Here is a 121,896-nt window from a genome sequence, read left to right as displayed (position 1 = left end):
TCAGATTCAGTCAAATATGGATAGGATAATGACCTAAAACATATAGTAAAAGCAACCCAGGAGCTTCTTGACACCTTAACACTTCAAGGCTTTTTACACACGAAGGTATCATTCAGTTCTGTACAAACCATTGGGGCTATTCTTTATTAATAAAAGTTTGTAATAATACTTTCGGCCCGCTGACGGGACATTTTTAAAGGGTTAAGAATTTTTAAAAGGGTTAAGAATAGATTTGAGCAGTGATTTCCATGAATTGTGTATGAGTGAATTTAAGAGTATGAGAGAGTGTATTATGGAATAGGAAAGTATGAGAGAGTATTAGTGAATAGGAGAGTATAAGACGGATTTATGAGTGAATATAGGAGTATATCAGAACATATGGTGTTATAGTACATGTGATGATATGAATGAATATATGTATATGAATGAGCAGGTATATAAAGTATATAAATGCGTTTGCTCACGGCACACCTTGACATTTAAATACAACCTTAGTTCTCCTCCTCTGACAAACAGAAGCAGAACATTTCTCCAGTTCCTGTTTCACATGACCTAGAAGGAATAACTTTGAATAGCAAAATTTTCAGTCTGAGTCCAGTGTTTGAGTTATGAACCCCCCGGGTATTAGTCCATTAAGTGATCCATCAAACAGCATGACAAAGTGAAAGGTTCTCTTTGCTCTGCTTCGCATTGTATTGTACTCCATCCAGGTGGAAATGTTATCATTGTGAGAAAAGTTGTGGCCTGGTGTTGTATTTCTTTTCAGTCTGCATCATAAGAAAGGAAAGGAATACGTACAGATCCATTCTTCAAGGTGTCATTTCTCTGGAGAGCAGGAAGGACTGGACTGTAAAGCAGTAGGGAAGCAAAGTGCTTTTTTTGACTGTTCTTTAAACAAGCCAATTACAATCTGCAACACATTCCTCAATATTATATTTAGGCGAACTTTGACTCATTCTTTAACTGGGTATGTATGTGTGAACTCACTGTACATGACTTTAGACTTCAAGTGGCGTTTCATTCTTGCTTGGGTGGAGGTGTCCAGCCTGCGGCGGTCTGAAAGGAAATCTGGGCTCAGAATAGCAGGGTGAGAATTTTAGCCTGTCGTCTTTTGTCCATGAATAAAAGCAGGGCTTTTTTCAGCCAGCCTTTGAGTCAAAGGCCTTTATGTTCTGCATTCACTGCACTGAATGGAGAGTAAAAACCTGATTAATGCATTCACATTTATTGCACAGAAATAAGAAAAAAGTGCTAGTTTAATAAAAAAAAAATACACCTTATGTTTACTTGATGTCATTGATCACTCAGGACACGTTTGGTGTCTGACGTTTGCTTATTCAGTTCAAGCATTGGAGTTACAAGGCTAAGAAACCGTGTTTAGCTTTAGCACAGTCAATTAGCATGATGTAATATACTTGCTTACCCGTTTTTTTATGCTGTATGACTCACTGCTATCACTGTACAACAGCAACATTCCTGAAGTCTGTATTTTATCAGTAAGTTTGTCCATGTTTCCAGATATCAATGTGTCATACAGCATCTGAAACCACATACTGACTATATTTAGCATGGAAAGGGAAAACGCTACTCACTACTGGACTGTAGATGTAGCATATTTTCATACATCTCAACAGGATATCCAGAAATCCACCAAAGCAGCTCAATCATACTGTTGTTGAAGAAGGCTCTACATTGTGTTACTAGGAAAGAATGACAGCAGACATTATCATCACCATCACATCATAATCACAGAACGTAAACTAGACAGCTGGAGTGTTCTGTAGTGTAAAGCCAGTATACCCCATTACCCTATCAATTTTAGAATCAGGTTGTGCAGGTAACTTGGTTCAGCCCTTTAAAAGACAAGTTTGTCAAACAGGGCTGTAACACAGACTAATTCCAAACCCTCCAAACTGTTAAACTGTTGCAAATCCTATTTTCTCACCACATCTGATGTGTGTGTGTTTTTAAAGCTGTTCAAACTGAGTTGAATAGCCCCATATCTGATATGTAGCAGATTTTAATAACACATATGACACAAGTGGCCCAAATCGGGACTGGAAATGTCAGATTCTATGTGTTTTTTTGCCGTTTATACTGCAACACAGATAACACATCTGTTTAACGTATGATGAAAAAGTTTAGGCCTCTTTTACCTGCTGTGTGAACGTAGTCTCAACAATAACAGTAATCCATTAGCGAAAGTCCCACTAGCCCAAGTCGAAGCTGGTGAAGTGGTGAAAAGCAATGGCCACTTCAGGAGAATATGGTGATGTTGATACATCAAATCACCTTCAGACTGCAAGTTAAAGGTGCTAGTCACAAAACGTAATTATGCTATGCTATGCTAGGCTAGGCTACACTATTCTATATAGAGGTTTCTGTGAGCCGTCGTTACAGTGATGTACACCAGCCATTAAAAGCAGAGGTTATCATTTTTTTTTCACAAGTCCCCCATAAAGGAAAACAGTGTGTTTTATTCTGATAGGGTTTGTAAAAGCACCTCTCTGCGTTTTTAGGTCTAATCAATCTGAAATGACCCATCAGGTCCCTACAATTTTAGGTATGTGTGTGTGATGCTTTAGACATACAGTTAGCACCATGCTAATTGGTGGGGTATGAGCTCCAATGACTTGGTAGCTACATTAGCCTCGTATCTCCAGCCTATAACTCAAGAAGCGAACTTCAGGCAGCAAACATGTCTTGGATGATCAACTACAATTTGGGGTAGGAGGGGAAACAGTGTACATGTGATATTTTGACAAATGACTCCTTTAAACCCTCCCTTTTAAGCCTTCACCTGAGTCCACGCCTGCAGCATGACCGTTATCCCGCTCACTGCATTCCAGTCCCATTCCTCAGCTTGCTCAGGACCTTACCTGCCAAACAGGTACGCAGGCAGGCCAGGCAGGTCCAGACAGGCTTCCCAAGAAATCCCAGGCATGCACCTCTCCCTTCCACAGCCAGCGGGACATGCTGCCAGAAAGGAATGCCCGCGTGCAGACTGCGCACTTACACACACACACACACACACACACACATACACATACACAGTGAGACTTGTTTTTATACAACGTAAGGACATGAGATCACACATATGCTCGAACAATTTTTCACAGAGTATATGTAAGTATCTGTATGTAATAATGATAACATGTTCTATACATGTCATATAAAAGTGAGTATGTACACTGTATATGCACAATGTAGGAGCAGAGCAGAACAGCTGTTCTTTGGTTTTTACTACAATGATTTATTAAAACACACATCCGTATACACACACACACACACACATCATGTCTGTGCTTGTCCGCTACCTGCCATGTTCCGTGCACAGAGCTGTCAGAAGGTTCTGAGTGAGTAACAGCAGCTACAGCGATGAAGTGTTCACTCAGGTCAGTGAATTATAAATAAAACACAGAGCTAATGTAAAAGAATTCCACCTGTACTGTCTTGCTCGGTATGTGATACAATACATACTCTAAACTCAGCATCATCTTAGACTAGAAACACTGCACACCTGCACACTAATTAGTAATAATAAATAGATTTGAGTGTGTAGAATATAGTATAGATAAAAGTGTCAACATTGAGTGTACTCAAATATCCACAATGCACATCAAGAACCAATCGTCGTTTGAGTAAGATTTCTCACATCTGAAAATAAAAAATAACGGGTTGACGGGTAATGATGCAAGTGCAACAGCGGTGACGGGAGGAGATTGACATTTGTTGATATAGCAACGCTTCATCATATCCTGTTAGTACGTTAGTATTTTGTAATCTAAGCTGCCAAACCCACACTATTAAGGTTAGTTTATAGAAGATGCATTACAGTATTAGTGTGTAACAGCTTCTTCCCCAGAGCTGTAGCGCTCCTCAATCACAGTGGTCACCTCCCACTGTAAACCTCTAAACTTACAACTGAACTGTACCAAACCGGACTGAACAGTTATTTGCACTCTGCCTATTTTGCACTATGACTATTTGCACACCTGTACAGATGTCCTTTTCTTTTCTGTAAATATATTTTTCAGCTCTTTATTACCTTTATTACCTTTAGTACTTTCTACTTTTTTTTTAATTTATCCCCTACCCTATTTATTGTTTAGTGTCATTTTCCTTTAGTTTAAGACTGTGTTCTGTGTTTCTTTGTTACTTGTCATGCGTGTTGCTCTCACCAAGACAAATTCCTTGTATGGGTAACATACTTGGTGAAATAAAGAGATTCTGATTCTGATTCTGATTCTGTAATACAAAACAAACTATCACTTAGTTTTCTAAGTGTCTATTTTTATAAAATAATAGGTGTCTGAAGTTTGCTTCTGTAGTTTTACACTGAAGCTATGAGGCTAATCTAGGGAACAAGTAAAGGAAGCTTAAACCTCAACAATGAGCATGGTGCTAACTGCATGCACATCTATGCTGATGCACACACCCCTGCTTTGTGCTATTAAAATAGCAATCTGCTAAAGTCAGACCGCACCTGGCTCTTAAAGGGAAAGGCAAGTGACATGCTGACACACCCTAAATCAAGCTGCGTGTGTGAATTTAACAACCTGAAGCGAGTGGCTGGATTCTTTAACACTGTAAAGCTGTTTGGGCACTGTCCAGCAGGGGTGCTGTGTATTCAGCGCTCAACTGTGAAACGTCATACTCCGCCTATGAGCTTAGTTATGGCTCAAGAGCTGCTGAATGCTTTCTTTTGATTGACTCAATGTTCGAACACCTGCATGAAACTGGCCATGCTACATGTATATAAGAGCAGGTTGGAGTGTGGCATCTGCAATGAATATGGTAATGAGAACGTTGTGGGCGGGGCATCTTTCTACACCCAGAAGCCATTCTTCAGCTGTGCTCAAATCTCTATTTAATTGCTGTACAACAGTTTTATTAATCAGATGTGGAGCAGTTCCAATGTCGCTCCAATAGACATCACCCCCATATGTCTACTACCAAAGAAGCAAAAGGACACTAAACATGTCGAAAAGGCCCACAGGTTGCATGTTAGAGTGATGTAATATGGATTATGTATGTGGCTGTGCTTTATTTTGCAATATCTGTGTGTATGTGTGTGTGTGCGTGTTGTTTTGGTAATGATTACTACACACCGTTTGGAAATGCATGCTGAGAGAGCACCTGGTCTTTTCAGGGCTTTGTGCAAATGAGGTTGCTAAATAAATACAGGTGGGGTCCCTGAGCTCTGTAGGATCAGCTTTAGTGCTACACAACCACAGTCTGAGATGAGACACACACACAACACAGCAAAAACAGCAGGACATACAGTCACCTGACCAATAACACACACATTCTAAAGTAGGACATTCAGTCAATAACACTGATCAATAACACAGAGATTTGCCATTCACTGTATTATTCATACCCTGATGGTAATCCCAGACATAGAGAATCACTGATAACTGTGATAGCCCATGTTCTAGAAGAACACCCCGAATTTACGTGGGCCCACAAATAATTTCTTACTCTCCCCACACATAGTTACATAGTAGATATGGAATAACTCATGGTACATACTAAATAATTCATAGTAGATATTGAATAATTTATAGTAGATACTGAATAAATTATAGTACATATTAACTAATTTACAGTAGGTACTGAATAAATGATAGTAGATACTGAATAATTTATTGTAGATACTGAATAAAGTCTAGTAGATACTGAATAAAGTCTAGTAGATACTGAATAATTTATAGTAGTACTGAATAATGTATAGTAGATACTGAATAAAATATAGTAGATACTGAATAAATTATAGAAGATACTGAATAATGTATAGTAGATACTGAATAATTTATAGTAGATACTGAATAAATTATAGTAGATACTGAATAAATTATAGTAGATAATTTTTAGTATATACTGAATAAATTATAGTAGATACTGAATAATTCATAGCAGGTACTGAATAAGTTACAGCAGGTACTGAATAATTCATAGTAGATCCTGAATTAATTTAAAGTAATGCTGATTAATTTAAAGTAAATACTGAATAAGTCATAGTAGATACAGAATAATTGATAGTAGTTACTGGTTCATTAGTAGTAGATACTGAATAATTATTAGTAGAAATCAAATAGTTTATAGTAGATAATGAATAATTCATAGTATATACTGAATAATATATGGCTTAATAGTAGTTGGCAAAAAATCTTTACATTCAAACCCCCCACTTACACATAACAATATCTACATTTACTAGCTTGTCTTTAACACAATAGTTTAAAACCTACCTAATTTTTTTTTCACACCGAACATGTCAAGTCTAATGGACGGTTTCTGGCGGAAGGGGGAAACTTTATTGCAAATCTGAGATTTGTATTGTATTGCTAAATGTTTATTTTATTACAGGCCCCTACTCCTGCGTCATAAATGCAACTAAAGTGCATGAGGTCATTCAGTAGTTTCCATGAAGGCTAGAATAGTCAGATTTTATCTGGACCTCAGTAGGCCTAACTATCTGACCCTCCTCGGCTTAATGCAGGGCCCTATTGTCTGCAGTTGAAGCTCTTTACTGCCTCTGCTCAATGCCTGTGCTATGCTCAAAACAAAGGCCTGTGTTTACTTGCCCAAGGTGTCGATCACTGGGCTCGCACACAATAGACGCCTTCTGTTTACTCCGTAATGAAGCACAGCTCCAGAGGAGCCACAAATGAGTTTATTTAGAGTGTCTAATCGCAAGCGTTAAAATCCTCCACAATGGCTTCATTAGGGTGACAATGGAGTTGAGCAAACAAGTATTTAAAGCTTTCTTTGTCTCTGCCGAAGGCTCACGCTTAACTTCAAATTTTGGGCCAAAACAATTATTCCGAAGGACTGTAGAGCATGCATGATTTTATCCTACAAACAATCCTAACCAGCAGCATTACTTACAGGTTGTATAGCAACTAGCGTTGTAGTGCTTATTACTGTTTCTTATTTTGACTGTAATACATTAATCATGTGTATCAATAAAAATACATGATTTATTATCTTGTTACTTTTTTACTTCATCATTTCAACATGCACTTTTTATTATACTTTATCATTCTTCTTATTTTGTGTTATTTATTTATATTTTATTTTTGTTCAGTTAGTTCATAATGCCTGTTTCATTATTGTATCACTATTAATACTGAAATCTATTTTTTGCTTTATTTTTGTTCACTTTTATTTTGTTTCTGTTTTTGTCCTTTATCAATATATTGATCTAAAATACATTTATTGTGCTTCATCTATAAATTCTTTAATAAAATACTTCAGAAATGTTTGCATTATTTAAAATGCTCATTATCAATGCAAATACTTCATAGTTGTGAATATAATTTTTTTGTAAATATGCATTAACTTTCTTTAGAGATTTACAATGACATCGTAATCATTTTGTCATTAGATAAATGCCAATTATTATTCAATTCACCTAACCAATAATTCCCTGCTAATAATCGATATCTGAAGCTGATATGTGCTGATATCAAAGTTCAGATGAGCAGAATGCTTAGGCGGCATTAAACTATTGCATAATATTCATTTTACTGCATTTAATTCCCTCTACTACTAAATATTATATATAACTCTGTATTGCAGATCCAGGTGGAATTATAGAATATTTATCCTACATTTTACAAATATCAGCAGAGCTTGCCTGTTAAAAACCCTGAAAAACAATGATAAGTTATGAAAGGTGAAATGAAGAAATACTGAAAGCTCTGCTCTATTTACAGGCAAATATTTAAATGTATGCAGATGTGTGACACTGATCATGTTAAGGCTTTCTACAGAAAGTTATGTTACATGATACACATGTCCTTGCTTGATTTATGGAACAAATGGGGGAAATCCTACGGCGTTGAAGTCGTGAGAAAATGTCACTCACCCAGCAGATCACTCGCCATCACTCACTGATTTGTCTGGGAACTGAAACTGACTGTTTACGGTTTGATTTGGAGGGCATGTCACATCTTGATAGCGTTCCAGAAAGAAAACTGCCGCTAAACAGACGGTGTTGTAAGACTCTTAAAAAAAGGAAATACACTAAATTTGACTGATTGACAAAACAATGCACAATTATTAAAGCAGTTACTCAATAATACATTACAGTTACTGAGTAATAAGATTAGTACCTTTATACTAAGCAAGCAGATTGACAGGGTAAAGAATCAAGTTTTTTTTAAAAATATTACAATCCTACATAACAATGTCTACTTCCACTACTTTATGATACAATAGTTGTACCACAAACGTTTCTTCTTTACATTGTTTTTGTTAAAATCGTAAGCTCATCTTTGGTTATCCTACTATTTAAGCTCAGCCTAGTCTTAATTTCTACAGTTAAATGCAACAAGTGAACTCAAAAAGTGGCAGACACACTGCCATATAACAGGGTATCTTAGTATGTGAAGTCATAATATAAATCTTGGCTAAATAAATACACATTTTTACATGGGTTAAGTAATTAAAGCACCTATGGACGGCAGACGGGTCAAAAGTGTTATTACAAACTTCTACTACTGAAGAGTAGCCCCACCAGTTTGTGCAGAAGTCCCTGTAGCTACTGAGTAATACACCTTAATGTGTAATAAGCATTGGAGTGTTAAGGGGTTAATATATAATAGTGCTTGAAAATGAGAAAAAATGTATATTTATGCTAGATTAAAGATGATTTCACATACTAGGATGCCATGTATTGCATTGTGTCCAGTACTCAGTAGCTACAGGGACTTCTGCACAATCTGGTGGGGCTACACTTCAGTAGTAGAAGTTTTTAATAACACTTTTGACCCGTCAGCCGTCCGTAGGTGCTTTAAGGGGTTAACAGAAGAAATACTTTCTGTAGATTAAACTACTTAACCCATGTAAGAATGTGTAGCTATTTAGCCAAGATTGATATTATGATTTCACATACAAGGATGCCATGTATTGCATTTTGTCTAATACCTTTTTTGAGTGCAGTTTTATTAGTCCATGTTAGTTCATGTTAGAAGATAGCAGGCACATAAGAAAGGCTATTAGAGGTTGCTGAACAGCTGTGTGATGATTTAGGCCTGTAGTTAGCCCCATGCTAATTGGTTTCCCACCAAAGTGTGTGTTTCAGTATTTATGGCTTTGGGTCTTCTTGCTTGCCAATGTAACACCGACATTCGTTAGAGCAGCTTAGGGAAAGATGCAGAACTGTGCTTTTAAATGACCCTCATCTAAGGTTTAGTATCTGATGAGACAGATGTAATGCTCTACTTTGTGAAAACAGACCAAACACTGCAAAAAAAAAAAAGAGAGAAAAAAGGTCACTGACATATGAGACGACAACACAGCACGGGTCAGAAGTCAACACTGCCCTGCTTCTTTTTCGCTGCATGCCCACAGATCAGGCTGGGCAAAGTAAAGTTCATCTAAAAAAAAAAAAAGAAAAAAAAAAAAAGCCTATGTTGATATTTGAGACGATCCAGCCCAGGCTGGAAGTCGGTACTGCCCTTTCGCTGCATGCCTACAGGTGAGGTGGGCCTTACCTGCTTCGTCTCTCTTCTCACAGCCAATCACGGCAGGAGATCCGAGCGGATCGACCAATCAGGGCTGAGGCTCGTCCCTCCTTGAACCCAAACACTTTGTGGTGGAAAAAGAAGGGAAAATGGAAGCATAAGCAATTCCAGAGCAAAGTTAATATAATAGATGAAAAAACACTGGCCAGGAGGTGTCATGCCTGGATGCTTGTGTTTATGCCTTCAGGGGGGCAGATATTGAAAACTGAAGCGGTGTAACCTTGTGTGAGGTGAGGCACGGGAGCAGGAGAAGGAGGAGGAGGAGGAGGAGGAGGGGGTGATGTGATGTGTGCGAGTGCGTGTGTGTGTGTGTGTGTGTGTGTTGCTTACCTGGGCAAAGTAAGCAGGGCAGGAAAAGCAGTCTTACCTGTAGCCCAGGTTCTGGCACCTCTCTCCACACTCTCTCATCTGTCTTCTGTTACCTGCACCGACTTGAAAGTCCAGTTTCACAAGGAAGAACCGTGTGGAGGAAGAGAAAATAATGTCACAGGAGACAGACAAGTAAGTGACGGACGGACTGCATGCTAATACACGGACACATAGCATCTCTTTGCTAATTGGGAGACCAGCTTCACTTAGCTAGCCCTACTTGGCGGCATTAGTTTAGCAGATAAAGCTTTAGAAAAACGGATTCTTCTGGACTGAAGCTAAACGTGTCGTGTTTTGGTGCTTTTTGGCGCTCATTTTGTCGGGCAGCACTTTTGTTTTGCTGGAGTTTTTTTTTAAAGCGGAGATTCCGGCGAATCACTTTGCGCTCCGCAACGCCATTTTCAATAAACGAAAAAAAAAAAATTTTTGGGGAAAAAAATTTGGAAAGTTTATTTGAAAAAAATAATTTCTCACTTTTTTCTGTTAGCTGGACACGGTTTTATTCGGACATATTCTGTTGGCTGATTTTTCTACCGTTCAGCTGTGTAGAGAAATTCGGGAGCGAGCGTGATGAGGAAAGTGCGGGTCCCTGCGTTTACTAACGAGCACTAGATATAAACAGACTATATATAAACGGCGGATATAACGTTAGTCCAAGGTTTATCATTTAAGTTGCAGTAAATAAATAAATAAATAATAATAAAAAAATATATAGAGAAATTACGTCTCTAATTGTGTTCAAACTCTTAAAGCTCTTCATCCTGCAGCCATGTGTGTTCGCCCTCATGCAGTGTCCCCTCGTTTTTGTGGGGGTCTTATCTGGTTGTAGTCAGGGTAAACTAACGTGCTGACAGCAGTGGACTAGTGTTTATTCAAATCTGGAAAATCTCTCTCTCTCTGTGTTTATGTTAATTAGTTTATGTTAACTAATTAACAAATTCGTTTTTTAAAGTAATTCAACTGTATAATAGGAAAGTTATTGAGCTCGGTCAGTATTTACAACTTGGGTTAACCCTGGTGACAAAGTTACAATGCTTTTTAATAGGCCACATTTACGGAAATCAGAAATCAGATGTCTGGGGTGTTTCGGTTGTTAAACCCAGTTGAGCTTCTGGCTGAAGTTCCAGGAAATTGAGAAGAAACAAGTCGTATTTCTGATGTACTGTAACACATTACTTATTATTCAATAGTAATTAAAAAAGTATATCAATTCAAAGAATCACTTTTTCATTGCAACCATCAATTCCGTATTAGGCATCTAGTTTGGCACTCACCTGTGCCGTTACTCCATGCCTTCACGGCCTACATTACCAGTGTAGCAGGTGTTTTTTGGCTTTCTACATCAAAGTCCCTAAGACCGGCCTGTGATCCGGCGCAGCAGGTGTCTAACTGAAGAAAGACTCTCAAATGCCTGCGGGCTGTGGAGGAAAGTTGTCCGTGATTGTGGTCTACGAGCAGGGTTTCTCAGACAAATCCCAATATCAACCCTATTAAACAAACACAGACAACGATATGGGATGATCTGGAGTCATCCTACCTGTATATTTGAGTCTTTACACAGTCTTTACACAGCCATTTCCCTGACCTCTCTTTAGCCCTCAGAATGGGACAGGCTGTTTGTGTTCCTGTGCCTGTAAAACTGATATACTGTACCCTTGGCCAAAATACCTGTTACTGTAACCAGTACCGTAGCCAGTTAAAGAAAATTGATTTCCAATCGGCATAAGGCTAAAGATCCCTTTAATATTTAAAACAAGATTTTTTTTTTCCTTTGACCTTTTACCTCATGTAGCCCATCATCTTGCATGGCATCTTGTATGACAACTTGTGCCAGCTAAAAGTCTTTTCATTCTTTGGGATCCCTTCATCCTTGCGAATGGCTTCTAGCTGTGAGATTATTGGGTTGACCGCCCTACTGCTCTTTTGAGGTCTACCCACATTATCCACAGGGGACTGTGAGGGCAATGGCGAAAGCTTCAGCTTGTACCTCTTGAGGTAGTTCCTTGTTGATTTTAAGGTGTGCTTAGTGTCATTATGTTGTGGCGCTGTGTTGCAGAATCCTGGTGTGATGTTTGCTCCTTGCTCCCACTGTTGGCCGTAACAGAAATTTTGACCAGGGTGACCCAAATGTTTGCATGCCACTGAATGGAAATGAGCACTGTTCAGATGGGCTGTATTGGCCTGTATTGAGCTTCTTTTAAAAAAGGCAGTCCAGACCAAAACTCATAACTACAGTGTGAAATGACGACACTACACTGGACACACTGGATATGTGTAAATGAGTCAATGTTTGTGAACTCGATTCATTCAGAACAGGCTGTTGGTGCGGTTCAGTTTCCGTATACGGGCCGCGTAGAAACAAGTGTTTACACAAGTGAAGAAAACTCAGTGTTCTGTGACATGGGCCATTTCATAAACACCACAGGAACAGTACTGTAGTGTGTTTCTGTTGCCATGGCGACTGACACTCCGCTGTATTACGAACTTTAAGAACTTTATGAAGGATATGTTGTGCATGTGTATGTCCATTACCTTTGCGACACCGACCCCAGTACACTGATATTGATATGATATCCTCCATTACTATTTTAGGATCGTTTAGGCACTGTTTAAACTTGGCCTAGTGTGTATTTGATTAGCCGTGATCAAACCCACAACATGGCTCTGATAAGATAAGGATATTAATGACGGCATTGTGGCTGATTGTAGAAAAAAAGAAAACACACGTAGATTACTGATGCTGCAGTCAACAGGCTTATTTTCAGAAGCATGCAACGAGAACATCATCATTTACATACTGATGCATTAGATAGGGTTCAGTTGGGTGTGTGCACATGCAGTGTAAAAATGAAAGAATGTTCAGCCTACTTAAAAAGGGTAAAGCAACAGAGCATTTTAGTCTCTCATTAGGGTTGAATATTAATAACACTCTAAATGTAGGTATTGTGATATACACTGAGGTGGAGCTACAGTCTCTCATTAGGGTTGAATATTAATAACACTCTAAATGTAGGTATTGTGGTATAAACAGAGGTGGAGTTACAGTCTCTCATTAGGGTTGAATATTAATAACACTCTAAATGTAGGTATTGTGGTATAAACAGAGGTGGAGTTACAGTCTCTCATTAGGGTGAATATTAATAACATTCTAAATGTAGGTATCGTGATATAAACTGAGGTGGAGCTACAGTCTCTCATTAGGGTGAATATTAATAACACTCTAAATGTAGGTATTGTGATATACACTGAGGTGGAGCTACAGTCTCTCATTAGGGTTGAATATTAATAACACTCTAAATGTAGGTATTGTGATATACACTGAGGTGGAGCTACAGTCTCTCATTAGGGGTAAATATTAATAACACTCTAAATGTAGGTATTGTGATATACACAGGGGTGGAGCTACAGTCTCTCATTAGGGTTGAATATTAATAACACTCTAAATGTAGGTATTGTGATATACACTGAGGTGGAGCTACAGTCTCTCATTAGGGGTAAATATTAATAACACTCTAAATGTAGGTATTGTGATATACACTGAGGTGGAGCTACAGTCTCTCATTAGGGTTGAATATTAATAACACTCTAAATGTAGGTATTGTGATATACACTGAGGTGGAGCTACAGTCTCTCATTAGGGTGAATATTAATAACACTCTAAATGTAGGTATTGTGATATAAACTGAGGTGGAGTTACAGTCTCTCATTAGGGTTGAATATTAATAACACTCTAAATGTAGGTATTGTGATATAAACTGAGGTGGAGTTACAGTCTCTCATTAGGGTTGAATATTAATAACACTCTAAATGTAGGTATTGTGATATAAACTGAGGTGGAGCTACAGTCTCTCATTAAGGTTGAATATTAATAACACTCTAAATGTAGGTATTGTGATATACACTGAGGTGGAGCTACAGTCTCTCATTAGGGTTGAATATTAATAACACTCTAAATGTAGGTATTGTGATATACACTGAGGTGGAGCTACAGTCTCTCATTAGGGTTGAATATTAATAACACTCCAAATGTAGGTATTGTGATATACACTGGGATGGAGCTACAGTCTCTCATTAGGGTTGAATATTAATAACACTCTAAATGTAGGTATTGTGAAATACACTGAGGTGGAGCTACAGTCTCTCATTAGGGGTAAATATTAATAACACTCTAAATGTAGGTATTGTGATATACACAGGGGTGGAGCTACAGTCTCTCATTAGGGTTGAATATTAATAACACTCTAAATGTAGGTATTGTGATATACACTGAGGTGGAGCTACAGTCTCTCATTAGGGGTAAATATTAATAACACTCTAAATGTAGGTATTGTGATATACACTGAGGTGGAGCTACAGTCTCTCATTAGGGTTGAATATTAACACTCTAAATGTAGGTATTGTGATATACACTGAGGTGGAGCTACAGTCTCTCATTAGGGTGAATATTAATAACACTCTAAATGTAGGTATTGTGATATAAACTGAGGTGGAGTTACAGTCTCTCATTAGGGTTGAATATTAATAACACTCTAAATGTAGGTATTGTGATATAAACTGAGGTGGAGTTACAGTCTCTCATTAGGGTTGAATATTAATAACACTCTAAATGTAGGTATTGTGATATAAACTGAGGTGGAGCTACAGTCTCTCATTAGGGTGAATATTAATAACATTCTAAATGTAGGTATCGTGATATAAACTGAGGTGGAGCTACAGTCTCTCATTAGGGTGAATATTAATAACACTAAATGTAGGTATTGTGATATAAACTGAGGTGGAGCTACAGTCTCTCATTAGGGGTAAATATTAATAACACTCTAAATGTAGGTATTGTGATATACACTGAGGTGGAGCTACAGTCTCTCATTAGGGTTGAATATTAATAACACTCTAAATGTAGGTATTGTGATATACACTGAGGTGGAGCTACAGTCTCTCATTAGGGTGAATATTAATAACACTCTAAATGTAGGTATTGTGATATAAACTGAGGTGGAGTTACAGTCTCTCATTAGGGTTGAATATTAATAACACTCTAAATGTAGGTATTGTGATATAAACTGAGGTGGAGTTACAGTCTCTCATTAGGGTTGAATATTAATAACACTCTAAATGTAGGTATTGTGATATAAACTGAGGTGGAGCTACAGTCTCTCATTAGGGTGAATATTAATAACATTCTAAATGTAGGTATCGTGATATAAACTGAGGTGGAGCTACAGTCTCTCATTAGGGTGAATATTAATAACACTAAATGTAGGTATTGTGATATAAACTGAGGTGGAGCTACAGTCTCTCATTAGGGTTGAATATTAATAACACTCTAAATGTAGGTATTGTGATATAAACTGAGGTGGAGTTACAGTCTCTCATTAGGGTTGAATATTAATAACACTCTAAATGTAGGTATTGTGATATAAACTGAGGTGGAGCTACAGTCTCTCATTAGGGTGAATATTAATAACATTCTAAATGTAGGTATTGTGATATAAACTGAGGTGGAGCTACAGTCTCTCATTAGGGTGAATATTAATAACACTAAATGTAGGTATTGTGATATAAACTGAGGTGGAGCTACAGTCTCTCATTGGGGTGAATATTAATAACACTCTAAATGTAGGTATTGTGATATAAACTGAGGTGGAGCTACAGTCTCTCGTTAGGGTTGAATATTAATAACACTCTAAATGTAGGTATTGTGATATAAACTGAGGTGGAGCTACAGTCTCTCATTAGGGTTGAATATTAATAACATTCTAAATGTAGGTATTGTGGTATAAACGGAGGTGGAGCTACAGTCTCTTATTAGGTTGAATATTAATAACAGTGTGTGTGTGTGTGTGTGGCAGTAAAAGGTTGGTGGTAGTGGTACCCAATGAGCCGTCGTTCCATGGACGGCGGGCCTACACGAGTGAAGATGAAGCCTGGAGGTCGTACCTGGAGAACCCACTGACTGCAGCCACTAAAGCCATGATGAGCATCAATGGAGATGAGGACAGCGCAGCGGCACTGGGGCTACTCTATGAGTACTACAAGGTCAGAACAACCAGGATAGACAGTATATGGTGGTACAAATGCACACAACACCCTGCAATTACATTTTAGACCCAAAAGCTTGTCAGAACCGAGGTAAAAAAGGACATCAGGTCTTGGACATCAGGCAGCGTATTCATAAAAATCTGGTGTATAAGCTTTTAGGGGCATTAACTCTTCAGACGTTCCATTCACTACCACTGTGAACAATTCTGGCACAGTATGTTTCTTTGGAATGGAGCGTTTTACAACAAACCACTCTGAATGACCTCTTGACCATTTACTTTATTTTTTTTATAATTATAAATTGAATGCAGAGCAAGCAAAAGAGAGCACCATTCTACATTTAGTTTGGAATAGTACCTGTTTATTTTATTATAATATTTACTAAAGTATTTAAAGTATTTATTTTTGTTCTATTTACAAGATTTGTGAATAAATGTATTCTGGGTATTCAAAAATAACAAACCAAAAAAAAACATACAATACAATTCAGTAGAACTTTCTGCTTTTGTAATGCACTGAACTGTAATCAAATCATTCTAAGGTCACAGTTCTTCATCCAAAGTGTCTTCCAGGGCACTTTTTTCAGTCGTTGAACAGAAACATGGCCTGGATGCAGTTAAAAAAATGGAGCAGATAATCACCTTTAGTTATCAGGATATAGAGCATTGACAGATTGTCTTTAATAAGGCATATAGTTATTATAGCAGTATTACAATATTACAGCAACAATGCTTTGAATGTGATGAACACATATGTATCATTTACTATTTAATAGTGAAATTGTTAGGTATATGTTGTAAAAGATGAACGAATGAATTGAGTGAAGTATAGCATTCACCTTGCATGCCTTCACAGCTTACATGACCAGTGTAGCAGGTACAAGATTTGTGAATAGATGTATGCTGGGTATTCTAAAATAACCCGCACACAACACCAACAAAACAATCCAGTAAAATTGAATTGTGGTGAAATGTGTGCTTTTATGATTCACTAAACTGTAATCAAATCATTCTCACAGTTCTTCACCCAACTGAACTTCTTTCAGTTGTTAGATGAACAGAGACATGGCCTGGATGCAGTTGAAATGAATCAGGGAATCGCCTTCATGCAATCATTTGCCTTTATTTGATGGCTTTACAGAAATAAATTATTCTGTTAAAACGGAAACAAAAACAATTTTAAAATAGTATTTTTTGTTTTTTAATATAGGAATTTCACTCACCACAAACTTCCTCTATGCGTGTTACTTCCCATACAGAGCCTAATCTACGGTACACATCAGCACATAAACAAAATAAAGGCAAAACATACACACATACACACACACAGCAGAAACCACATTGTTTAACGGCCTTAGACCTGAGAGTGTACTGTAGAATGCTTTGCCTCTCACTTAGCTATCACATGTCATACTCTGAAAGTGAATGGCATATAGTATATCTCAGCCCTATGCTTAGTGGCAGGATTTATTTCTGTGTTGGTTTCATAATAAACCTCACAGCCTCGTAGCGTTTGTGAGCTGATACCTGATGCTAATCCTGAGGCATATGGATTTAAAGTACGGAGATATTCTGTGTGTATGAATGTTGCTATTTATGAATTGATTCAGCAAACACTCAAATGTACCCAAATGTAGTTTGCTTCTGTAGGTGTAGACTTTAGATCTTACTAGCTATAGTGTACACCTAATGAAGACACGTGAAATTAAGACTAAACTAAAGACACTTTGAGTTGAGTCTAGTTGTTAAGTAATATCTAACAGACTCATAGCTCATATCACCATGTTAATTGATTCTTTGACCTCCGGTACGTGTTCGTTTAGAATTTTTAGTCCTGCACTGTGATAAACAGTAAAGCTTATTTTTTACTGTATTTTGTTGCAAGGAGGAAACTACATACATTTGATAAATTGCTGGAATACTGCCTTAGACTGTGCTTGGTAATATTATCACTGTTACCAACATTTATTTGGCATTTTTTAGTAGATTAAATTTTCTGCTCTCATCTTGTTTAGGTTCCCAAAGATAAGAGGGTAATGCCCATTGCCAAAGTAGTAGAAATCACAGAGGAACAGGAAAAAAGGTCAGTATTTAAATATATACATATACACAAACACACACACACACACACACACACAACCTCAGCCCAGGTAAAATAAGTGAGTAATGCTTATGAACTAGGTGGTGTTCAGTAAGTGGCTGAAGGAATAATCATTTACTCACCTACTCATTTGTATGCATGTTTGTGGTGTGTATGTGTGTGTGTCTGTAAGCTTTTCAGAACGCTCACAAATTTGCACAACTTTGCATTTTGTTTCATATTGTAAAATTTTTTATTTTTGGTCCTGAGGTTAAGATTTAAGTGAGGTTTCATATACAGTCATCACACGGTCCCTCCTTTTTTACAGCCTCAAAAGTAAGCACTCGGATGCAAATCCTTTGCAGTCTGTGTCTGCCTGAGATCTGAAGCCCATGGCTTAACTAAAAGCTGAGTCTCTGTCCAAAGATTTCTGAGCGCTCTCTTTCGGATGTTTTCTATCAGTCAAACCAAACTTTTCCGGGTTTGTTTTTTTGTCTTCGGTGGTCTTTCAGTTTTTTTGGTGTTTTCCTTCTTATATATATATATACCAAATGTTTATGGCTACTGCTGAAGTTTTGGCATTTAGCCTAATGATGACCTCCATCATGACCAGCCACACCTCTATGAAACGTATATTGAGTTGAGTTACAGCTACCAAATATACATTCAACACTTCAGTCAACTCCAAACCGTTTATCCTCTTAATTTGCCATTAAATATTTTATATTGCCTTGAAACCTTTTATCTCTTCATTGTTCAATTACTTCTGAGACAATGGAGGGACTATGTGAAAATGGCAGTAATTTAGTGCTGGGTGATACATTATTATTATCTGAACATTTGACCACGATTACGATTAATGTAATGAAATTAATTATATAAGCTGCTCCAGTTGCTCAGTTGGCACTGTGTTTGATTTCACCTTCATGTTACTTCCATGTCACAGACTGGAAAGAGCGCAGTCACGTGATTACAAACACGGTATTATGCTTCTAAGGGACATGAACACACACAATGATGAAAGTATTAAAAGATTAGCAAGATTGCGGCTATTAGAGGTTCTGATTGTCGGTTTTGGATGATTTTCAGTTGTCAGTTAGTCAGAGGCAAAATTACCCATATAAGTATATATATATATGTATACACACACGTATGGGATATGTTATTATTCATTTGTTATTACATATATAATATTGATATGTATCCATATCTGTCTGTTTCAGAATTAGTGTTGTGGGCAGCAGCAGTGGTGCTGACTCTGAGTCAGTGGATAATCATGTTCAGGTTCTGAAGTCGGTGCCGGTGAACCTGTGCGTGAATGCAGAGCAGCAGGACTGCAAGCGTGAGCAGTTCGGCGGTGTGGTGAAGGCAGAGGTATACAGTCCAGTCTTCATGAACTCCAGTCTGCACTACAGAGCGGAGGGCGAGGAGCAGACACGGGTAGTTTACGAACACACACACTCGTTCGACTCCACGCCGGCCAGTCACGACGGCTTTGGGAAAGATGACCATTGCAGCAGCCCAGACAGCACGTACGAGGAGGACAGCAGCGAGGTGGGAGGACACAGAGTTAATGAATAGGGCCAAGCTGCTATTGTGGTAAAGCAATAGTTTGGCAGGAAAATCAAATGTAGAACGTTTTCTCGCTTACCTTAAGAGAGTCTGTCAGTCAGTTGGTTTACTCAGAATGGTGCAATAGAGAACAAACATCTGGTGAGTGGCAGTTCTACAGACAGAAACACCATGTTGATGAGCGAAGTCAATGGAGAATAGGCACACTGGTTCGAGCTGATCGAGAGGCTACAGTAACCCAGATAATGATGTGCAGAAAAGCATCTTTGAAACACGTTGTACATAGAGGTAGGTGGGCTATAACAGCAGAAGACCACATAGTTCCATCAGTCAAGAACAGAAAGCTGAGGCTGCAAAACTGTTCAGTTGGAAGACTGGAAAACCGTAGCCTGATCTAAAGAATCCCCGTTTCCGCAGAGGCATACAGATGGTAGGGTGAGAGTTTGGAGCCAGCAGCATGAATCCATGGACCCAACCTGCCTTGTGTCAACAGTCCAGTCTTGTAGAGGTGGTGTTACGGTGCAGTTGTGTCAGCATGGACCAGAATGTGGAAGGAATGTTTCCAACATCTTATAGAATCTTGTTCTTGTACCTGTGCCCAGCATTTGGGCAGCCCTGTTCAAATTTCACATTTTTTTTCACATTCAGAAGCATAAGAACTGTTAATTTAACATAAGCATGAAATGCACAACATGGTAGAAATTTAGATATTATAAAGAAAGTAACAGTTGTTTTGTTTTCTATGTTGTAGAAGTATCGGCCGTCATCTTTGGGAGCTAACGAGTTCGTCTTTGACCCGTCAGATGTGTAAGTGTCCTTTCTGCATGGCTTTGCATTGCTATTTAAGTGTCATTGTCTCACTTAGTTGTTTACAACTGACTGACACACCCTACTGTATATTTGATATAAGTCTCTGCCATGCTTTTATTCAGAGACACCTTTCAGTACACTCTGGAGGCCAGCCGGTCGCTGCGGCAGAAACAGGGCGAAGGGCCCATGACCTACCTAAACAAAGGCCAGTTCTACGGCATCACACTGAACGAAACGGGCAGTAATAAGCGCCTCAGACACCCCATCAGCAAACTGCGGGTAAGGGAGCCACTCACGCTGAGCAAACAAACTGCTTGTAGTGCATGTATTCAGTAGAATTAGAAAGTCTTCATTTTTGGTTTCCCAAATCCCTCTATCCAGAGTGTGATCATGGTTGTGTTCAGCGAAGATAAGAACAGAGATGAGCAGCTGAAGTACTGGAGATACTGGCACTCTCGCCAGCACACAGCCAAGCAGAGAGTTCTGGATATCGGTAAGCTTTCTAACTTGTTCTTCAGTCCTTGTTCATCGTTTCTAATCTGCTCTCTGAACACAGTCACTGTAATAGTATTAAGAACAGTAAATAACTTGAAAATTATAACTGTATGCTGTACATCTGCACAACGGTGCTCCATTTTCCTCCTAGCTCCCAAAAGCACACTGTAAGGGAATTGGCCATGTTTAATTGCCCCTAAGTGTGAATAAATGGGTGTGTGTTGTACCCTGTGATGGACTGGCTCCCTGATGCCTTGCACCCAGTGATTGTGGTAGGGTCTGCATAAATGGAACCATCACTAGGAAGAAGTAGATAAGAGGATAAATAGATGATAGGCTAACATTGCTAACAGACACTGGGCTTAGACTGTCACCAATCTCATCTCAAGTCTTTTTATCTATCTATCTAATTGTTTGCTACAATCAGAGTCTGCGCAGTAGAGACCAGAAGCGGAGCCAGACTTGTTTACTTAGGTAGACCTGCCCCATTTCCCTGACAGTGCAGAAGAAAAGCAGATTTTTCCCCTGGATGCAAGAAAAAACAACCACAAAATTCACCGTTTGTGTCAGATACAGATGGAATTTGGCCTTCATTTCTGACCAGTGAACACACACATACACACTAGTAAGCAAACGCACACAGTGACAGTGAGCACACATGTCCGGAGTGGTGGGCTGCCATCATCAATAGCCCGCTGAATAACCGCTGAACCACCACTGCCCCAGACAAGGGGCAAGGGGAATGTTTCAACTTTAAAAGTGCAGCTCAAGATCCACTACAACTAATTTCCGGTGCTGCTGGCCTTCTCTTCCAGCCAAGGCTGTCAATCACTTTATTCCTGAGTATAATCCTGCCTTCTTAAAATATAACAGAATAAGCTTTAAAAACTGATTTCTGTGGAAAATAAAAAAAATGTGCTGTTGGAATTTGACAATGGAGATGAAAAGACCAAATTGCCAATTTCCATATTGCCCGCTGCTCCTTCAGTGTTTTTACAGATAACTGTGCTTATTTAGCACCATGCAACTACATTAGCCTCGTAACTCCAGTGTAAAACTAAAGAAGCAAACGTTAGACACCAGTCATGTCCTGCATGATCAGCTACATTTGATTGACAAGGGGGAAGTTGGGCTGAAGCCCCCTCAGGGCCACAGGAGATTGGTTCCTCTTCATTTCCCGCAGTAGTTAAAAACACTGGGGAGTGAAAAGATTGTCTGAGCTTCCTTTTTGAGCATATGGTGGAAGAGCTCATTCACAATGGAGGAAACAGAGATGGGAAAAACAGAAGTTACGGCTGTATGTAAAGATTTGGGTTCCCCTGTTTAAATGATGTGATGTTTACGTGTTGATGACGCTCAACTCCAGTACAGTACCCACTCCTCCTTCTCTTCAGCTCAAGGAGGATTTTGGATCTGTCTTCTGGCATCACCGCTGTGTTATGGAGTGCTGTCAGCTGATCCCTAATGTAAACAATAGGGCTGCACACAGGTTTCACATGCATTTCATTTCGGGACAGTATCTGGATTAACATTGGCCGGATTCCGCTTACATCTGTTTAATTTGCTTTTTATTAAAATGTTGCCCCAGTGTGACCAGATCTAGTACAGGTGCAGTTGGTCAGTGTTCTTTAAATCCCCCGGGAAAATATTTTGATATTATGAAGTTCTGCAAAGCAAAAATCGCCATAATGCACTGAGAAAGGTCTGGGTGTGGCCTTAATATTCAAATGAATGTGTGTGACTGACAGCCCTCTATCATTGGCAAACAAAGTTGCCTTGCGTTTCCATGGCAATGCACACAGCTTTGAGACAGAGAAATTGCGCTTTTAGCATTTTACTGCGGTTGTGGAACTGCGGTTGTAATTTCACAGATCTTTAGGGTTTACTGAGGTTCTGATACCTGTAACCAAGTTACAGATACAAGCTCGAGCCGCAACTGGGGGAGCTGCTGCCCCACATGCCCCCCCATCCCTCCTATCTGGCGCCCGTCACTTCTCTGCTTCTCCACTTTGGTGGCTGGCTGCCCGCTGTTACTATAGGGCATGGGGCAACGTATCTCCCTGTGTCGGGACCTCCCGTCCGTCCCAGCACCCAGCCGGTAAATTCTGTGCTGAAGATGCAACGAACATCAGATATAAGGGACAATGAAGCATGTTGCTGTGGCGCAAGCTTCAGTGCTCTAGGTTTTGCTTTAGCTAAACCTGGTTGCTCAGACTCAAAGCCATGTTAGCCTTGTGATTGGTCAAGGATATGCTAATGTAAGCCTAACCCACTTTTAGGACCGCTTATTTTACATCGAGAGGGGAGCAATGCTGGTGAAGTACACCTGACAGTTATTAGACTTTGGGAAGATATTTATAAGGCATACTTTTTTATAGGACATACATTTACACTGGTGGCCCTGAGGAGCAGATTTAGTTTGCCAGGGGCCATAAGCACTGACGATATCCACGAGATGCTCAGAAAAGCATATTGTGTTTCATGATAAAATGATCACGATTCAATAAAAAAGTCAATTTAGATTCTAAATGTCTCATTGCAAGTTTAAATTTTTGCTATATTTAAAAAAATGACTATTCAAACCTGGCAGTTGTTCTTTGTGTCATTTTAAAATTCATGAAGAATGGACCAATGAAAATTACCCAAATTTTGACTTTTTTTTTTTGACACCCAAAAAATGACGTTTTACAAAATCTGTCCAACTTTCCAATGAAAGTTAGAAAGGTGTTTTCATTCTCCTGTAAAGTTCCCCTTTTGGAGATAGGGATGTGATAGGGGTACATATTTTCGGTTAGCCCTGAAATGCCTCCAGGTTCAGTAAAAGCTGAACTATTATGACGGTTTCCGCAAACACATCTCCATTCTGAGGAAACAGACAGAGGTTTTGATGCACGACAAGCCGTAACCTGTGTGCGGAGCATGTCATGGGTGGTACGTGAGAAAGGGAGTGAATGGTGAAAGTACGAGACTTGTTCGGACAGAGCGAGGAATGTCCTTTTCTCTTTAGCGGACCTATGAATGGCTAACCTGAACGGTGTTTATGCTAAGAGGCTGATGGGCAATTCATAAACACATATTAACCTTGAGGTTACTCTGCTAATAGAGCGCTGCATTTGTCATGGTCTTTTATGGCAGGAGAGAGGAATGCCTCAAGCCCAGTTAGAACAGAACATCTGATTTATTTCATGTTTTTCAGAAGATATGACTTCTTTATCTACCATTTCACTCAAATGTAGCCATTCAGTGAAACAAAAAGGTGTGCTTTGAGGGCTAAGGTGCTACATATAAACATCCAAGTAGCATCTAAGTACCCAAGGTTGTCTCCAGCAGTGCATGCACATATTAATACTTTTATTACTGTTTATTTACTGACTTAACCTCCTGAGACCCAGACTTTTGCCAGGTGTGCATTATTATTTTTTTATTTCTCCTATTTGGCATTATTAGAACTTAGCAAGTATAAAAACGAAACTTAGTCTTTGTACAGGACGTCGTCATATGTCCTCATATGAGGCCAAAGGGTCAAAGTTGTGAAAAGTAAAAAGTATCATGGTGCAGAGAAGCAGAAACGCAATGTCCCCATAGGAGGACGCAGGGTCTCAAGAGGTTTTACATACTGGAAAAATCGGTGGGTCATTTAGGTTGCTCTAACTTTATGTCTGTAATAAGTTTTAAAACGCTAAACAGAAAATGATCCAATCAGGATTCGTTTCTCAGTGGTATCTGGGCAAGATGCAGCCAAACAAGCTCTCCCATTGGTTGGGGCTTCACTGATAGAACTGAAGCAGCAGTTTGACCACCAACACAATTAGGAACTGACAGAGGAATCAACCAGTCACATCTTTGAATTATCATCTGAACATCAGCACTCTAGTCCTTCTGTAGGTTCCAGATATGTCACTGGCTGGGAATGTGTCAGATGACATCTTCTGTGTCAGGAATATGTGAAATACCTTAACAGCCGCCCCAGCATCCATCTGCTATACCAAAGCAGCCGCTAGAAACATATTAGCAGTCACCTGGGACATGTTAGCCACTACCTGGGAAACCATACTAACCACTCTAGTGACCACTCAGATAGCACCTACCTACAAGTGGAAACCACTAAACTTCCACTTGTGCTTCTACTTCTACTATATGCATACTATGTGCAACAGATAACACCACTACCTGCCAGTGAGCTACCATACCACATGGGAGACTGGGGTTCGATTCCTGGTCTGGGTGACCATGCTGCGCTACACTAATAAGAGTCCTTGGGCAAAACTCCTAACACTACACTGACCCACCCCTGTTATACAAGTAACCTTGTAAGTCGCTCTGGATAAGAGTGTCAGCTAAATGCCATAAATGTAATGTAAATATTGTGCCCTACTTGTACATGTATAATATAGCTCTTATTAAAATATCTTATTTCTATTTTAGACTTTTTGTTCTATTAATACAGACACAGAATCAGCACACATTGTGCAGGAATAACACATTTGTGTGTTTATTAAACAGGTGTGTTAGAATTAGACACACTGACTGTCTAAAACAACTCAAGTGTGTCGTCTGCACACGCTCACTAATTAAAAAGTCTATCATTTCCAACACCTTTTTTTAAGTAAATACACACGCGTGTGTGAGTGTGGACATGAAGGAGGCGTGTTAAAGAGACAGATAGTGAAGTGGGCAGCCTGTGACACAGCCAGTGTTCGTGAGTGTATCAGGAAGTCGGTTGTTTACTTGCTGTAATTTGTTAGTATAATGAGAGAGAAACTCGTTCGTGTCCAGCGTCGTGCCTCACTGCGCTATTCTGGATTAGTGTCATGCAGGGCATGTAGGACTGGGCAGTATGTTAAATATTATAATTGTTATTGTGGTACATATGAATGCAATACTACTAACAAGGTTTTCAACCTCATTGCATTATATTAGCAGATGTGGCCTTTTGTTAGAATAAATAGCCGCTTGGAAAGAGTGTGGATATTGGTGGCAGAACTTCACCATTTGTCACATTCACCATTTCCTTAATTATTTAATACTAATTTAAAATACCTTAACGACCAGGTTAGCCTCCACTTGCTATACCATTTTGTATTCAAACATATCTCCAAAGTATGTCCAGAATAGGAATACTTTCCAGGAGGATGCAAAAACCTTCCAATGTAGGTTAGCGTGAAGTTATTTTATTGCAAACAATTCTGGAGCTTTTCTATTGATCCTTTCAGTGTGAAATGTTCAAATGTTTTTAGATGATACAGAAAAGTGAAAATGGGGAAAACGTGATCCTGCATGGATCACAAAGAAATATTTAGAATTAGAATTTAGAATTCTAGAGAGTCTGTAAACAACACCAACCTGGTATACTACTTGGTATAAAGTAGCTGATTGGATGGCAGCCTGAAGGTAGACGATGGTGCAAAAATATTAATATATTAATTCTGTTTTAGCTTTCAACACAAAAGAAAAATGTATTTTTGAAAGCTTAATAAACATTGTATGTTTCCATTAACCAAGCAACCAGTAATAAGGCACTAGAAATCTGTATATCCCACTGAGTAACACTGTCATAATACTGGGTAGGGCTTTTCTTTGCTGTCGTTAGAAGTTGGGTCAATTGTGGCCATGAAGAGATGCACATGAATAGCAACAACACTCAAACAGGCTGTGGCATTCAAACGTTCCCCAAACGTTCCCCACACCATTACACCATCTCTACCGACTAGACTGGTAACTCAAGGCAGGTTGGGTCTATGAATTCATGCTTTTGATGCCAATTTCAGACACCATCTGTGAACCTCAGCAGAAATAGAGATTTGTCAGATCAGGTTTTGTTTTTCCAGCCTTCAACTGTCCAGTTTTGGTGAAACCTGTGTTCACTGCAGCCTCTGCTTTCTGTTCTTGGTTGATAGAAGTGAAACCCTAATGAAACTTAATTGCAAACAACTAACTCTAATAATTGACTCTAACTTAACCTTCAAATGACCCTAAAAGTTGCCACCACTCACAGATATGTGATGTTTGTAATATCATTTTCATTACCAAGTATAATAGTTTTTTTCTCATTTGTTTGACTTGGTTTTCCTTATCTGCATGTTCAAAACCATTTTAACCCCTCTGTATATATATATATATATATATATATATATATATATATGTATATATATGTATATATACAGTTAAACATGTGTCGTTATTCTCAAGTAATGCCAGATTTTAGCTGCAGGATTGATAGAACTGCTATCTGCTGTGCTACATCCAATTAAACAAGACTAATTATGTCTTTTGTAATGAAACATTAAGCTGGTCAGTGTTGTCTAAGTACTGACAATATGTTAATCATTAAATATGGCATTATTTCCTACCACTAGTGCAGCCTATTATGACATCATCTGATTATTTTAATCTTTTTTATTAGTCGATTCGTTTTTTGGTTCTGGCAAGCAAACAAGACAAACTGGTCAAGTTACTCATAAACATAGGCAGTACGAAATTTAGGTCTGAAAGCACAAGGCAGAATGAACCAGTTTTCTCACTGTCAATGAGGTGTTGAATGTGATCACTTCATCCAGGAAGAAGAGCCTGGAAGAAGTCTGAGGGTGTAATTAGGAGTCAGTGGCAGATGGTGACTGAATGATGGGATTATACTGGGATGAGGAGATTCCAGAGGGTGTGGATGGGGGTGCAAAGGGGTGCTATAACTTCAGGCAAAAAAGGACAAAGCTTTTAAAACTGTCATCTCAGGAGATCTTATTTAAGCTATCTATATATGTCTATACCCTATCAAACCTAGCATACCATCAGCTCCATGCTGCCTTTATTGTTGGATGTACTGTGATATTGTCTGCACACATTCAAAATACACAGATCTAAGAAAGCATTACGGAACTTAATTAATACTAACGTACTAACTTTATTAATGCCAACTTATGAATGTACTACATTTATTACATTTACTGATGGCAAATTATTAACCTTGTTAATTACTTTAATGATGGATTGATTAAATAATCAAGGTCTTGGATGGGAACTGGAAATATGGTCCTTTCCCCAGGTGAGTGCTGAGAATGGTTAGATCAATTTCTGATTTTCTCATTGTCTCAGATGGTCTCAAACTTTTGCACAGCATTTTTATGCTAGATCAAGAAGCTATGAAGTACTAAAAACATGGTTTTGTAGAAATACAAAATTCTCATTGGTTATTTGAGTCCACCGTCTTCCTTGAAATTGTTTTACAATTTGACCCCTGGGGCCAGGGAGTGGTGTTTTGACCTTTGGGTGCCGTGTGGCCCCCAGCAGGCCGTGGCAGGCCGCAGTAGGCTGGCGCAGGCTGGGCAGACAGTGACTGTAACCCGACACCTCTGCCGTTGAGATTTGAATAGCAGTTGAGGCGGGATTGTTCTTCAGGCCTGGGGCCATGACACAGAATCCGGGATTTGAATGGGGCTATTTAACGGGGGAGAACTAACTAACGGACAAAGACTGTGTGTGTGTGTGTGTGTGTGTGTGTGTGTGTGTGTGTGTGTGTGAGGGAGCGAGTGTCTGAGAAAACCAGGTGAGGATCAGCAAGGAGAAGGAAGAGCAGGTGTTTAGCTCAAGACACAAAGGCAAGGAACCCATACCTCTAAAATAAGAGTAAATCTGCATGGATTGTTCCTACGCTGTTCTAAAAGAGTAGTTCCGCATAAATGCGAACGGTCTCTCATCTCAAAAGTAGTTGATCTGCCAAGACATGTTTGGTGTGTGACGTTTGCTCCTGTAGTTTTACACTAACTACAATGCTAACGTAGCTAATAAGTAATGGAAACTTATGTACTTCACTTAGCATGGTGATACCTGTGTGCCTAAATAAAACTCCATACTCGCCCCAAAGTGTTTGAAGTTCAGTAATCTCTAATAGACTTCTGTGATTTGTGACAATGTAAGATTCACTCTTCTCTATAAACATGGACTAAAATATAGACAGTATCACCTCATCCCAAATGAATGCAGTCAGCTAGTGGACAGAAGTACAGTCCAAATCCATGCTTAAAACTGTACTGTTGTCCATGTTTATAGATATAAAAACATATATATAAACATATATATGTTTATACAGTGATGTAGCTGGATTTTCATCTCAGGGAGGCCTGGTTACATCTCGCTATAGTGACTTTGACAACTACCTCCTAGCCAGCAAGCTAACAGTATTATGGTTAAATTGCTAGTATATTACTCACTATTTTTTCAAATATTAAATTTAAAACATCACTGCTTAGGTCACATTTACTGCCTATGCTAGTTTCTTTCTCATTAAAACTAAGAAATTGAAAAAGACCAGAATGTCTTTCCATGTGCAAAAGGAAACATTTTACTGCTCTAAAAACATCAAACAGTGACACTGACCAACCTACGTTAATTTCAGGAAAAACTAACAGAAAGTTGGATGAATTACTTTTATTAAAACATCCTTTTTTATTTGCTTTCCCTGATTATGCTGATCTGTAACTCATGAGGATTGACCTGCTGCTCTGATAGCATTTACTGAGGCCATAAGCTATATAGCATATTGAAGTCATGAATAAATCATGATTAATTCAGGGTAAATCTGTGTTTACATGCTAAGTATTGCTGTAATGGCTCATGGTGTGCTTGATGTGAACCACATATATTTATTTAATTTATTTATTTTATAGATGTTTTTATAGAAAGCACAGCACAGCAGCTGCTCATGTAAGATACTTCTCGTATCATCTCATAGATACTATGTTTATCGTTTTTTTTATAGAAAGCACAGCATAGCGGCATATAAATATTGTAGTTTTATGGAACAGTCAGAGTCAAGGCTACATTACACTTGGTTTTGGTTTCTCATATTCAGATTGCTTTCTTCAAAGGCTTTCTTTAAAATGTTAATCTGTGTAAATAATCATTGATGATAACCAAGACAACCAGCTAATGCTGAGCTTTCATCTAAAAGTGATGTAGAACACGTTGATTTCAGTAGACTCTTGTAACTGAGATGGGTGATGAGCGTTTCATTTTAAATTAAATTACAAGTGGCGATCATCTTATGGAGCCAGTAGCCTTTTTTTTTTTTGATTGGCCTTATTCACAAGAGAATTTGCCCTGGGTCTCAGAGTGTATCAGAATTCACATAAAAATGTTCAATGTTAAAATCACTGATGTTTTCTCAGATGCTACCAGAAGTTTCTGAGCTTGACCTTTACCACTGTCACCTTTTCATGTCTAGTGTTTAGAACCACTACCTTCTAAAGAACCCTCGTAAATCTTGAAAAAAAGTAGAATGTAGCGAAGAACCTTTAAACCTGGCTAAAAAACTCTGACTTTCAGTTGTTCTGTATAGTGATTGTGATTGGTTATAATTGTTCAATATCATACTTGTGTTGCTCTCACCAAGTACAATTCCTTGTATGTGTAACATATTTGGTAAAATCTAGACATTCTGATTCAGATTCTGATATAGAACCGCTGCCTTTACTAAAGAACTGTTGAAGAACCCCATAATGTAAGATGCCTGTGTCTTTGCTCATTTATTTTTTTAACTGGCATCAGAGAACTTTAATGGAGATCTGGCTTCCCAGGAACCTTCATAGGTACACCACTGTTTTATAGATAACAATGAGTCATGCACTGTCAGAAACCACATAAGCACGTCATTTAGAAATTACTAAAAAAAATTCCACACAGTTTGAGGTGGTCCTTCTTTGCCTCAGGGTAGAACTAAAGAAGCCAACTTCAGACACTAGTGCCGTAAAGCTGTAACGGTTCTAACTGTAATTGAAATCCTCCGTTCCAGGGTTCGGCTTGAAGGCCCTGGTTATGAGCAGTAAGCGCTCTCAGCGCAGACAGTCCGACTCCAGCTGAGCGGTTCATGATTAGCTTCCCCACCCTCTCCCCGCGGCTGTGAAGTGGCAGAGTTGTTGACCCAATCACAGGCGTGAGAGGCCATAAAGTGCAGATAGCCTTTATCTCTTCCAGCCAGCTACTTTGAAGGTAGAAAAAGCGTGTTTACTCAGGCTGATAAGATTTATCCAGGATGGAAGCGTGCCGGTTTATTGTACAAGCCAAGTACGGCTTATCTGGCCGAGCAATCTAGATGAACAGTAGTTTACCTACAGTGGGAGACGGATACCGTTTTTGATTTTCGCTGCAGATCTTCTTTGGATTACAGCAGTTCATCACTCAGCTGCGTCATGATTCTGGAAAAGAGAAGGTCCACTTGTACATCAACTGTTATATCATTGTTATATCACTCCAAAATTGTGACACAGTGTAAAGAAAAACTGACAGTCTCAAAAGTGAAAAACGATAAAAATACAAAGCATGGGGATGGGGATACAAAGCAACAGTGTACAGTATATTGACACCCAGCATTTTGTGGCAACCTTATAAAAATGTATATATTTAAGTGTAGAATCCATCAGACTCTATTTGCACTACAAATGGTATACCCATGCTGTTTTAACCCTGACGAATATGATATCACTGATCTAAACTGCCTGGCTTCAGATGATTTGTCCCCCTGTCCGATCTGCGATCTGCTTAATGCTGAGTATCGACTTATACTGATCCAATCTTTGTGTTGTCATTAATAAGCAACACAATTTAGGTAAAATATGCTGTTGAATAAATAAATCACATTGTTTTTGGTAAAGATTAATATAACGAAAAATAATGAAACGATGGCCATTTTCAATATACATTCTATGTCCAAATGTTTGTGGACACGCCTTGTGATAAATGCATTCAGCTACTTTAAGTTGCACACATTGGTGACATAGATGTGCAGTTGCACACTCACAGTTCATCTAGTCTCTGTAGAGAAGTATTGCCAATAGAATAGGCAATACTTACTGACACTGTGCCTGATGTCAGATGTGCTCTGGGGGGCTCATAAAGCCCCCCAGTATTAAGCTGTGAAGCAGTGGAACTGTTTGATGGATGAATCCATCATACTCAATTCAATATTTTTGGGATGACTTGAGGAGTTCAGGATATGGTCAATCCTCCCAGATCTTTTAGGCTCTCCTGGGCTCCCCCGACAGTTGGGAGGTGTAATTCACATTTTGAGCCACCGCTAAAGGACATGCTTTACATGTGTATTTCTGGACAAGCTGAGAGATACAGAACCTACACTGAAAGAGAAAGAAACATGTAGTGAGGAGGCAGAGTAATACTACAGGTTTTTACACAAATATTACGCAGCCGTACTCAGTTCTCACGAGCGGTGTCCAGCTCGCTTCACCAGAGTTACATAACGCAGTCGATACACCTCCACCATCCAGTAATAAAAGCTGATGTCCTGACTGAGGTCTCCGTTCTCTCTGCAGCGGATTACAAAGAAAGCTTCAACACGATCGGGAACATCGAGGAGATCGCCTACAATGCTGTCTCCTTCACCTGGGACGTCAACGAGGAGGCCAAGGTAAGATCCAGAATAAAGGCCACATTAGTCCAGAATAAAGCAGCCTGCACAGTTGTCACTGAGTGTGTGTTTTAGACTTAGGAGCATCCGGCTGACACTTCTGCTCCTGTTGACCATTAAAGAGTCGGTGCTTAACCAGGTTGTGGGTAGTGCTCATACCTGTGTTCGAATCTGTGTTCATACCTGTTCAGTCTCCTTCCTCCAGCTCTCATTTAGTAGTCAGTACAGCTTTAACCTCCTCTCTCTCTCTCTGTCTCTCTCTATATCTCAGTATGCTGTTAGTGATGTACTGTATTGTCTCTGCTTTCTGTCCTGCTGTGTGTAATTGTGTGTTTGTCCACTGCTCACTTGCGCTCGTCTCAGGTTTCACCTGTGTGCTATGCACATTGGAAAATGGGTCAGGAGTGTGTAAACCCTTCTGTCTCCTGAACACACACACACACACACACACACACCCAGCAGCCTTCCCAGTCCATGGGCGGTGTCCCATTGTGGTAATAAAGGTAAAATAACCACACTCAGTTCTCTGAACAAACATTTACTCTTCAAATCCGTATGCACTCCAACCCATTAGCTCAGAGATCACATGCCCCCCCCCCACCTTAGACAGATTAATCACTTTTCATTCATTACTGTAAGAGTGGGTGAATATTTAGGATTGCTGCAATAATAAAATATGGGTTCACATGGCACATACAAATACATATGTAAATGTATAAACCTTAATGTACATTTATAGATGGTGATGTAACATACACACATCATGGACATATTGGTCTTTCAGTGTTTTCTTTGAACTGCTCTTCTTCTGGGTTGAATGAAAGTTGAAACAATTTAATAAAAGTTAAAGTTGCACCTAGTTGCACCTAGACAACATGCTTTAGGTAGCTATCAATAACTTTGCACAATTCATCTTTGCCATTATACTAATACCTAGCCTACTTCTCCGGTGCAGTGCCAGAAATAGATAAAAATGACAAAGACAATAGACAACACACCAATTGAACTAAAGATACAGCCCTAATAACTGATAAATAACTAATAAAACTGGTTTGCTTAGCGGCAGCAATTAGCTAAAGCTAGTTATATGCCATGGCGTTGTTCTAACGTTATATCATGGTATTTAATCATACAACATTTGCGAAGAGTTAAATGACCACATTATGTTGGATGAGGCCACTAGTTGGTGTGCTATTACAGAGGTAGCAATGTCGGACGAGGCCGCTAGCCGGTGTGCTACCACCAAGGTTGGAAGGTTGGAAGAGGCCCGTAGCTGGTTTGCGATCACAGAGGTAGCGATGTTGGATGAGGCCACTAGTTGGTTTGCTATCACAGAGGTAGTGATGTTGGATGAGGCCACTAGTTGGTTTGCTATCACAGAGGTAGCGATGTTGGATGAGGCCACTAGTTGGTTTGCTATCACAGAGGTAGCGATGTTGGATGAGGCCACTAGTTGGTGTGCTATCACAGAGGTAGTGATGTTGGATGAGGCCACTAGCTGGTTTGCTATCACAGAGGTAGTGATGTTGGATGAGGCCACTAGCTGGTTTGCTATCACAGAGGTAGTGATGTTGGATGAGGCCACTAGCTGGTTTGCTATCACAGGGGTAGCAATGTTGGATGAGGCCACTAGCTGGTTTGCGATCACAGAGGTAGTGATGTTGGATGAGGCCACTAGCTGGTGTGCCATCACAGAAGTAGCCATGTCAGGACGAGGCCGCTAGCCGGTGTGCTACCACCAAGCTTGTAAGGTTGGACGAGGCCTGTAGCTGGTGTTCTATCACTGAAGTAGTGATGTTGGGCGAGGCCCCAAGTCATTGTGCTACCACCAAGGTAGCGATGTTGGAAGAGGCCCGTAGCTGGTGTTCTATCACTGAGGTAGCGATGTTGGATGAGGCCACTAGCCAGTGTCCTACTACCTAGGCATTTTGTAAAAAACAATATAAACAAATAACTCTCACAAGTTTTTGCTCTGGTGTGTTTTGGATGCTGTGTTTGGACGTTGTGTTTTTGATTTGTACATTTTGTGCATAAATGTGGTCTGTCATATTGTGATACATGGTGTGCATCATGAAAATGTCTTCCGGTATTGTGATACAGTATTTTTGCCTTGTTGCCCAACCCTAGTTTGCATGATACACTTCTAAAAATATAAAGGTGCTACAAACAGTACAAACAAAAGAGTGCTGACACTGAAGAACCACTTTGGTTCTTTTACAACATGGGACGGTTTTAAAACCTTTGAAAGGGTCGTTCACACACTCTTTTTCAGATCTTTTTAATAGAAATGGTTTTCCACAAGGGGTTCTTCTATGCCTTTACTCTAAGAACCTTTAATTCATTTATTTGTATATCTTTATTTTTTAGAGCAGACCACAAACCACCACAACCTTTTTTTTAAGTGGGGAAATGGGCCTTTTATTTTTAACCACAACTATTAGAATTTCTTTCTGCTCTGGAAGCAGCCATAAACCCTCAGGCTGGAGTTAAAAGCCCATCAGTTAATTATGGGCAGGAACAGAGGCTGCCCTGAGTGCCATTGATCTGCGGAGCGCAAATTATAGCTTTAAGTGTTCGGATCAAGTTCTGAACCTAAACACGTGTTTTTGTGTTTTTGTTTTTTCTAGTTCTTCTCCAGTACAGCTGTGTGATTACTAAATATCAGTGTGTGTAATCCTAATCTCCATTTGCGCTCAAACCTCATTATACATGTTTATCATGTTTTTTTGTTCTGTTTACTGATGTTAGGCCACTCATGTTTCTAATAGGATGATATAATGATATAATTATTATGATAATGATTTCTATTAGGAATATTTCATTGAAATCATGACTACATTTCACAGGGGGAGAGCAAGTGCATTAAGTGGCTTGGCTGCTTTCGTAGCTGAGTTGTGGGCAACAGTTAATAACTAACCACCTCCATACACATTTAAAACCAATCAACTTTAACTTTATTATCCAAGTAGGAAATATATTCGGTCACACACACGTAAACATATATACAGACCTTAACAAAGTAGATGATACACACAAATCAGCACATAAAAATAAAAAACATGAAAAATGGCATCTTACAATAACATTTTTCCACATCAGCTGCTTCTCACAAACCCACACACACACAAAGTACTCAAATAAGAACATACGCAGACAAGGAAATGTAGTGGCTTAACGACCACAGCATTTCGATTTTGAGTATTAACTGATCATGAAACGGTCATACCGTCAAAAAATACTACTAGTGTTGGCGTGTGTGGAGGACCTTTGTGTGTCCTGTCTATAATAATGAAAAAAAAGTGTTGTCTGGTATCTGTATATATCAAAATGAAATATATTTACAGTTATTGTAATGAGGGTTGGGAGGGTTACTCTAAAAATGTGTTTCATTACAGATTACTGATTACCTTTTCAAACTGTTATTGTAACCTAAGACAAAGGATCACTGTATTAAAGTAACGTCATCTGATTACATATTCAAATTAAGACAAAGGAAAACGTAACGTAAAAAATTCATATGAACCCGTCCTGTGTGTCTACACCAAACACCAAACCGTCTCATGTCCACATCAAACAATCTTATGTCCTCATGAAACAAGCCCTCTGTCTAATAAATGATATAGACCATTACTGCTGGAGTGCTAAAGGTTTGGGTTTGTTATGCTGTTAGATGTGTATGTGTGTGTGTGTGCAGAGTGTGTGGTGAAGAGCTGAGCTTCAGGTGAACATGTTCAAACACACACCTGCTTAGCGTGTGTAGGTGGCGTATGTGAGAAAAACAACTGCTCTCCCAATGGCTCTAGGATTCTTTGTATCGGAGCAGATCAGACCGCCACACACCTGCCTGCCACCTATTCACTCACACAGCCTAATAAAGGAGTTCAGCTAGGTCACCCCTGAAGTCGCCATACTGGCTGTTGTGCTCGAAGTGGCTGCCTGGGATTTGCTATATGGTTGCTATGTCATTCCAGGTGATTGCTAGGGCATCACTAGGTGGTTGCTAGGTGGTTACCTTGGTGTTCCAGGTGCTTGCTCCATGGTTGCCACAATATCCGACTATGTGGTATAAAAAACATCCACCTAGCAGCATCTTAGCAACCACCAGATGTTGGTAGGTGGTTGTTTCGGTATGCAGTGTTGTTGCAAGGGCATTGCTAATGTGGAGGCCTCATGAATGCTGTTCATTCAAAGTAAATTCTTCTGGTAAAACTAGAGGATGCATTATGTTAGCTGCATTAGCCTCGTAGCTCCAGTATGAAGCGAAATAAGCAAAATTCAGTCTTCATCAGATTTATTACATCTGTTTTTTAATTTGTGGCTGAGTTAGTGATTTAGTGCATTCTGCTGTTTGTAACAATAGGTGTTTCTCTCTGTTTTGCAGATTTTCATCACAGTGAACTGCCTTAGCACAGATTTCTCCTCTCAGAAGGGGGTGAAGGGTCTTCCCCTTATGATCCAAATCGACACCTACAGCTACAACAACCGCAGTAACAAACCCTTGCACAGGGCATACTGCCAGATCAAGGTTTTCTGTGATAAGGTAAACGCTCACATTTAACTTTTAGGCCCTTGGTTTCTGGGTTGTGCTAATGAAAAAAGCTCAGTATATAGTTCAGTATTCTCTGAAGTATTCATTAACTACTTTACTCAGTATCTACAATGTATCATTTACTGTGAGTTATTTAGGATCTGTTATGAATTATTAAATAATTACTGTGAATTATTTAGTGTCCACAATGAATTAATAATTGATTAACTATCTACTATAAATAATCAGTATCTAATATGCATTATTTATTATCTACTATGAATTATTCAATATCCACTATTAATTATTTAGTATCCACAATGAATGATTCAGTATCTACTAAGAATTGTTCAGTATCCACTATAAATTACTCAGCAACAATACAATGTTCTGTATTGCTTTTTTATTTTCCTGTCCCAGTACATATGTCTAATTTCTGTTAGACTGTTTATAATCGCATGGTTTATTACTGCTGTATACTACTGGTCAATACTGAAAGAACTGGGATGCCCTGAAGTTGAGGTTAAATATGGAACGTTGTGGCTGCAGCACCCTCTGGTGGTTCACTGCAGAACAGCAAACCTGGGACAGTTTCTTCGTTACAAGAACAGTCAGCAAAACTAGCATGAACATCTTTTAATTTTCTATTTATATTTTACATTTTTGTTCTGTGTGTGTATTTTTTTTATTCAGGGTGCAGAGAGGAAGATCAGAGATGAGGAAAGGAAGCAGAATCGCAAGAAGTCAAAAGGTCAGATACACAACACCAAAACACTAGTGATAATATACTGCAACTGTTGTTAGTTTATCTAATTGATTAAAAACTTAAAAACAAAACTTTTAGGGAATCTGTAGATGTGTTGTTCAATATTTAAAATATTATGAAAAACAACAAGAAGTTCAATTAAGTGCTAATCAATATGCTGTAGTGATCTGTTTATCAATTATAACACCATGGTTTCATAATCATGCATAGCTTCATGCGTTAATCGAGACACACACATATACGTGTACATTAATGTGTTAACAATAAATACATAAATACAAATAATTTCTGCTGTTTCTCAGACACTGTTAAACAGCTTATCTAGTGTGTGTGTCTAGTGGGATGTCCATCATTAGGTACGGATACAGGTCTATTAGAGATGACTAAATAACTCCACACGGTTTGAGGAGAGTGTGTGATGATTTTACATGCAGTTAGCACCATGCTAGTTGGTGGGGTATAAACTCACTTTACACACTAACTACATTGTAAGTAATTGCTAAGTGCTGTACATTTACAGCAGAAATACTGCAGTATTCTACTGTATTTCTTACATTCAGCATGTTGCTGTACAAATAAGGGAGATAAAGATCAAGCTTCTTGCCAAAGAGGTTAAAATGGAAGTTTTTAAACAGTATTAGGCTATGCCAGCATGGCCATATTATTAATTAAAAAGCTATAAATAGCTAAAATTAGTTTGTGATATTTCCTTTTAGCTTTTGGTACCAGTAAGGCTAAAGTAAAGGTGCACTGTATGACTGATAACTCCACTACCAGTATGCAGTTCATGTATCTACAGCATCAGTACTGTTGGATATCATAGTGCACCAGTATTGTTCTGTAAATAGGAATTACAACAGTGTCTCTGTTGCAGTAAATGGCTGGTCAGTTGTGTCTGTTAAATGTTCCCGTTTTCTGTTTTTTTTTTTTTTTTTTTTTTTTTTTTTTTACAGTGTAGATCAGTGTTGCCTGATGGACTATGTTCGTGTAGTTCGATCTTTTGAACTGTGGCTATAATTTATTCCTAAGTGTGCTGTTTTTGGCAGATGTAACAGTAATATGGCTGTTTCTCTCTGGTTTGTAGATTTCCATCACTGTAAACATCCTAAACTGACAGAGAGCTTTGATTCTAAACTTTTGAACTTTATAAATTACACATGTAGTATAATTTACACCATTATCATTACAACCATCTAACCACAATGTGATAAAAAGGACGGAAGAGCTTATCTGTTGTTGCTATAATGTCATTCGTTAGGGAAAGAGGCAGGAGCTGGATTGGTAACTCTTCCGAAAAAGGGCGACACCACCTTCTTTAAGACGATGACAGATCTGGAAGCTCAGCCAGTCCTCTTCATTCCGGATGTTCACTTTGGTAACCTGCAGAGAGCTGCTCAGGTATGGGGTAAAACTCTTAGACCTTTCAGAATGGACAAAGAGTACAGCACAATCTTTACTAATAAATAGATGAAAAGTCGTTGTGCTATATTTGTCGTAAAGGTAGCTCACACTGTTCTTCCCTTTGACACTGGCTCTATTAAAAAACTGTTAGCAGGCCACTCTGACCTTAATGATAAGCAGTGCTATTAGATGAGTAACCTTTTGCCCATCCAGCATGAAATGTCACTCTGACTTCCTTTTGTACCTTCCCTACGCTGTTAGGCTTTGTTCATTAGCATGAATGTCACTTATAATGTCCCCAATACACATACAGTTCAGATGGGATGACAACAAACACTGTATGTGCAAAATTATCTAAGGAAAATACTCCATAATGAGTGAGTTCAGCTACTTTGAGGTGTTTACACACAGCCAGTATGATCTTCATAGAAAAGCAATGACCAATAGAACGGGACACTCTGGAGCAGCTGTACATTTGCAGTCACCATGCCCAATACCATGCATGGGCTAGAGGGGTAAAACATCAACATCCAACATCAGTACCTGACCTCACTGATGTTCCTGTGGGGTTACACAGCTCACAGCTATGTTCCAGCATCTAGTATAAAGCACTCCCAAAAGAGTAAAGGTTGTTGCAGCATCCTTGATTTCAGAAGAAGGTGTCCACAAACTTTCAAACATATAGTATATGAAGGTGTATGGACAGAAAGAATGTTTTTATTGTTTTAACCATGTGTAAACTCTATCTGCAGGTATTTGCATTCAACACTGAAGAGATTGAGAGAGAAGGGTGAGTCTGTAGTGCGCGCACACACAGACACACACACAACACCCAAAACACAAAAAAAGGAGTGTAGTTATTAGACAACCTTCATTCTAATCACTCAATACATCGTTATCACACTTTCGCAGTCATTAATGTAGTTATTAATGTAGTAATGTAGTTAAAATATTAGTGTTAAAGAGTGACTGAGGCTACTGTCCTTTTTTAAATACACCAGTGATTCAACCAAACACACTTACCAGAGTTTCCACTCCAGCAAGTTAAAAACTGTTCAACTTCATCTGAAAAACTCTGCTCATCGTGTGCCATTTTTAACAAGGACATCTGGGAAATACCGTTTGTAGCACTCAAATAGATATGTTTTTAATGTGCATTTATTTTTTTACACTCCAAGGCTCGGCTAACTAATATGAATTTATTTAGTTTGATATTTTGCAGTGTTTGTGGACGATGAATGTTGCTGTTTTGTGATATCCTACACTCTTAATGGGCGGATTCCGATAAGCACCCACATTTGTATTTAGTAGTTAGCTATCTGGTATATTCAACCTTATATATTTGTATTTATATTTTATCCAATTTATTTAGATGCAGATATTTGTATGTATATAGGATGGAAAGCTTGACTGATTTAAACAGCACAAAATTGTATGGAAATTCTGTTAGTTTGGATTTAGCACTTTAGACACTTTAGTGAGTGTTGCAGTTGACCCCTTAGTCTGTCACAAGAAGCACTTCAGCAGATATGTGCAGCTATTTGTGTAATTTAAAAAAAATCATTATCAAAAACAAATTGTGTTAAATTGTGCCCTGCTCAGCTCTACTTCACTAACGTTCATTTTATAATGTATGTCTGTTTGGCCAGTTTGGTTGTGCAGTAATGTGCATAACTGATGCCTTGGTGTGTGTGTGTTTGTTAGGAGCGTGTTGGTAAAGAGGATGTTCCGACCGGCTGAGGATGATTACTGCCCATCCCCACATAAACAACTCAAAGAGGAAACACAGAAGAAAGGTGAGAGAAGAAAACATATCCTATTAAAAACTATAGAAGCCTTGCAGCAACGCAGTGCTTACCACTCATAGTATTTGACCTTTCATCATAATGTTAAGACTGGCCTAACCTTTTGTGGTTTTCCAGTGAATGGCCAATGTGGCTGACATGCTTCAACTAAGATCCTGTTAAAGGAGAAGTCTGGTGGAAGAGTCCAATTTTAGCACCCCTCTCCCCTCAACCAAAATGTCGTAGATCTGCCAGACATGTTTGGTGTCCAAAGTGTGCTTCTTTACTTTTACCCAGTGACTGTGGAAGACATGGACAGTGCAATCTATTTCTGTCTAGTGGAGCTACCACAGGTGTAGCAGGTCTGTGTAGCTCCACCTCTCCCCATATGTTTCAGTGACTAAACAGCTCATTTTCGTCCTCTAAACTGTCTTCAGTGTCTAATTCCAACAGTGGCAAAAAAAAGTGGCAGTCTAGGCTGGAAGAGACCGTCTGCAGGGCCGTCCTGTTTGTTACATGGAGTAGCTGTGAGCTGTCAGGCTACTAGCTAGTTATTCATACTATTATTGATCATGTCATGTAAGGCTGGTGGTCTGATTAACAGACACTCTTTATTAACGCAAAGTTCCCTGCAGTGTTTTTTTTCAGTATGTCTGATGTTAGTGTAAAATGGCCAGTGTGATTGCATTAGCTGTTAGCCAGGCAGCTAATGTTAGAGTTTTATCTTTATTATCTTTTAACTGCCACCACTGCGTGCTGACTCTCTCGCAGCATCAGTTTGGGGGTTAAATTGGATCGTAGTAGCTTTGGTTTGAGCTCTGGTTCTGTACTTTGATGGAAATGTGAATCACTCTGTTATAAAATCCATGAACTGCACTTTACTCTTAAAACACTACACCTACTGCATCTTGAGTTTACAGGCTGCACTGTGAACTCAATGAAGGACTTGAGATGAGATGCTTGGTCTGTGATGAAGGTATCTTCTGCGCAGACTGTGGTTGCAAATTCGACAACATTGCAGATAATTGGCTTCATTTCTATAGAACGGAAGGGAATGAAACCAAGGCGTCCATGTTTTCAACAGTCATTGGTTATACCACAGAAGAGACGAGGCTAGTAGGCCCTATACCCCACAAACTAGCCTCACGCAAAAATGTACAGACAAACTTTAGGCTTTAAGATTGCTCCTAGTGCTGTGTTTAGCTCTACTCTACATTTTAGTGTAGATACCACATAAGCAAGTCTATTAGAGATTGAACAACTGAACAGCTCCAGGCAGTTTGAGAAGAGTGCATGATGATTTAGACATGTATTTAGCCCCTTGCAAGTTGGCGGAGTCTTAACTTCCATTACATGTTAGTAGAGCTGGGCAATATAACGGTATTTTGTTGTATGGTGATAACAATATATTGATAAGCTTAGAAAAGAATATTGTGTATCACAATAACAAAAGTTATCAATATCGATATATATTGTAAGTTCTTAATAAACACTGATCAGTTGCAGGTTTCATTACAAACAGTGTAATTAGACTGGTTTAATTAGATGAAGTGCAGCAGATGTTCAATATAAATCACAATTCAGTATGGGAGAGTATGCGAACAGTAGTTTATAAAAATCTGTTGCTACTGATGTTTTTAGTCTGTGGTTACATGTATCGTGATCAATATCTTGTATCGTGAAAAAAAGTCTTTAATTATTGTGATCTAGTATTTTTACCATATTGCCCAGCCCTAAATGTCAGGTGCATTAGCTTTGAGGCACCAAAAATGATATCAAACATGACTTGCCTAATCAGCTGCATTTGGGGTAAGGCAGGAAACTAAATTAGATTCATCTGAAGTCATCTGGCTTTAGTATAGTAATTCCAAGATGTTAAGGGTGTATGTGTGTGTGTTTTTAGTGCTCTTGTACGTGAGGAAAGAGTCTGACGAGGTGTTTGATGCACTGATGCTCCGTTCCCCCACTCTCCGAGGCCTCATGGACGCAGTAAGTGACTCTTCATGCAGGGGGTGCTTTACTGCACTCTAATTATCATGAAGAAGCTTCAATGGGCCTTAAACAGCACTTTAGAGAACTGATTTCAAGTATTTAACCTGCAATCGTAAAGGTTATTGTGATACAATAATTAAAGATAAATTAGTAAATGTATCAATTACTTATCCTAGACGTTTCTACTTGAGTACTTGAGCTCTCTACTTGACTTCACCTCTACAGATTTCAGAAAAATATGGTGTGCCTGTTGAGAGGATTGCCAAAATCTACAAGAAGAGCAAGAAAGGGTAAGAGATTACGATAAAGAGACCTGTACAAGTAAACATCATACCACAGCCAGCTCAGTATTATTATTATTATTTCATTAGAGGAGTTATTGTCGTTTTGCTGATCATTACATTTAATGTACATAATTGTTTTAATGTATTTATACAGTATATTGCAGTATTTAATATAATTATTAATTATTAACTATATTCACATGATACTTACATATATTTCAAGACACAAACAGATTTTCTTTTGAATCTTTCTGTACTTTCTGTGTGTTTTAATGAGCTATGAAGGAAAAACTAAAGTGTTAATTGTAAACAGTGATGAATTGTGCACCTTCTAAGGGTTAAAGCTGATATGTGTCCCTTGCAGAATCCTGGTGAACATGGATGATAACATAATTGAACACTACTCGAACGAGGACACATTTATCCTGAGCATCGAGAGCTACGCTGACGCCTATAAAATCACTCTGCTGGAGATATAAAAACACAGCATTTACTTATCGGACCTGTGTACAGAACATGAAGGCTGAAGGACTTCACCGCGCTGGTTAGAGCCGCTTCATAATCAAAGAGCTACTGCCACTGCGGCTCCACAGAATCAGTGCTGAAATCTGAGCCCACCGGGATTTTATTATTATTATTTTGTTGTTTGTTTGTTTTATTATTATTATTATTCCTCCGGGGCACCTTTCAGGGTGTCTCAGGTAAGATTTCAAGTAGTTAAATGTACAGTTTGGCATAAGATCACTTTACTACAAACCTTTACCCTAAATATAGTCGATGAGCCAAGACTTTTCTTTGGTACTGGAGCCAAGAGGTTAACGTAGCTAACAAATGATGGAAGCGTCCGTCATATTTTTGCATTAGCATAATGCAAATGACGTAGCTCAATCATCACATACATACAGATGAAATGATACCACTTTTTATTTTCTGATCTCGAGGGTCAGCCTACGTTTTCATTAAAACCTAGGTGAAGTTGTTCAGTTATCTCTAACAGACTGAATGACTCACTGTAATCTATAAACATGGACTTAAGTATGTTGCATGGCTAAAAAGAGTACAGCAACCCTCATGAAGCCTTAGTTTTATTTGTAGCTTTGTCCATACCAGAGCTACATGGCCAATATATGCTAACCACTAAGAAACTATGGAACCTAATGCCCCTTATTAACATTAGCAAGGTGCTAATTTATGACTAAATGCTTTGTGCTTCATTACACATTTGCCTGAAAACATATGAAGCTTGCATAATGTATTCAAATTAGCATTATGCAAATTGCATAGCTAAATTATCACACACAAACCACATTGATTTGATCATACAAATGAAATAGTACCACTTTTTCTTTTCTGACACCAACTCTGAAATCTCGAGTGGCAGCTGCTAATACTTTTCCTTTAAAAAAGAAAAGAAAAAACAAGATGGTTCTTTGGCCATTAGCTGACATTACCTGTTAGCTACATTAATTTCATAGCTCCAGAAGCAAACTTCAGACACCAAACATGGTTTTATGCCAAACTATTGCTTTAATTGATTGGGTTTATTATGGAACACCAGTTAAAGTGGCCCAGCTAGCTAACTGACTGTAAATAATATAAGCTGACTGCTTATGAGCCTGCATTGAAACTCTGTTTTATCAGTCTTGCTGGGAGATGTGATTTCATGGACCAAGCCCTGGATGGAGTATTTAAAGCCTTGCAGCTGTCACTGACACATTCCAGCTACCTGGAATAAGAGGTACTTTATGAGTGCTAGGAGGAAGCAGAGTTGTTCTCTAGTTCAGTAAGTCAAATATGACATCATAACTATATCTTTCAGGTCAACCATTTCAAGAATGTACTTCATTTCAAAGATAAGCCCATGGGCTCTGACCTGGGTTAAATATTGAAAGGAGGTGGGCACTTACGAACTTATGTCCTAAACAAATAACACAAAACACTGTTTTGGGTGAGGGACGCTAACATAAGAACAGGAGTCATTTATTAATGTTTTACTTAACTTGCCGTTTGTAACATTATATGTAACGATTATTAAAGGTCACAGTGACCATGCAGCCCACTGAACTTGGCGAAATTGTTTGCTTCTTTAGTTTTGTACTATGGAGCTATGAGGCTAATGTCGCCAACAGGTAAAGGCAGCTAATGGGAAAAGTACAGCTAAAAACAGTGGTAGCAGCAGCCCATACTTCAATCTGTTTATAGATAACAGTGTGTCCTGTCAGCACCCATATCTGGCCCACATACCAAAAGCTGAAACTAGCCCAAAAGGTTTGTCCATTTATAAAACACACTGTTTTAAAATGATCTCTTCCAGATCATATATTTATATAACCGTTTCTATATTTATAGTGAGATCAACATGCTCCTACAGTCACTGTATGCACCAGTCTGTGCTTAGGTTGCCAGTTTTCCTTTTTTGGCAACATGGTACACAAAGAAAGTATCTTACAACACACCCCACAAATTCATTATTTCCACTCCTAACTGCATTTGCCAGATTTCTGTTTGCTGTGGCGCAGTGTTAAAAGTATAGAACCCTTGAGGAACCCAGTGACCTCAGTGACAACCCCCCCCCCCAAATTGGGATCTATGAATATGACTCTCCATTTAAAGAACTGTTAAGCACAAGTCTTTTTTTAACCACAGTGTCTTTAGTGTGTTCAATATTAGAGGTATGTTTTTAAGTGTAAAGGACAGATATGCAGTCCTTTTGTTTTCAGTAGATTGATACCTAATACATGGTCATTTCATACTCTTTTTTTAGCCTGCTTTGAGCACTCATTTTACCACAGATATTATATAGAAGTGCCAAAATGATACACCCTGACATGTGCTCTGGAATACACTGTTTCCATCGTGTATTTCAAAAAGCAGGCCGTAGCCGTATTGTATAAGCTTTTGCACACATTCTGTGGTTTTAGATTTGCTGTACTTCAAAATGTGTACCTATGCAACATTTCATCACTTTAGATCGATCAGAAGTTCAGTGATTTTTTTTCTTCTTCATAATAATTAAATTATTTAAAGGGCTCTTTTTAAAGAAAACTGTAAACATTGTTCAAATTTCAAAACTCCCCGTTCACTCCCTGCAAATTCACTGTTTCTCTGATGTCACAAGAACAAGCTCATTTACATAGCTCTGCCTATTCAGCCTACCACAGTTTAGCCCTGCCCTCTAATGCTGCAGTTCTCAGGATGTGTTTTAGCTCTTTTTAAACGAGGCACAATATAGGACAGCCAGTCAGAACAGAGCTCATTTAAATACCAGTCTAAAACATGCAATATCAGAAACAGCCTGTTTAATTATAAGACATGAATAGAAGTTAGGAAATGGTTATATAAGAATGAATTAGGGCTATTTTTGAAGCATAAAGCTTTACAAATGTTATATGTGGAGTTCAAAGAAAAATCAAATACAAGGAAAAGTTGAGTTATGAAATATCTAATACAATTTTGGGAGTGGGAACATGCCTGAAGCCCTTTTTCCCTAATCGAACGTCCTATACATGCTCTCTCTAACTCATTCATGCACAAGAGAGGGGACTGCCTCCCCCACCCCCGCCCCACCCCTTACTTGTGTTCTTCTCCCAAATCATCATAAGCTAAAGGCATGGTCCGATTTATCAAAATGTAGGATATGGACCCTTAAAAAGGAACGGAAACAGGTTGTGATCAATTCTCTGTTTTCTTAAGCCAGAATTTGAAAGTACAAGTGTGTGTATGTCACATCCGCAATACCAGCATTCATTCTCCTTACGTTCCTGTATGGTCCAATCAGCCACATTTCTACAGCATGACTGCTGTTTTTTGAATAGTATATTGTTATTTGTGCCATGTACAGTTTTTTTTTCTAAAGATTTCTAGTGAAAGGAAAGCAGTGTATATGAATGCTGTGTATCTCTGTACTGTATTCCCTTTGTGAAACCACTGCAGGCTTCAATAGATGCGGATGTAGATGACGCTACAGCCATGTTTTTGACTGTTGCACTCACTGCCTGTGAAATATTATATTATGTGAAATGTCCGCTTGTTTCAAATGTTTTCAGCTCTTTGTGCCTTATGTGCCATCCTACAAACAAACCATTGGACTTGTGTCAAGAGGATTCTGTATTTTAATATAGGTCATTGAAGTCATTCGGTCATCCCCATTATGCCCATATTAGGAAATCCGGGGTCTAAGCTGTTTGACTTTATGTGGAAAATATGTCCATCAAAAGTTTGAGGATTCCTTGCTTTCCAAAATGCTTTGTTACGCCGCCTCATGCCTGTTTTGGCCTGCATGTATGACCCCACCACAGCTGATTCCATAGCCATTTGGTATAGTAGCGTTCTGTGAGGGAGCTTTTAAAGGCATTCAACTCTTCAGCTGTCTGATTCCATTCAACACCACTGTGAATAATTCTGACTTAGTAAGTTTCTCTAGAATGAGCATTTCACACCAAATCCACTCTGAGTGACTTTGTTCACACCTTAACCGTTCAATTATGCAAAAACAAAAACGTTCCATCGTCTGTCTCTTGAATTCTGAGTCTAATCTACACGTTGCTGTAAATATTTTAGCTAAATACCTCAATAACAAATATGAAATCAGATAAAATTAAAACCTTAGCAACTAGTTTTCCTGAGCTGTGTACTGTAGAGCAGCACTTGTTTTTTAATAAGTTTGTAAATAAATATTTGTCAATTTTCTCTTTGCCTCATGTCAGTTGTCCTGTGTTCCTAAGTTGTGACTCGAGAACGACTCACTCAGCCAGAGACTGAAATTCAGGACTCTTTTACGGTACAGTCTGAATGACTAAACAGCATGACATTAAGCTGACAAGACGTCCTCTTTTTCCTGGACATGTCCTCTTTTTGGGATCTAAAAACCAATGGAAACAGAATGGAACAGAAACCTGAGGAGTCCCCATCAGAAGCCAGTTGTGTGCTGAGATTAGCTCTGTTACTTAGCTAAGTTAGCTAAGATGAAGAGGCAGCCTCTGTTACTCATCTGAATAGGGTGGCCAGACGCTTGGCTTTTATTATTTATGTGTGGACGATTCATCAAATGGTGAGTTTGAGGAATACAGAAATTAGTGCGGGGGGAGTACCTAAAAACCCCAGTCTCTTGCTTGAGGAACTCCACATTTAATAGTCCTTAGATCAGGGTTGAATTTGGCACAGTGACTCGCTGCTTTCTGTTTGATAAGTAACTTCTGACCCTTCTGAATCTAATTCTCTCCTGGAAGGTCTAGTAATAAAGTTACTGTGATAATATGTTATGGGTAACTGCATCAAATGCCTTGGATAAATCTATAGTCAGAAGGATTCCTATGGTCTTTTGAATTTCCTTTAATTAATGGAATTATAGCCATAAATGTGAAGTCTCTAATCTCTCAATTTATATTGATGATGCTACAACAGATTGCTTATTTTAGATGAGCCAAAAGTAAAAGTATATTTAAAAAAAAAGGCCAGGAAAGATAGGAATCTGCCTATAATTCCAGAATATGGATGAATCATCTGATTTGTAAACTGGGATATAGAAATTTGGAAATATTCAAGTGGCTAAAGACTGTTTGATAATGTGAAGTGAAAGCTCAGAGACATTTCCTGAGGATATCTGGGCTTAGCCCATCAAGCCCTGCTGAGGTGGTCTTGATGTTATGTATTATATTGCTCACCTCATTTAAAACTGGGTGGGAAGTTGGCATGGACAGAGGTGTAGCAGGTATGCTAGCTGCTAAAAAAGGCCCAATATTGAGAAAAAAAATTATTACATGTTTTAGTGATGAATACTATTAACGTTCGATGCTCGGTCATCACTCTCAAACCTAACTGCACTTCTTAATGAAGTAATTAAGTTTATCCAGCTTAAATACTACAGACGTTTGGGATTACTTAGGCTAATTAAGCCTCTTAAACTCTGAAAAAGGAATACTTGAGATTCATGCTCAGTTAATTTGTGTAAGATCCTCTTTTTTAGCATATTTTGAGTTAAGATTCATTTGAATCAATCAGTTGAATTAAATTGACTGCAATGAGTTGAGCTGTTTCAATGAAATATGGGGACCTTTAGGGCAACCTTGATGAGCCTACTGGCTCCTGCTACCACCTATTTGCATACTGGGGTCCCCTTATTATCAGTGTATTGTCGACCCCCTAGGCTACCTTCCCTCTCTGTGTATATGTAAATTTGCTATATATATATATATATATATATATATATATATATATATACTAGACTTAAGGGGAAACCTCAATGGGGAGAAATGTGGGCTGGAGTTCTGAGGAAGGGCTTTGAGCTGATGGGACCTAAAGCCAGATCCCCCCTTGCCAGGCAGAGATTGAGTATAATTGGATAATCAGGAGGAGCAGGGAGTTTGGGTGAGGAAGAATGCCCCAGAGTTCTGCAGAAATGCTTTGGAGAGAATCAGAAGACGTATTTTCTTTTCCTCAGCCATGCTCTGACGTAATTCACTGACTGCACTGAAGCCCTGCCATCTCCTCAGTATACAAACTATTGGCAGATCTGAAAGGCAAAGACTTAGGGACCCATTTTTTTGGCTTTGCTGTGAACACTAAGCCCAGACAGCTCACTCCAAATCTGGTGAGGACACGTGAGGATGGGACTTCATCCTTTGCCTTTGAAAGGGCAAAGAAATATTTGAGTGACAGGTAGGCCTTCTCTGATAAGAGAAGCTTTCTTTGCTAAGTATCTCAGTTGCGTCTTGCACGTCCTGTCCCTTTGTACCTTTGAAGAAATTTGTGAAGCAGTTCAAGGCTGCCATCTAAAAGCCATATTGATATGGATGGACTGTATGAAGAATATGTCATTGTTAAAGCATTTCTCAGAGCTTCAGAGGAAGAAGACTGCAACAGGGAGCAGTGAGGTATCTCACTAAGACTGAGGTGCCTCTCAAGAATCTCAGGATTTTGAGTGCTTTTGTATTCTCTGTTAGATGCAGCAGTACTTAATGTTTTTTTTTTTCTTCAATGATGAGCACAGCAATTTGGGGTGGATCGTCTCAACACAAAGTTTCAGGTCTGTGTCAGATGTGCTACAAATTTTCTTTTTGAATTAAGAAAACAATCTGTGGGATCTCAGGTGTCCCAATACTTTTTTCCCCTGCATCTCACGCTTGTTTCTGCTTGCTGCCACACCCATTTGTAGTAATTTAAAGGAAGCAATCAAAAAATATGCATCCTTCAAGAATTGGGTTAATAATTAAGGTTTTGATCCTGGATTTAGAACATTTTAATATCAATATGAATACTCAGAAATGTCACACACACACAATGATATTTTTTAAGACTTTTAATTTAAAACCAAAACCTTTAGTTTTTTAGAAACTACAGGGACACAAAGTACAAGTTACCATACAAAAACTACAAAATGATGATGACATACATTTTGTTCGATAGTTAATAATCATACAGTATAAATCCATACAATACTGGCTTTTCGTCGTACATTATTTCTAAATTTGGCACTTGACCACTGTTGCTATTGTGCACGGTTCAGAAGAGAAATGGTGGAGACTGGAATTGCAAAAAAATAAAAATAAAATAAAATAAAAAATCCTGGAAATTGTTTAGATATATTTAAAGCACTGTAGCATTTCAGACTTCTGAAAATGTCCTACTTCCCTACAGTTTCATCCCAAAAAGCAGGACATTCAGACGTTCTGAAAGCTGTCAGTCGTGTAGGTGCTTTTAAAAGGTGCGTTTGTGCATGTGTACATTAAATTGGAGGGGGGGGGGGTCTAAGGTGTGTTTGTGTTGATTGTACACTGTTAGCCATTAGCATTCTTTTCCTCTTCATGTAGAGCACAGTCTCTGCTAGCCCTGAGCGTGTTACTGTACATACATTTACACTGACGGAAAAAAACAACAACATTTACACCGTTTTGTCTCGTCGTTGTCGTTCAAACTCACACACACACACCGTTGCTGACCCCGACGTTTGCACAGACGAACACAAGTAAAACGAGACGGTACTCAACAAATATTGTGCATGCACACGCACATACACAAAAGGAGGCCGGAAAAGCTCAAAGTTAGCCCACGCTCGGGTTCATGTGGGCAAAAAAGCTGGAGATGTGTGCGTTTTAGAAAAGCAAGCCAGAAATCAGTCAGATTAAAGACTGTTATCATGATAGTTTACATCCAACAACTTGATCTCCCTCATTCACGCTCGCTGACTGCGCAGAAGGGAACGGGGGAGAGGTGGTAAATATTTAACAGTATCCAAGACATAATTCACATAACAGGATTCAGCCACACTCACACACTATTTACACTATACACACACAGAGTTCTATAGTTTGATACTGTATGTAGATCTTGGGTGTCATGTGTGTGTGTGTGTGTGTGTGACAGTAGCGGCACAGGGTAGTCGGTGAAGATCAGTTTGTGGACACAGCAGTGCGGAAAGGAATAGTTCGGCAAAGAAATCAGATGTACCCCGGTTTTCCCCCCTCATCCCAAATGTAGTCAGTCAGCCAAGACATGTCTGATGTCTGAAGTTTGCTTCTCTAGTTTAACACTGGAGCTATGAGGCTAATGTAGCTAGTAGGCTAATGTAAAGTAATTTCCATTCATCCGTCTTTATAAAAGATAGTGTGTCATGCAGAGCTCCAATTATTGAAGGTTTTGTTCATGTTTTAGTTGATAAATTCACAGCTAGTATTATTGATTCAGCCTGGACCTGGGTCCAATCTGGCACCCACACACAGCCCACATAACGCACAGAATCGGGCCAGATACGAGTTCTGGTCATTTTAACTAGACAAATGGTCAAAACTTCTGACTGAGAGGTGGCTCAGTTTTAGACAGTGATGTTACATCTTAATTTGATCCATAACATTATAATGCTGTTGCATTTGTTTACTGTTACTGTTTTAATGAAATAAAGTACTGTACTTCTAATTTAGCAGAAGTGCATGGAGACTGGATGTGCCTCAGGATTGGGCCTAATTAACATGCTGGCTTGGTTCTACAATCATGAGTTTAGATATTTATGATATAATAATAGTTTAGATAACTAAATTACTAATTATTCATTACTAAACTACTCTGTAAGTAAAACATTTCTTGGCTTCAAAAGTCATTATCTTACATGTTATTGTTGTTCCTGAGTGTTAATGTGGTTTAATGAACCAAATATGGGTATAATTAATTTTTACACCCTTTTCCAATGTCCCTTTATTCCTTAGAATTGCAGATTGATATATGTAAATGAGCTCTGTTTCCACTGGCTGCCCTTTCAAAAAGCAGTTCAGACTGAAATTACTTAAACTTAATCATTTCATTTCTTAAAATTTAATTGTGAGTGGGTGGGACTGCTATAGACTGAATAGGCAGAAATATGTAAATGTGTTTGTGACATTACAAAATACAGCAAATAGAAATATATGTACTGGAGGATTGAATTGTACATTTGTACATATAAACTCCAATCAAAATGAGAAAATTAAGAACTAATTAAAAGAAACAACCAAAATTACAGAAACTCTGATTTAAAAGTTGGCAGTTTTATGGACAAAACTGTTAAACACTGAATGTTTACACCTGTAATTTTTTTGTTAGGGTTTTAGTTTGCACTCCGGTAACTTAAGCTTCCATAACTATATTAGCCTACGTAGCTCCAGTGTAAAACTAAATAAGTAAACTTTAGACATCAAGCATGGCATAACTAATCCACTATATTTGGGGTAAAAGGAGTTCCCTATTATTTTACTGATTGTGTGTGTGGGTATAAAATGATGTGCATAGCAAAAATATGTGGTCTTCACTTCTCATCTTCCTCACAGTCCTACATAAATATGAACATACTGTACATATGATTATTATGTTTGCATTGAATTGAAAGAAAAAAAACCCATTACAAATAAAATAAATCTCTCATAATGTGACAACAGTGCCACAAGTTGATCACCAAGTAAAATAATAAATATTACCTATATATATATATAATTGGATGTCCTCCCTCTTGGAGCAGTCAAATGGACATCAACAATCAATAAATTCAGTCGCTTCTATATGTGAATAAAATGTATTCAGACTTAATAAAATCTACTGATGCATTCATTTTGCTCATATTTCAAAATGGGTCATGCCACACAAACTCACCTGGTGCCTGGCAGATTGTGTTACAATAAAATACAATAAAATATGTAATACATGCAATCATGCAAAAGGTCAAAACTGTGCTTCTTTTTGATTTTTAGTAATTCGTTTTTAAAGTTTGCCACACCAGGTTCTGAATCACGTATGAAAATACTGAGTTTAACTTTTTACAGAATGGCTAAACTAAGCAGAAATCTTAACTGGTTAGAAATACAGCCCCAAGAATAATATCTCACTGTAAATCATCTGGCTTTTATGGTAGTAAATACCCACAGAAAAAAAAATGTATGTAATAATTTAGTCAGTGTTTAAGAATATTTTAGACAAATTTAAGTTTCTACATTCCCAAATCTGTCATTAAATTAAATTGATTATATTTAGGGTATGACTTAAAAAGATAGATCTTTTTGACTACAAAGTTACATTCTTTAAAAATAAGGTAATAATTTAAATTCTAAACATATAAATCAGTACAGATGTCCTGTGCCTCCTTCAGAGTGTAATTATTTCCAAAGTTAATTAACTAAACAGTATTTTTCAAGACTTTCTGACATACAAAATTTATCCTAGAAGTTAACATATTGTGAGAATGTTTTGACAAGAGACTAAAGAGACTAGAGATTTAAAGTGGAACCTTATTCTTGTTATATTTGTACCCAATTAATACTTTAGCTCTGTTTAGTCATTCTCTAGACAGTTGAACTTAATATTGAAAATATGAATTAGAAACATTTGGAGTAAACTTTAAAAATGAATAAGCAGAAAGACTATCTAGAGTAAATTTTGCATGGCTGCATGAATTATATAGAACATTTTCATAGAAATTCGACCTGCCTGGCCTCAGGTGAGTTGGCCCAGAATGATCCTAATATTACTGCTAAGCCTCATGAATCAAGTCTCGCTGTACTCCCAATAGTATCAAACATGTTTTTAACATATTTTAATGTTGTGTACTCTAATTTTGGTATATGTTGTTTTATTTCTTTGAAAGTCGTAAAAGGAGAACCACTATACTGGATATATCCTCCCAAAACTGCTCCTAGCTTTTTTATATATTATGTATTTAATGTCACAGAAAACTTCAAGTAAAAAAATATCACAGGCCCAGACGGCCCGACTCAATTTGAGCATTTCACTCATGTTGAAATGTTAGAATGGGGAAGATGTGCATTTCAGAGAAATGGAATGAACTGAACTGTGATGGTTATGCTTTATAACCGCTAAATAAATTTGGTTTTTGGGTTGTATGTAAAATCTGTAGAATTTTTTTGTGGACATTTCCTGTAACTGTCCTGCTTTTAGTCCGACACTGGACCTCACCAGTCTGTCTGAATGGCATCCGTCCTTTCCAACTGGACAAACTCTTTGGGCGCTCATAGCGCTATGCATATACAAAAAGCCTTCACCACTCACATAGCCTTCACAGTTTCCTCTTTTTAAAAACAAAGTCCCAAAGGTGGAGTTCAAACAAGCAAAGAGAGGCATATACACACACAGCTGAGTGTTTCAGCTTGGGTGAGTGAGTCTGTGGGTGGGTGTGGGAGCCCGTTGTGTGTGTATGTGTAGGACAGCAGGTGAGTGTGGGAGGAGTGTGTGTACATGCTTCTCTGGACTGAAAGCACCTCGCCTGCTCTCCAGGAAAGTCCTGTTGCCACATTTCCTCTGGAGACGTGGGGGGACCTGTGTTTGAGTTAAAAGGAGAGGACCTGCATTAATAAGTTTGGGACAGTAGAGGGTGCCTTTCGGCTTTACTGTCCGGCACTGCTGGGGTCACACTGCAGGAGTCGCACAATGGACGGGTCGTTCTTTGCTCCTTCAACAAACTCCTCCAGAGAGAGTTTACCTGAGGTACAACACACACAAAGGTCACAGCAGGTCAGTAATGGGCACCAAATTTTACCATGACAGAATACAGCAAAACAGGTGTGTTTAGAAACTGTAGACATGCATCTATAGGTCTGCAGTAGTGGTCCAGACCTCAGAGCTCCACTTTCAACATATGTGTGGGCTTGTGCACCACCAAGTTATTTCTACATGACAATTGTCCAGACCACTCTACAAGTAACAACTGGTACTGGCCTCACAATGACCCCATTTCCCCATTTATAGGAGGATGCCATTGATTTTGCAAAGTCATAATCTACTGAGTAACTGTTCAGACGCCACAACCAATTGTCTACCTTTATTTTACCAACACAGGCTGAAGTGGTACTGGACTTGAAAGGGCCCATACCCTACATTTGTCTTGAATCTCATTGACATTCCTATGTTAGCTGCTTTATTGACTAAAAAGTTCATATTCATAAAATTGTTTTTTTTTGCCTTAAACTGAAAACAGAATTACATTTTGAATCAAACACATAATTTCTGTTACTGAACCTTTAAGACTGATTAATGGAAAATAGCTTTTCTAATTGGCTGCTCAGTATTGTGCCTCATTTAACAAACAGTCTGTACTAAACACTCCAACTTCAGCATAAATGCATGGGGCAAAACTACAGGCTGTATAGGGAGATATGTGTAAATCCATTGACATGTTTCTATTATTTGCAATATCATATCTGTGATGACAGATCTTCATAGGCGTACCTTGCTAATGAACTATTGGCTAAGACCACTACAAACTAACTACACTAACTTGGCAATTGTTTCCTAGCTAATGCTAAAGCTTCAACATTGCGTCTCTCATGGATGTCATACATAAAAGGGTGCAATAATTTGTCAAAGACAAGCCATAATCTTTAATCGGTTTTCATTTAAAATATCAATCGATTATGAGTTCATTTAATTAACGTGGTAAATTAGTGCCCACCATCACGGTTCGTGTCCATCTGGCGGAAGATCTTCTCGGTGCGTTTCTCAGGCGTGGATTCATCCTCCGGCATCTTCATCACTGAAGACACCATCTTGTAGATGGCCTGAGGAGAGAAGAGAGCAATTTGGGAAGGAGTTCAGAAATCCAGCTGTTTCACATTAATGATCAACTTTGGTTTTTGCAGTGAGAGATGAATGATGCGAGCACACTGAAGGGCAAAACAGTGTGCGAAAAGGAGTATGAAAATAAAAGTAGTAAAACTGAGAGCAGAAAAACAAGTGCCTTATGCAACAACCAGAGATGTGCTGGGTCATGTAGAGCCGCGGTACCAGAGTAGCAAATGTAAACAGTGTTCCGCATCATAAAACAATGACTTTGTAAAGAAGGGACAGTGGCGTATCCCCCGTCTTCATGATCCCTCGCCGCCCAAACGACAACAACAAGTCCAAGCAGACTCAGATGCTGTTGCGGAACAGCCTGTATGTGACTGCTGTGACAAATGTTCACACTGGTTCATTTGGCCTGTCGGTTCATTAGAAAGCTGGTATTTGTTTGTTCAGTGAAATGTTGCTAGTGTTTGGAGGATGATGAGGTTTTATGGAAATTGGAGGTGTTTGGGGGAGAATGATGGTGTTTGCTAAAGGATTGTGGCGTGTGGAGCAGAATGATTGCGTTTGGTAAAGATGAATGACTTTAGGTGGAGAATGATGGTGTTTGTTAAAGATGAATGACTTCAGGTGGAGAATGATGGTGTTTGGTAACGATGAATGACTTTAGGTGGAGAATGAGGGTGTTTGTTAAAGATGAATGACTTCAGGTGGAGAATGATGGTGTTTGTTAAAGACAAATGACTTCAGGTGGAGAATGATGGTGTTTGTTAAAGATGAATGACTTCAGGTGGAGAATGATGGTGTTTGTTAAAAGATCGTGGCGTGTGGAGCAGAATGATTGCGTTTGGTAAAGATATATGACTTTAGGTGGAGAATGATGGTGTTTGTAAAAGAAATGGGGTGTTAAAGAACAATGGTGTTGCTGGAGAATGTTTTATGTTTGCGTATTTTGCGGAAATTGGTGGCGTCAGGTGGAGAATGATGGTGTTTATTAAAGAATGAGGATGTTTGGCTTAAAATTTGTTGCAGAATGATGGTGCTTGTTCAAAAACAATGGTGTTGCTGGAGAATGATGGTGTTTGTTAAGGAGTGATGGTGATTGTTAAACAGTGATGGTGTTTGGTGGAGACTGGTTGGTTATTTTGTGGACAATGATGGTGTTTGGTAAGGAATGATGGTGGTGTTTGGTAGAGAATAATGGTATTTATTAAAGAATAAGCATGTTTGGTGGAAAATGATACTATATGGCAAGAATGATGGTATTTCTTTAAGAATAAGGGTATTTGGTGGAAAATGTGTTTGGTAAAGACTGATAGTGTTCGGTGGAGAACAATGGTGTTAAATAATTGCTGTGAATGAGGGCGGTTGGTGTGAAATGATGGTTTTTGTTAAAGAATCATAGTGTTTTGTGGAGAATGAAAGGGTTTATTGGAGGATTAGGGTGTGTTGTGGTGAACAATGGTGGAATGGTGGTATTTGGGAGACAATGATGGTGTTAAAAAATGAACACCATTTAAGGACTAAAAATAAAATATGGCCTTTAACTCTCATTCAACATTGGAGATCTGCAACTTTCAGATCTGTCCTTCAGCATGTAAGCCTGAAAGCTCACTAGCTGTCGCTCTGCTTTTACAAAGAACAGTTACGGGACAAAGCCTGTGACGCTTCAGACACTTACAGAGATTGTGAATGATGTGCGATTACAAGCTGTTTTGCTTTCTGTCCTGATGCTGTGTATAATTGGTCCATTAGTGTCAGCCCAGCATGGTTAAATCACAACTATTCCCTGTGTCGCAGCAGCCCTGTTCCGTTCACGCTCAGGGAAGCTTCACTGAGAGCTGTTGTTCTGACTCATCACTTCTGCTGGTGTTAATTTGTTGTCTGAAATTACTCTCGTGTGGCATGATGCCATTCTCCTCTCTCGGCCTGCTCTACGCACAACTCTGATTGCTGGAACAATGTGTTTGAAGTCCTGATGTAAAAGCAGTTGTTTGTTTTTGAGCGTTAAGGGTTTTTTTCAGTGCCCATTGGTTCTGGGGGCCTGGGGACAGCATACTGTGCACATTCTAGTGTTTAAGTGCTCAAACAGTTGCAGCTACCTGGGTTTATATAAAACACTGACTCATGCGTCTGAGGTGTGTGGGGTGTGAGTGTGTGAGGATTAAGGTAGGGTGTCAGCCAGATGCTATTTGGTGGGGTTTTAGCTTAGCTTAGGTTACTTGCGTATACATTAAGCTTACATTAGCCTTGTAGCTCCGGTGTGAAATGAATGACTTGGCTGGTCAACAACATTTGGGGTAAGATGGACTAGTTAATTTTGTTGTTTTTTTTTGTACGGAACTATGAGGAGAGTAGTTTCTGGACTTAAGTGCAGGAAGGGGAACAGTGATATACTGGGAAGTGAGAGGTGGAAGTGAGAGGCGTGGCCGTCAAGTGTTTGGTCGTGATACATGTGTTACATGAAGGTATATGATGTAATATACTGCTATTATAGCACCTCAGAGGTGGGTGGTGTGTGTGTGTGTATGTGTGTGTATGCTGGCAGTGGGTGGATTGTTGTGGAGGTGGGAGAATACAATAGGTCTAACTGCAGTAATGGAAAAGTTGAAAGCCGAAAGCCCTCAGCTAAAGTCTTTGCGCTTGAGTAGAAACTGACGAGCTGCCATCTAGACCAGAGAACTTCTCTTGATCACTTTTTCTGAGAAATGCTGCAGTTTAGAGGGAAAAGCACTTACTTTGTCAGGATGTGGGCTGCAATACATATAGGTAAGCGTCTATATGTAATAATATGCTCTATATAAATGATTCTGTATATATGTAATATATCTATATGTCCCACATGTATTAATATGTATATATGTGTTGTCTGTTGATTTTTCAGGTGTTTTTGTCCAGTCTTTAACTGTCCAACCTCAGCTTTCTATTCTTGGCTGACAGAAGTGGAACCTGATGTGGCCTTCTGCTGTTGTATCTCATCCGCCTCAAAGTTCAACGTGTTGTGCATTCTGAGATGCATTTCTGCTCACCACACTTCTACAGAGTGGTTAATGTAGCCTCTCTTTCAGCTCAAACCAGTCTGACCATTTTCTCTAAGCCTCTCTCATCGCCAAGGCCCGTTTCCGCTCGCAAAACTGACACTGAATGTTTTTTCTTTACTGGTTCCCCATTCTGGTGCTTGATGGGAACATTACATGAAGCTGCATTATCTTGTATGTGCAATACAGGTGAATGTTCCAATCCTAATCTTACCTCTGGTAGCAGGTCGGTGTTTCTCTGGTTTTACAACAAAGTTAGTCCTGGAAACCAACAAAACACAGACACACACACACATACACACACCTGCACAATCTCCAGCATCTCCGCCTTGCTGATGTACCCATTTCCGTCCAGGTCATACATGCTGAAGGCCCACTTCAGTTTCTGGTCCAGGCGGCCACGGGACGTGATGCTGAGGGCGATGATGAACTCCCGGAAGTCGATGGTGCCATCACCGTTGGCGTCGAAGGTGCGGAAGACGTGCTCAGCAAACTTGGAGGCGTCTCCGTAGGGGAAGAAGTTTCCATAGATCTTCTTAAACTCCTCCATGGACAGGGCTCCGCTGGGGCAGTCCCGCAGAAAGCCTTTATACCACTCCTGAATCTCCGCCTCTGTAAACTCAGTGCTCTCAATCAGGTCCTGCATCACCTCAGGACGGAGCTTACTGTTTTGCTTCCCCATCACGACAAGTATGAGTCAACTGCAGAGAAAGAGAGAGAGAGAAAGGGAGAGAGAGAGAGAAAGAGAGGGAGAGGGAGAGAGAGCATTATTTCAGTAATACTTTGGAAATACTGCACCCAAATATGGCCATGGTGATTAAGCTGACTTAAATCCCCTGGACTGGGGGAGAGGGTGTGCCCAAGTGTGTTAGCCTCACCTAGTTTACCTGTTTCAGTTACCCACCGTTTGTATACACAGTCTAATGCAAAAGTTTGGGCACCCCTGATCTGTTATACATGCTTTTCAATTGTAAGTCACATCCTCAGACACACTCAGAACCATACTAACTGTTTGGTTGCTTAATTTATCATGGAAATAAATGAAACCTGATGTCTCAACACCAGTGTATATCGCTGCTATTTATGCTGCTGTGTTTAAATGTCATGAGAAGATCCAGCGCTTTACATGAACACACTCATACACACCACCAACTGAACTTTCCACTGCACGAACACACACACACACACCCTCACCTAGATTGTGTCTATGCGTGTGTGTGTGTGTGTGTGTACACACAAGCAGATGCACCAGCATCATTTCCTGATGCAAATCGTTCTCTTACACCACAACCTGTTTCTCTTACGGTGAAGTTAAAAGCAGCAGAGGAATCATGCGCAGCCAAAGTGAAACCACAGAGAGAGAGAGAGAGAGAGAGAGAGAGAGAGAGAGAGAGAGAGAGCTATGTAATGTAGCTTTGTGTAGTTTAATTTTCACAATTCACAATGCCTACATTGTTTTTAATATTTAACCCTCATAAAAGACTGCAGCGCCACCTCACTCAAAATACCTACATTTAGGGTGTTATTAATATTCAACCCTAATGAGAGACTGTAGCTCCACCTCAGTTTATACCACAATACCTACATTTAGAGTGTTATTAATATTAACCCTAATGAGAGACTGTAGCTCCACCTCAGTTTATACCACAATACCTACATTTAGAGTGTTATTAATATTCACCCTAATGAGAGACTGTAGCTCCACCTCAGTGTATACCACAATACCTACATTTAGAGTGTTATTAATATTCACCCTAATGAGAGACTATAACTCCACCTCAGTTTATATCACAATACCTACATTTAGAGTGTTATTAATATTCACCCTAATGAGAGACTGTAACTCCACCTCAGTTTATATCACAATACCTACATTTAGAGTGTTATTAATATTCACCCTAATGAGAGACTGTAGCTCCACCTCAGTGTATATCACAATACCTACATTTAGAGTGTTATTAATATTCACCCTAATGAGAGGGATAAACAGTCTATTTTGTTACTATGCTTTTAACACCACTATATAAAGGAGCTGTAAGCTTCTAAATAAGTTTCTGATTGGCTGCCTGGTACTTTGCTAATTAATTCATGCTGAACCCCTCCTCATCTCTTCAGTGTGATGGATGAGGCTAAACTGTATAGGCATATCGTCGCTGTCCAATTAAAAAAACACGTATGTCCAACATGGCAAATATGTTCTTAACTTTGAATGGAAGTTATAGGGGTTTAGTCCAAGTAAGCAGCTATAGGAATTAAACCATGGAGAAAACTAAAAACAAAGAAAATGGAGATACATGTTTTTTATTGGACAGCAGCAATATGTAAATGTTGAGAGCTGAATTTTGTGACATTGTAAAAAGAGTGACTAGTTTTGCTGTTATATGTGACACTTCATGGGCTTCGGTGTTCACATTGAACTATTTTAGTTCTGAAAGAGCAGGCTTTCCATGATATGGTCCCTTTAATGCAGTAAAGTGAATATCCAGTGAATCATGGCCAGTAAACAGGAAGCCCTCCATCAGCCTGTCAGCTGATGGAGGAGAGAGAGAGAAAGCGAGAGAGTGTCCATCTGTACCATTAGCCACAGACACAATATAGCACATTATCTTGTCCTAATAAGAAAGTGAGATTTAATATTTTACATCAACAGATTTTTCTTCAAATAAGTGCTTTTCTGTTTCTTTATGCATCTTGCGCGTGCATATTTAACAAACAGCATATACATTTAACAGAAATGAATATGTCAAGCTTTCTCAAACTGCAATAACAATTACTAAGGTGAAGGCACTCTCAGAAATAAATCAAGAAAAGATGAAAAATGGAAGTGAGAAGGGATGCGGGGATGAAAGGTTTATTCATTGTTTTCATTAATTGTATGACTGCTGTGTGTCGGATCCCATCCCTGCGATATCTTCTGTCACTACCCCACTGAATTAGAGACATTTTTCACTGCACATTAGTAAGCGCTCATCAGGAAGCCTTTGTTCTGCTCAAGTGGGTGCGGATTAAGTGCAGAGATTAAAGGGTTTTAATGGAGAATCCCCCATAGTGGAATATAGGCCTGGTCTAGGCTTAATCTGTGCTCCATAAATGACTTGACAGAGGAACTGTCAATGGAACTGAGGAAAAAGTAGATACATCAGCAAACATCTTCAGTAGAACTGAAATGAGTTTAAGCATAAATACTCCATCATACTTTATTTGACTTGAGTAAATGGAACCAGTTACTACACACCACTGGACGCAGGTTAAGCGCATGGATGGAGAATCACTCCTAGTGGAGTACAGTCCTGGTCTAGGCTTATTCTGTGCCCCAGTGGAGCAGATTTTAGTCGCCCAAGCATTAATTGCGTATAAAATCAAGTGTGCATAGTTTGATTGCCAAAACTTGACTCAAGCCATAGACGCTCATGCTAATATCAATTACTAGGCCAAGGCCTAAAACTGTGTGCAGTAATCTCTAATAGGCTTGCTTCTGACCCCGTACAGCTCACTGTAATCTACAAACATGGAGTAAAACACATTAGCATTGCTGAAACTATAGCAGTAGCATTTTGTCTGTTTGTATCATACATAGAAGCATGTAAAGTATCCTAAACCCATCCTTTAGTAAAATTACTGTGTTACTATGTTAGTTATTGAATATTTCGGCACAGGCAGGAAGATGAGTGTTATTTACTCTTATTTACTTTCCTGTGTGTAATCCAACCCAGGTGCTTCAATTAGGCCTAATTTCAGTCTAAACTCATTTCAGCCCGTCTCATTTCAGTCCAGCCTAGGCCCAAAATGATGTCTGCAGTTCATCAATGAATGTGCTAATATTCAGCACTGATGTCAGTGAGTTAAAGCACAGTAGTGCACACACTTTATGCTACCTGTCTGCTATATTTGCACTCTCGCAATGTGGTGCACATGTAGAGCACAATCCACTCGTACCTGCGTAACACACACTAGCACGCCTGCACCATGCCAGTGTTACAGCAGTACTGAATGAGAATGACCCACCACCTAAATAATAGCTGCTCTGTGGTTGTCCTGTGGGGTCCTGACCATTGAAGAACAGGGTTAAAGGAGGCTAACAGTGGACTACAGTCTGTATCAACACAGAACTACAAAGTGCCCCTAACCAGTAAGTGGAACTGATAAAATGCACAAGGAGCATAGAAACAAGGAGGTGGTGTTAATGAATTGGCTGGTTAGTGTCTACTACTGTATCACTCTCCAATGTTTGCAGCACTGTAATATAGTGCACATATTTTACTGCATCACTCTGCAAGATTGTCTTGCCTTGCACTTTACTGGCTGCCTTATCGTTTATAAAGGACTACGTCCACACCAGCGTTGCTGTTTGGCAAGAAAGAATACTGTGATTAAAGTCAGAATAGTTCCAGTATCGCCATCAGTTGTTGTTTTTAATTGCTTGATGGCTTTGCTGCATTTGCATAATGTCGCGCCGTGTCGTCATGACGACAGACTTTCTAATCTGGCCATTAGCGTTGAAGCAGAGAGGAAATTCACTCGCACTTTGAGAGACTTCCTCAATCAATCAATTAATCTGCCACAACAATGGGCCCAGAGTTTATGAATCAAACAGACAGAGTGTGTAATCACTGCTGCCTCTCGGTGGACACATACACACAAACACACACACACACACACAGTTGAGAGAAAAGGGTCTGCACAGTAAACAAATCAACATCAACAGTAGCTAATTGGTGTGTTGTTTTTCTCGGGTTTAAACTGTCTGAGGATGCTGAAAACTTTGTGAAGAGATGCAATGAGTAATCATCTCTCTCTCTCTCTCTCTCTCTCTCAGACTGATGGTACATCTGTATACTCTAGAAAAAGATGCTTCGAATGGGACTTGATGCCACTACACACTCACCTATGCATCCATTCATCCCTTACTGATGGGCAATATGACAGTATATCGTCAATACTTTAATGACACTGACCAACAACCATCTTTATTCCTGTGTAAATGGGTGCAGTCCTGCAAATTATGAAGAAAATAATAATGAATATATATACTGGTTAACAAACTTATTTACTTTAGGACTGATTACAAACTAGTTGTTGGATATACATCATATTCAGCCCTTCTGTTACTGTCTGAGTTCGTATCTTCAGATAAGCCCCCTTTCTCCCCTGCATGTTCCAGGTGTATAGTAACTTCTCTGGAGATGACATCACCTCTGATCCCCCTTGGGGCAGGGCCTTGTGTCCTAAGGAGTGAAGCTTATCTCGTATTTATAACCCCACGGCACAGCTCGCTAGATCAAACGCCCCAAGTCTCTATTTCTAGGCTCAAAGATCAGCATCTCAAATTAACCCTAAGACTATTAAAGCCTCTTCTAGTGTCCTGGTGACGCCATGGTTACGTAAGGCAGAGGCTGTGGACCGCCAGGCCACATGCACCATGCTACAAGTGGACCCGAGTACACCTGTCTCAATGGCAAGAAAGACAAAGGTAGCACAGGGTGGCGAATCCAGCATTCTTAGGACCACAAACAATGAGCTATTAAACATAATTACACTCTGGTTTAAATGTAAAAGCAAAGTCTAAATAAACGTTATACATTTTATAAGAAACACATTTATAACAAATCTATGAAATAAATTCACATAAAATGTGGATTATTCAGTATCCACTATGAATGATTCAGTACCACTGGAAAGTATTAAGCATCTACTATCTACTAGTATACACAATGAATTTAGTATTCAGTATCTAATATGAATGACTTAGTATCTACTCAGTACCTACTATGAATTATTTAATATCCACTATGAATTATCCAATATCTGCTATGACTCATTTTCACTAGGTTTTTAGGATCTACTATGGAATTTTCTGTATCTACGATACTAGTGTGTACGTTTTATGGTAAGTAAGTTCTATAATCCTATAGAATGAGAACTTTTGGGAGACACTTAGTGTCAAAAATCCTATTCATTTTTGGAATCGTTTATCAGGAGGACCCCTACTCATAAAAATCTGAAATCCATTGGACAATAAAACAGGAAAACAATCCCCAATGTTTGAACAAGCAATCACATGATTATGCTCTTTTTCTTTAAAATATAAGACAAAATCACAGAGATCAGAATGGGTCTAAATTATGTAATTTTCAAATAAAAAAAAATAAAATACAGAAATGGTCGTTTGGATGGAAGGTCACAGAGTAGCTTCTGTGTAAGAGGATAATTCCCTAGATTATAGAGAACAAAAACAATGGCAGAAAATTACAAACAATTTTAGAAAGGGACACAAAAAAATAAAGAATACAGATGATGTTCAGTACGCTTTGACAAATCTGAACACAACTTCTACATGTAGTGTTACATACTGACTCAAGAACAGTTATGAAACAACACTACTGGACCCAGCACAAGTATCTGCCTGTGGATTCTATATTTTCTGATTACCTTACAGGAGCAGTTCAGAACTACGATTTTGGTAAAAGAGATGTTGGTGTGATCAGCCTTTAAATAAGTAACTAATCATTACACTGCCATCTTTTATCCTTTAAAAGGTTCTACACACACATCTTTTTTACAAAATTAGTTGTCATGTAACCAAAAATGCATCTATGGCATCACTCAAAGAACTTAACACTGTAAACAATTTAACTTTGTAAACTATCTTTCTAACTATCTATTAATGTAAAAAATGTGGAGGAACCTCTTAAGGTGCTTTGAGGAACCTTCAAGGAAGTTTTTTTAGAAGAAAAGGTTCCTTGAAGGTTCCTTCACAGTTTAAAACTGAAAAACCTCCAAAAACCTCCTCAAAGATCTTATACTATATTTTTAAGAGCGTACACAAACGGCAGTCTTTATAACCACGTAAGGCAAAAATGATTTATGCAACCTATTCACCTAAAAACCACAGTAAGGAAGAAACTGGCCTCCACAGTATCTAAAACTGAACAGATGTTGATGGATTAATATTATCCATCTTTGCATATTTGTCTTTACGACGGGAAGTGCAATGGAAGTGGAATTAAGACACAAAATACCACTGTGATCTGCCTCATACCATCTCCATTCAGCCAGAGTAAAGCGATATTATGACAGGCCTGAGAGGGATTACACGAGGGAAAGACAAACATATAGAGCAACATCTGCTGAGCGAGACGGAGGAAAAATGTCAACAACGTCACAGTGAGACCAATAATCCTCTCTCCTTCCCAGTAACATTTTATTTTGCACCAAAAGGATCCAGAAAGAGAAGAATAGAGTATAACACACTTCAGTTCCTGTGCTGACAGATGCTTGGCAGACTACGAGCTACTCTAGAAGCTGCAGTTCTAGAAGTTACTCTGTAATTAAGCACTGTTGTACATGGACCTTTAAAGAAAAAGGTTGCTTTCAAATAAAGCCTGAAAATGGTACTTGTCTAGTAATGGTATTTTTGTGAAGTTTCTTTAAACATTAAAATGTTTTTACGGACAAAATAGCGTTAGAACACTCCACACCCTCACAAGTTAAGGGTCCTAAATGCACAGGTAATCTGGGGGTTCTTCAGGAGTTCTTTAGTTCTGACATTTCAAAGAACCATTTCATAGCTTTGCCTGGTTTAATGGTTACTCCACTCTCACGAGAAAGGGCTCTTTAAAGACCATATATTTGTCAATAGGGTTCTTCTATTTTTCTTCTATTATCAGTCAACATACGCTTTTCAGTACTATACTGAATCCTTTTTTGCTTAGAGAGAGTGGTTCCAGGCTTGCTTTCCTGTCTCATACAGCTTTGACCAGTTTGCATTTTGTTTTGCTTTTTTGCATAATTGCTGAGTTATCATTTTTTATATCCATTATAATGCATATAATCAAAGTCCCACAGTTCAGGAGGTTAACTGAATTGGTAAAGAACATTATAGTTCTTTACACCTGCAAATTTTAATTTACAAAATGTATTCCTTGACTGAATGACTGAATGAGTCGACTATTAAGGGGTACTTCTACAGCATTGCTCCAACAAAGGTTTTGGCCACTATACACAACTAATTGTGTTCCAAAAGGACTGGAAAGAAACTTTTCTGTTTACTACAGATGGAATTCAGTGCCATATCATCGTGAAAATCATTGAGTCAATAATAACTAACAAATTCACACTGATAACAGCAGCTGACTAACATTAAAAGCGACCAGCGATGTTTCCAAAGCGCTTTTGCGGCCCTGTCTGAAAAACGTTTTTACCAGAGGATGAGGTTAGGATATTCTACACACTTTAAAATACAGCTGGTTAGACGTCTGGTTCATGAAACATCATTACCTAATAAGTAACCTTTATATTATGGGGTTATAATATTATTTATACATCTGTACCTCATTTACCACAATTGGTTTGTGAAAAACTAACTATTGTAACGTTTATAAAGGCAAGTATTATTTAGAGTGTAGCTACACTTGGCTGATCTCCTGCAAAAGTGTTGGGGCTCTGTTGGAGGACACACTCATGGCCAGGCGTGTTAGTGGACTATGTCTGAGAAAGTTTAGTGTACATATTTTTTTTGGATATGCATGTGTGTGATAGACCTACAAGAAACATACAGACATAGAAAATATGACATGGCAGTAGTTCGTACTGCGAAGGCCTTTCATACGACTACATGCTGCTTTTTGTCATCTTATTTTAGACTGAGAAGTTAACCATCCAGCAGTTTCATGTTTTTTAAGTAATACAGTTACTAATAGATTGTATTGCAGATTTTGAGTATTTCAGATGCTAATATCTTGATTCTCTTCCTGGGTTTAGTTTCATTCAGTTTGGTTGTGTTGGTTCAGCTCCTGGACTGCATTATTGTTTCTCTCATCTCTCAGCTTTTAAACCTTTAGGCCACAGCCTTTATTCAATAAAGTTTCTTTTCTAGAAGTGCCATAGAAATGTATTTTTGTGCTGTTATCCACTGAGCACCTTCTTTACACAAACTAACCGCCATCTTAGCAATCTGTCCTCTTTTAGGAGCATTTCTGTAATTGCATTCCATTGGTCTTACAGTTCAGACGCAGTATGATTGCTTATTTCGATACACTGTGGGCTAGAATCCTTCAGTGGACACATGCAGAGTAAGCACAGCATCCTCCTCCGGACAGTAAAGCCACATTTCAAAAGCCTTTACACTGCATCAGAGAATAATAGGCTGTTTCTTAGTGTTGCTGGTGACTCAGCACCGCTTTTGAATATGAATGAATGATTCTGAATGATTGCGTCTTTCAAGTGAGGGCCTAAGATACGTCAGTCCGTTCATAAACATCAGCAAACGTCTCCTACTTGCGTTCGCTGTCTGAGAAGGTCTAGCCATTCATTAAGTGACTAATTTGTGTTAGACGTGGTTGACCAGCTAATACAAAAAAAAAAAAAAAAATGTGAGCCTGTTAGCAATCAGAGCAAACACTCGTTTAAAGGAAATGTTTTGCAGTATTCTACACTACAGCCCTGAACACTAGGGGTCAAAATCCTGCCTTACAACGACTCAATTTGTTGATGATTCTTGCAATCTGTAATTATTTAGAATATAATTCCGTCTCAAATTATGATTTTATGATAAATTATGATAAAATAATTGTGACCTATAATTCTCAGGCTAAGCGTGGTACAGAGTATTATGGTCTCCGTGCTGACTTTTGTATTTAGTAGCGTCTAAGCTAGGTAGCCATGGTAGCTTTTAGATCCTAGCCGATACAAACTAGCCATGGGTGTTTTCTGATAAAACAGTAAAGCACGTTTGTAAGTCGCTCTGAAAGGCTTTTAATTGAAATTATGATCATTACGATTTTTTAAAGAAAACTATTTAGTCCCAAATTACAATTACAATAGTTATTCTTAGGGAAATCCTTTAACCTCAGTTTCATGATTCTTCAAGAATGGCCAAGGAAACTAAAATGTGTTTTATTAGTTATTGTGATAAAAACAATTCTTCCTCCAACCCAGGTAGTTTGATAACAGTAGACTATGGTTGTTATGCAACATAATAACTTAATAATAACTAAGAACAGGCCCTAAATCGATTCTGGTGAATCAGATCGACGCACTTCAACACCGGTGCGGAACGCTGTTCGCACTGTGTGAAGGTCAGCACCTCGTTTGGCCCGTTAAGAGGCGCAGCAGCGAGTCCAGAAACTACCTGCCTCTCCGCCTAGGTCTCCTGATCCTGGGAAAAGACATCTTGTGTGCTCCTTACATAACACTCATGAGCTCTTATTTATATCCTATAGCCACAGCTTAGCCCCATAGAGCTTTGCTGTAATCCCGAGAAGTCGAGGGACAGCCAGGGAGAGAGAGAGCAAGCAAGAGAAAGAGGGAAAGAGAGAGACTCTTAACACTTTTCTCTACTGTCCAAATGTAATTGCATGAATAATTACATCATCATATTTCACATTTCCATTTGATTTACATTCTGTGTGGACAGGTTAAATGCTTTCCATTTCTTTAGGATGTCGAGCTGTGACAGCATGACAAATGTCTAAGGCATGCAAAGCAGCACTGCACACAATAACAATAATGCATGCAATTCAAATGGCAATGTAGGTGACGCCACGATTGGGGTGCCATTTGTATTCCACTGACATATAACATTCACAAATATGTGTGTTAACCACACATATGCACATTTCAGATGAATACTTTAATTGTGAATAGAAATGATATAAATATCAAATATATTAATACATATTCCCTAAACCTTTCATAAACAGCAATTCTGCCTCCTTATCCCACAAAAACTACACTTTAACTTACAACATACAATAATTCAAATACTATCTCAATAACTCAAATATCTGTAACTGTTTTATCTTTGCATTAATCTGTTAATCTTTTTTTTTTTTTTACATAATTTTATCATGCATTACATTCAGTCCAATCAAATACTTGGAAAAATCCACACATCACATGTTCCCTTTTTGCTTTAGCCTCAGTGATTTTGTGATGTTGACTTTCAGGGTCACTTTAGACATATAACCCTGTTTCCTGCAGATACAGATAAAATCATGAATAAATAATTTTATGTAAATCATTAGAATGTCCTTAATGCCATTAGCATGGATGCTGTCTGACCACACCTTGTGGATTTGCTAATTCTGTACTAACTCAACTCACTAACTCATCACTAATTCAAGCCACCTTCAACAAAGGTAAAGTTCTAGTGGCTGGTTAGCTTAGCGTTCTGTCGGCTGAGCTGGTTAGTTATTCTCATTATTCTTAGGTTGTTTCTTTTTTTTGTTAATTTTAGATGAATTTTGATTTTATTGTTTTACAGCATTTCTATTTTCTATTAAACATTCTTTGCCAAGCTTTTCTCTTGAAAAAAAAAGGTTATATTTATAAAAAAAGGTTATAAATATTTAAGGGCTAAATGACTCTAAAAACTAATGATGCTAAAAACTCTCTGCTCTTAGAATCTGCACTTTGTCAGAAATCCATCATATCAAACTACAGCATGTTTTTTTTATATTTGTTGTTGAAAAATGTGACGGATAAGGAGTATCACTGCGTGTGACAGCAGTGCAAGCTCAAGAAAAAAGCCGTGCCAACTCAAACTTAAACTGTCCTCACAGTCTGTCCCTGCACAACTACTTCCTTTAACCCTTCAAAAAACATTTGACATATTAATATCACATCAACGAGAACATGAAAACTAGTTGAAATGCAGAAGAAACAGTTCCTCCCCCAACACCCATCAAACCTCCCCTCAAATAATCCTCACACAGTGTTCTTCTGAGTACTTATTACTTCCTTTAACCCCTTGACATTTAGCCTAATGTGATGTGATGCCGGCGAGACCTTTGCATCAAAAATGCTAAATAACGATGACATTCAGCATGAACAAGATATTATCAAACCAATATTTCATAAACTAATAAATGTGGAAGCAAAAAGGGCCAGCATGTAAATGTCTTCTGTGCATACCAAGTGATTATCATAGCTGAACAAATGTGTAAGGGATTGTAGATGTGTCCCAAATTTAAGACACAGTGGCTTCACTAGCTAACACTAACATCATGGTTAGCATCATGGCTAACACAATGAAACTAGATCATAATAAACCAATTATATCATACATTATTATTCTATTTTATAGATTTAATTTCTATTCGACATTTTTGACAGACATATTTACATATATCTAGCTTTATTTTTCAGCCTACAGCAGTTTAGCCCCACCAATTCATGCTGAAGTTATAAGCCAATACTGCTTTTCTCTTAATTCAAATAATCAAGTTTAATATTTAAGGACTAAAGGACATCTCGATCTCAGTCACTGCTTTTCGAATCTGCACTTTTCACACAGTTTCACTATTTGTTTAGCAGCATGGTGGAGTTGTGACAATCTCATCAAGCGTCCACAGTGAGGAATGATCTGTTGTTAACGCTGATCAGAAAACAGTCATTTCGCAGCAATGTTGTTAGCATATAATGCTGTTAACAGCTAAACATAGTACTCCTCCACAGAGGCTTGCACAAAACCAGCCCAACACACACTTGCAGAGAAATCCCACAAAGTAAAGAACAGCTTAAATAAGACACTACTCAGTTAATAATGGACATTATATATAAATAATATTAGAGGACAACAGTAAAATATTAAACAACAAGCAAGCTGCATTCTTGTAGCAGGCCGCATCCCAAACCATGCACTTCTGCACTAAATGGCATGTAAAAGTAGAGCACTGTCATTAGAAGAGGATTCGTTAGCCTGGTATGTAAAGAATAGAAGTGTGTGGTTTGGGTTGCTGCAGTACATGATGAAGAGACAGTCACAGCTTTGGGTAGCCAACCAAAATTAAACAGACTGTGGCGTAATATTTGCTTATTACTTATTACTGCTGTGTTTACTGGGAACAAATAGCCTGTGTTGGAGTTACCTTATAGTAAAATGAGGCCTGATGACGATGATCTCATATTATCACATAATTTCAGTTCCTCAAGTGTGTTTTTTGAGTAAAGCTACATAAGAACCACCTTCGTTCCCAAAAGAGCATCGTCTGAGTGTGAAGATCCTTTTACAGATATGAAGAACATTGTGTAAAGGTTCAGTAACTTCTTGAGCTTTCTTCCTATAGCCTTGCCATTATGTGACGGATGTGAAGTTTTAGTTTAGTGTTGCCACCTAAACGAGGACTGTTGCTCTACACTGCCTCAAAATTAAAGCAATGAATCCACACAAGATGTTCGTTCAGATACCTTACATAAGATATTTTATGCATCAAGGTGATATAAAACAACATGAGAGCCTCAGTAAATCAAATTAAAATGAAACTGAGAGACCTAAGTATTGTGGTTTATGGTAGAGGGCATTTTCCATTCAACATTGTCTTGGTAAAGGGTTTTAATAACATAAACACAGCGAGTGATCACCCCACCTTCCAATAACCGGCTGGACAACTGAGTTAGCAAGACAAAAGCAGGAACCCCATTGCTGCCTTTTGCCCAGGGCCCTAAAATCACTAAATCCACCCACAAGATGGTTCTTTAGATGTGAAAGGATTTTCAAGGAACCAACTGATTCCTCTATAGCATCATTCTCATTAACTTCATTTTAAGAATGTACTGGACTATATAGCATATCAGTCGTATCCAGCTCTGTTGCTGGAATTCTCAGTGATAATTGGTCAATAAGTGTTGCTGGTTGCTGAAGGAATATTTTTTGCAAGGGCCAGTGATTACTCAGGGATTTAAAGATCAAAATGTGTCAGTCTTCTCTCTTTCAGGCCTGATTATAACATAGTACCCATCTCTCTCTCCCTCCGAATCAAACAAACAAAAAAAGGCCGCTGCTAATAATCAATGACAACAGCTCTCATCTATAAATGACATGCTGATTCATGACTACCACTAGTTCATTCACAGACACATTGGCATGTTTGTTTAAGCTAAGGGCCGATATCATGGCAAACTTACTGTTCAAACCTCTAGTGCTACTCTTAAAACTGCCCATTTGTTTTTGTGATGTCAGTAAAAAAAACTGACATATTTGCATATATCCACCTTTTCAGCCTACAGCAGTTTAAAAAGTTATTAGCCAAGCCAAGAGGCATAATGCCTGGGCAGCCAGTCAGAACAGGTCATTTAATGGGTTAACTCTAAGTTATAAGGATAGTCTGGGCAATTTTCATGTAAAAATGAATTAGTGCAGGGGGGGAAATGGAAAATTGGAAAATGGAAATATCCATTAAAAAAAACTCAAAGCCACAGCATCAATTTCAGAACCGGTTTGGATGCACTGTTTGGTATGCACGAAAAAAAATCTCACAATACAAAATACTGTCCCTCTGCTTGACCGCCACAAGGTCAGTGAGTTTCAGTCCCATCTATTTTTATATTCTGACATAAAAATGAATCCGGCTTTTCTATGTTTCTGAGGGCAGAACCGTTTAGCCGGACTTCTTTTCCTCTCTTGTTCACATTTAAACCCAAACCTCAACTCCAAACCATCAATCTGAAGCTAAAATTAGCGTGAACTCTGGGTAAACTACCCTTCTTTAACCCCAAATACAATCCTCTGTCATTCTTGGAGTCTGAGGAATCTGTGAGAACGGCACTGGAACTCTGCAGCGGAGCGTGTTCTGTCATTGTGGCCGTGTGTGATGACGGCAGAGCAGGTCTGTGCCGCTGGGAGTGAGGGTAAATATTTGTTTGGGTCATATTTTTAGCACAGAGTCTAAGAGAGGTTTACTTCTGCGATCTTTCACCACCATCAATCAGTGCGTGGAGGATATTAGCCAGTGGTTCATTACACTGGTGACGAATGAGCAAAAGTATCACGTCACGCAGATTAGTATTCACAGACAGCATACACAGGAACTCAGGCATGAAATAGCTGCAACTCTGTACTAATGATGTTCATTTTTTTACCATATATTCACAGCTTTCTCTGCTGTTGGGGCACGTTTAACCCATTTTACAAAGCAATATTTTACTTAAATTATTTTGCTTTTCTTAAAAGAAATGGACCAAAGTACTACATTACTATTTCTTAAAATACAACTACAATTAATAATAGTGTATATAAAGTGTTGGGTGAGCTGTGTGTCTACTTTGGTCACAGCAAAATGGATCAGCAGAAACTACCAAATTTCATCACTGTTTAACAGAAGCTCCATGCTGTCTTTATTGTTGGATGCACTGTGAAAGTTTCTGAGTGAGCACACATTCAGAATGCAGTTCATATCCTGTTAATGGTCTGTTTTACCGGAGGAATTATAAATGGCTGGTTGACTCATAGAGATAGTAAAACCTTAACTACAAAACTCTCCATCCCAAAGAAGAACCATTTAAGCCATCAAAGAGAGATTAAAGCGTTCAGATCTATATAGAACTCTAGAGAGATCTGAATGCTTGAATGTAGTTTTGATGGCTTAAGGGTTCTTCAATCCGGCAATGGGTCTATATAGAAGATTGCATATTTTAACTAATAAACACAAAGAACCATCTACAAGAGGCTAACATCGGAAGAACAATGTTACCAGGCAAAAAACACTTATGCATTCAAATGGTTCTTTGAGTTTTCATGGTTCTATGTAAAACCATTGCCTGAGAAATATTAAAAAATAATAAAAGCGACGCTTCACTGAAAAAATCCCTTCATTAAAGGGTAAAAGCTGCTTGATTATAGAAATAGCTTCTTTTTTTTTTTTTACCTCAGCATTAAAGAGTTAAATGCTTTGATTGGAAAGTGCAGCCCCTCTGTCAGATAATGCACTGCTCTTCATTAAAAATTCATACCGGCCCAACGCTTCACATGAACAGATACACCATTCTGATGCACAGCGCATTACACTCTAACACCGAGCTCCACACATTGCTGAGGTTCAGCAGGGCTCAGAGACATACGGAATGCTGTGTAAATGTTCCAAACTGAGGCTGGACATTTTTAAGTGTCTCCGATCACAAACACATTAGGACCACAACACAATTTTGGACTCTGAGCACAGATTCAATACAATGTCCAATGTTTTCTGTGTTAAAATATTTCCCTAATTCTGTTCTACACAGGATGGTTCTGCTTAGACAAAGAGAAAATGTCTGGTAGCACCTCCTGCGCTGTGCCCTAACAAAATACCTGCCCCCCTCTACAATTAATGAGCTCTTCAGACCAGTTAGTTGAAGGTGGGTGGGTCCGCACTCCTGTCTCCACCCACCATTTATCCTGAAAGCAGATGCCCACTTTGGATTACTGTGTTTTTCACAAAGTACACACTCATTATGCAAATACTAGGTATGCAAATACCTATTAATTGATCACTACCCTTCCCTGTTAGACACATTAGAGAATATTTGGTCATTCTACTCCTTCAAAAACTGACCAGGCCTTAGTCTGTGCCTTCAAATCGAGAATGGAAGATGATCATATCTGTTTCTTTTGTTGAACAAAGAAAATCACCTAGTCTGTCTGTCTACCTATCTATTTATCTGTCTGCCTGTCTGTCTATCTATCTATCTATAGTTCTATCAATTTATCTATCTGTCTGTCTGTCTATCTATTTGTCCGTCTGTCTATCTATCTGTCTGTCTGTCTATCTGTCTATCTATCTATCTATCTGCCTGTTTCTATATCTAGCTATATGTCGATCTATAAAACCCTCTCTCCTTTGTCTCCCTGACATGTTCTTCAGGTGCAGCACAAAAACAGAGGATAATAAAAGACAATAAAAGAACAGCCTGAAGCTTTAATCCCACGCTAAACACACACCCTTTGTGCAACTCGCCTTTGTGCAATTCAGTTACTGAGCCACTGATAAACTAGCAGTTAAGTCACATCCTAGTCATCACCTGCACTCGTTCACTATGTTTACCAAAGGCCTTCTCACGTTCAGCAGAAAACAGCAGTGCCGTGGAACATACCTGGACAATTCTCTCTTCCCTTGCACGCCTTTAGGGTTGTGTGATGCACCAGGCCCCAATACCCCCTCTCTCTCTCTCTCTCTCTCTCTCTCTCTCTGTTGTCTCTGTCACTTACTGTTTGCTCTCTCTCCACTCCCTGTCTATATCCTTTCTTTCACTGTCTCTCGTTCTTTTTCTTTCTTTTCTATCTTCACTAGTACGCCTTTTGGATTGCGTGATGCACCAGGTTCCTATATTTTACTATATTTCTCTCTCTCTATCTTTCTCTATCTCTCTCTCCTTCCCTTTCTGTCAGCTCTGCGTCCTGCAAGCCTGAGCTTAAGTTTTGCAGTTGCATTACAAAAGAGGAAGCACTAAGGCCAAAGCCTGAGATACGCCCCTTTGCTTGCTCTCTCTCTCTCTCTCTCTCTGTCCCTCCTCCTACGAATGCCTCTAGGGCTTCTCTGAACTCTCCCACAGCGTTCAGCCGCTCGTCTCTCAATTTCATCATTCCTGCAGACGCTTGTAATTTTCAGAGCGCCCACTTTAGGTCTCTTTTACGCTTCTTCCGCCCCTTCACTACAGAGGCACACTCTTTTCTTTTCTTTTTTGCAGAGTTTTGTGCACTTTCAGAGCAGCCCTGTCACATCAGACCTTTAGATTATGTCACTGTGCAGAATCTGCACCCTGCACGACAAGGGACAATGACAAAGAGAGAGAGGGAAGAAAAAAAACAAGGCCAAGCTACTTCCTGCAACCCGAGATGTTTTGCAGAGTACAGAGAGAAAAATAGGGTCTATTATGATCTGCATGCTACATTTAACAGAACCTGTTCAACAGAAAACTGTTTCCTGAGGAACCAATTAAACACATGCAAAACATTTTTTTGGGTGGAAATGTGTCTAAAGTTATTTAATGCAATTTTATTCAATTTCCATGTGGACAGAACTGTGCCCTTTTACCTAAGTCAAGGATTATCATTCAGAAATTAAGGATCAGTAACCACTTTGCGCTCCCTGTGGCAGAGTGAAGTCCAATATCTTGGCTAGGCAAAAACTCCCCCCCCTACACCAATAAGTGTTCTTAAGTAAGACTCCTAACTCTACCTCTTATACCTGCGTAACTCCTTTCTGTTGATTTAAATGTAAGTAGCTCTGGGCACGGACATCAGGCAAGTGGCATACATGTAAATATAAACTTTAAGCATCATTCAGCATGTGATATGAATTATTCTGTGTTCACGATTAATTATATAGTATGCACTATGAATCTTTTAGTATCTACTATGTATAATTCAGTGTCTACCATAAACTAATCAGTATCCACTATTTAAAAAGTAGCTATAATAACGTATTTAGTATGTACTATAAATTATTCAGTATCTATTGTGAATGATTCAATATCTACTATAAATTATTCAGTACTTACTATTGACAATTCAGTAACTACCATGAACTATTCAGTATCCATTGTGGGTTATTCAGTATGCATTACACATTAATCAGTATCCTCTATGAAAATGTCCGTTTCCATTTCAGATTAATCTAATGTGTGAGCTCTGTAGTTATGAGGATGAGAAAAATAAGCCCTTAGAGATGCCTCTAATTAAAATCCCACCCTGTTAAAAAGTCAGCGATGCTACTGAGACTTAGAGCAGCTGACACCATTAGCCACTTTGCAGTGATTACTTCCTTGAGAGTCAGAGTGTCCTCTTGCACATCATTGCAGTCAAAGCAAAACCCCTTAAGTCTATATTTTGTAAAAATAAATAAATTGACACCATTTGAAAATGATCTCTGTTCAGTATATGCCCATTTTGGGATGAATGGACCAACAGAAGTGGTCAACGTGATTTAGAATAAAATCTTCATACATAAGGATGCATACAATAACTAGCAGTATTGTACATTGCTGTGTTATTAAAATGCAGTTTTTTTCTTCTCCTGGAATGTTACTATTACAGAGATATGGGTTTTGCTACTGTAGCAATGATACACTGCTAAATGTAAATTGTTCTTTGAAGTGATTTTTGAAGTGATTTTTGTGTCCCTAAACAACCTTTCCAATTCTTTAAGGAATCCTTTCCATGAAGGAGATGAACATCAACATGATGTAAAGGTACATCACTAGCTGAAGACATTTCCCTAGAAGTGTAGATCTAAGCTGGGGACCTTTATGTCTCATCACTGACTGGTTTAAGCTCTTGTTTCACTGGAAAAGAAACAGAACGACCTGTTCATGCAGGACCTCGTTATTGTTTCCTTTCTGTGCATCTGCAGCATTGGAGAGCATCCTCATTTCAACAGCTTTAACCTGTCATCATTCAAGAACCTTCTGATAAGTCCAGTCTTCCATTGCTCACTCTAATAAATGTATAGTTACCTGAATTAATCAATGTGCATGGTTTTCTGGATAATATGTCTAGGGATGTGGATGTATAAAGGAGCTTAATGCCTTCATCCTGGCTTGTGCTCACTCCAGTAACAACTGCAAATTCTGTATTACTCTGTAAAGCTTCTTGAAAAGCCCTCATCAATCCACAAATAAGAAAGTTTTACATGCTGAAAGGTCGTGTTTTATCAGTTTTGGTGGGTGGGGTGCTCTTCCTCCTTTCCTGTGGTGGCTCATATGTGCACGTGATGCTTCCAGAATGACAGAGAGAGATAGCATCTGAAAGAGAAGAAAAAAGAAGAGGACTCACCTCAGGTAGGTGTTACTGCCACTTATGCTTGTGCTGGAAAGGTTTAGATGTCCATAACCTGGTGAAAGTCCCAAGAGAATAAAGGCTCAGCCCCACAAGCTTCAGATGAATGGGTAGGCGGACGGAGTGATGGATGAAGGGAGCAGCTGCAACAGGTAGAGTCAGAGCGAGAGAAAGAGAGCAGATGAACCACAGCCTCCACTCTAAACTCCACCAAGCACACTGCCAGCACACAGCCTTCAGCTTAGCTCTCAGCTCCAAACTGCCTGTGACGTCAAAGCACCCCCCCTCCCTCTGGTCACATGACCACATCTCGAAAGCCTATGAGAGCCGCCGTTTCCTTGGCAACAGAAACTCAGCATTCACGGCGCGACTCAATGGGCCGCATGCCGTCCCCCATGTTCACTTCACTTCTGCACTAAAACTGTCAGAATAAGCAAAACAAACATTAAGCAAAGCAGACTGATGAGAACATGCACAAATCCCTGCACACACAAAAGTGTGGAGATGTTCTGTAATCTCCTAAAGAGTTGCGTTTGTGGTTTCAGACACTGTGTGACACTGTGATCTACAAACATGGACAAAAGAAATCAGACTACAGAACAGCTTAGACCATCATCAAACCAACACGCTGGTTTGGTGTTGGTTGACCAGCATACCAGTGTTCAAAACCCAACAAATACTGGTTTAGGCTGGTCTGGTGCCGGTGTACTGCTTGTTGACCAGCATACCAGAGTTAAATACACAACAAATACTGGTTTAGGCTGGTCTGGTATATAAGTATACTAATACGTTTAAGTATACTACCTAAACATACTACTGCATATGTATTTAAACCTATATTCTACATACTGTGTATAAGAAATATGACTGAAGGTCCTAAAAAAGTGGCAACTGTTTTTAACAGCCTTCAACATTGAGGCCAGACAGCTACATCACTATATAGAATTAGAGTGCATACTGTAAAGGGTAAAGTAAAGGGGCAAGATGCGGCCATAATGCAAATAGGTGGTGCCAGTAGTTTTACTCAAATAGGTAGTATTCTACATACAGGCCTACTGTATATTACTGAACACAACGGACTGTTGAGAAACATCAAAATATGGGAGAAATAATTAAATGCAACATCAGGGCAGTTTATTTGCCATTTTGAAGCTCACATAGGCCAATCCCTGTCCATTATCAATGGCAATATAATAAACTCAATTATTATAAGTTGATTCCAAAGTATCTGTAAAATGATCACAAACGTTCACCCAACTCAAAACAGCTGAGTAACTGATATCTCCAGTTTTACGTATAACTTTTGAGATTACAGTATACTTACAGGATTTTATGTCAAGTGAGCTTTAAGTGAATTACTGTAGTCGTTGATTTTATTACTCAACTTTTTATTACTTTTTATTACTCAACTTTTATTACTTATTTGGAAAAATATGCAAACGTCTATTTTAACACAAGCATTGAAGAAATATATGAAATTAAAATGAATTAAGTTTGAACTAAAAGTGTACTTCATTGTAATGTATTTATAAAATATACACTATATTATATTTGCATATTATATCATATATAAGTGTGATCTCAAAGTTGTGCAAGCATTTAATGAAAGAATAATATTAATGTATTTTTAACATATTTTAAATAAGTACATACATTTGCTAGTATATTTACATTGACATTATATACCAATCATAGTTTGTTTTAAATATTATTAAGTGCATTGGTTTTGCTCTAGTATGGAAAAATACTGGTTAATGCTGGTCTGGGGCTGCTTGACCAGCATTTGAAATGTGTTTGAAATACAACGTAGAACCAATGCATACAGTCAATAAAATCATGCAAAAGCATGTGCTTAATGTGTTTTTCGAGACTTCACCACAGTGTAATGCGCTGTGCAGAACTCAACAGGCCATGGCTGAAAGCAGATGTCCCCCTCACATTGGACGCCATGCTTTACTTAAGGAGATTAAGTTCATCAAAGCCTCCTCTCATTAGCCTTAAATCACAAGGACTTTTTTCTTAATGGCTTCTTAAGGCCCAGCGCACGGCTGCTTGCTGACTCAGGCAGCTGCGTGCATCTCTTGCAGCGCTGGCACGAGCGCAAGGCCGCGCAATATGACACTCATGCAGACATTTGCATCATTTTTTGCATGTTTGAAAAGGCCTGTATGGATGTGAATAAAATGAATCAGCAGAATCGTGTGCTAATGCCATATGAGAGAGGCTTTGGATTTCTCTGAATGAATAAATTGATTTAAAAGGCACATCTTCAATATGCCTGCATAATTTAGTGGTTGAGATGTAAACAGTGCTTCAGAGTGGGGTTTGCTGTGAAATGGCCTACTGTAAAGAAACATACCGACTCCGGGAGTACAACGGGAGTACAACCCAAATATAGTCAGGTTATTTACTGTCTAAAACCACCAATAAACCTATATGTGCCTTCTGAGTTCTCTATATAATGCTGATGATGGTGTAAGAATGATGCATGTATTCCTCCATCATGAAAACTATGGCAAAAGAATGTTTCAGGCATCAGGCATCTCGGCCTTGATGACTATTTAGTGTAATAACTTTCTGTGAGGGAGCTTTTAGAGACTTCTATTCATTTAGAGAGGTTCTATTCACCACCATCCTTTTCACACTTTCCCCATTTTAATGGAGATAGAAGGATCATGTAGCCATCAGATAATGGGATATTTAGCTTAGTATTTAGCATCATGTTGACTATTCCTATAAGTTACAATACACATGATCAGTCCTGCTGGGTCCTGTGCTTGCACTAATGTTTAAGCGGGGCCATGTTTTGGCTGCCTGTAGCAGTGCGTGTGAGCCTGAGGGCCAAGCCATTAGCTGCTCATGTGAGGAGAACCCTCCTTCCTCCTCCTTCTTTCACCTCATCCCTCCTTCACTCAAGACAACCTCACTGTCGTTCCAGCGGACACCCAATAGGCTTCCAGTTGGCCGCTATATCAGCCACGGGCTCCTATCGTTAGATAAGCTGAGCTTTAGCATGGATCATTAGTGCTGCACTGGGGGAGCCAGCCCAGGCCGATAATGCGCCTCTCTCTCTGATTATGTGTTACCTAACGGCCAGGCATGAGGGACAGCTATTTCAGTCAGAGGTGAGAGCAGGGCTACTGCGGGGCTACTTGCAAACTCCCAATGGTGCATGTGTGTGTTTTCACCCATTCCTCACTTTGCCCTGAGGAAAAGGTTGAAAACGTATCCCTTGATGCCCCAGGTGGGTCATTCCTCCACCCACTGGGGTTAATATAGATCTCTACTACAGTGTCTGGGGTAGGTGGTATGGGTTTCTACAGAGTGTCTACTGTGGAATTAAGGGTTTCTACAGTGGGTGTCGACCATGGTTTTCTACTATAAATCTATGTGTATCTGCTATACAGTATATTGGTGGTATTCTAATGTAGGTTTATGTGGGTTTCCGGTATAGATTTAAGGGGTCTATGGGTATTTACTGTGGGTTCCTACATCAGACTTATGGGTATCTAATATAGCTTTTTATGACAGGTCCATAACATTTTTTGAGGGTTTCTGCTATAGATTTATGTGATCTATGGGTATCTACTATGGGTTTCTACCTTAGATATACGTGTATCTTCTATAGATTTTTTACCATAGGTCCATGAGATTCTACCGGTCTATGGGCAATTGATCTGTGCCAGTGCACTTCTTCACTCAAAATGTCCCTGGCAATTTGTAATCATCCATGTAAGAAAACATGCTTCACTGGCAGTGAACGGGCTGACTACTTGCTGTTATAGTTCTGCTGTTTAGCTCAAATTGACCATGTTAACGGTTTCACTTTAAACACTGTTTATCACGAGAACACTGAGGTTCCCCTTGCTAAGAAAAACTTACTAAGCTTATGAATGTAAAGTCAAGACAGTTTGTTACTGACCACAGAGCTGTTGGTAATCATACCTTGATACGTTAAAGCATTTTCACCTAAAAATAACAGCTTTAAAATAATTGTGATGCTCCACAGACTGTAACAGGTAGATAAGTGCAGTGCAGCTGTTGTTGCTGCTTTGGGCTTGGCACTCTACTAACTGCAGTGTGTAAGTTTGAAGGAGCAGGAACTGTGTAACATGAGACATATTTGTGAAAAATCCTGTAATATTACTCTACGCTCTCAGTCCATGTACTACTTTACATGGCAAGGCAACTTAACAAAGGAAGGCAAATGTACTGTTGGGAGTCTTGGCCAAGGGCACCGGTAGGAAAACTGAACCCTGGTCTGTCACATGCAGGTCAAAAGATAACAATCAGGAAAACAAATGAATTAAACAATAAGTAAAATATACAATGCCAAGGTTTAACAGGCTTCAAAGACATCTACAGATCCCCTTAGAATTAACACTTTTTTTCCATTGCGACATACATAACATACAGCAAATTAGCTATGTTTATAATAATCTAATAATTCATAATAATAATCTTTATCATTTCAGTGCAAATTGGTGAAGCTAAACTTCTGTAATAGGCAGATATATGCACATATATTGGTCTTTGTGGCATCCAAAAAGCAATGAATTAGTAATACCGTTTTATGCAGTGTAGTAAAGTTTCCAAGTGTGATGGCATGAACACTACGTTTTGAAGATGTTTAACAATGTTTACTATTAAGCTTCTTTATTTCAAACAAATCCAGAACAAACGTCAGATTTGCATGATATGAGCCCTTTAACCATTAGAATAAATATATTTAATCAGATTAAGGCATGGTATAGGCACAGGGATTAGGACATACTGGTAGTTTGATCTGTACGACTGCACTACATGTACATTACATGGTGATGTTGTGTAATAGAAGTATTTTTTGAAGATACATACAGAACATACATGTTTGTGTACCACTTTTCACATCCGCTCATGATGAAAATGAACAGATATCCGCATTGGCCCACAGTTCCCATGCTGGTGGTTTTAACAAATTGGTGCATTTAACACACACAAAAAAATGTTAGAAACCATGGCTTGGCCTCAAAAACAAAAACAGCATCAGATCAGTATGTGCATCATCATCATCATCATTGTGACCTGCATGTGACCAAACCTGTGATATAATAGTTTGACCATAATCGCTAGACCATGCCAATTGGTGGGGTGTGAGCTCCACTTTCTTGTGATCTACATTAGCCTCCAGAAGCACAAAGGACATCTAATGGGGGCTTTGGGGCTTTAAAACTCTTAACAACATAAGCCACTTCTGTGCTTAACAGTTGGAAAGGTGTTCTTTTCATAAAATTCTGCACCCTTTTTTCTCCGGATACCTTTGTTCACTGCAAAAAAAAAGGTTCTAGTTTACAGGACTTTCTGAAATAGGTCACTCACTGATGATGAATTTGGTGGTGACTCTTCAATGGAGGTCATATTTATGCAGGTGTTGACATACAGCAGAACAGTGAGGTTTTTTTTTCAGTCAAAAAGTGGTTTTGCCTCTCTATTACCAGCCACATCTAAAATATAGCCCTATCATGATCTATGTGTAAAACCTTTATCATCTAAAAGCTCAAATGCTAGTCCTTTTCCTTTTCCCCCCTCTACACTAATCTTGTTTAAAAAATTATCCTCAAAGTTTCATGAGTGAGTTCAGTGAGCACTCAATGCTGACACAGCTTGTATAATCTCTGGAGCGGCCACACATGAGCCAAAGGTCCCTATGCTGTGGGTTTGAGGGGCAAACAAAGCATTCCGGCATTGTGCTGTGGAGCAGCGGAACTGCATTCTCTCGAGTGATGACACTCCATCCAGTACCTTTGGGATGAGTTCAACTGGCAGAACTAATCATACAACATCAGTACCTGACCTTATTTTCTTCAAGTCAAGTCCTCCTCACAGCAAAATCTTGTGTAAACCCTTCCCAAAAGATTACAGGCTGCTATCATTACTGCTTCAGAGGTGGACATACAAAAGAAATGCTGGATCTTCTGCAAAGATGTGTGTGCGTGTGTGTGTGTGTGTGTGAGAGAGAGAGAGAGAGAGAGAGAGAGAGTCTGGCAGAGGTTACAGCAGCTGATGGAGCCAGGCAGGACCTGTAGGGGCCTGGAGCCAGCCACAGCAGGAGCTGACCTGACGAGACTGCGTCACTAACCATGGACTCAGAGCGACGGAGCTTACTGGATTAGGCAGTGTGTGTGTGTGTGTGTGTGTGTGCAGACAGGTGGAGCTATTCAGAACCAGAACACAGCAGTTAGCAGCTCTTAGCTGTTTAAAGCTGCACGCTCTCTCTGTAATTCACCTCAAAGAGACAAACACACAGTCCCTCACACAGCACACACACTCTCAGCTCACACCCTTAATGTTAAACAGCTTCAAATATTAATACCATTATTACACACTATCAATATCCTTTTTATTATTACTTGATTATTACTGCTTTACTTGTATAATTTATTATTTTGTTTTGATGTAATCATACATCAAACAATTAAATATGTATATCGCTGCTGTCTAATGGAAAACAGGGACGTCCATTTTTGTCTGTTTATAGTTTTCTCAATGACTTGCACCCTGTAGCTGTTTCTGCCTACTGTGGGAATAATTCTGGATGAATAGACCAATAGAAATGCTCTTAATCAACTCTTATTTTACACTGACCTCCATTCAAAGTTTTTACGTCTCCTGTAAAGAGATTTTCATTGGACAGTGATGATATTTATACATATATAAAATCTAGTCAAATGCTAAACTAAAGTAGATGCTTCTTTTTGAGATTCCTGGCGGAATTCAGTTGGGTCACAGTGTGGGAGAAAGTGTGTATATTGTATGTTCTCTCATTATCCTTTTTATATCACATTTGTTTTAGTCCAAATATTATATCATAGATCTATTTTATTTTATTTCTATTTCTTTACTTTAAAAATATTTATTTAAATAGATACTGTCCCGGGGAGGCTTGCTACTACATTTCGAAGCACAGCTGTGAAAATTTGATCACACTAATGCAATGAGTGCAACCTAAAGTAGCTAAATGCACTCATTAGAAGAGGTGTCCACATATACAAGGTTGTTGGGCATGTGGATAGACAGATGCAGTCTTGTAATGCTTGCTGTTCGGAGAGTGGGCAGGTGAGGTCAGAGAAGGTTTAGGTGTAAATCTGCAATGACAGGTTGAATGGTTGTGCTTCCTGAAACACTTCTGGTAGTTATCAACATTAAACAATAAAAACTAGTAAATATAAAGTAAATATTGTTAAGGTGCATAAATCTAAGGGGGCAACATTAGCTTACCTTTTTGGATGTTTATGGGTGGTAAATATCATAATCACATAGAGACTTTATAAAAAACACCAACAGGCTCCTTATTGCTGTGAAAGTTTTACGTTTTTAAACAGCGTCCGCACTTTACAGACGGTCCCTCACAGTCCCTGGGGCCTGCAGCAGCTATTCTGGCTTTCTTGATGAAATGTCCTTGGTGAAATGGAAAGATCGAGAAGCAACAAAATATAATGATTATTATTTGTTCTTAGTTTTTTTTTTTAGAACATTTAGGGCGTTTTTAGGACGCTGTTTGTGAGCAAGAGGAGAGGAGAAACTCCAATATCCAGTCATAGGTATTACAGGGTGGTACGGCTAGTTGGAAAAGTGACAAATTGAACACCGCAAGAGGGAGCGGTGTGGTCTACTGTACATTTACATTTAGGGCATTTCGCAGACGCTCTTATCCAGAGTGCCTTACAAAAGTGCTTTGCTATTTACTCAAGAATAACCTCAGCTAGTTTGAATAGGCTAAAAATTCGAAGATACCTCTAACTCAAGTCAATATGGAGACCATAGTACTCTACTATTCGCCCAAGTATTATCAGAAGAGGTGGGTCTTCAGCCTGCGTTTGAAGACAGCTAGCGACTCTGCCGTTCAGACACCCAGGGAAAGTTTGTTCCATCACTGTACAGCACAACAGAACTGAAAGAAATTAGACAACAGATTAGATAAATTATGAATTAGAAATGGACGCAAATGGAACTGAGGAGAAATGAGTTTCCTCACAGATATACTGGTAGCAGTAGAAGTATTAGCACTGAGATTACAGGTTAAGCAGCAGATTGCAGGATTAACAGTGAGGGAGCCATTCTTTCTCTCTCTCTGTCTGTCTCTCTCTCACTGTGTTGCATCATCACCACCGGCACCTGAGTGTATGACCTCTACCTCTATCTCTCTTTCTCCCTCTGCTTAGCTCTCCCCAAATCTGGCTAACTGAGCCTTTAATCATGACTCAGCACTTCTTCGCACGTTTGCTGTCTTGGAGTATGCTGGTTAGCTCAGCAACAACGTGCTGTAGCCACTGAAAGTTCAGAAGAAAGTCATTCCGCAGATCACGTCACAGCGGCAGCGTTACTTGCTGAATTTCATTAGGACACTGTTTCATAATGCTGATTGTGAAAAGCAGTCACACAGACTGCAAACACACATACAGACACTTGTATGTTCTTTGTTAGCACGGCCTGTTGTGTGTGTGTGGCCTGCAGTATGACTCGCTCCATGGCAGGCCTGCAAAGTGACTAATTTCATGCACTTTGGTTCCTGTGAAGTAGTGTGTTATCATTTTCTTACTGTTTTAACAGCTATTCTGTTAGTTCCGTACATTCGGAAGTGGATACTGTCGTTTTTTATTACTCTTCACACTGTCGGAAATCAACCAGAGTCAGAACGGCTATATAGACATATAGATAGACAGACAGATATGGTACAGACATACTTCCTTACTGTTTTAATAGCCGTATTAAAGACCTCCTGTTACTTCTAAACTGTTACTTCAACAAAAGCAAGACAAACTTTTTATCTTTTTAATACCTTTGATTTTCTGAAGAAACACTGGATGAGCAGGTGTCCCAATAACTTTGTCCATATAGCGTATAAACAGACTTGCTTATGTGGTTTCTGACACTGTGTGACACACTGATATCTATAAACATGCAGTAATTTATCTTACATTTATCTGTACCTATGAAACTAGTGTTTACATTTAATATGCTAAATGTATATTTGCTATATAGGCAATATGTCCTAAAATATATATTTAGACGTATTTAGATTTTAGTGTGTGAAATTGTGGAATGAAATGCAGTGTACTTGTTTATATGTTTATATTTTTCCAGATGGGACACTCTTTAACAATAGACTAAATTACACTACAAGTTTCCAATATTGTTGGCTACTCTCTATATACTGAGTAAGGAACAGTAAACAAGGAAAACTGAAAATAAATACATAAAAATAAGCAATAGAGACCTATACATGCCTGTTTATTAAGTGTTTTATTTCTACATTCTAAACCTGCAGTAGCTGCACTGTTTATGGCAACACAGCATCACAGCAAGCATAATTCCTTCCCCTGCCCACTGCTACCTGTTTGTAGGGCATGTTGCTAAAACATAAGCAGGTAAAAGTGTGTGTGGAACTGAAGGCTGGTTCTGAGCTCCAAAGTGACCTAATATATATATATATATATATATATATGTATATATATATATATATATATATATATATATATATATATCATCCTTTCAATGCATATTTTTCCAGGCATTGTATCTCCCACTCTGTATGCTCCACTCTGTGTTCAGCTATTCAGCATGAAGCTCAGACTGTGGACACAAGCGTTTACCACTTATCTGAATGACCGCCGCTCAGCTCGTTTGCATTAAGTTGGCCCTGAAGGAAAAAGAGCAGAGAGAGCAGGATGAGCATCAGCAGTTGATGGGTTAGCAATATTTGTATATTCATATTGTTGTCTCCCGTATTAGAATGTTAGGACAGCCACATCACATTATCACAGTGGCGATCCAGTAGCGGAGGGATTTTATTTGTCATATTTTTTATCATAAATAAACATTTCATACATCATGTTTTACTACATTAAAAACGTGTTCTCTATGGTACTGAAAAAGGTTCTCTGATTCGTCGTGAACCAATTTTAGTGCAATACAGAAGCATCTTCAGGCTTTAACCTGACAAAGATGAGCTGAAGCATCCAGTTGGTTCTATGCAGAACCATCCCCCTACTAAGAGAGTAGAATAGGACATTATTTGAACCCATTTTAGTGCAATACAGGACAATCTTCTGGCTTTAACCTGACACAAAGAAAAACAACTGATGCATTCAGTTGGTTCTATGTAGAACCATTACCTTACCAAAGAACCCTTTTTGAGAGTGTAGAATTGGACGTGGTTGCCAGTTCCTCACTAAACTGCTTCCAGACTGTGAGTGCAGTATTGTGAAGAATGTCAAAGCCTTTGGCTCTGAATCCATTATACTCCGTATATCTGCTCTTTCACACACATAATTAATAGTATAAAAAAAGGTCAGGGGTCTTCTTTTCTTTTATACGCTACAAAAGAGCAATGTTTTAGCTCTACAGCTGCTAAATGTTCCTATCAGTTCAGCTATCTCTAGTTTAGCTCTTTTACTGCCTCGTAGACGAGGAGCAGAGTCTGTGTTCATTAAAACAGCGTCATGCAAGAACAAGAGGAGAGGAGCTCGGCAAACTTTTTGAATTATCACAGTGACATTTTGGAGAGGTGCTGTGATTAGGGCTGTGTGACATCAGAGGCTAGCAAGCTAATCAGAGAAAAAGGCAAGTTGAAACCCACAGAGCAACATTAGCAGAGAAAGAGAGGAAAAATAACTTCTGTTATCTGCTACTATGTATGTGTGTCTGTGCGTGTGTCTGTGCGTGGGCGTGCAACAAGAAATAATGGTAACACAACATGACCCATGTCCAAGAAAAGCCTCCTTTTTTGGGGGGAGGGCACTGACTGAATAAAACAAGTAAAAGTCAAATTTAACGAGAAAACTGAATATAAAACTGAATAACTTAATGAATATAATCATCAAAAAATGAATCAAAAACAAGGAGATCATTTCATTCTTGGTCATCACAACATGAAACTGGGCCTTGCTATTATTAGCCATGCGTTAAATGCTGCAGTTCTGATGTCATGTTTGTGCTCCTCCACATCCGTTTTCTAATGTCATGACTGCAGGTCTGTGTCTCACTGCAGAGCAAGCACTGCCCTTACAGGGAAAACGGTGTAATGGAGTAAAGGATAGGAAAATGCTGCCGTCTAAAAACAATACCCCATAATCTCTAGTTGTTACAGTTCAGGGTAGTGGGTTTTAATCAGGTCTGGCCTGATTGGACTGCGTCTGAAACTCAGGGGTAGATTTCTGGGTTTGGGCTTCATTTTCATGTCCCTGAAGACCTCTAGCTCTGGGCGTGTGGGACCTTGGATTAAAGCGTTAGCTAGCTAGTTCAGTCAGTTTCAGCTTGCTAATGCTCATGTACTATCACACACTACCCTGTACAATAACTAATATTATAATTATATACATACTATACGCTAGAAACTACGCTAGAAACTATTCATGAGGTTACTGTGAGATTTTAGCAGTGATCTAAATGATGGCTTTGAAACGTTTCTCTGACCTTGAGTTTACAGTAGTTTGGTCGCTCTCCATTTACAGATATAGAAGCCTGGTCTCGTATGACTGGAAAAAACTGCCCAGCGGTGCTGCAAAGACATACTTGCTTATAAGGACTTTGGCCATCCTTAGTCTGACTTCTTGTCTGTACTAGTGTTTTTGTGGCACTGTAAAAAAAAAGTCATCAGTCGCAGCCCAAGAACTGTTCTAAATGTCCACGTCCAGCCAAGTACAGTACCAAATGTCTGGATGTATTCTTGGGAAGTTTGAATTTTCTAAATACTGCTGCTGTTGTGTAACGGAATAAGGTTATCATATTTCCTTCAGAATTTAGTTATTTAGATTTATCAAGACAGAACCTACGAGAAAATCCGCTCTGAGGTTTTTGGAGAGATGAGGTCCTGCTGGCAGTAGTAAACAACGTTTAGTGTAGTTTTTAGAATACTGTAATCATTTTTTTTCTAATTATTAAATAAAAATTATTAAATAATAAATAACAGTGTGCTGTTAGCAAGTTAAAGGGGTTGTAGCCATGTTAGCTTTCAGCCTAGCACCAACTCCCCTCCTCAGTAAATTATATGTATATATATATATATATATATATATATATATATATATATATATATATATATACCATTATCAACCACACTGTCAAAATATATATATACAAAACCATACAAACAAATATTATTCACTACAGTACTACACTATTTGTTACCGTTGCAATTGAAATTAGTCAACCCCACTGCAGATTAGGTTTATTATCAAAATTAGCAAACTTTCAGCTTTCATGAAACACAACATTACTCTATTAATAAACTACTGCAGTCTCAGGATTATCCACCCCTGAACAGAATGCCTCATAAAATCACTCTAACCTGAGGAAAGTGATAAACGGCTCCTTGGTCTGCAAACCTCTCTTCACCGTACCGCCAAAGGCTGCGCAAGTTTGTAGCATTTTAAAATCTGAAGTCGGCGCTTCAATTTGCGCATCCGTCTTAAAAGTTCAAGATGATCTCGCTATAGTGGCGGGCCTTGCTACAGAAATTTTTCAATTAAAATTAAATAAAACATATAAAATATTTTGTAATAATGTTACACTTTTTTTTTACTTTTAGTTTTGCATTGTTATTAAAAAAAATCTCGCTCAACGACTAGAAACATGTATTAACATTTTAGCCCCTTTCACCTCCCTTCAATCACGACTGGCTCGGCAGCTCCATCTAGCGGTTTTTTTTTATTGTATAATGGAAGCCGCCTGGTTTATGTGTGAACTGGTGACTTTTATTTTGACATGTTTTCCACATGTGTCATTGCCAATCGCCTGAACATAATTCGTGTAGGAAAGTTCATACATTTTGTAGGAACGTGTCTTTGAAAACACAACGAGGGGATTATTTGGGTATGCTGTAAATGAGCAGGACGTGTTTTATAATGATATGTTTGTTTTTTTCTTAAAAAAAAAAAGGATTTCTGGTCAGGGCTTCGCGTCGCCAGTGCATGATCAGATCTACAAGTCATTCACATTACCGTGTTCCGGTAGTGCGGATTTCAGCGAATCTGCGCCGTGAATGTGAAACTAACAGTGCTGCACGTTTAACAAGACTTCTTGGACAGATTTCTTCACTTTCATCAGTAAAGTCTTGCTAATTCACTATGTTTATCCCTAGCGAGGACTCGACGCCCTCTTTTAAGGGATTTACTCTGATCGCGGTAAGTTTGAGGAGGATGTGTGAAATATTGTGCTTCATCACGATTGCTGTTGCCTTAAGTCACGTTTGCTGTGTTAACGACTGTTACTCCTCTTCAGCCCGCTGTTTCCGTGGGAAATGTGGGCCAGCTGGCTGCAGACCTGATCATCTCCACGCTGAACATGCCGAGGGTGGGACACTTTCACACCGACTGTCTGGTCCCCATGGCGGGCAACAATCCTTACAGCAGCTCGGCGGCGGATGGAGCGGATCAGCTCAGCACTAATGCAGAAGGTCAGTCATTGCAGCATTGTACACCAGACCTGTACACACTACTGTACACTACTAGATATCCTTGGGATGAGCTGGGGTGGCAGAGCTAATCATGGAAAACATCAGTGTCTGATCTCACATGGCTGAATGCAGTCAGATCCTTAGAGCAATGTTCCTAGAAGGCTTTGTTCACCTATTAAGCAGTACTTATTAAAACAAAATCAGCACCCCAAGCGATTTCACCAGGGGTGCCCAGACTTTTGCATCGGACTGTATGTTGACCCCATGCTCCAACACCCCTGGCTCCTGCTTGACTGTGGCCTGAGAAGGTGTGTTGCTTTCAGCTACTGATACTGCTGATGTTTGTGTGTGCAGTGTACTCACACAGTGGTCTGAGGTTGGTTGTGCTTCAGATTCGGACCCCAGTCTTACAGGTGAGTGTAAAACTGTCTTATTTTAGGTGGTGTTATTATAAATAGCAACTTAAATAAACTTTAATCATTAACTTGGTTCTGGGTGTATGAGAACAGTGTGGAAGCGGGAGTGGGATCTCTATATGCTATAACTTACCCCATAGGTGAGGTTAACTGCTACCAGAGTGAGGGTGAGCAGTAACACTCACTAAACACTCACTGTTTATTCCATACAATCACAATTAATTCAGTCCAAATCTATGCTGCAGACATGCTTTCCAACCTAAAGATCTCACATATCTGCATCCAGATAACTGTGATCAGTGAAACGAGGCTGCTGTGTTGATGCAATGTATTTATTTTTTCATGATAATTATTAAGTTTTAGGATCTTGCATGTAGGACTGTTACAGTGGTTGACGTGTGTGTGTGTGTGTGTGTATATGTGCATGTTTTTCTTAAAAAGACTAAGGTAAAATCATTCCGGAAGCTTTTGGTGTCCTGGATTAAAAGTAGTGGATTCTCCCGAACGGTGCTCCTGTCCAGCAGTCATGCATTCCACAGAGACGACCAGCAGCTCCACGGGTATCTATCACCTCCTCTACTAATGCAGTTAATGTTCATTACTAATGCCTGGTTTTTAATTGCTTCACTTTGGACAAGTGGAGGTGTTTATTATTATTATTATTATTATTATTATTTAGTAACTGCTGCAAATTTGCCAGCATCTCACTTGTTCTGTATCCCCTATGAATCATTCAGTATCTACTAGGATTTATTCAGGAACTACTATTAATTATTGTTCAGCTATTGCTATGATTTAGTCAAAATTTAGTGTGCAGGTTCTGAATTGAAATGTGGCCCTTTTATACAGACCATTAGCGTTTAGGAGGTTACGTTATACATTTTGAGAGTGTAATGTCCTTATCTGAGTGCTTATTGTGTCTGTTTTGTCTTTCTTTCAGAGCGGCCCTGCGGTACCTGCTGAGTCCAGCTCTGCAGGATGCTGGAGACACTCTGAGGGAGCTGGGCTGGACTGAGCTGGAGAGAGTGAGCGCTTTTCCTGGCATTAATGACTCGGAAAAACGCCTCTATATCCCCGGAGGAGGAGTGACTAAAGGCCTCTACACAGACTGGTATTGAGAGATTCATACTGGATTAAATTGCTGTTAAATCACAATTATTACTGTCAAGCTATAAAAAATACACACTGCAGATTCATGTTGAATTAAATCGATGTAAGTGATTAACAGATATGATGTCACCTGTCTGGGCTGTAGGAGCTGTGTATCATTGTGGTTCTTTTCTTGCTCAGCTGTACGGAGAGTGTCCCGCTGGCTGTTGTACTGCTCTTCTGCTCTGAGGGAGATAACGTCCCAGATGCTTTCACACTGACTAACCACCTAAACGACTGGCTCCACCTGGTGGAAAAACCTGTGAGTGCACATTTAGAGAAGGTGTGTGTCTGTGTGTGTGTCTGTGTGTGTGTACAATGCGCTTGGTGTAACCATGATTTTTTTTTATTATTATTATTTTTTTTTTTATCCCCTTAAGGGTTCTTTATTAAGGCAATGGTTCTATATAGATTCATGATAGCTCAAAGCTTCTGGAAAACCTCTTGTAGGCTTGCTCACTGTGTAAGTAACAGTGTCATGGTTAATTTCACACACCCTCACAGGCTGTGAGAAACATTGTTAGTTTGTGCTTTTATTTAGGCACTTGCCACAAAGTTCAAATAAAGACTACCCTAAAAAACTACCTTTAATAATGATGATACCTTTAATAATGATTTGGGTTACTAATTGTTTGTTCTCAGACAAAAAGAAAAATCCACTGTTCAAAACTAATGTTCAGTGATAAGCATGGCCCATATGGCATACGTATACAACAATCAGCCGTAACATTAATGAGTGAGTGATTAACGAGTGAGGTGGAAAAACACTGATTATCGTCATCTGCAGTGGCGTTTGTAAAGGGGTGGTATATTTTAGACGGCGATTGAGCAGTCAGTTCCCAAAGTTTGTATTTTAAAGTGTGCAATTGTTCACAGAAGCTGCCTGTCACAATCATTAACACCCATTGCACTGTGCCCTGTGGGTGGTAAAGCTTTCTGTGATGTATATTTTGGTAATGTAATGTCCTATTCATCTGGCACCTACAATCAGGCCTATGGGCATTCCCAAGCCATTCCCTAAAGTAACACCACTTCATGACCTAAAGAGGATAATGCAAAAACTGGAAAGCTGTTGTGTTTGACTGTACAAAAATATTTTGCAGGAGCTTTCTTCTACAGAAGAGAAAAGGAATTAATGGATTGCTGCAATTCACAGAAACGACTGCAATCCAGGCACCAAGATGTGTGCGAGCTTTAATGACTGTTTAATGAAGTCACAAGTCTGATTAAAAGGAAAAGTCCACAAACCTGTGGTCTAATGAATGTGCCTGAAAACAATGGAAAACATTCCCAAGACCATTCATTAGATCGCGGCAGAGTCCAAATAACTTCAACTTGAGACCGATCAGAAAGATTGTTGTTTCATTGTTTCATTCCTGGTTCGGCTGCGTTCCCTGATAAACTTTGCCATGCTGCAGAATGTTTTCCACTTAGTCTGACTAAAGGGGGCGTGTTCCAGCAGGATGCATACCCTGTATTTACATACGGCTGTCCCATGACTTTTGGCATGTCAGTTTATTATTGCCATTATCCCACTTAAAATCTTACCCAACACTTTTTTTTTTTTTTTGCAATCCTACTAGTTACCAGAATAAGAGGAACGGTGATAATCTAACTAGGGGGGGGTTCTGATGTGTAATGTAGTTAGTGGTTTTCCCTCTCTCTCTCTTTCAGCAGCAGGGTTCCATTCCTTGGAGGGTTCCTTCATCTTGGAGGCTGCTGTTTGGAAGTGGCATTCCACCCTTGATCTACTGAAGACTGTGCAGTGTGCACCTTCTCGCGCAGTGGACTGACTGGACTGTTATAAATGTCAGCATTTTTGGAATGAAAGATCCAGTCCACCCTTTCCCAAAAAACAAAACAAAACAAACACCTGGTCCTAATGAAAGCGGGACAGTAAGGCAGATCACCACTGTAAGAAAACTTGTTTCTAAGAATAACGGACGATTTCATGAAACAATCTGGACTATTTCTGTTTGTCTATTTATCAAGAAATGCCCACACACTTTGAAGTGTTTTTCTCATAAATAAACAAATAAAACAAAACTTTAAAAATACAGAATAAGATAGAACAGTGACATAAGGACATGATGTTACTACATATTTGTGATTATTTGCCAAATGTTTAATGTTTTTACTGTAAAATGGTTTAATATGATTAAACCTTATGTTGGTTTTGAGTTTCTGACCATTGTTTTGATATCTCTTTTTGCACTGGCAACACTGGCTGTTCTAAAGATTTACTGATTAATAAAGATTATATATATATATATATATATATTCTATACATATATATATTTTTGTAACTAGCACTACTCCCACTGACGCGATTTGGTAAAAACTGAAAGCAATATCTGCAGTTTCTTCATTCATTGAGGGGAAAAAAAAAGAGGTAGTTGTCCCTCTTTTTGGTGCTAAATGCAGACACTGTGCATTGGAGGCTGGGAGAAGCAGTAAAAATGGTGAAACCATGACCCTACAACAGTGCCCACAATTTACACATGAGCATCAGAACTGGACCACTGAGTGCTGGTTCAAATGTTCAACTTTGAACATTTGAAGCAAATAACAAATCGGACAAAATATCAGAAAACATCAGTGTGCATAACTATTCACCCCCCCAAAGTTCTTCGACACAGTGGTGGCATCTGCCATCTTCTATGGAGTGGTCTGCTGGGGCAGTAGCATCTCGACGGCAGATAAGAAGAGACAAACTCATAAAGAGGGCCGGCTCTGTCCTGGGGTGCTTCTTAGACCCAGTGCAGGTGGTGGGAGACAGAAGGATGACAACCAAGCTGGCATCCATGCTGGAGAACAGCTCCCATCCCATGCATGAGACTCTGGCAGCACTGGGCAGCTCCTTTAGCGACAGGCTGCTTCACCCCAAGTGTGTGAAGGAGCGGTATCGCAGGTCCTTCCTTCCTGCTGCCGTCAGACTGCACAATCAGCACTGCTCCCAGCGGACCACATACGCACACACTTAACTACACACACATGTTCATGTTCAGGGAATACTATGTGCAATACCCCCCCCCCATGTGCAATGAGTTTTTTGCTGTAAATAATATTGTTTATTGCTTTTTTAATTCTTATTTATATTGTGTATAGAGTGTAAATTATTTATCTAAATTTTTGTAACTGAGTGTCTTGCTATCCCTTTCTGCTGTCACACTGTGAATTTCCCCACTGCGGGACTAATAAAGGACTATCTTATCTTATCTTATGTGATAGTTAACACTAGCCCATTATAATCAAATATTCAGAGGAGAATAAACAAATTCAACCTTTAATGAGAATTTGTAAAACTGAGAGTTTGGAATTTTAGGAAACGGTTACTGTAAGAGCAGCAAAGCCCTTTTTCCCATTCATGGACATTTCTCATAATTACACAAAAACCATAAAGGAGATGTTGATGTGAATAATGAATAATTTTTTCAACCTAAAATAGATAAATGAATGAATTTAAATGTGTGATATTTGATATTTACCTTCTGTGAGACGTGCTATCTGTATTCAATAAATCTACATTTATTATATTTGTGTGTAAAATTGTAGTGTTTGTGTGAAATACTGTTACCGTTCCCCTGACAACCCTTTTGATCGTCATACTGAATCAAATGAAGTGCTTTAGAGTGAATCGCCATGAAGCAGTGTCACCATTCTCACAGCTGAGCGCGTTCCGGCAAGCGTGATGTCATAATGGTTCTGATTCTGGTCGTCACGGTGATGTGAATAAAAAGCCTGCGTCAAGACTGGAAGACCACAGACAGGGAGACGTCGAGATGGAGGACAGAGGGGAACTGACCTCCAGCTCCAGAATGTAAAACTTGTACATTTTCTTGATGGATATTCTTTTCTATTTCTGCATCTTGTGCATTCTGCTTGAACAACACCAACTCTGCTGCAACTCTGTTGCGTCTTTGTTTGTGTGCAGGAGTAGACTTGGGTGTTATTTTAGGGCCTTCATGGTTCTAGTGGTCGTGCTGGACGCCGCGTTCATGGGTCTGGAAACAGACCGTGAACTTAAAGCTGCGTATTCAGCGTTGTTCGAGGTGAGTGAACTGAAGAAATTCCACGTAACCTAATTTTACGACATTTTATAGAGGAGAGAGGGAAGGAGGGCAGAGAGCATGTATGTATGTGTGTGTTTGTGTGAGAGACTGGATCACAGTGCGTTTATTGTGCTTAATCTGTTCCTCAGGGGGCTGATGTGTTTTACCTGGTGGTCTTCATCTTGGAGTTCATGGTGAAGGTGTACACGGAGCCGTGTGGTTTCTGGGGAAGTGGAGCCAACATCTGCAACACCGGGTTCCTGCTGCTGTCGCTGATCTCCAGGGCAGACGGGTCATACTGGGTCTTCCGGATCCTCAGGGCTTTCCGGATCCTGAGAATCATCTGTATCATCCCCAGTATCCAGGTAAAGTGCATGATGGGAATGAGGGGTAGACAGTAGAAAGTTACTCAAACAAAAGCAGACTAGAAAGTCCACAAACATTTGGCCATAAAGTGTATAATAGCACTCGTTTTCCACAATTCTAGGTTATTGATTGTTATCACGTGCCATTAAGAAAACAGAAGACACATTTCCGATACTCTAATGTTATGATGTGCTGTTTTCCAGGACCTGGTCTTGATTCTGTTCCAAGGCCTGAAGACGGCCGCGTACGTGACGGCCATGATTTTCTTCATCTTGCTCGTCTTTGCCGTCGCCGGAGTGCAGCATTTCGGGACCGCGGACCCCGAGAACTGGGGGGATATGGGTGTTGCGTTGCTCTCCACCTTGAGCGTGGTCACAGTGAGTCAAACACAGCTGCATTTACAGATACTGAACATCCAGAAAATACACACGTCTACATACGCTCACGGAGCACTTTATTAGAAGCCAACTTGGACACAGTTCAATTAAGGGATGAACTTAATTTCCACCATTATTACCATTAACGTTATTGCTCTGTTGTAGATTTCAGGCTGGCTGGAACACCAGGACAGACTTCATAGTCTAGGGATTGCCTACAGCGAGCTGTTTTTCATCATCCTGATCCTGATAGGCAACTTCATGTTCCTTAACATGTTCACGGGATTGGTCATGGTAAGTCTCTCTTTTGTGGAGTTCTTTGACTTGTCTTTTACAGTCATTTGTTGTCTAGAACGTCTAAGGTCCAGATACCCAGATTAAGCCAAAGCATAGACAGAAGAGCCTTTTTAACAGTGAAGCATCAGTGATGATGCAGTTTAGTTCAAGACGATTCACTGTCATCTTAGAATATTCTGAGTGAAAATATGCTCGTTAATGCTTGAGGCTTCGAACACATCGTTGGAGAAGAAGAGTCTTTCAAAGTTTTTATTTGTTCCGAAACGAATCGTATGTTCTGAGAAAAGTAGCTTTAGTCTTTATCATCATTCATGAACTGTTTATTCTCTCTAATTTCAAACAGCAAACATCTAAGCAAATAAAGATGCAGAAGATGGAAGAGGAAGATCTGCAGAAAAAGAGGATGCAGAGAAAGCGAAAGGAGCAGCTGCTGAGTCCGGTAAGTCATTCAGCATTGAGCTGAAATTTTTTTAAAAATCCTTTCCACAAGTGTTTCTTTTCTACAATGATGTGTCTAAACTGTAGCGCTGTTTCCATCTCCTACAGGCAGAGTATTTTCACCAGCTCAGACTGAAATATCAACAGTCTGACAGCGCTGACTTCCTCGAACCGAAAGAGGTCTGCACGAGCTTGACGTGGATCAACCTGTATCTGACCACGTTAGAGAAGCAGGAGGAAGACATGAGAAAGTAGGCAATAAACACACACACTCATTCAGGTTTAATAGATGTTTTGGTTTTTTAAAGTGAGGATTTGTTTGGATCTTTGATATTTTAGGAGGTAAAACTGTCTCTATTCTATTATAGTGATCTGATAAAACAGTGGAAATGAACTCTGAACAATACAACACCAGATAAACTGCACTAGATGTGTAAATTACCCCACAACCCTGCACCCACTCTGCTCTGATAGAATACATCCATGTTTATACACTCCAAACCCTCACTCTGATAGGTTGAAGGCATGTTTATAACCCCGCCCACCTCAATGCATCCATTTATTAATCATCTTTACAGTGTGATAAAAAAAAAACTACATCACCTCCAGCCCATGTAGATGTGTGACTTTATGGTGCTAACATTATCATAATAACGTGTGTGTGTGTGTGTGTGTAGGCTGAAGCAGATCTCTGACGATGCTCTTCGTATCCAGCGTGAACTCCTGGAGCTGGACTTGGAAGAGCAGCGAGGAAGAGCAGCGAGGAATGTCCCTGCTGGATCAAAGCCAGGACTCCAGAAAGGCAAAGCTAAAAGCGCTTGGCGTTTGGTAATGGCTGCAAAAAAGTTTGCTAAACAACACCGTAGCAAACGCCACTGAAGCAGCAGCAGCATCTTCTTAACAAATCCCGTAGAACAGCATAGAACCGTGTGACACAGCTCAAGTTCCACCAACATTGTCACCAAGCAGCTTTAAAGAGCATAGCAACCACGTACAACTGCATAGCAATGATGTGAAACAGCAGAGCAATACCCTAGCGAGCGCATTCCATCCACTTCTGAGACCAAAGCAACTGCTTGGCAACAGCATTGCAACTGCCTCTTGGTGAGTGTAATGTGGCCTCACTAGCGGGTAAGGAGCTATGAGCTGGTGCGGAAGGTTGAGAGATAGCAGCTATATATAGTATATAGTTCTGTTCGCCTTCGCTCGCAGTTTAGGCTCAAGGCTCTGGACATTGAGGGTCTGTCTTGGCTGACACGCCTCTTCAATGTAGCATGAATCCTGGGAGCAGTGTCTCTGGATTGGCGAACCGGGGTGGTGGTTCCCAGCCTCTCTGAGAAAGTCTTTTCCAGGGTACCTTCAGGATTTGATCCTGCCCGTGGAACAGCAGACCAGCTCTTCGCTCTCCGTCAGGTAGTTGAAGGAACATGAGGATTTGCCGCCCCGGTCTTCATGTGTTTTCTACACTTGGAGAAGGCTTATGATCGTGTTCCCCGAAACATCCTGCGGGAGGAGCTCTAGGAGCACGGGCTTGGCGGGTTTGCTAACGCGAGCCGCTCGTTCCTCGTACTCCCGGTGTCGGAGCTGTGTCTGCCTGGCTTCCACGTGCGGAGGCCTTCGGCGTGCGCTTTAACTGTTTACCGGGCATCAGCGACTTTGGATGAGACCCTGAGGATGACCCAGGGCCCGCTGGATGGATTGTATTTCCTGGCTGGCCTGGAAGCATCTAGGGGTCCTGTAGAGGAGCTGGTAAAAGTGCCTGGGGACAGGGATGCCTGGGTGGCTTTGCTTGCCCTATTGCCTCTGCGGTCCTAAATTGGACTAAGCGTGTCAGAAGATGATAATAAGGAATCACAGATCTAATTCATGTGATTCATTCAATACTTCTGGGCAGTATTAGGCTCTCGTCTATGTGTCCCTTAGTTATTTCTTTCATTGCATGCTTTTGTTGCGTGGTTTTGCTCTCCCGTGTCAACCAAAGGAGGATGGTTCCCCCTGTGAGTCTTGGTTCCTCTCAAGGTTTCTTCCTCTCCATCTGAGGGAGTTTTTCCTTGCCACTGTCGCCGTTGGCTTGCTCGCTTGGGGCTTGGACCCGGATGTCTGCTGATTTGTGACGATGCTTGTGCAGCTCTTAATGGCCTAACGACCGCATGGCAACCACCAAGAAACACCCTCGCAACCACATAGAAACACCAAAGCAGTTACAGAACCACCACCTAGGAATTGTTTCAGGAATTCCAGGAATTCTTTAGGACTCACTCAGTCACTATATTTATTAAAATTCAGTTATTGGACCATGAGGAACTGAAGGAAAATCGAGTGCCTTTTAGTCTTATTAATAGAACTCAAAATCATTATTAAAGACATTCTTACCATGTCAGTACCATGCTTACGGATTATAGGGAGTAAAGGGTCAATCCCGGGTCTGTTATTATTGAATCTTCTTATGCTGCCGCTGGGTTAAAATAGTCCGGAAGCATGGTATCGACTTTAATCGCTATGCTAACGACACCTGTACTTCCAACAAGACCATTTGTCTCCAGAACAGAACAGGCTGTCTTAAAGACATAAAGAACTGGATGCCCCACAACTTACGGTTTGCTTAATCCAGGTAAAACCGAGGTATTACTTATTGATTCAAAGATGGGTAAATCTAGTTATATTGCTCTAAATTTAGATGGATTCTCAGTCATAACCAGCACTACTGTAAGACACTTTAAATTCTGTCTATCTAATCTACTTCTTTTACAGGAGGTACATCAGTATATTTAAACTCCAAAACACTTCTTCATTTTCTCCTTTCTTTTCTCTCCCCATGTGCCGAGCTGCTCCCTGCTAGCCGCTGACGCCAGACCATTTGTGGTTGGATGCTCCTGCCTACCCATGGGATCCTGTCCTGCTGTATAACCCCACAAATCGTGTTGCCGCTCTCCTCCTGACCCCTTGTGTTTTTCCCTCCTTTCTGTTTTCTCTCTCTCTCTTTTCCATGTAACGAGATGCTCAGTTCCAACTGTTCCATCCCGGTACCGCCAGACCTGGCTCTCCACCACCCTGCTGCCTGATGTGCCGCTCTGGGGCCCAGCATTGATCCCTCCTCACCTCACTGCATGACTATGAAATAAATTTGAATTGAACTGAAAGGAGAATTGAGTTGTGTAAGGTCTTGGCTTTGGGTTTGTTCTTCAGCTGGGTTCATGTACACTGATATCAGTAAACACCGATTGTGGTGTTAGCTCAATAATGCTGGGAGAGTCTGCAATAGGCAGACACATGTTTGTGGTAAATATGGACACATTTCATCAATGCTCAAGCTATTACTTTACTGTAAATCTGTAGTGATGAAGTAGATCTAATATGGTTATCCTGAGAGTCTCGAAAAAGTTCAAATAATGAAAGTAAAAATGTAAACACTTGGGTTCTTTGACTCACAAACTGAAAACAGGCCGATATTAAATAGTCATTTTATTCTTTAAACATCTGGTTTATGATCTCGCCAAACAGTTTATTAGGAACACCTCATGCAGTTCTCTTTATCAGCAGTGCAGGGTATAAAATCATGTAAAGACAGGCCAGCGGCTTCAGGTAACGTTCGTATCAACCTTCCCAATGAGGAGGAGTGATAAAAGTAATCTTTGTGATTTTCAGCATAGTGTGGTTGTGTTGGGGCTAAATGGGCTGGTTTTTGAGTTATTCTAGAACTGAGGAGATTTTCATGTGCGACAGTCTCTAGAGCTCACTCAGATTGGTGCGATAAAGAAAAGCCATCCAGTGAGTCGCAGTTCTACAGATGGATACACACCTTGTTGAGGAGCTGAAGACTACAGTACAACTTTGTACAAGTGTGTTGAGCAGAAAAGCCTCTGAAACCGCACAACACGCTGAACTGTGAGGCAGATGCACTACAACAGCAGACGAGCGTGTCGGCTTCCACTTCTGACGGACACAAAAAGCAGGCTTAGACCAGACTATCTACCAGACTATGGAGTTTGACATGTTTCAAATGTGGACGATTAAAAAACAAGTGAAGTACATCATCCTGAAGGACACACACCAAACATCCCTGCAATGTGCTGCATCATCATGCTTGTGTATTGATTTAGCTGTTTGTGCTCGGTCAGTCCGTTAAAATAATAATAATAAATAAATAAATAGACATAGAAGACTCGATTCAAGAACGTTTATTCAAACAAGGCTACACTCAGGAAGAGGCAGCAAAGGTACAGGGCCAAAGGATAAACCAAACAACAGGGACAAAGTAACGTGGGCAAAGCAAAGACACACACCTGAGGCCGGAGGGAATCCTGGAGCTAGGCTAGCGTACCGGGACTGAGAGGGAGGCGCAACGATAACCAAGACCTACAGGCAGCGCCTGGGGAAACTGGGGGAGAGCAAAGCTGCGCTCGTCAGGCGCTAGGGAACTTACGTGACGCGAGACCGAGAGCTGAGAGATCAGCTGCAGAGCCCAAAAGGCAAAGGCAAGACAGAGCTGGTAACGAGGCTCGCCCACGAACGGTACTACTAACGTGAACCTGCATAGAGAGGAAGCCTCTCTGAAGACCTCGTGGACTCTTGAACTCTGCCGCACTCGGTTAGCTCGGTTTAGTTTCTACAACCAGCACCACGAATACATCCACCTCTCGCCAAAGAGCGCCTAGCGCTCGCCCCTTATATACACCTCAGCCTCAGGTGAACCGTGTTACCAGAACAATGAGCATCAATCAAGCGCACCTGACATTAGCCAAAGTACGCGGAGTTAGACACGAACGTAAATACCAGAATAAGAGTCCTCATGAGAGTCTGCGGGCGCGGCGACGCGGACATGACAGCTGGGCGTTCAGGAGCAGTATGTTGGCCTCAATTTCATCTGAGTGACAAACAAGACAAACAATTCGGCTCAAACAGAAAAAAGCATTTATTCATCCACTATAGTAAAGACAGTCAGCAGGAAAATAGATCTAAATAAAGCTACATCTTTGCTCAAACTTCGCTAGGGAGTATAGGTATGCGTCTGCAACTGGGGGGTGGGGGTCCGTACATGTGGGTGTAGGAGTGTGTACGTGTATGCATGTGTGTGTGTGTATTCGCGTGTGTGTGTGTTTACGTCTGGCGCGCCGAGAACAAAGGAGAGGTGTGAGGAGCGGCGGAGCTTTAGCGACTCTCTTTTGTAACCCGATCATGTGCGCATGATCTCAAAAGGTGCGAGGCTTCATCCAACTCACGTGGCAGAGTGGAACAAAAGCCAAGCCCTCGGAGGGAGATTTAAACACACGGGATGGCGAGAAGAATCCACGAGCAATAGTAACCACGCAGCTCAGGCTAGAGAAGCGCGTCCACAGCTCCGCGAGGGGATCTAGCAGTGAGTTGGTCTAAAATAAGGCTTCTTAAGGGTCAGAGTCCCTTTAGATCAAAGCTCACCAAAGTCATTTCAAATCAAATGCTACAACCAAGTCAGTCGCGTGAGATAGGAGGACAAGAAAAGGAGAAGATCGCAAAAGTAACTCGTGTGCCCGCGAGGAGAGCGCGAGACAACAGGGCTGATCAAACGCTGTACTTCCTTTAGTCTAATCAGCGTAAACAACAACAACAATCCTACAATCTAGTGGATCACTGTTTCCAAGAGCACCAACATCCAATAATCTACTGAGTGCCTCCAACACCGCCCCGATTCACAGTCTTACTTTTAGAGGAGAGTCCGGCTCGCAGCTCGAGGAATTTCTCGTCTCCTGAAGGTCTCGGGCGTGCGGTCCGTAGTCGGAGGTTAAATCCCGGATCCCTCGTAGTTTGTCCCGGGGATGATTCTGGAGCTCCGGCCGTCAGCGATGTTCCGAGGTCAACTGTTTTGGTGACAGATGAGGAAACTTGGCTAGCATCCAACACAATAACGCGTTGAAATGAGTGGCCCCCTTCTCTTGCGGCTACCACCAAGTGGGCGACGTGCCAGAAAAAAGGGAACAATGGGTGGTCGAGGGATTTAAAGGTTTCACCTGGGTGACGTAGTACTGTAGGTACGCCCGGTTCTGTACAGTATCGGAAGGGAGCCCCCTATCTGTGGAGGCAGAGCACTGACACGTTTCAAATGTCTGGATTATTTGCACGTTATGATCCAGCTCGTCAGGAGCCGGTCCACGGTCTACGAGCTACATGCACAGCTGCCTGCGTTTGCTAGAGACAGGCCCATTTTCCTAAAAAAAAAACCAAAAGCCCATTGCTCCTAAATTCCACGCCGGAGTTGGAACAACTGCTCTACAGACGCTGGTAACACACTGCTCAGAGAACACTGCACGCTTTAGAGGAGAAGCCTGCGTGTTTTCCCTGCTGCAGCCTGGTGTAGAGCTCCGTACATCAACATGGACCTCAGGGTTTACAGTAGTTGTATGTAAAAATGCAATAGATCTAATTGCTGTTCGTTGTCCATAGCAACACAAAGTACAGCTACATAACTATTATACAGGAGATGTAGAACATGGACTTTAAAGGGACTTGAAAGATGTGCAGCTCTTCCTCCAGGGGGAATTGTTGCTCATCTGTCTGGGACGCCGGGACTGGGGAGAAGAATTCGAGTGATTGCACAAAGCAATGGAGTTGTTGTTTTGTGGGCCGGTTCTTCAGCAGAGTGTGATGTAGAAATGAAAGGGTGGTTTATAGCTGTGCAGCACACAGTTCAGCCTCGGGCGATTCCGAGCCGCCGCCCACATACGGCTCAAATAACGACTTCCGCCTCGTTTGGTTCACGTGTTTGGTTCTTTTCATGTGTATCGGTTCGTGATTCATGTTTGGTTCATTGTGTCGATTCAGTGTCTCGTTTCAGGTTCACGTGTTTCGCCTGAGGCTGGGGGTACTTCAGGAGCCTCGACGCTTCGTTCGAGGTCGAGAATTGCGTGTTTGGAAGCTTGGGTAGCCCGAGAGGTTCCCGTTACTGCTCACGGTGTGTGTTTAGGCCAGCTTCGGCTCGACTCCCTCGTTCGCGAGCTGGCCACCCGGCCGTTCAAGGATTCAGCAAGGCTCGCTCGCCGAGATAGACCCGCGCTCACGCAGCAGTGCCAGGTTCGGTCGGACTAGCCGTTTTTTGACTCTGCAGCTGGTCCCTCAGCTCTCTTCCCCCCCCTTATTAGTAGCCTCAGCGCCGGTCCAGCGCGTCGCTAGTTCTCCCCTGGTTAGCCCAGGCTCTGCCTGCAGGTTCTCGTTAGTTTCCCCCTCTTTCGCCCGCCCCTCTCACAAGCTCAGCTCCCAGAGTCCCCCAGTCTCAGGTGTGTTTTGTTGTGGCCCTCTGGTTTGTCAGGTTTGTGTTGGGTTCACATGTGTTGCCCTGTAGCTGCTGCTTTCGCCTTATTTTGCCCCCTTGTATTATCTTGGGTTGTGTTAATAAACTACGTGCATTGGACCCATTTCTGCGAGTGTTCTTTGTGTCCGGCCTAACCTGCCATGACAGACCCCCAATACTGAACAGGGGCAATCAAATGATGCTTCTTCCACTGCCTCTTACTAGGAGTGGAGTTGCTTGGACATTCAAAGCTAAAAAGAATGTACCATAGTCAACTGATTTACACAGAAAAGTGCACATAACGGCCGTAAAATGGCACCGAATGCAAAAAAAGGGCAAAAAAGATGGAGAAACCACCAAATGTGTAAAAACGCACAAACCACGCTGCCAGAAAGTTACAAAAACGCACAGAATGCATTAAAACACATGTAGGGAAGTCCCTGGTAGTTGACTCCTCAGCAGCCCACACACAATGGAGATGGTCACTGAGCATGTTACTTACCTGGTGATCCTGGGAGAACGAGAGCGCTGGAGAATGGGTCTTCTTCTAGGAGCCGACAAGATCCGTGGTTAACCTAGAGTGGGGAAGAGACACAAGCAATAACCCCAGGATAGTGCAAATAGTTATCGTTGCTTATCTTACCGGTATACATCAACATAGCCATAAACAAGACGTGTAAATAATACTGGTATAGAAGAGTGTAAATACTGTCTGCATGTTATCGCTCGTATCGTCATTGTTTATGTGATGACCCCCCTGTAGTAGACACAGCTAACATGCTTCAAGCGTACCCGTTGTAAATGATTGATCATGTAAGCTTATGTACTTGTGTCGTTTAGGATCTGCTGAATCCTTGCCAGATCTAACCCTCACTTTATTCCTGATGTGAAGACCCGCAGGGAGAGCTTTTATGGCAAAGCTCAGTTCTGTGGGGTGTTCAGAAAGGTTCTGAGACTATACGATAGGTCTCTAATCATTAAATGAATGGATGAGAGTAAGTGTAAAGATCATCACTCTTTATGTTTATTAAACACAACAGAGACAGGCTTCCAACTCCAGTAACACTACATAGGTGATTTAGGTGAAAATGTTCTATAAACTATTTAATAAAATATAATTGGCCATAAATGACAACTTATTAAACGATGACTTTTACAACAATATCTTTTTTTTTTTAAAAAAAAGCTAAATGAATGAATTTAAACGTGTGATATTTGATATTTACCTTCTGTGAGACGTGCTGTCTGTATTCAATAAATTTACATTTTTTATATTTGTGTAAAATTGTAATGTTTGTGTGAAATACTGTTACCGTTCCCCTGACAACCCTTTTGATCGTCATACTGAATCAAATGAAGTGCTTTAGAGTGAACCGCCATGAAGCAGTGTCACCATTCTCACAGCTGAGCGCGTTCCGGCCAGCGTGATGTCATAATGGTTCTGATTCTGGTCGTCATGGTGATGTGAATAAAAAGCCTGCGTCAAGGCTGGAAGACCACAGACAGGGAGACGTCGAGATGGAGGACAGAGGGGAACTGACCTCCAGCTCCAGAATGTAAAACTTGTACATTTTCTTGATGGATATTCTTTTCTATTTCTGCATCTTGTGCATTCTGCTTGAACAACACCAACTCTGCTGCAACTCTGTTGCGTCTTTGTTTGTGTGCAGGAGTAGACTTGGGTGTTATTTTAGGGCCTTCATGGTTCTAGTGGTCGTGCTGGACGCCGCGTTCATGGGTCTGGAAACCGACCGTGAACTTAAAACTGCGTATTCAGCGTTGTTCGAGGTGAGTGAACTGAAGAAATTCCACGTAACCTAATTTTTACGACATTTTATAGAGGAGAGAGGGAAGGAGGGCAGAGAGCATGTATGTATGTGTGTGTTTGTGTGAGAGACTGGATCACAGTGCGTTTATTGTGCTTAATCTGTTCCTCAGGGGGCTGATGTGTTTTACCTGGTGGTCTTCATCTTGGAGTTCATGGTGAAGGTGTACACGGAGCCGTGCGGTTTCTGGGGAAGTGGAGCCAACATCTGCAACACCGGGTTCCTGCTGCTGTCGCTGATCTCCAGGGCAGACGGGTCATACTGGGTCTTCCGGATCCTCAGGGCTTTCCGGATCCTGAGAATCGTCTTTATCATCCCCAGTATCCAGGTAAAGTGCATGATGGGAATTAGGGGGAAGACAGTAGAAAGTTACTTAAACAAAAGCAGAATAGAAAGTCCACAAACATTTGGACATAAAGTGTATAATAGCACTCGTTTTCCACAATTCTAGGTTATTGATTGTTATCACGTGCCATTAAGAAAACAGAAGACACATTCCCGATACTCTAATGTTATGATGTGCTGTTTTCCAGGACCTGGTCTTGATCCTGTTCCAAGGCCTGAAGACGGCCGCGTACGTGACGGCCATGATTTTCTTCATCTTGCTCGTCTTTGCCGTCGCCGGAGTGCAGCATTTCGGGACCGCGGACCCCGAGAACTGGGGGGATATGGGTGTTGCGTTGCTCTCCACCTTGAGCGTGGTCACAGTGAGTCAAACACAGCTGCATTTACAGATACTGAACATCCAGAAAATACATACGTCTACATACGCTCACGGAGCACTTTATTAGGAGCCAACTTGGACACCTGCTCATTCATGCCAGAAATGTACACGCTAGCACTAGGCGAGAGACTTTCACACTCGCCTTTTCACAACAATCCGCACATTTCACATTAGTTCAATTAGGGGATGAACTTTATTTCCACCATTATTACCATTAACGTTATTGCTCTGTTGTAGATTTCAGGCTGGCTGGAACACCAGGACAGACTTCATAGTCTAGGGATTGCCTACAGCGAGCTGTTTTTCATCATCCTGATCCTGATAGGCAACTTCATGTTCCTTAACATGTTCACGGGATTGGTCATGGTAAGTCTCTCTTTTGTGGAGTTCTTTGACTTGTCTTTTACAGTCATTTGTTGTCTAGAACGTCTAAGGTCCAGATACCCAGATTAAGCCAAAGCATAGACAGAAGAGCCTTTTTAACAGTGAAGCATCAGTGATGATGCAGTTTAGTTCAAGACGATTCACTGTCATCTTAGAATATTCTGAGTGAAAACATGCTCTTTAATGCTTGAGGCTTCGAACACATCGTTGGAGAAGAAGAGTCTTTCAAAGTTTTTATTTGTTCCGAAACTAATCGTATGTTCTGAGAAAAGTAGCTTTAGTCTTTATCATCATTCATGAACTGTTTATTCTCTCTAATTTCAAACAGCAAACATCTAAGCAAATAAAGATGCAGAAGATGGAAGAGGAAGATCTGCAGAAAAAGAGGATGCAGAGAAAGCGAAAGGAGCAGCTGCTTCAGAGTCCGGTAAGTCATTCAGCATTGAGCTGAATTTTTTTTTTAAATCCTTTCCACAAGTGTTTCTTTTCTACAATGATGTGTCTAAACTGTAGCGCTGTTTCCATCTCCTACAGGCAGAGTATTTTCACCAGCTCAGACTGAAATATCAACAGTCTGACAGCGCTGACTTCCTCGAACCGAAAGAGGTCTGCACGAGCTTGACGTGGATCAACCTGTATCTGACCACGTTAGAGAAGCAGGAGGAAGACATGAGAAAGTAGGCAACAAACACACACACTCATTCAGGTTTAATAGATGTTTTGGTTTTTTAAAGTGAGGATTTGTTTGGATCTTTGATATTTTAGGAGGTAAAACTGTCTCTATTCTATTATAGTGATCTGATAAAACAGTGGAAATGAACTCTGAACAATACAACACCAGATAAACTGCACTAGATGTGTAAATTACCCCACAACCCTGCACCCACTCTGCTCTGATAGAATACATCCATGTTTATACACTCCACCCCCTCACTCTGATAGGTTGTAGGCATGTGTATAACCCCGCCCACCTCAATGCATCCATTTATTAATCATCTTTACAGTGTGATAAAAAAAAAACTACATCACCTCCAGCCCATGTAGATGTGTGACTTTATGGTGCTAACATTATCATAATAACGTGTGTGTGTGTAGGCTGAAGCAGATCTCTGACGATGCTCTTCGTATCCAGCGTGAACTCCTGGAGCTGGACTTGGAAGAGCAGCGAGGAAGAGCAGCGAGGAATGTCCCTGCTGGATCAAAGCCAGGACTCCAGAAAGGCAAAGCTAAAAGCGCTTGGCGTCTGGTAATGGCTGCAAAAAAGTTTGCTAAACAACACCGTAGCAAACGCCACTGAAGCAGCAGCAGCATCTTCTTAACAAATCCCGTAGAACAGCATAGAACCGTGTGACACAGCTCAAGTTCCACCAACATTGTCACCAAGCAGCTTTAAAGAGCATAGCAACCACGTACAACTGCATAGCAATGATGTGAAACAGCAGAGCAATACCTTAGCGAGCGCATTTCATCCACTTCTGAGACCAAAGCAACTGCTTGGCAACAGCATTGCAACTGCCTCTTGGTGAGTGTAATGTGGCCTCACTAGCGGGTAAGGAGCTATGAGCTGGTGCGGAAGGTTGAGAGATAGCAGCTATATATAGTATATAGTTCTGTTCGCCTTCGCTCGCAGTTTAGGCTGAAGGCTCTGGACATTGAGGGTCTGTCTTGGCTGACACGCCTCTTCAATGTAGCATGAATCCTGGGAGCAGTGTCTCTGGATTGGCGAACCGGGGTGGTGGTTCCCAGCCTCTCTGAGAAAGTCTTTTCCAGGGTACCTCCAGGATTTGATCCTGCCCGTGGAACGGCAGACCAGCTCTTCGCTCTCCGTCAGGTAGTTGAAGGAACATGAGGATTTGCCGCCCCGGTCTTCATGTGTTTTCTACACTTGGAGAAGGCTTATGATCGTGTTCCCCGAAACATCCTGCGGGAGGAGCTCTAGGAGCACGGGCTTGGCGAGACGCTCGTTCCTCGTACTCCCGGTGTCGGAGCTGTGTCTGCCTGGCTTCCACGTGCGGAGGCCTTCGGCGTGCGCTTTAACTGTTTACCGGGCATCAGCGACTTTGGATGAGACCCTGAGGATGACCCAGGGCCCGCTGGATGGATTGTATTTCCTGGCTGGCCTGGAAGCATCTAGGGGTCCTGTAGAGGAGCTGGTAAAAGTGCCTGGGGACAGGGATGCCTGGGTGGCTTTGCTTGCCCTATTGCCTCTGCGGTCCTAAATTGGACTAAGCGGATCAGAAGATGAGAATAAGGAATCACAGATCTAATTCATGTGATTCATTCAATACTTCTGGGCAGTATTAGGCTCTCGTCTATGTGTCCCTTAGTTATTTCTTTCATTGCATGCTTTTGTTGCGTGGTTTTGCTCTCCCGTGTCAACCAAAGGAGGATGGTTCCCCCTGTGAGTCTTGGTTCCTCTCAAGGTTTCTTCCTCTCCATCTGAGGGAGTTTTTCCTTGCCACTGTCGCCGTTGGCTTGCTCGCTTGGGGCTTGGACCCGGATGTCTGCTGATTTGTGACAATGCTTGTGCAGCTCTTAATGGCCTAACGACCGCATGGCAACCACCAAGAAAACCACCCTCGCAACCACATAGAAACACCAAAGCAGTTACAGAACCACCACCTAGGAATTGTTTCAGGAATTCCAGGAATTCTTTAGGAATCACTCAGTCACTATATTTATTAAAATTCAGTTATTGGACCATGAGGAACTGAAGGAAAATCGAGTGCCTTTTAGTCTTATTAATAGAACTCAAAATCATTATTAAAGACATTCTTACCATGTCAGTACCATGCTTACGGATTATAGGGAGTAAAGGGTCAATCCCGGGTCTGTTATTATTGAATCTTCTTATGCTGCCGCTGGGTTAAAATAGTCCGGAAGCATGGTATCGACTTTAATCGCTATGCTAACGACACCTGTACTTCCAACAAGACCATTTGTCTCCAGAACAGAACAGGCTGTCTTAAAGACATAAAGAACTGGATGCCCCACAACTTACGGTTTGCTTAATCCAGGTAAAACCGAGGTATTACTTATTGATTCAAAGATGGGTAAATCTAGTTATATTGCTCTAAATTTAGATGGATTCTCAGTCATAACCAGCACTACTGTAAGACACTTTAAATTCTGTCTATCTAATCTACTTCTTTTACAGGAGGTACATCAGTATATTTAAACTCCAAAACACTTCTTCATTTTCTCCTTTCTTTTCTCTCCCCATGTGCCGAGCTGCTCCCTGCTAGCCGCTGACGCCAGACCATTTGTGGTTGGATGCTCCTGCCTACCCATGGGATCCTGTCCTGCTGTATAACCCCACAAATCGTGTTGCCGCTCTCCTCCTGACCCCTTGTGTTTTTCCCTCCTTTCTGTTTTCTCTCTCTCTCTTTTCCATGTAACGAGATGCTCAGTTCCAACTGTTCCATCCCGGTACCGCCAGACCTGGCTCTCCACCACCCTGCTGCCTGATGTGCCGCTCTGGGGCCCAGCATTGATCCCTCCTCACCTCACTGCATGACTATGAAATAAATTTGAATTGAACTGAAAGGAGAATTGAGTTGTGTAAGGTCTTGGCTTTGGGTTTGTTCTTCAGCTGGGTTCATGTACACTGATATCAGTAAACACCGATTGTGGTGTTAGCTCAATAATGCTGGGAGAGTCTGCAATAGGCAGACACATGTTTGTGGTAAATATGGACACATTTCATCAATGCTCAAGCTATTACTTTACTGTAAATCTGTAGTGATGAAGTAGATCTAATATGGTTATCCTGAGAGTCTCGAAAAAGTTCAAATAATGAAAGTAAAAATGTAAACACTTGGGTTCTTTGACTCACAAACTGAAAACAGGTCGATATTAAATAGTCATTTTATTCTTTAAACATCTGGTTTATGATCTCGCCAAACAGTTTATTAGGAACACCTCATGCAGTTCTCTTTATCAGCAGTGCAGGGTATAAAATCATGTAAAGACAGGCCAGCGGCTTCAGGTAACGTTCGTATCAACCTTCCCAATGAGGAGGAGTGATAAAAGTAATCTTTGTGATTTTCAGCATAGTGTGGTTGTGTTGGGGCTAAATGGGCTGGTTTTTGAGTTATTCTAGAACTGAGGAGATTTTCATGTGCGACAGTCTCTAGAGCTCACTCAGATTGGTGCGATAAAGAAAAGCCATCCAGTGAGTCGCAGTTCTACAGATGGATACACACCTTGTTGAGGAGCTGAAGACTACAGTACAACTTTGTACAAGTGTGTTGAGCAGAAAAGCCTCTGAAACCGCACAACACGCTGAACTGTGAGGCAGATGCACTACAACAGCAGACGAGCGTGTCGGCTTCCACTTCTGACGGACACAAAAAGCAGGCTTAGACCAGACTATCTACCAGACTATGGAGTTTGACATGTTTCAAATGTGGACGATTAAAAAACAAGTGAAGTACATCATCCTGAAGGACACACACCAAACATCCCTGCAATGTGCTGCATCATCATGCTTGTGTATTGATTTAGCTGTTTGTGCTCGGTCAGTCCGTTAAAATAATAATAATAAATAAATAAATAGACATAGAAGACTCGATTCAAGAACGTTTATTCAAACAAGGCTACACTCAGGAAGAGGCAGCAAAGGTACAGGGCCAAAGGATAAACCAAACAACAGGGACAAAGTAACGTGGGCAAAGCAAAGACACACACCTGAGGCCGGAGGGAATCCTGGAGCTAGGCTAGCGTACCGGGACTGAGAGGGAGGCGCAACGATAACCAAGACCTACAGGCAGCGCCTGGGGAAACTGGGGGAGAGCAAAGCTGCGCTCGTCAGGCGCTAGGGAACTTACGTGACGCGAGACCGAGAGCTGAGAGATCAGCTGCAGAGCCCAAAAGGCAAAGGCAAGACAGAGCTGGTAACGAGGCTCGCCCACGAACGGTACTACTAACGTGAACCTGCATAGAGAGGAAGCCTCTCTGAAGACCTCGTGGACTCTTGAACTCTGCCGCACTCGGTTAGCTCGGTTTAGTTTCTACAACCAGCACCACGAATACATCCACCTCTCGCCAAAGAGCGCCTAGCGCTCGCCCCTTATATACACCTCAGCCTCAGGTGAACCGTGTTACCAGAACAATGAGCATCAATCAAGCGCACCTGACATTAGCCAAAGTACGCGGAGTTAGACACGAACGTAAATACCAGAATAAGAGTCCTCATGAGAGTCTGCGGGCGCGGCGACGCGGACATGACAGCTGGGCGTTCAGGAGCAGTATGTTGGCCTCAATTTCATCTGAGTGACAAACAAGACAAACAATTCGGCTCAAACAGAAAAAAGCATTTATTCATCCACTATAGTAAAGACAGTCAGCAGGAAAATAGATCTAAATAAAGCTACATCTTTGCTCAAACTTCGCTAGGGAGTATAGGTATGCGTCTGCAACTGGGGGGTGGGGGTCCGTACATGTGGGTGTAGGAGTGTGTACGTGTATGCATGTGTGTGTGTGTATTCGCGTGTGTGTGTGTTTACGTCTGGCGCGCCGAGAACAAAGGAGAGGTGTGAGGAGCGGCGGAGCTTTAGCGACTCTCTTTTGTAACCCGATCATGTGCGCATGATCTCAAAAGGTGCGAGGCTTCATCCAACTCACGTGGCAGAGTGGAACAAAAGCCAAGCCCTCGGAGGGAGATTTAAACACACGGGATGGCGAGAAGAATCCACGAGCAATAGTAACCACGCAGCTCAGGCTAGAGAAGCGCGTCCACAGCTCCGCGAGGGGATCTAGCAGTGAGTTGGTCTAAAATAAGGCTTCTTAAGGGTCAGAGTCCCTTTAGATCAAAGCTCACCAAAGTCATTTCAAATCAAATGCTACAACCAAGTCAGTCGCGTGAGATAGGAGGACAAGAAAAGGAGAAGATCGCAAAAGTAACTCGTGTGCCCGCGAGGAGAGCGCGAGACAACAGGGCTGATCAAACGCTGTACTTCCTTTAGTCTAATCAGCGTAAACAACAACAACAATCCTACAATCTAGTGGATCACTGTTTCCAAGAGCACCAACATCCAATAATCTACTGAGTGCCTCCAACACCGCCCCGATTCACAGTCTTACTTTTAGAGGAGAGTCCGGCTCGCAGCTCGAGGAATTTCTCGTCTCCTGAAGGTCTCGGGCGTGCGGTCCGTAGTCGGAGGTTAAATCCCGGATCCCTCGTAGTTTGTCCCGGGGATGATTCTGGAGCTCCGGCCGTCAGCGATGTTCCAAAGGGTCAACTGTTTTGGTGACAGATGAGGAAACTTGGCTAGCATCCAACATAATGACGCGTTGAAATGAGTGGCCCCCTTCTCTTGCGGCTACCACCAAGTGGGCGACGTGCCAGAAAAAGGGAACAATGGTTGGTCGAGGGATTTAAAGGTTTCACCTGGGTGACGTAGTACTGTAGGTACGCCCGGTTCTGTACAGTATCGGAAGGGAGCCCCCTATCTGTGGAGGCAGAGCACTGACACGTTTCAAATGCCTGGATTATTTGCACGTTATGATCCAGCTCGTCAGGAGCCGGTCCACGGTCTACGAGCTACATGCACAGCTGCCTGCGTTTGCTAGAGACAGGCCCATTTTCCTAAAAAAAAAACCAAAAGCCCATTGCTCCTAAATTCCACGCCGGAGTTGGAACAACTGCTCTACAGACGCTGGTAACACACTGCTCAGAGAACACTGCACGCTTTAGAGGAGAAGCCTGCGTGTTTTCCCTGCTGCAGCCTGGTGTAGAGCTCCGTACATCAACATGGACCTCAGGGTTTACAGTAGTTGTATGTAAAAATGCAATAGATCTAATTGCTGTTCGTTGTCCATAGCAACACAAAGTACAGCTACATAACTATTATACAGGAGATGTAGAACATGGACTTTAAAGGGACTTGAAAGATGTGCAGCTCTTCCTCCAGGGGGAATTGTTGCTCATCTGTCTGGGACGCCGGGACTGGGGAGAAGAATTCGAGTGATTGCACAAAGCAATGGAGTTGTTGTTTTGTGGGCCGGTTCTTCAGCAGAGTGTGATGTAGAAATGAAAGGGTGGTTTATAGCTGTGCAGCACACAGTTCAGCCTCGGGCGATTCCGAGCCGCCGCCCACATACGGCTCAAATAACGACTTCCGCCTCGTTTGGTTCACGTGTTTGGTTCTTTTCATGTGTATCGGTTCGTGATTCATGTTTGGTTCATTGTGTCGATTCAGTGTCTCGTTTCAGGTTCACGTGTTTCGCCTGAGGCTGGGGGTACTTCAGGAGCCTCGACGCTTCGTTCGAGGTCGAGAATTGCGTGTTTGGAAGCTTGGGTAGCCCGAGAGGTTCCCGTTACTGCTCACGGTGTGTGTTTAGGCCAGCTTCGGCTCGACTCCCTCGTTCGCGAGCTGGCCACCCGGCCGTTCAAGGATTCAGCAAGGCTCGCTCGCCGAGATAGACCCGCGCTCACGCAGCAGTGCCAGGTTCGGTCGGACTAGCCGTTTTTTGACTCTGCAGCTGGTCCCTCAGCTCTCTTCCCCCCCCTTATTAGTAGCCTCAGCGCCGGTCCAGCGCGTCGCTAGTTCTCCCCTGGTTAGCCCAGGCTCTGCCTGCAGGTTCTCGTTAGTTTCCCCCTCTTTCGCCCGCCCCTCTCACAAGCTCAGCTCCCAGAGTCCCCCAGTCTCAGGTGTGTTTTGTTGTCGGCCTCTGGTTTGTCAGGTTTGTGTTGGGTTCACATGTGTTGCCCTGTAGCTGCTGCTTTCGCCTTATTTTGCCCCCTTGTATTATCTTGGGTTGTGTTAATAAACTACGTGCATTGGACCCATTTCTGCGAGTGTTCTTTGTGTCCGGCCTAACCTGCCATGACAGACCCCCAATACTGAACAGGGGCAATCAAATGATGCTTCTTCCACTGCCTCTTACTAGGAGTGGAGTTGCTTGGACATTCAAAGCTAAAAAGAATGTACCATAGTCAACTGATTTACACAGAAAAGTGCACATAACGGCCGTAAAATGGCACCGAATGCAAAAAAAGGGCAAAAAAGATGGAGAAACCACCAAATGTGTAAAAACGCACAAACCACGCTGCCAGAAAGTTACAAAAACGCACAGAATGCATTAAAACACATGCAGGGAAGTCCCTGGTAGTTGACTCCTCAGCAGCCCACACACAATGGAGATGGTCACTGAGCATGTTACTTACCTGGTGATCCTGGGAGAACGAGAGCGCTGGAGAATGGGTCTTCTTCTAGGAGCCGACAAGATCCGTGGTTAACCTAGAGTGGGGAAGAGACACAAGCAATAACCCCAGGATAGTGCAAATAGTTATCGTTGCTTATCTTACCGGTATACATCAACATAGCCATAAACAAGACGTGTAAATAATACTGGTATAGAAGAGTGTAAATACTGTCTGCATGTTATCGCTCGTATCGTCATTGTTTATGTGATGACCCCCCTGTAGTAGACACAGCTAACATGCTTCAAGCGTACCCGTTGTAAATGATTGATCATGTAAGCTTATGTACTTGTGTCGTTTAGGATCTGCTGAATCCTTGCCAGATCTAACCCTCACTTTATTCCTGATGTGAAGACCCGCAGGGAGAGCTTTTATGGCAAAGCTCAGTTCTGTGGGGTGTTCAGAAAGGTTCTGAGACTATACGATAGGTCTCTAATCATTAAATGAATGGATGAGAGTAAGTGTAAAGATCACCACTCTTTATGTTTATTAAACACAACAGAGACAGGCTTCCAACTCCAGTAACACTACATAGGTGATTTAGGTGAAAATGTTCTATAAACTATTTAATAAAATATAATTGGCCATAAATTACAACTTATTAAAAGATGACTTTTACAACAATATCTTTTTTTTTAAAAAAGCTAAATGAATGAATTTAAACGTGTGATATTTGATATTTACCTTCTGTGAGACGTGCTATCTGTATTCAATAAATCTACATTTATTATATTTGTGTGTAAAATTGTAGTGTTTGTGTGAAATACTGTTAGCGTTCCCCTGACAACCCTTTTGATCGTCATACTGAATCAAATGAAGTGCTTTAGAGTGAACCGCCATGAAGCAGTGTCACCATTCTCACAGCTGAGCGCGTTCCGGCCAGCGTGATGTCATAATGGTTCTGATTCTGGTCGTCATGGTGATGTGAATAAAAAGCCTGCGTCAAGGCTGGAAGACCACACACAGGGAGACGTCGAGATGGAGGACAGAGGGGAACTGACCTCCAGCTCCAGAATGTAAAACTTGTACATTTTCTTGATGGATATTCTTTTCTATTTCTGCATCTTGTGCATTCTGCTTGAACAACACCAACTCTGCTGCTCTGTTGCGTCTTTGTTTGTGTGCAGGAGTAGACTTGGGTGTTATTTTAGGGCCTTCATGGTTCTAGCGGTCGTGCTGGACGCCGCGTTCATGGGTCTGGAAACAGACCGTGAACTTAAAGCTGCGTATTCAGCGTTGTTCGAGGTGAGTGAACTGAAGAAATTCCACGTAACCTAATTTTTACGACATTTTATAGAGGAGAGAGGGAAGGAGGGCAGAGAGCGTGTATGTATGTGTGTGTGTGTGAGAGAGACTGGAACACAGTGCGTTTATTGTGCTTAATCTGTTCCTCAGGGGGCTGATGTGTTTTACCTGGTGGTCTTCATCTTGGAGTTCATGGTGAAGGTGTACACGGAGCCGTGCGGTTTCTGGGGAAGTGGAGCCAACATCTGCAACACCGGGTTCCTGCTGCTGTCGCTGATCTCCAGGGCAGACGGGTCATACTGGGTCTTCCGGATCCTCAGGGCTTTCCGGATCCTGAGAATCGTCTGTATCATCCCCAGTATCCAGGTAAAGTGCATGATGGGAATGAGGGGTAGACAGTAGAAAGTTACTCAAACAAAAGCAGAATAGAAAGTCCACAAACATTTGGCCATAAAGTGTATAATAGCACTCGTTTTCCACAATTCTAGGTTATTGATTGTTATCACGTGCCATTAAGAAAACAGAAGACACATTTCCGATACTCTAATGTTATGATGTGCTGTTTTCCAGGACCTGGTCTTGATTCTGTTCCAAGGCCTGAAGACGGCCGCGTACGTGACGGCCATGATTTTCTTCATCTTGCTCGTCTTTGCCGTCGCCGGAGTGCAGCATTTCGGGACCGCGGACCCCGAGAACTGGGGGGATATGGGTGTTGCGTTGCTCTCCACCTTGAGCGTGGTCACAGTGAGTCAAACACAGTCAGCTGCATTCACAGATACTGAACATCCAGAAAATACATACGTCTACATACGCTCACGGAGCACTTTATTAGGAGCCAACTTGGACACCTGCTCATTCATGCCAGAAATGTACACGCACGCACTAGGCGAGAGACTTTCACACTCGCCTTTTCACAACAATCCGCACATTTCACATTAGTTCAATTAGGGGATGAACTTTATTTCCACCATTATTACCATTAACGTTATTGCTCTGTTGTAGATTTCAGGCTGGCTGGAACACCAGGACAGACTTCATAGTCTAGGGATTGCCTACAGCGAGCTGTTTTTCATCATCCTGATCCTGATAGGCAACTTCATGTTCCTTAACATGTTCACGGGATTGGTCATGGTAAGTCTCTCTTTTGTGGAGTTCTTTGACTTGTCTTTTACAGTCATTTGTTGTCTAGAACGTCTAAGGTCCAGATACCCAGATTAAGCCAAAGCATAGACAGAAGAGCCTTTTTAACAGTGAAGCATCAGTGATGATGCAGTTTAGTTCAAGACGATTCACTGTCATCTTAGAATATTCTGAGTGAAAACATGCTCTTTAATGCTTGAGGCTTCGAACACATCGTTGGAGAAGAAGAGTCTTTCAAAGTTTTTATTTGTTCCGAAACGAATCGTATGTTCTGAGAAAAGTAGCTTTAGTCTTTATCATCATTCATGAACTGTTTATTCTCTCTAATTTCAAACAGCAAACATCTAAGCAAATAAAGATGCAGAAGATGGAAGAGGAAGATCTGCAGAAAAAGAGGATGCAGAGAAAGCGAAAGGAGCAGCTGCTTCAGAGTCCGGTAAGTCATTCAGCATTGAGCTGAAATTTTTTTTTTAAATCCTTTCCACAAGTGTTTCTTTTCTACAATGATGTGTCTAAACTGTAGCGCTGTTTCCATCTCCTACAGGCAGAGTATTTTCACCAGCTCAGACTGAAATATCAACAGTCTGACAGCGCTGACTTCCTCGAACCGAAAGAGGTCTGCACGAGCTTGACGTGGATCAACCTGTATCTGACCACGTTAGAGAAGCAGGAGGAAGACATGAGAAAGTAGGCAACAAACACACACACTCATTCAGGTTTAATAGATGTTTTGGTTTTTTAAAGTGAGGATTTGTTTGGATCTTTGATATTTTAGGAGGTAAAACTGTCTCTATTCTATTATAGTGATCTGATAAAACAGTGGAAATGAACTCTGAACAATACAACACCAGATAAACTGCACTAGATGTGTAAATTACCCCACAACCCTGCACCCACTCTGCTCCACATCCATGTTTATACACTCCACCCCCTCACTCTGATAGGTTGTAGGCATGTGTATAACCCCGCCCACCTCAATGCATCCATTTATTAATCATCTTTACAGTGTGATAAAAAAAAAACTACATCACCTCCAGCCCATGTAGATGTGTGACTTTATGGTGCTAACATTATCATAATAACGTGTGTGTGTGTAGGCTGAAGCAGATCTCTGACGATGCTCTTCGTATCCAGCGTGAACTCCTGGAGCTGGACTTGGAAGAGCAGCGAGGAAGAGCAGCGAGGAATGTCCCTGCTGGATCAAAGCCAGGACTCCAGAAAGGCAAAGCTAAAAGCGCTTGGCGTCTGGTAATGGCTGCAAAAAAGTTTGCTAAACAACACCGTAGCAAACGCCACTGAAGCAGCAGCAGCATCTTCTTAACAAATCCCGTAGAACAGCATAGAACCGTGTGACACAGCTCAAGTTCCACCAACATTGTCACCAAGCAGCTTTAAAGAGCATAGCAACCACGTACAACTGCATAGCAATGATGTGAAACAGCAGAGCAATACCCTAGCGAGCGCATTCCATCCACTTCTGAGACCAAAGCAACTGCTTGGCAACAGCATTGCAACTGCCTCTTGGTGAGTGTAATGTGGCCTCACTAGCGGGTAAGGAGCTATGAGCTGGTGCGGAAGGTTGAGAGATAGCAGCTATATATAGTATATAGTTCTGTTCGCCTTCGCTCGCAGTTTAGGCTCAAGGCTCTGGACATTGAGGGTCTGTCTTGGCTGACACGCCTCTTCAATGTAGCATGAATCCTGGGAGCAGTGTCTCTGGATTGGCGAACCGGGGTGGTGGTTCCCAGCCTCTCTGAGAAAGTCTTTTCCAGGGTACCTTCAGGATTTGATCCTGCCCGTGGAACAGCAGACCAGCTCTTCGCTCTCCGTCAGGTAGTTGAAGGAACATGAGGATTTGCCGCCCCGGTCTTCATGTGTTTTCTACACTTGGAGAAGGCTTATGATCGTGTT

At 40.4% G+C, this 121,896-nt stretch overlaps 3 protein-coding genes across 7 annotated transcripts; 2 read left to right on the top strand and 1 right to left on the bottom strand.

Moving 5' to 3' along the window:
- The first annotated feature begins 10,017 nt into the window (after positions 1-10,017).
- On the top strand, positions 10,018-43,547 carry grhl2b (grainyhead-like transcription factor 2b). The gene is made up of 16 exons (XM_072674705.1): positions 10,018-10,037; positions 15,755-15,941; positions 17,959-18,026; positions 19,247-19,592; positions 20,350-20,402; positions 20,528-20,684; positions 20,787-20,898; positions 32,219-32,313; positions 36,695-36,853; positions 37,535-37,592; positions 38,872-39,005; positions 39,761-39,798; positions 40,713-40,804; positions 42,696-42,781; positions 43,010-43,074; positions 43,433-43,547. The coding sequence occupies exons 1-16, from the start codon at positions 10,018-10,020 to the stop codon at positions 43,545-43,547; spliced, it is 1,785 nt and encodes a 594-aa protein (XP_072530806.1).
- Positions 43,548-50,350: 6,803 nt separating this feature from the next.
- ncaldb (neurocalcin delta b) lies at positions 50,351-78,903 on the bottom strand. Of its 2 annotated transcripts, none has more exons than XM_072675663.1 (4): positions 78,667-78,903; positions 59,443-59,839; positions 55,991-56,096; positions 50,351-55,021 (listed from the first exon to the last, which is right to left on the bottom strand). In XM_072675663.1, the coding sequence occupies exons 2-4, from the start codon at positions 59,818-59,820 to the stop codon at positions 54,927-54,929; spliced, it is 579 nt and encodes a 192-aa protein (XP_072531764.1). In that variant the 5' UTR covers positions 59,821-59,839; positions 78,667-78,903; the 3' UTR covers positions 50,351-54,926. The 2 variants fall into 2 exon arrangements, with proteins under 2 accessions (XP_072531764.1, XP_072531766.1); XM_072675665.1 differs by lacking the exon at positions 78,667-78,903 and adding an exon at positions 75,987-76,298.
- Positions 78,904-91,663: 12,760 nt separating this feature from the next.
- psmg2 (proteasome (prosome, macropain) assembly chaperone 2) lies at positions 91,664-95,791 on the top strand. Of its 4 annotated transcripts, none has more exons than XM_072674704.1 (7): positions 91,664-91,832; positions 91,930-92,104; positions 92,459-92,517; positions 92,962-93,080; positions 93,461-93,631; positions 93,811-93,931; positions 95,347-95,791. In XM_072674704.1, the coding sequence occupies exons 1-7, from the start codon at positions 91,776-91,778 to the stop codon at positions 95,422-95,424; spliced, it is 780 nt and encodes a 259-aa protein (XP_072530805.1). In that variant the 5' UTR covers positions 91,664-91,775; the 3' UTR covers positions 95,425-95,791. The 4 variants fall into 4 exon arrangements, with proteins under 4 accessions (XP_072530805.1, XP_072530804.1, XP_072530803.1 ...); XM_072674703.1 differs by having other exon boundaries at positions 95,344-95,791; XM_072674702.1 differs by having other exon boundaries at positions 93,811-93,952.
- Positions 95,792-121,896: the final 26,105 nt, after the last annotated feature.

The sequence above is a fragment of the Salminus brasiliensis genome, chromosome 3, assembly GCF_030463535.1.
Source record: "Salminus brasiliensis chromosome 3, fSalBra1.hap2, whole genome shotgun sequence".
Taxonomy (NCBI): domain Eukaryota; kingdom Metazoa; phylum Chordata; class Actinopteri; order Characiformes; family Bryconidae; genus Salminus; species Salminus brasiliensis.
Note: the sequence above shows the minus strand (reverse complement) of the source record. Positions and strands in the feature narration are given on the sequence as shown.

What these genes read in the sequence shown, in the direction of transcription:
- grhl2b (XM_072674705.1), top strand. Translation starts at nt 10,018, where the DNA reads ATGTCACAGGAGACAGACAA. An exon ending in ACAGAGGAACAGGAAAAAAG is followed by an intron (nt 18,027 to 19,246) that starts GTCAGTATTTAA and finishes TGTCTGTTTCAG; the next exon opens with AATTAGTGTTGTGGGCAGCA. An exon ending in GCGAGGTGGGAGGACACAGA is followed by an intron (nt 19,593 to 20,349) that starts GTTAATGAATAG and finishes ATGTTGTAGAAG; the next exon opens with TATCGGCCGTCATCTTTGGG.
- ncaldb (XM_072675663.1), bottom strand. Translation starts at nt 59,820, where the DNA reads ATGGGGAAGCAAAACAGTAAGCTCCGTCCTGAGGTGATGCAGGACCTG. An exon ending in AGATGCTGGAGATTGTGCAG is followed by an intron (nt 56,097 to 59,442) that starts GTGTGTGTATGT and finishes TTCTCTCCTCAG; the next exon opens with GCCATCTACAAGATGGTGTC. An exon ending in GATGGACACGAACCGTGATG is followed by an intron (nt 55,022 to 55,990) that starts GTGGGCACTAAT and finishes GTTGTACCTCAG; the next exon opens with GTAAACTCTCTCTGGAGGAG.
- psmg2 (XM_072674701.1), top strand. Translation starts at nt 91,776, where the DNA reads ATGTTTATCCCTAGCGAGGACTCGACGCCCTCTTTTAAGGGATTTACT. An exon ending in GCTCAGCACTAATGCAGAAG is followed by an intron (nt 92,105 to 92,458) that starts GTCAGTCATTGC and finishes TTGTGTGTGCAG; the next exon opens with TGTACTCACACAGTGGTCTG. An exon ending in GACGACCAGCAGCTCCACGG is followed by an intron (nt 93,081 to 93,460) that starts GTATCTATCACC and finishes TCTTTCTTTCAG; the next exon opens with AGCGGCCCTGCGGTACCTGC.